At 38.8% G+C, this 103915-nt stretch overlaps 2 protein-coding genes and 1 long non-coding RNA gene across 4 annotated transcripts; 1 reads left to right on the forward strand and 2 right to left on the reverse strand.

The window, feature by feature from the left end:
- Nucleotides 1-15672: 15672 nt before the first annotated feature.
- LOC117665623 (uncharacterized) lies at nt 15673-16640 on the reverse strand. The gene is made up of 2 exons (XR_015731289.1): nt 16530-16640; nt 15673-15808 (listed from the first exon to the last, which is right to left on the reverse strand). It is a non-coding gene; the product is annotated as an uncharacterized LOC117665623 (long non-coding RNA).
- Nucleotides 16641-16717: 77 nt separating this feature from the next.
- MIDEAS (mitotic deacetylase associated SANT domain protein) lies at nt 16718-75067 on the forward strand. Its single transcript, XM_034417734.3, has 13 exons — nt 16718-17587; nt 41157-42850; nt 48220-48531; nt 49830-50172; nt 50591-50657; nt 52879-53021; nt 54851-54954; nt 58847-58922; nt 61056-61144; nt 63628-63777; nt 64538-64735; nt 67180-67397; nt 74637-75067. Exons 2-13 carry the CDS (start codon nt 41339-41341, stop codon nt 74866-74868), a joined length of 3444 nt encoding a protein of 1147 aa, XP_034273625.2. The 5' UTR covers nt 16718-17587; nt 41157-41338; the 3' UTR covers nt 74869-75067.
- Nucleotides 75068-82555: 7488 nt separating this feature from the next.
- Nucleotides 82556-103373, reverse strand: DNAL1 (dynein axonemal light chain 1). 2 transcript variants are annotated; one of them, XM_087882346.1, is made up of 9 exons: nt 103287-103373; nt 101880-101975; nt 99155-99193; nt 97146-97255; nt 95606-95661; nt 94028-94083; nt 92581-92707; nt 88894-89040; nt 82556-88131 (listed from the first exon to the last, which is right to left on the reverse strand). In XM_087882346.1, exons 2-9 carry the CDS (start codon nt 101880-101882, stop codon nt 88085-88087), a joined length of 585 nt encoding a protein of 194 aa, XP_087738472.1. In that variant the 5' UTR covers nt 101883-101975; nt 103287-103373; the 3' UTR covers nt 82556-88084. The 2 variants fall into 2 exon arrangements, with proteins under 2 accessions (XP_087738472.1, XP_087738467.1); XM_087882341.1 differs by having other exon boundaries at nt 103166-103291.
- Nucleotides 103374-103915: the final 542 nt, after the last annotated feature.

Here is a 103915-nt window from a genome sequence, read left to right on the forward strand (position 1 = left end):
CCAGACGTTCCTTAGGGATCGTCAGCTTCCACTGCCTGTCAGAGCCGCCTTCACAACGGAACGGCGGCTCGAAAAAACTCCGTTCCCATGAGGAAACGGAGATAGAGCCGGCAGGGGTGGGTAGAACTCTCTGCAGAGTCCCAAAAGTTTTTCTTTTACTTTTGGGATGGAGCGGATGAGATGCCCCATATCCCCAGCCGTTGCTCCGGGCTTTGGGAGACCTCTGCTAATGCAGAGCCAGGCGTCAAAAGCAAGCTTGCGAATTTGACAGATTACTCAAAGAAAATGTGAGCTGGACCCGTAATACTGAAGCGCAAGTATTTTACTTATCTTTTAAAAATTACTTAAGAGAATAGAGGAAGAGAAAGAGGAAAAAAGTTTCTTTTTAAAATGGCGTCTGCCGCGGCTGGAGAAGAGTTTGAGAGGGAAAGTTCTTCCGTTTTTTATTATTACAATGTAGCGGAATAAATACCACTGGCTACATTTGTAGACAAAACTCCGCTCCTGTTTTTGTTTTTCTCTTTTTTCCCTGGAGGCTTGAGTGTTGCTGGCTGGAAGTCTTTTGTCTTGTTTTTTTTTTTTTTCTTCTTCTAACAAAGCCTGCTTAGGCGGAAACATGGCACTGAGGCTTGTGAAGTCAGACAAACAAATAGGTGGGGGGGATTCCCCCACCAAGAATTTAAAGCAATATGTTTTAACTCTTCAGTCCCAGAAACCTGATTTTAATATAATAGAATTTCTCTTAGAGGAGATTGAAAGAAGGGATGAGATTGTGAATCAGCAACTTGAAAAATTTAAGCAGGAAACTAAGGAATTGGTGAAATCCAAGTTTGACTTTTTGCAGCAAAAAATTTTAAAATTGCCAGAATTCATGATTCGGTTGGATACAAATACTAATTTACTAGAGTCAAAAATGGATGAAATTCAAGATAAATTGGACAATAGAATTCAAAAAATTGAAAATGATTTGTTAAATATTCAGGATTATAGTTCAGAAGAAAAATTTAAAATGGATGCTGACCAAAAGTCTGGTAATGTAGAATATCTGGAACAGAGGATTCAAAAAGAGGTTCTAAAGATACAATATAATTTCACAGAATATGCAATAAGACTTAGAGGTTTGCAGGAAAATAACAGAGATGACTTAAGGAAAATATCTTCTGAATTTCTAGCTGGGATTTTAAAGATTCAACCTGAGGAAGTGTTTTGTAGGATTGACAGAGCTTATCGAATAAACTCTTGGACTGCCAAGCAAAGGCAATTGCCTAGAGATGTGGTAATCTATTTTTCAGATAAAGAAATTAGGAATAAAATTGTGCAAAATTCCTTCAATTCTAATTTGCAATTGTATGGAAGAAAGATTTGGATTTACAAGGAACTCCCACCTAAGATATTAATGGAAAGGAAGAAATTTGGCTTTCTGGTGTCTGAGTTAAAAAGGAGAAATATTCAATTCCGGTGGGACGTCCCAGTTGGTATTATATTGAGATATCAAGGAGAAAGATACCAGTTAAATACTGTTGAAAGGGCGGAAGAATTTTATCAAAATAGGTTGAAAATGAATTTAACGTCTTCAGATATAATACAGGATAAGCAGAAGGAGCTGGAACTAAAGACAGAGACTGTACCAGATAAATTGCCTTTGGATTTATCGGATACCCCAGCTGGATTATCTACAAATTTGAGAGAAGTGCCATCTGATTTTAATGTGATGACTTATCAAGGCAAGGACAAGCATGGAAACCAATTAGAGGATATACAAGGGATAAAAAAGAAATGCGAGACACAAAAAATTAGGATGGAGGTCAAACCCACAAAAAGAAAACAAAAAAAGAAATAGGTTGTACAAAAATAGAAATTTCTAACCCAAGCAACAGTGAAGCCAGTGATTTTAAAATATGAATGATTATGTGAAAACATAGAGGAGGCGACATATTGGTCAATATCATCCTGAGGATAGTGGCAGATCTCTGCATTGCCGTAATTTTGGGACATGGAAAGAGCCTCAAATTGATGGTTTTGAATTATCTATTTTGAAACTTCTTTTTGTGTTGATAAATATATTATAATTATCTTGAATTATAAGGCAAGAGAATCACATTGGGACATGCAGAAGATCGGGTTGTTACCCAATACGATGATGGAAATTAATAATCCTGATGAAACCCACAATTATTATTATATGGAATACAATTATAATGTCACTCGGGTGGTTGTTTTTACTTTTATATATATAAGAAGATGTTTACTACTGATGGGGGCAGATATGATTGGAGATCTTGAATAAACTGTTGCATCCGCAAGCTATGTCACCCTATTATGGATGTTGGTTTTAACAATCCAGTGGAAAGACTTCAAGAAGATATTATATGGACTATAAATTTAAAGTTATTGTCTTTTCTTTTTTTTATTTAGATATAATGGAATATATATATATATATATTTTTAAGTAGTGTGGGCAGTGAATTAAAGATATCAAGAATTGTTGTGTATGGTAAATTTGTAAGACAGTGGGTGAATAAGCTAGCTACAGACTGATTAGTTTAAGAAAAGGGATTTTTAAGTGATACATTTAGGGGAGTGGAGGAAATGGATAGAGTGGAATAAATGTTAAATTAGATTTTATGGGGAGCCCGCTTTGAAATGTTATTAAAGTAGGACTTATTGTATAGTTTTAAAGTGGAAGGTGGTTTTGAATTGTTGCAATAATGCATAGATATAAAACACTATTATGCTAAATTAGAGTTATTTTATAATAGTTATAGTATAATGTGTTTGTTTTTTTTTGTTTTGTTTTTTTTTCTCTTCTTCTTTTCTGAAATGTATGGATAAAGGGGGATTTATAATACTTTTAGTAAGTAAAGGTCAGTATTTTGAGGAGGGAGTAAGTAATCTGTTATGAATTAGGGTTTTTTTTTTGTTACGAAGAAGTCACAGGGGGGGAAGGGTGGGGAGGGGGGGTTAGGGAGGGGGGGAGGGGGGGGAAAAAGGGGGAAAAATTTGTATTTGAAAACTTTTTCAATAAAAAAAAAAAAAAAAAAATGGGAGTTGATGGTCATTTATAAAAAGGTAAACGTAAAGGAGTCCCTGCGGATTTTACTCCGCTAATCGTTGCCAATTATAAAAGTAGCTTCTAATCTCTGTTTCAAGACCATTGAACGAGCACTGTCCAAAGACATTTCCATGGTCATATGGCTGGCATGACATCACAGAGCACTGTTACCTTCCCACCAAAGTGGTACCTATTTATCTACTTGCAATTTGTATGTTTTTGAACTGGCACGTTGGCAGGAGTTGGGGAAAGGATGGGAGCTCACCCCATCATGTGGAGCTCAGGTATTGAACTTGGGCTGCCGGCTTTTCAGACGACAAGTCCAGAATCTTAATTGCTGAGCCACCAGCAATTTAAAACATCTTGCATCTTTGCATATCATGCAATCAATAATGTGGCATTATACCCAGTAATGAAGTCAGACTTTTTAGCACCACAGCATGGATTGATGGATAAGATGCTAAAAATGTGAAAAGAGCCATGGTGGTGCAGTCGTTAGAATCCAGTATCGCAAGCTAATTCTGTTGACTGCCAATTGCCAACAGTTCGGCAGTTCTATTCTAACCAGTTTAAGGTTGTCTCAGCCTTCCGTCCTTCCAAGGTTGGTAAAATGAGGATCTAGATTTTGAGAGGGGGGGTCAATATGCTGACTCTGTAAACCACTTAGAGAGGGCTGTAAAGCACTGTGAAACGGTATATAAGTCTAATCAATGCTATTGATGCTGCTAAAATGTGTATATATTGAGAAGAAAGCAGATAGTACAGTTATGTAAACCACCTCTGAAGGATGCAATGTATATATTTAAAGGTTGCTTTTTTCAAATGTAATGTGTCTCATCAGTATGTTCCAGAGTGGATAAAAATCAATGATTTTTTTAAAAAAAATAAAAAAAAATCAGATTTTTTTGATTTAAATTGGATTTTTTTGATTTAAATCAGATTTTTTTGATTTAAATCAGATTTTTTTGATTTTTATCGAATTTATTTTATTAAAAAACTTGGGGTAAAAATCTATCGTAAAATAGTTTTCTATTTAAGATACATAAATAATTTAGTTTATTCAGCATGAAATGGAGCTTAGTTATGTAGCATGAGGCTGTATATTCTGCAACACTGGGACTATCAGTGAGTCAACAGTGGGTCAAAGGAGTAGCAGAGATGACAGTTGCTCTTTAAAAATTATGATTTAAATTGAGTTGATTTAAATCAAGCCTTTTTACTAGTGATTTAAATCATGATTTAAATTGTGATTTAAATCAACTCGATTTAAATCAAATCCACCCTGGTATGTTCTGGATCATATCTGCATTGTTTGTCCTGGATCCCCATGTAATTTTTAGAACCAACATGCAATGTACCCACTATATAACTCAAGCTATGTAACAGATTGTTTAGCATTTACAATGCAACAATGTGTAAGTGAAGTTCAGGGATTGAAGCAATAGAAGAATAGCTGGATTGATCAATTGTTTTAGTTCCTGAATTTTAAATTAAGAAATTAAATGTCTTTTGTTATACCAATTTCTCAAACACGATATTTCTATCCTCATTTCTGTTGGAGATTAGATTTTCTGAGAAGGCGGGTTTGAGATTTGAGGAAATTATCTGTAATAAAGTCCATGGAATGGCTTTTCCAGTGAATTTTGGTTGCTGGTAGAAGTTGCAGGAGGCTGGTAGTTTGTTCAGAATCAGAACAAACTTTAACTTGGTGGCAGACAGCATTGATAGTTACAACATGCCAGCACATCTCAACCTTAATTTGTGGCCATCAGAAATTTCACTTGATCAGATCCAAGCTAAATTGTCCAGCCATGTGCAGCACCTCTTTTTGCAACTCCTCCAGAGGCACATTAAAGTAGCTATAATGATGCAAGCCTGCATTGTGCACCTCAAATGGAAATATCTTGGACTGAACTGGGTTGCATTGGAATTTACCTGGGCAAACTATCCTGCCATTGTAATTGGCACCAAGATGGCTACAAAGTTTTCAGATCACAATCCCTGCCCTGCTGTCTTGTGGGTGTATTAGTTGAAGAGGCTCTATGTAGAGGAGAGGCCTTACAGCATCACATTGGATAAGCAGAGGACGCTTCAGCTCCTGACTCTCCCAATTCACTGGCATATCTCCAAGCTTGCTGATTGAGTTGGAAAACATACAGACAAAATGTATGTTCTTTGACTTCTGCCACAGACAAGTTGGAATGACCAGAATTCTCTTTCTAACCATTCAAGAGGGAAATACTGTTGAAGTAGCCTCCCACCGGCCAGTCCGCTCCCACAGAGGGGCTCCTCAGGGTGCCATCGGCCAAGGTATGTTGGTTGGCGACACCCAGGGGGAGGGCCTTCTCTGTGGGAGCCCCTGCCCTGTGGAATGAACTGCCCCCAGAATTGCGCAAGATCTCCGACCTCCGTGTATTTTGCTGTGCCCTCAAGACTCTGCTGTTCCGCCAGGCCGGGCTATCAGTGTAAAGGATTTTAAATTGGGTGTTTTAAATTTTTGGGTTTTAATTTGGCCGAAATTATTTAATAATTTTAATTATTTTTAATTGATGTCTGTATATTTTTGCGTTTTTAATAGGCTGTACACCGCCCTGAGTCCTTCGGGAGAATCGCGGTATAGAAATAAAATTATGATGATGATGATGATGATGATGATGATGATGATGATGATGATGATGATGTCTAAAGAATTATCTTTGAGTGGACAAAGCAAAAGTTACAGAAGCAGGGAAAAGTCAAGAAAACTGGGATGTTGCAAGTGAGAAAGCAGTTGGGTGAATGCTGGATGGGAAATAGCCATCTACTGTGCTTTTAACAGATATAGATTAAATCCAAAATATTAGGGAAAAGTTTTAGACTTACATAAAAAAAAGATTGACAGTATGCAAAGTGCATCGTTTCAGAAAATTCAGCAGGCAAGTTGACTGAAGGAGGGGAGAATCTAAATTTAAAAAGATATAGCAATTCAGATTGAAAGGAAAAAGATACTTGCAAAGTAAGAACTTTTTCATTTTAAATTCATTGCCTAGAATTGATAGAAGTTGCTAGGCTGAGGTAACATACAATAAGAATGGAATAAGAAATGAATACTAATTTCACAATAAAACATCTGCAAGACTATTATCTGAATAACTCTCAAGAGAGAATGCCTATAACTGTCATCGGTTTATTTACAAAGCTTGGGGAAAAAAAGAAAGGAAATGCTTTATTTGCAGTGGCTAGGGTCATTGCAAACCAGCTACCCTGAAAGGAAAGGGAGAACAAGAAATACCTGTTAGATATTCCTAATATTCCTAATATTCCAAGGTAAAGACTCACCCCACCCCAATGGGGAGAAAAAGGCTAGAAAGGAAAGAGGACAATGATATGAGAATATACATGGGCCGGCAGATGGCATCTGTTTTCATTCTACTGGCATTTCTAACTTCATTTTAAAAAATAGGGTTAATTGAATTGTATGAACATCAATTTACTATTTACTTGGTCAATGAACAAATGATCACCTTGGCTAGGAGAGGTGCTTTAAATTTTTGTTGTATATGAAGCAAAGGAGAGGTGCTCAATTTATCAACTAAAATAGAGGATTGCTTATGAAAGGTGCTCTCTGGAAAAATAAGACTTTTTGAATTAGCCTAGGCAGAAGGTAAAGCAAGAACTTCAAAGAATTTCAGTCACAAACATTGTCTAGCCAAATGACACTGAAGAATAGACATAGAGACCCAGATACAGTTTGTTATTTAGGGGACTTAGCCAAAGGACTAAAGTGCCAGCCCTGTGAAAATCAGTGCAGGTGTGCATGTTGTATAAAGGCCAAAGGCACTAGGCCAATAAATGTGAAGACAAGACATAAGAACTAGCTTATAGCAACATATGTGTGCCAGTGCTCATTATAATATCATATTCAGAGATTATTACACAAGGTAAACGTTTCTATCTGCTCAAGGGAAAGAGCCATTTTGGAAAATTTTAAAGAATATGTGGCTCCAGTAACAATTTTGGGAGAAAATCTCAAATATGTATAGACAAAAGGATGAATATGTAACAAGGAACATGCAAATGTATGTAAAAGAGCAAAGAATTGTGCATGAAACAATAGAACCTACTTTCCAGAACATGTTGGTATAGAAGATAAGAAAAAAATTAATGTTGACTGAGATAATCAGGTATATCCTGCAAGATAGAGAACTTTCAGATAAATTCTAGGATTAAACAGTTTTAACCCAGTCATTTTCAGGTAGTCCTTTCTTGGTGACCCCCAAGTGGGACTGGCAACTCAGTTGTTAAGCAATGCGGACACTAAGCAGAAAATCACGTGACTTTAACTAGGCTTACAACCTTACTTCCCCTTTGGTCAGTAATCACTAAGCAAAAAATCAAATGGACATGATATATAATTTTACCTCCACCTTCTGTCATTGTCGCAAGCGAAAATGTGTGCTGGTTGCAAAGTACAGAAATTGTTAGCATGTGACTGAGGGATGCTGTTATGGTCATAATTTCATGCTGGTTGCAAAGCCTGCAAATGTTGATCACATAACTCTGGGACATTGTGGCAGTTGTAAAAGTGAGAGTTGGTCACAAAGTTACTTTTATAGCACTGTAATAACTGTAAGTAGTTGGTAGGCAAGGACTATCTGTACTTACCAAAAAGCTTCCAGTGAAACCCATAAATGGAATGTATTTCATGCCATGGCACCGAAGAAAGCCCAGCTCAGGGCACATAAAACTGTTTTGATGTAATGTATATATGTATATGGGCCAAAAGAACAAAGAACCTACTTGAACTGCAGATGTGATGGTTGGATAATTAAAATATGCATTATTGCCTATCTTGATGAATAGGAAAATCATGAGAAGTCAAGTTTTATTCACCACATCCAGGCAAACACTAAACAGAGACCACAAGCTTTGAAGGGCAACCTCATCACATGTCCAGAAGTTAACTGTATGACAAAGCCAAAAGGGGATATTGAAACACCACATCTTGAAGCTGTAAGAGGCCCAACAGAAGGGTTCTACTACAAAAGCTATCCTGCAATGCCAAGAGGAAGCAAGTGGGGGGAAAACCCACATAAAAGGGCATGAAAAGGATGTTAGTCAGTCAAAAGAGAAAATGGAGAAAGACTGTAGAAGAGAAGGTTAAAGCACTGCATAAGAATGACAAAGTGAGATGCAGATGAGTTTTCAGGACCACGTAGGATGCAGAATAGGGTGTCTAGCCTCATAAAATAAGCCTGATAGACCAAGAAGTGTGATGAAGATTGCAATACAGTTTTAGCATGAGAAATATTGTGAGATCAGTGCAACATAACGGCAAGACATATATACAAGTAGATACAAAGACTGATTTTGCATGAGTAAATAAAGGACAGCAACAGGCCACTTGAATTTGAGGAAATAGGAAAGAAAGATCTAGTTGTGCAAGTTTCAAGAGAACATCTGACTGAAACAAGCAGCTAGAGAATGAAAAATGGATACATCTGAGCCAAACACTTGTCAAGCATGCATTCATACAAGATAAGTCTGATCCTTGTTTTTATGACAGGTTTGAATATGAAGATGGATATACACTATCAGCTATCTAGATGTAGGTATCTGTTATGGGAAGAAAGATAGCCAAGAAAATAGTAGAGAAAGAATAAGGAAGCAAGCAAAACTTATAGACACCAAATACCTCAAATACCACTAAGTCTAAGCGCTTCCCCAGAGATCAACACACAAACTTCAAAAGTTGTGGATTTCTGCAAGACCCATAAGAAAGGATGTTGGCAGTGTGGATCCAATGGCACTGATTCTCAAGAACCTTGCAACCTACTGAATATAATGGAGCAATAGCTACTATAGAGAGTTAAGCATTTACTCTGTGCCCCCTGTTTGTTTATGACTCTGCCTGCTCTTTGTTTACGAGATTGCTAATCTGAGGTCACGTCCTTTTGCCTTTCTTCCCAGACACATAAATAAAGCACATGCTCTTTGACCCATTCATTCATTCATTCATTCATTCATCCATCCATCCATTCATTCCAGAAAATGTATATGACCATTCAACTCATCATGGTGACTCTGAGCGACATACACAAATAAAACCCCAAATACAAAACTAATGTGTCAAACTTGTGGTGTCACATTACTGTCATGTGACATTTCACGTTTTTCCCCTTTGCGGAGCTGACATGGGTGTGGCGTGGGACCCCTTAATAGAGGGGACATCTACTCCTCTTGGTAGGTTGTATTAAGTATGTGTTAGGCTTTGCCTGTCTTTGTACAGTATCACATGTAAAATATATCATTTCTGTTACTATTATTTAACCCATTTCACTAATCTTTATCTGATTCTTGGTTTTAGGAATACTTTCATGTGCACATGAAACATGTAATGGTTTAACCTCCAACCATTTCTACTGCTTGGCTTCTTACATTTGCAGAATGAAATTGTGTAGATGGCCTAAGGCTTTTTTGTCAAAGAATTCTACCTGTGCAACAAGTTGGACTTCTGATACTGTGGCCTCAGATTGTATGAATGTTAGTAGCCTAAATCAGGGAGGAAATGAGTTGAACAATTGCTTATAAAGAGGTGTGAGTATACAGATCTTCTACATGATGAATTGTTACCATTGTTTTGATTATCTTTGTTTTGATAAAATAACACATTTAAATATTAAAGTTCGAAGATCCTAAAAATAACTACAGAATGATGATAGTATTGATTTTTCTTTCCTAATATTTGTCATCCTCTTTTTGATACTGTATTTTATTTAGTTTATGTGCAGTACATTCTGCTTCCCTGGCTCTCAAAATGGTTTATATAAATTACTTTAAATATAAGTATATAGAGGCTGTTGTTCATAAAGGAAGAAAACTTGCAGACTGCTTTGGAATTCTGGGACATGAAGAGTTAATAGCAAAGTTGCAATATGGTGAGAGTTTTATTCATACCCAGGTAATTACTGGGGGCTTTAAAACTCAGTATTTTCCTTAAAAGATGTCCCTATATTATCTAAGAGGAAAACTACATTGGAAAAAAATGGTGTAATGTATTATGATTAATATCAGCAAAAACTGAACTAAATATTTAGGAACAAGTGGTTTCAGAAAAGTTGCATGTAGTAGAGTCCCGCTATTGTAGTTAAATAAATAAATAAAGTTAAGACTCTGCATAATAGTTGTATATTTCCTAAGCATTTTGCAAGCATATTACCTGTGTAATACATTAGGATTCAAACTACACACATACCCTCTGTTGTTTTATACAAGTGTCCTGGCAGCAGCAGTCCCAAATTGGATCCTCAACTCACAAGCAAGCAATTACAAATTACTCCCAAGATATGCTAAAATTACCCCTTGGAGGCAATTACCTCCAGTTTAAGAACTATTGGCTTTTATTAATTCTTTCTCTGCTGCCTAATCTTAATTAACAGTATTGTTGGAAAAAATATCTGATAGGAAGGTTGAAAAGGGTTTTTTGTATAGATTTTTATGAGCAGCAGCCTTTTCAGATATTCCCCCTGAAAAAAAATAGCAAAAGGACCTAAGCAATATAGAGAAATATAAGTAAGAAAGTCTGAGTGTTATTAAATGAAAAAGAAATCAGCCAAGGGATTTCAGACTGAAGAAACAGCTGCACGAAAGTGTTGCTTTCACAGGAAGACAGAGCCAGAATCCATAATATGGAATTGAAAACTTTGCATGTTAAAATAGTGTATCCACAGCTTCAGAGATTTTAGTGGAAGCCTTTGGATGTAGGATAATATAATTTTCTTAGTAAGGCAATATCTCTTGGGAATAGAACACTTTAGAGATAGTCCTCAATTTACAACTGATCATTTAGAGACCATTTGAAATTACAATGGTACTGAAAAAAGTAACTTATGACCATTTTTCAGACTCTTTTCTAGTGGTCATGTGCTCGAAATTCACACACTTGGTAACTGTCTTATTTATGATGGTTGAGGAGTCCTGGGGTCATGGCATCACCTTTTGTAACTTTCTGACAAGCAAAGTCAATGGGGAAGCCAGCTTCACTTAACAAGCATATTGCTTACAACTGCAATGATTCACTTAACAACTATGGCAAGAAAGGTTGTAAAATGGGACAGAACTCACTCAACAAATGTCCCATTTAGCACAATCTTTTTTGTGGCAGTTATTAAGGAAATGTCATGGTTGTAAAGTGAACTCATTTTTTTTGCTATGGGGCCTTTTTTTGCCAGAAAACATACTGTAAGTAAATGCCGGTTTCTGGGGGGAAAGAACATCATAGATTGTAGTCATATGACTGCACGACGCTGCAAATGGTGTAAATGCAGGTCAGCTGCTGAGCATCCAGAATGCAGTCACGTAACCATGGGGGGACCTAGACGTCAGAACTTCAAATCCAGGTCATAACTCCCTTTTTTTGGTGTGTGTTGTAACTTTGAACAATTGCTAAACGACCAGTTATAAGGATTATTTGTACCAATACAGTAGTTCTTGCAACACATTCCTAAAAGTATAAAATCTTGCTTCAGAAGGCTGGATAATATGTATGTCATTAAACTTTGAAAACATGTTTAGAAAGTGTATTTCTTGAACACCTTGTCACATTAAAATAAATAAATGTTTATTATATTATTAACTACATTTTCTTTTAAGAGCTACATTCTGGTAGTGAATAAGGCTTGAGCCAAAGAGAATAGGCCTCGATTTCTCTGTCATTTTTACTGCTTTGTTTCCTTCTACAATTCTTTACACTGCAAGGAATCCAGCCTTTTAGTTTTCACAGGCATCTTAACTGATCATTTGCAGAGAACACTTAAATTTAGGCTGAAGGACACACAAAATTAAGCCAATGACAAAAGGTTGCCTGCTTCTGTTTTAGTAGAGGACTTAAGTACTCTTCTGCAGATTTGAAAAGAACAGTTGCAAAACTTTGCAATAATGCTTCCTCTCTCTGCTCTTCCCCTTCTGGTGACCTCTACAGTAGTAGGATTGCTTTAGAGAATTATTGTTATTTTAATGGAAAGTGTTGAAAAAAAGAGGGCGGGGAAATAGAATAAAAATGAGATACATTTCTAATCTGTCCTTTCTTTAAAAATTAAGTTAACTATCTTTGACTTAAGTGAGTTTTGCCCCATTTTACAATCTTTCTTGCCAGAGTTGTTAAGTGAATCGCCGCAGATGTTTAGTTAGTAACATGGTTGTTAAGTGAATCTGGCTTCACCATTGACTTCTGTCAGGTTGCAAAAGGTGATCACATAACTTTGGAGCTGCCTTAAATACACGCCAGTTGCCAAGTGTCCAAATTTTGATCTCGTGACCATGGGAATGCTACAGTGGTTGTGTGAAAAACGGTCATATGTCACTTTTTTCAGGACCGTTATAACCTTGAACAGACACTAAACAAATGGTTGTAAGTCAGGGACTCCCATTATTTTTGGGTTCTAGCATACTCTCATTCCCCTTTGACTCACAGAGCTGTTTGGAGATACTTTCAGGTGAAGACGAAGGGAATGCTTACCTTGATTTTCTAACTAGTCTTTTAAAAATTCCAGAGAGGATTTTGTGTTTGGGATAGTAACTGCTACAATTAATTTTCAAATATTGTTCAACTATAAAACACTCTCTGATTCCTTTCCTTAAGAGAAGTACTAAAACTTCATGAGGGAGAGTGGTAAGGCATTAATTTTTACTTTTTAAAAACCTTAGTCCTTCTAACTCAGCCTCTCTTAAGGGTTTTGAGTGCACGGGCTACCTTCTCAGAACTCACTGAAGCAATGAATAATAATGAATTTCTTTAGGAATACAGTAAATGCCAAGGGTTGGTGATACCATTCAAAAGGTAGATCATACATCTTACCATATAACCACTCATTACACTACAAGTAGTAAGGGAGAGAGATGAGCCCAAAGCTTTGAGGATGACAATATTTGGGTAAATTCATCAAATAAGCTGAGATTGCTCTTTGCTGTATAGAACATGGAACATTAAGGTGTATTATATGGAACTGATAATATAACAAAACAAAATACCCGCTACATTTAGAGAAAAAAATGTGTCAACTCATGCTTAATAAAAAGCTGCTGTTTCTATTTAATGGAATGCATTTTATTTCTCTACGGCATCTTTTTTTCCCCATTAATACTTTGCACTTCGTGCCAATGATTTAGTTCTGGAGGCTTCTTTTAATTTTTGCATTGAAAAATACAACTTTTTTTTTTTAAAAAAAAACATTTTCTGCAGTTCTTGTTTCCGTAAAGTTCCAACTTGATTGCTTTGTAAGAATGAAAGGAAGGAAATATTTTTTTCCTGGTGCCAACAGCTGATATTGTAAATTATAATAGATTTGGAAATATGCAGATGCCTGTGGTTGCCTGTAAGTGAATAATTATCAAATAATTAGTATTTTCATTAAAAGTAAACTGGTTTTCTAGTTTTCACATTTTTCTATCATGTCCGTGGACTAAGTATTATTTCAGTGGGCTTGGATTGCCTCATTCATTTCACTTACTGGAATGTTGTAAGCAGTGGCTTTGATCCAACAAAAGCTTGTTTTCAAATACTAACTTGTGACTAAAAGATTTTCAAAGTTTATTTTACTGATACATTACTGTATCAGTAAAATACATTAATGTACTGTATACATAAATAATATGGAAATCTTTTAAACACTTTTTCATATTTCTTGAATTTTGGATTTTTTCTGCCTAAAAACAGCAATACTTGGTTAGGCAGGCTTCAGGATTGACTTATATCAGTTACTTTTTTTAAACGTGCAGTCTTCTGAAGTTTGAATAACTCAGAACTTCTACATAACTATGTCATAATTAATTTGGGTTACATGATCCTGATCCTACTCTATGGCTTAATAACTTCTGAAAGGATAGTCATGTAAGAACAAAAGGAAGTCTTTATAAAGATGAACTTTTTTGTTATTGAGCTTTCACGTATTTTCTGTACTCTCAATTGATTTCCAAGTGGGCCATTCCGTATCAGCTACTTCTAATTCACTCAAACTAACCTCAACTGTTTGCATGGCAATTTATCCCCCCTTTTGGCATAGAGGTAGTTCTTGATTTATGACGATTTTGGTCATTAAGTCTTGCAATCATAACTCAAGGCACATGACAGGACTTGATTTTATGACTGTTTTTATGGCTATTGTAAAGTGAGTCACCGAGGTTATTAAGTGAATCATGTAGTTGTTAAATATATTCTTCCAAATGAGAATTTTTTTACAGAAATTTGCAATCTTGACCACAGAACACAACAACTGGTTGTAAATGCAAGCCAGTTGACAAGCACCCAAAATGCAATCATGTGACTGCACAGTGGAAGAGTGTTGTAACTTTGAGAATGGATCATAAGTAGCTTTTGAAGTCTGTTGTAATTTTGAATGGTTGTTAAATGACCAGTCATAAATCAAGGACCACCTGAGATCCCACAGATCCCTAACCTCTTAGCTTTTCAGAATGCCTTGAAAACTTGGCTTTTCCAACAAGTGTTGGGAAAGAGTAAGGTTGGAACCCATTGTTTGTATATATGTGGGATATGTGTTGGTTTGGGGGATGCCAGGAATTTTTGTGAAGGTTTTCATTTTTGGTACTGTTTTTAATATTGTTTGTAAGCAACCCAAAATTATGTTGCTTAAAGTGGATGTCTACATAAGTCCCTTAAATAAATGTTTTGTGATCCGTCCAAAAGATCTCTTACTGAATCTATTCAAATTCCATTATTTGCAATAATAGCACAACTATGTAAGTATTTTCTTATTGAATCTGTGGTCACTAGGAACCAAAAAAGACTTGATGGCACATAATCAAATCAGTCCAGGTATTAGCCAATGTACTGGAAACTGATCAGTGATTCACTAGTAATAAAAATTATCTAGTGCCCTTCAGATTTGTGGAACTACACTCCTTGTTTTCCAGCAGATATGACCAGTAATTAGATAGTGGCTGGCAGGTTGTTTAGTGTTGCCCAATCTGGTGTTATTCAGGTGGGCTGGCATTGCAATTTGGCCAGTTTGGCCTAATGCTTAAGGCCCCAGGCTAGAAACTGAGAGTTCTAGTCTTACCTTGGGCATGAAAACCAGCTGGGTAATTTGGAGCCAGATATTCTCTCAGCACAACTCACCTCACAAGGTTTGTTGTGGGGGGAAATAAGAGGAAGCAATATGCATGTTCACTGTTTCAAGTTACTTCTAAAATAATAAAGGTGGGATAAAAGTCAAGCTCAACCGACCTCACAGGGTTGTTGTTGTGGGGAAAAGAGGCGGAAAGTATTTGGACATGTTCACTACCTCGAGTTATTTGTAAAAATAATAAAGATGGGATGTAAATAAATGAAAATATCCACATTTTTCCATTCAAAATACTATAAATTGCGGTCTCAAGGCATCTGGAAGGTATGGCTCAGAAAAGATCAAAATGGTAAATTCAGATTCAGAGCAGCTCTGATCTCTTCTAACTCGCAGAATTTATTGGAGTTGCATAATTTGAAGTCACCAAAGCTTAATTTATTTGAGAGATTTTTTCAGTACAGGAAGCCATGTGCTTGGCACACATATTTGTTTTTTTTTCCAAGCAGGAATGTGGGGAACGCAAATGCAAGATAGTACAGGATAGTATTTTCTCCCCAAGAGTTTTCTGGCCTGCTTTGTTTTCCTAGCCAAAACCAGCAGTTTTGTTTGCCACAGCGCCGTCTCTTCTGCTTCTTCACTTGCAGAGTGTTTGTTCTTTTCTTGCACTGGGCTGCTGCAGCAGCAATTTGGCCGCGACCTGTGCACGATGCAAACAGAAGTTTCAGGATGGGGGAAGAGAGAAAATGCAAGTTTTGAGGTACGGGTCGAAAGAAGAGGGCCAACCGTATAAACCACTTAGACGTGGCAGATATGAATAACTTTTTTTTATACCTCTCATAAAAACACTGAAGCTGTTGCACAAGAGCAATCCATGACTCACTGCCTCACGCTCGAATTTAACACTCAAAAATTTCCCTCAAAATTATGGTCCCTTTCACTCCTTGCATATTTTTTTTCCCTCCAATCCTCCCTCCCTTTGCATTTTCCTAGGTCGGGATCTCTAAAAAAAAAAAATAATTCCGAAGAATTACCAGTTTATAGAAAATGTGGCATTTCCGAGAAAGAGCTGTAAAAACCCTGTAAGCTAGGTGCAAAATCTCTATCGTTTCGTTTGAGACCGATAAACTGAGCTCTCCGTTGCATCTGCCTTTGCAACTAAGTCAAGACGGCCCTGCGCCCCCGCCTCCCTCGCTTTTTTTGGGGGGGGGAACTGGCGCTCCGCGGCATGTGTTTCCTGGGGGGAGGGGGTGGAAAATGAAACTGCGCCTCGCCAGAATGCAATCCACACGTTTTTGCACGGCTAACCCGAAAGGAGTTTGCTGGCTTCCTGTTCTCTTTTTCTGCACTCTCGCTCTCTGATCCCCCCCCCTCCACCCGAGTTTTCAACTTTCGATAGTTGCTCTGATTTGTTTCCTTGCCTACGGCGCCTTCCGAGTGCGCACGAATTCCTGGCAAAGCGTCCATGGGTGGCCCGAGAAGAAATCGGGACTAAAAGTATCTTCCAGCAGAGAGAAAGTCAGCGCTCTTCCTGGCAGGGCAGCGTTTCCAGTAACGTGATGAAGCTCTTCCCGCTGACCTTGTGGCTCGGCTGGAGATGCGAATGCGCGCCAGAGCCACTGGATCCTCCTGCCAGGCAAACGATGGGGCAGGCGCGCTCTCGCAGCTACACGCAACTCTAGTCTAGAGTTACTGGATGGCTATTAAAACGGGGGGGGGGGGGGAAACTTTCTTCCCCTAATATGGTAACAGGAAATGGGCGTGACTTCGGCCTGCTGTAGGGTGGGGAAGCCTGAACAGCAGGCAGTTGTGCTGATGAAGTAGAAGAGCTGGTTTTACTTCTGTTGCAGAGCCGAAGTGCGTTTTTCTTTTTCTCCCCCCTCCTCCTCCTCCTTCGGCAGGCGGCTGCTCCAGTTTCCTTACTTGAGAATTGTGCAACGTCTTGCTATCAAGAAGGGAAGAGAAGGGAGGGGAGAGGGAAAAAAAAAAAAAAGACCCAGCTTCCTCTGCTGCTGCAGTTGTTTGCCGCCTTCGTCGCTACAGTTCTCCACCTCGCTCGGCCCCCCCTTTCTGTTCCCCAAGCTGTGATCTCAAATCTGTGACTCAGAGACTTGCAATCCTGACACCGCAAAGTGCGGTTGGCGGAGAAGGCGACTAGAACCGGGGTTTTTTTTTCCCGCTTGGAGCAGGTACACTGCAGGACTCTTGCGCAGGAAGCAAATTGAGCGAGCGAGAGAGGCGAAGCCACTGCAAGCGATACTCGCCGACGCCAGTCTCTTCCCCCCCCCCACTTTCCCCAAAACTTTCTGGTTTCTTTTCAAGTAGCCTTTAGAGAGCTCTCTTGGCGTTTGGTTGATTGCCTGGAATTTTTTTTCTTTTCTTCCTTTTTGGCCGGGGAGGGGATTACAATCTACGAGAGGACTGAAGGAAAGAGAGATGGGGGAACTAACCTTTTAATCTGCTCCAGGAAAACGCAGAGGTAAGTGGAGCTTTCTGCCTCTCTTTCCCCCCCCCCGCCCGCCCCCAAAAGAAATCGCATCTCGCGTGGGGTCGGTGCCTTTGCAGCCCCGACCGATTTTGCAAAGGAGCAGTTGTGGTGCTGGTAATGGGAAGGCGTCGAGAGCTCGGGCGAACTTTTTGTTGGCTTTCCGGGGTCTCTTCAGTCGCCTGCACGAATGCGTGGCGTGGCTGTTGTTTGTGCAGCGAAGCGTCTCGGCCGGGCGAGCAGGCAGTCGCGGAACGGAGGGCTCTTCCCTTCCGAACCGGGAAATGAGATCCGTGCCTGCGGAATTCTACTTAAAAAGGCGCCTGGCAAAATGAGTTGCGGGGGGGAGAAAAGGCGCTTCGAATTGCCTCGGCTTCCGATCGCCGCATACTTCCTGCTGAAGGGCGTTCGCAATTCCAATCGCTGCTACTTTGCGCGCGACCCTCACATTTATTTCAATCCTGTGGGTTTTTTAAAATCCTGATTAAGGCGGATAACAGGGGAAGGAATAGTTAAGATACGTTTCGTGTCTGTAGTAAAGCGGGTATAACATTTCCTCTTTCAATTCCTCCCTCCCACCCCCCTCGGGTTTTGTCGGGTATTCCCCCCCCCCCCGTTACCGATTGACACTGTTTTGCAGAGAAAGAGGCACAGTATGCTTCTCCTCAGCCCATCCCCGTGGGACTTCTGCAGTTCGCTCTCCTACTTGTCGATCTGATTTGTGATGCGATAAATTAGAAGGTTCCTTGTGCGGGTCTGTCTCGGGATGGTAGATGCTTTCCACATGCGAGAAAGGGCTCGTGGAAGGAGGCGCCCCCCCCCACTTTTTTTTTTTTATGTCTTGAGTGCATAAACTACAGTACATGAATGCTTAGGCTAGAGATACATGTGAGCGAAGATCACATTGTTATCTGTTCACCCCCACCCCTTTCTGTTTGCATAAATTTGTGCCCAGAAATGTGAAGGGGTGAAAAAGGAATGTGTGCAAAACCCAGGAGGGATGTGTGTAAGAAGCTCAGGTGATTTCTGGAACCCTGATCTCATCTTGCTTTAGAGGCTGAGGGGTTGCAGCAGTGGCAGTAATGTTGAAAGGTATGTGTAATCAAAGTCACAGTGACTTCCCAGGGCGTGTGGTTGGAGTTGTAACTGGTGACATCATCCAAGCTGTTCTAGTTCCTGTGGAAATCAATGAGAGCTTTGCTATTAAGTAGAGGAGTGTAATTGGCCCCTGCACTTGGAGCATGACATCCTAGAAGTACACCTGCCTTTTAGCTTGGAGCTGGGCATCATCAATCTCTTTCCTGGTGACCTGAGAGTCAAGGTGAATTCATAGGCTATTATTGTACATTAACATTAACTTCCTTGCCTAAAGAAGGGATGTGTTGTGTCACAGGATGTTCCAAGTTTGTTCATGTGGGACTGTCACTCTCACAGCACCTGAACTGACTGCAGTTCTCTGTATGCATAGTTTATGAGGGTATTTTTGTTTCTGCTTGTTACTAGTTTCACTTTAACCACACTGGTAATAAGCCATGAGAGGCAGAGAGACACAAAAGCTTCTTTTAAGTTTTTTTTTTCTTTCCATTACTTTGTGGAATTGGTAAATATGGATGTAATAACTTTAATTCAGTTCAGTTTGGTTGTTGACCAAAAGCTGGAACATGATGTCACAGTTACATGGCTTTTTAAGGTTTTATGAAGCTATGCATTCCTGAATGTAATGACAGAGAGGCTAGCTAGCTGGCTCACTACCTCCTGTCTTAGAAGTTAGTTTTTAAGACATGTTTATTCTGCTAAATTGAATCAGTTGTCAACTGTCTGAGGGCCTGCTTATATTACTTTAGAACCTACCAAAATGTGTGATTATTTGATTTTATTATTTGTTTGTTTGTTTATTGCATGAACAGAGTGCTCTGTATCAGAAACAAATTCCTCCTGTGTTTAAACACATTTGGCCAAATAAAGATTTCAATTCAATCTTTAATTTGTAAAAAGTAAATGTTATGTGGAGCTGGAAGTAATCAAGAACAAAATGAGGGCCTCATGCTAGTGCATTTATTTCTCAAGCATGCATCTGAGGTCCAAAATGTTCTTGGAGAGAAAAAAAAATTGAAAAGTTGGAAGCCAGTTCTTCAGTTTTAAGTATCACCCACTGTCCCAAAAGGAAAAAACAGACCATCTTGTAACCCGAATAGAATAAAACATTCTCAATTTGTCTGTTTCCAATCCATTCTTTTCAGATCCAATAGACTTCAACTCTGAGAGGCTATAGCAAACAAGATCTATTTAAAGGATTCTAAACCAGCGCATTGAGAGGCTGTTGTAACAATTTTTAGGAAGTTTTCAAATTGATTACAAAATGAACCCTAATGACATTTTGCACAGTTCTTCTAAATGGGTGTAAATATGAAGACAAACTCATATTATTTTAAGAACTTTTGGTGAGGCCATTTCTGCAGTCTAGCACTTTACAGAAATAAGGGTAGAATGCAAGATTCACTAACCTATGTATGCAAATCTCTTCCTGGATAAGGTATTATTTTAGCATGCCAAATAACAGTACAACAGTTGAAGTGTGTGCAGGCACAGACTTGGGAGTAGCTTGCATCATTAATGAGACTTACCTGGAGAACTATGTCTGATTTATAATAAAGTAGCTTTATTCAGGGTGAGTCTTGACTTACAAAGTTATAAGAATGCTGTTGGGTTAAGGCATGGAGAGAGCAATTAATATTATTAGGTAAAAATAACATATTTTAATTTTAATGAATCAGCTTCCAACAAAGGAATTCATATCAGTTCATTCTACTCATAGAACCTTAAATACAGAAATGGATATTTCAATGTTTATGGTGTTGGAAGACTGGATTTCAGGGGAAAATTGTTTCTTGATTGATGGCTTGTTGTGTCGATCTGATAGAATGTGCAGTTCTTGCCAGATGATGGTACTTGGTTGTTGGCACCTCACTAATTGGAATGCAGAAAGACAGATTTATACTACTGTGTAGGATAAAATATTAATTTTGTGTTTAATTTCTTCAAAAGCTTGTTAGCAGTTTACAAAATCTTAATGTGAAAAGGATGAAAGATGTAACTAACTAGACAGAATTAGATGCATAACTTGTTTTTACCCTTATTGTTCATATAAGTAATGTACATCCAGAACTATATAACCTATTTCTAATGTTGCTACATTATGTAATTTTGGTTGCATCCCCCACTTTTATTAAAAAAAATTGCATTGTTTGAAATATATAGATCCTGAGATAACTACAAGTAGTTCTTGAATTACAACCAGCATTGAATTTCTGTTGTTAAGTGAGACATTTGTTAAGTGAGTTTTGCCCCATTTCACAACATTTCTTGCCAAAGTTAAGTGAATCACTTCAGTTGATAAGTTAGTAACCTGGTTGTTAAGTGAATCTGGCTTTCTCAATGACTTTGCTTGTCAAAAGGTTGCAAAAGGGGATCACATGACCCTGGGACGCTGCAATGGTCATAAGTATGAACCAGTTGATAAACATCTGAACTTTGATCACATGATCATGGGGATGCTGTAAAAGTTGTAACTGAAAAATGGTCATAAGTCACTTTTTTCAGTGCCATTGTAACTTCGGTCACTAAATGAACTGTTGTAAGTCGAGGACTATCTGTAATGATCTTTTGCTTGTATGATGCAAACTTTGGCTTTGCTGAATGAATGGTAAGGGAGAACTACCTGTAATAATTTCCCTAATAATGGCTCTCTTACTTTTTGCAGTAAATTTATATTTTGGCTTTAAAAGTAACAACTTTAATAGGCATAATTTTAAAGAACAATTGGCTTAATTTGATTTGATTTACAACAAATTGTCCTATGCTATCAATAATATATTCTAATGGATGTAACGAAACATATTAACAGGGGTGTCAATGGAAATAAAACTTCAAAAATGCAGAGTGTGGAAATTCTGGAAACTTACATGTTGAAAAAGTGTATCACTGAGTGTAAGCAAAATTGGTCCATAAATTAAGATGCCTGTTTTGTTTAGCATATCAGAGCAAAATAAAAGAAGAGTGTTGTGGTATCTTAAAGATTTAATATTTTATTTATTTCACTTCAGTGTTTATTTTCTGCAGTCAAATTGGTAATGGAAGAATTTATTAAGATATCAAAATACCTTTCTGTTTCTGCAGTAGCAAAGTAAAACAGCATATTGACTCTGGATGGTATATATGCCAATAATAATTGGGGTGGAAACCTATTGTACTATATTGCCTTTTTCTCAACCGACTAATTTTTTTAAATGCCATAAATGTAGAGTTTTACATTCCCCTAAATCAATGGTTATTAAGTGCTTGCATACAAATGAACTGATTAGCCTTAACTAAAAGACAGGAACATTCCATTATCCCAGCTGGCAATTCTGGGTATTGTAACTATTTGAAAGACACCCGATTAAGAAAGAGCAGACTATAGAAATATATAAAAAGTTTTCTACAAAGATTGAACATGTGTCTGGAAGTTTGATGATTAATAATGCAGTGGGTCATATCTACTTTGCACTCTTTAAATCTGATGCTATTCAGTCTTTCAGAATTCAAAATAGGTTAGAAAGTCACAACTCGATTTTTGAACCTCCAAAATCATTGTGCCATACCAAAATTTAAAAGTAAAATGCCAATTTTCATCAGTACGTTTGCTTAACCCCCATCATGTTGAAACCACCACAGACCTTTCCATTCCATGGTGTGACAGTTGGGCTCAAAATTTCAGCCCTGCACATTCCATTGACACTTGTTATTAGCCACTCACCTTAAGCTCTTCGGAGAGTGCAAAAACAAATTTATGGATATGTTTTAAAAAATCCTCTTAACATTTAGATGTTAGGAGAGGGATACCCTCTCTGCTGCTAGTGCTGAATCAGCTTTGCCTTCAAATTCAAGTCCAAATCTAATTTACAGTGCACAAGCTTGAATTTGCCTTGTTTGTTTCTCACCTTTGGCCGAGATAATGATTTGCATGGCAGTGGAAAGTCCAAGAGGAGCAGAGTACCTTTTAAGTGCAAATATTCCACTGCATTTTTGTACAGCCTGATTTCGTCATGCAAAACCCCAACATACTTTCAGGCCTCTCCGGCTTTCAGAGTTTGGCTTGTTATGCCAGTTCATTATTTTTTGCAAGCAGCAGCAGCAAAAGGACTGTGGGAATATGAATCTGAGGAGAACTTTTGGCTAGCTCCATGTTATTCCAACTGCAGTTCCTGCATGGCTGGCGTGTAAACACAGCTTTCTGTTGCTAGCAACTCCCTTCTTGTCAGCTTCAAAAGAGGAGCTGAAAATAGCCTAGTTAACAGCTCTGTTAATTGTTAGCAACTAACTTGCTTCCAAAAGAAAAGAATGTGTACATTTGTGTCAGAATGTGTAGGTTACTTCTTTTGGGCCTACTTGCCATATACTAGACAGTTCAAATTACAGACTTTCTCTTAATGCTCAATCAAACATTAGTATATCTCATTTGTTAGAGTGAGTTCTAAAGCAGTAGGCAGCTAGAACAAAATACATGCTATAAACCTAATTCTGCCAAAAAATGCTGCAGTGCTTCCCTTTATTTACAATGCTCCTGACTGGGTGTCTGCAATATATTACTCATATGTAACAGGAAGCCAGATTTATTACCACCAAGCAAGTGTCCTGTTTGGCGCTACTCTGTTACTCCAATTTAGCTCTGCTCTTCACAACTGCACAAATCTAGAACTCTGCAGTGGTTTGTTTGCTTTTGCATGCTAACCAGAACCCTGGTTTTGTTACTTTTCTGATAAGACAACATTAAAAGTCAGGATTTGTTTTTAGCCTCTGACTGGATGTTTATCTCCTGGTTGTTAGACTTCCTGATTTTAGTTTGATGTTGTTGAAGATAAGTTAAGCAACTGAGCTGAGTGTCTTAGAATGTCTGCTTTGTAACCTTAAGCTAGGTTAGTATTTTAAACCAAATACTTTATATAGACATCTCTTTTCAGCAGAGTTCTGATTTTCCTTATTTACATGCCTTATTAAAATTTTAAGTTATTGAGAATAATAGTACAGTATAGTGCAGGGATATCAAACTCAATTTCATTGAGGGCCGCATCAGGGTTGTGTTTGATCTAGGGGGGGCTGGGGGGGGCGTGGCCAGCTCGATGTCACTCATGTCGGGGCGCCTGTGGCGACCTGAACTTTCAGCCAGTGACAATGGGCTCCCGAGTTCCATTTTCAGTTGCGACGGCCTCCTGCAACCCTCCGTCAATGAAAATGGAGCTTGGCGGCCCTCCTGAGCTCCATTTTTGCTGGCAGAGGCACCACAGGCTGGTCCTTTGCTTTTTCCAGGGTGGCCCCACAGGCCAGATTTAAGCACCCCATGTGCCATATCTGGCCTGCGGGCCTTGAGTTTGACACCCCTGGTATTGTGTATTCAGTCTTTTTTTATTCAGGATTATCTGTCTTAACTTCCGCCAAATGTCATTTATCAGTTGTTTGTGTTAATCATGTTGAGAGTTCTGTTCACTTTTAAGACTGCTGTGGATTTTTCTTCTTGCAAGAATGCCTTTTACACATCCTGCTGTGTTTTTTTCATCTCAGTTATTGCTCTTAAGGTTATCTTCAGCCTCCCTTACTCTTTTTGAATACTCAAAGTAGAACAGTGTCCACCTCAATGGATGAATACTTCCTTCAACACAGTAGCAGGGAGCTAAAAGCCATTTAAAAATCCTAAGTGACAATTACTTTACATTATGAATAAACAGTGATTATAAGCAGAGACTAGAGGAAAAGGAGACAATAGGTTTCTCTGACCTATCATTTTACAAATACAGAGTCCTTTTGGGTGTGTAGCTTTCCCCAACTTCCTGTCTTCCAACTGCCATAATTCTCGACCAGCATGGGAATTTGAGTCCCACATTTTGAGGAGAAATGAGACTGAGAAAGGCTGGGATTTCTTCTTACTGTACTATGCTGAATTACATTTACTGTTATTTTGACTCTAGTTCTGCCCTTATATCTTTCCAGTATTGTATGCCAGTTGCCAGAACATTTTGAAGGATGGAAAAGGAAGACAGCATTGGTCAGAGTAACTGCAGGTTGAGGTGATCTCTACCTTCTTTCAAAAATAGGCTGTGGGATTGAACTGTCTTTTATAATAGTAAAATACTATTCTCCCATTTGTCCAGAAATGGATATTGTAATGGGTAGGTCATCTTCCTCCAAGATGTTTATTTTTTTTTCTCCTTTTGTAGACTAAATTACACTCGTCATTTTGTGGTGTTCTTCTAACCAAGTACTAAAGAGAATCCAACTCTGCTTAGTTTTCTATGATTGGCCAAGGTCTATTGGGTGTATCCTATGCTATGTTAAGTCTGCACTGATTCTTCATCCAGATGTTTAATAAAATCTTTAAAGTAAGGAGTAACTTGGATTGTGTTAGTCACTAAGTATTTAACTTGAGTTTCAAGTTATCTGTGTTTATATTACTGTTAAGTTTTGGCATCCCTTAACAAGAGCAGTAAATCAGCTGGCTTATCCATAGTGAAGTCTTCCTCCTGTCATGGAGAACTGATAAACCAAACTCAACAAAGGCTCCCAGGCATTGTAGATATGCATTGACCATGTCAGTCTTCCCAAAAAGTGTCTTATAGATAGATGTTTTGGACTTAAAGACTCCTAATTGCCACTATTACAAGGAATTATGAAACTTGTACAACACATCTGAAGGAGGTAGCTCCAAGAAGGATTGTCTCCATTGTGTTAGTGCAATATTTTTTTTTAAATCTAAATTTAAACTAATGGCATTTCGGTTGTTTGCAATATTTCTCAGTTGTCTTTGAATCAAGTGAATTCTAGTGCAGAGCACAACAGATATAAAAAAACCTATTCACACTATACATCCATTCTTTTTCAAAACTATAAGCTGAGAGCTCTCAAAGAGAAATACATATTATGGAAATTACTCTCTAAAGTACCAATGCCAGTAAAAATGTGTTAACCTCACAGTCTCTCCTCACAGTCACTCATGCCCTTGTCACCTCACGGTTAGATTATTGCAACACGCTCTACATGGGGCTATCCTTGAAAAGTGTTCGGAGACTACAGTTGGTCCAGAACGCAGCTGCACGAGCTATCATGGGTTCACCTAGGTACACCTACATTACACCAATTCTCTGCGAGCTGCACTGGCTCTCTATTGGTCTCCGGTCACAATTCAAGGTGTTGGTTATTACCTTTAAAACCCTACATGGCTCAGGGCCAGGTTATTTTCAAGACTGCCTTCTACCGCATAGCTCCCAGTGACCGGTAAGATCCCACAGAATTGGTCTCCTCCGGGTCCCGTCAGCTAAACAGTGCTGGCTGGTGGGCCCGCGGGGGAGGGCCTTCTCTGTGGCTGCCCCAGCTCTCTGGAACCAGTTACCTCCTGAGATCCGGACCATCCCCACCCTATTGGCCTTCTGAAAAGCGGGGAAGACCTGGCTTTTCCGGCAGGCCTGGGGCCGTTGATCTCGCTCTTGCGATCTGGCGAGATCTGGCCATGAATGGTGTGAATGGGTTTTAATTGTTTTTAATGTTTTAATTTTTAATGTTTTTATATATGGTTTTTAAATGCATTGTAAGCAGCCTTGAGTCTTTGGAGAAAGGCGGCATACAAGTTGAACAAATAAATAAAATAAATAAAACCTCTTCTATAAAAAATGCTTAATGCAGGTTTTGTTCGTTCCACTTTTGAGAGAACATTTCTGAGCCAGGGTACCTCTCAAGAAAAGACCCAGTCCTTAAGGCAATAGGCTCAAGGCTCAACTTTACTCTGCCCCGTTTATAGCAAAATTCAATTTCTACTGAAGCTACCTTGAGTGACAAAGATGGATCAAGGAATAATCACAATAAACCTCTGTTCTTTTACAAGAGACTGCATAAATTAGATAATACTCTTCTGAGCCCCCAAATCACAAGGTCTTTTTCCAAACAGGATTTAATTTTTTGGCCATCATTTGTTCTTGGGCTGAATCTGAAACCTGGCATTGCTTTAGCAAACCCTACCATGAGAAGACACAGCTCAAAATCAGCTTAATTGTGATTGAATTGATAAGACTCACACATTTTTTTCCTCTTCCTTTTTCATGGGCTGGACATGATGCTCCCTCCCCACCCCCCCGCCCACCGCCAGTTGTTTCTTTTGTGGTAAAATGAAGTAACAAAGGCTGGAGGGTGGAGATACCTCCATGTGCAGAGAGGTTTCATTTCCTTAGTCAAACCTCCAGGGTATAGGAATGCTGCCGTCACTCCACTTCAGGCAGCAGTAGGTGGTGAGTGGGAGGAGAAAGGCTGGTTGCCATCTGCAAGAATTTTAATCATGCTTAGTATTCACATAGCTTGAATTGGTTGCATCTCATTAATTGGATTGATAGGAGTTTACACATGGAATAGCAGATTCTCTGCTAGAAACTTAATAATGTTTGGGACACTAATGAAATTGATTTTTATTTTATTTTATTGATTTGTATCCCATCTTATTTCCCTGAAAGAGTATAAGGCAGAAAACAGATAAGCATGAAAAAAGAGCAATAAAAATTTTAGGCACCCAATATTTAACCATAAAAGCTACATTGCATTCAAAGTGTGCTTTTAACCTAATCTCTGGTTTATAACCCTTGAATATAGTAGCTTGAATGCATTAATAAATTCATATAACAGTGTTGCGGTATGCTTCCTTTCTTCAACATGCATAAACATTAGTTGCTGAAGTTTACAGGATATGGCTAAAACAAAGCAAAAATGCAGCCTTTCTGTTTTTAAAGTCAGTATATTTTTTTATTGATAACGAAAATGAAAATGAATTCAGGGATTAGTTTCCCTGTTGTATAATGGAGAATGGTTCATTTTTAAAAAATGTAGAAATGTGTGAAAAATTGCTTACTCTCAGTTGCAGTGGAACATAATGAGGGAATGCTATTGTCTTTGTGTCTTGTTTATGGATGTTCTTTCTAAAAGAACCTGGTTGGTTATGGTGGCAGCAAAATCCTAATTAAATGGCCCCTGTGGTATAATCCAACAGAGTCCTCAATTACAGATTCTCTGTGGCAGCAATTCTCAAATTTTCTGCAATTCTGATCATTAAATATTTGAAAAATGCAAGGATTGCCCAATAAACAAATATCCCCTTTATTTATTTTTCAATTTTAAGCCATGCACATGCATATTTTTTTTTATTAATAATACAATTGTTGTGGGAAAAGTAATGAAAATAGCTGCGTTTTCCTAGTCTGTCCAGTTTTAAAAGCTTTTTATTTCTCTGTTGTATCCCCAAATTTAATGCAAAATTAAATATTACTACTCGGATTAATTTATGTACGCCATATCATAATTGTCATCTAATAGTAACATCTGTTTGCATAAACTTGCTGAACAGGAATGTTCTTCGGTAGAACTTTCCTGAGTAATAAGTCTTTTCTATCAGAGAAAGAGATCTTCACAGAGAAAGAACACTTGATTATATGATGACATCATGGAAGAGCTGTGTAACATCAGAGGAGTGACAGGTAGTGAATTTGGGGAGGTAGGAACTTGAGTGGTGAGCCAGTTGACTGGAGGAGACCATCTGGAAGATATCTGTGGATCATTAATGTCCAAGGTCCAGTTATTTAAGAATTTCTGCTGGTTTGGGACAAATTTATATAGTAGAGTTTCTCAGTATATGATAGGAAAGGAGAAAGCGTATAAGCCTGGGTATCCCTGTACCAGTGGTGGGTTGCCCCCAGTTCGCACCGGTTCTATAGAACCGGTAGTAAAACCAGCGGAAGGCCACCAACCCAACGTCATCAGAACGCTTCTAAGCATGTGCAGAAGAGTGCGCGTGCGTGGTCCCTTTGCAAACCAGTAATAAAGGTAAGTAGAACCCACCCCTGCCCTGTACCATATGTTTTTTTAATTATATCAAAAGGGGTAATGTTTCAAGCAAAAGTCTTAATTCACGGAATTATTTGTTCTAGCAAATAGTAGAGATTGAACCTTGGATCTTTTACATGTGGACTATATGTTTTATTACTGGCCTCTTCCATATTTAATCTACTATGTGATCTTTTTATACTACTTGACCATGATAGTCCATACTTATGTTAATATTCTAACCCATGCTAACCTTGCAGATAAAAAGAAATATAAACTAAGACTAAGCGACTTCAACTAGAGTGAGTTTTAGTTCCATCAAATTATTTGGAATTTGATATTATAGTAGAACCAAGTGAAATATTATAGTCTTGCCAGTAAGTCATAAAAGTGCTTAGCTTAGGGATATTGTTTTATCAATCTGCTTTAACCGCACAATCTTTATATAAGCTTTTTGGAGCTTATTGTTTACTTGTGAATGTTTCAGTGCCTGGGGTGTGACTCTTACTTGGGCACAAGTGATCACTTAAGTAGTAATTAACATGGTTCTTGGTTATCTAACATATTAGTTTCTTTGCTAAGGTGGAGGAGGAAGTCAAATGGTACAAAAACCCTATGTGTTCATTTGTCCCAATCCTTGAAGAGAATGACTAGATTGACATATTCTGCCTTTCCCTAAATTGGTTTGATTTTTCTTATTTAAAGGTTCCCCCGCACATACGTGCTAGTCATTTCTGGCTCTAGGGGTGGTGCTCATCTCTGTTTCTACGCCGAAGAGCCAGCGCTGTCAGAAGACGTCGCCGTGGTCATGTGGCCGGCATGACTAAACGCCGAAGGTGCATGGAGCACTGTTACCTTCCCACAAAAGTGGCCCCTATTTTTCTACTTGCATTTTTTTACATGCTTTTGAATTGCTAGGTTGTCAGAAGCTGGGACAACTAAAGTGAGCTCACTGCGTTATATGGCACTAGGGATTCAAACCGCTGAACTGCTGACCTTCTGATCGGCAAACTCAGCATCTTAACCACTGAGCCACCATGTCCCTTTTCTTATTTAGCCAAAGCTAAATTATTATGACATAGAAAAACATGGATTAGTAGGATGTGTGAACTAGGACAATATTTTATTTATGTTAGACATGTTAAAACATTATCAGGTAGTTTTATTACTTATGTTTCTGTTCAGGTAGTCCTTGACTTATGACCACAACTGAGCTCAAAATTTCTGTTCCAAAGCAAGACAGTTGTTAAAGTGAATCACTGCAGTTGTTAAGTTAGTAACACTGTTGTTAAGTGAATCTGGCTTCCCCATTGACTTTGCTTGTCAGAAGATTGCAAAAGGTGATCACATGACTCTGGGACACTGAAACCATCATAAATAGGAACCCAGTTGCCAAGCAACCCAATTTTATTCACGTGAAATGCGAGGATGCTGCGAAGGTCATATGTGTGAAAAACGGTCGCAACTCACTTTTTCCAATGCTGTTGTAACTTCAAACGGTCACTAAATAAATTGTTTACCTGTATATATTCAGTACAGCTTTTGAAGGAAGAGATCCTGGTTTTTAAAGGGCTTGTACAGAAATCAACTTAAGATTCAGTTCTCTGCATACTTATTTTGGATTTCACTGAAATTTCAAGGCATGGGGTGGGTTTATCTGAGGGACTGCTTTTTCTTGATTACTTTTATTTTTCTGCTTCCCCCCAACAGCTCTGGCAGAGAAGACATGCTGCGGGTCCCATCTGCCAGGGAATTACATCTGGCAGGTCCCAGGAGGGAAGGTCCTCTCTGCCACAATGACGACCTCGTAGAATCTCCTCCCCCCAGTACAATTAATTCTATCCCTCTCCATATTCCGTAGTCCCTCAAGACATGGCTCTGATATCAGGCCTGAGGGGTCCCAGGAATGAGGAGATTTTACAGTGGCTCTCTTACTGTGGTTAATAACCATCCTTTCCTGTTTTATGTGTCTTTTTTAATAGTTCTTTTTAAAGTGTGGTTGTTTTTATGCATTTATTGTTTTTTAATTAAGTGCTGTGCGCATAGTTGGAGTTACTCCTGAGTAAACATATATAGGATTGCATTGTAAGGGTATATATAAGTCTGCTTATGACTATCAACATAACTAGGAATAACTGGAATAGCAGTTGAAACTGAGAAGGAAGATTGCGGGAGGCTCTTTGACAGATGGGCCGCAAATGAAGCATAATGTTGTTTGAGGTGGGGGTCGTGGACCTTACGATTTAAATAGAAGATCTGTAGAGATTAAATAGAATATAATATTTAAGAGCAGGATTCGTTTTTCAGAATTGTTTTTCAAAATTGAGGGAATAATTTGTAGAACTCTAGGAGAGTTGATGTGAAGGGATGCTGTTTAAATTGCGTAATTTTGGCAAATATTTTAACTCCCAACATGACCTACTTCTTGTTTTTTTATACCATGGTAGTTTACACATCAAGCTAAAGCATCTGCAATCAAAACAATGCTGAATAAAATCAATAACTATACTAGCTGCAGAAGGGAAGCATATCCAATAATATTGCAACATAGCAGGAAAAGTAAACAGAATATCTGGAGATCTTTGCTAAATAAGAGCAAACAGAGAATGAAAGTTCTTGGGGCACTATTTTGGGATACATCACTGTAACAGTTCATTTTATATGAAAGGAACATTCTGGAACAATTCTCCCTTCAGAGATCATGTTGACCCCAACCCTTTTATAATAAGGCTATGAAGACCTGGTTGGTTATGGGCCTGATGCCCTGACTATCTTAAGGGCCACATTTCTTTACTGTATTAACATCTATGGCAATAGTTTGCTTGGTAACCATATATATTTGTTCTGTACTGTTTTATATTTTTATGATGTACGCGACCTAGAATCATTTGTTGAGATGGGTGTCTGCAGAAATCAGATAAATAAAAACAATTTAAATATTCACAATGAATTCTGCAGATCCACAGAAAAGAAAAGTCTATATTTAGGCAACACTTTTTATTAAAACTAATCAAACTATAACACAAATACATTTTGAAGCATTCATGCTTAAAGATTTTTCCATAGCTAAGTGGTAGAAAATACAGGGAACAGTGGAAAAACAATTAAAAAAAGGCTAGAGGTTGTAGCAACGTTATCTAAACTTGATCTCAAGATGAAAAATGATGAGTAAACATATTAGTTACTTGTATTTGTTGGGCATATCAAGTTGCACCTTATGTTCTGAAACAACATAATGACCAAGTTCAATTTTAAAGCATAAATAGTCATAATCTTAGTTAACTCACTATTATGTACAAACTTTCTCATGATTCCCATTGAACGGAATGGAAATTTGGAATATGTAACATCTGTGCTATCTTAGAAAAACCTAGTAAGACATTTCAATATTTTTCTTGTAAGGGAGATTCAGACTCCCTTGGCTTGGCAAATTACATGGCTGACAAAAGACCAAGTGAGAATGTAAAACTTATTTTTCTGTGTTATATTTAATTATGCCTTTTCCTCTCAAAGAACTGATAATGACATACTGGTTTCCTCTTGTGGTATGCAAAACATTTCAAATTTGAACCCCGACATTTCAAGTTCAAAACAATTGTTTTTAATGGGAAGCATTTGTTTTTACATAGCTTGTTTTAATTACTCCAGAAGTCTTAAGTGTTCAGAACAAAATATTTTTATGAGTTTAAACACTTTTGAAACGCTTAGAGCCACCCATTTCAAGTGCAAAACACGTGTTTCATACCTAAGGAAAAATAATGCCTGTCCAGATCACCTAATAGGTTCATTCCTATCAAATCTGCTATTTCCATGTATTAGATTTCCATTGAGTTCACGTCTCACCAAGACAACTGTTAAAATCATGGTTTACATGAAGTCCTTGATTTACAATCAGTCAATGACTGTTGGAAGTTAAGGTGGACCTCCTCTGAACCACTTGTGACGTGTTTTTGATATGATAGCTACACACACCACATACAATCAAGTGTTCACATTTTGGGAGCTTAGCAACTGATTTCCCTATAGAGTTGCTTGCAGAGTCCCATAGTCATGTGACAACCATTTGTAGCAGTTTTGGCCAGTTTCCAGTTTCTATTTCCAGTTTCTGACAACCCCTCCCTCCCCCCCAAACAACGCCCACTGGGGAAAATTGATTCCTTTAACAATTGTAGTGCCTGCTTAACAATAGTCATGACCACTAAACAGCCATTGTAAAAACTGATTTTTTTGATTCAAAAACATAATTTTGAATCTGGTCACAGGATGCCTTACCTTATGACCACAACAACTTAACAACTGTAATTCCGCAGTCAGTCATGGTCATAAATTGAAAGCTACCTTGCCTTTGCATCTCCATGGATTGGTTAGAGCTGTGGTTCTCGACTTTTTCTTCACGCTTTAAATACCTTTTGGTGGTGGCCATGGAAATAACATTTCTTTAACTTTCGTGGATCCCCTGTAATGATATCGTGCCCCCCCCCAGGGTCCGCTGACCACAGGTTGAGAACCACTGGAGGCATGAAAACAAACCAGAAATAATCCAGGAATATTGTCCTGACTACACATCAAGTGACTAGCCTGAAGTTGAAAGAATTGAGCCAACAGCAAGCTTTGGTTTTATATTCAGCTTTATAGCTCTAAAGCAAGGCAGGGTTTATGCATTGATCCTGTTTATTCAGTTGGGCTCAGCTGAAGTAAAGCAAGTTATAGCTCAGTGATGTTTATTCATCTTTATAATAAGGAACCGTTTCTTTTTTATTGTATATTCTAAAAGTTTTTTGCAGCAGGATTTTGTTGTTATGACTTGCCTGCTAGGTTCTCTTCTTCCTTGGCACAGGTTTGCAGATACAACATAATCCCAGCCCCCAAGGAGAAAGAAATATTTTTCCTTCCAAAATATTACATTTCTCTTTCATATGCAATGATTTTATTAGCCTAAAGGAGAGTCAAATCTACCGTATTTTTTGGAGTATAAGATGCTCCAGACTATAAGATGCACCTACCTTTTTTGGAGAGGAAAACAAGAAAAAAAATCTGCCTCCCAGCAATTTGCCTCCTTATAGCAAACAGCCTGTTTTCAGTTTCATTTTCAGCACAGCCTTGATTAGCACAAGAAAAAAAATCTGCCTCTGCCTCCCAGCAATTTGCCTCCTTGCAGCAAACAGCCTGTTTCAATTTCAGCTTCAGCACAGCCTGATTAGCACAAGCAGCTGATTGTCTGTTGGATCGGCCTCTCAAAGATCAGCTGTTTCAGGCTGCAGGGATTGCCATAGCCTATTGCTGCCTCCGCGCACCCCATTTTCCGGGGACCGGTGGGTGGGCGGGGCTACATTTGGTGTACAAGACGCACCCAAATTTTCACCCTCATTTATGGGGAAAAAAGTGAGTCTTATACTCTGAAAAATACGGTAGGTTGTTTTCTTTGTGTCATAGTTACTTACCATAATTTGTATTGAAAGAAAATACTCACCTATGTATTTTTATTTTAAACATTAGGTTCATTCATTAAGTGTAATGCAGTTGTGTCTGAATTGACCAATTGTGTAAGATTTAGAGAAAAGCATCAGGAATTACATTAGCTTATAAATTAAAAGAAAGCCATATGCAATGTTTTGAGAAGAAATATTTTATATCCAAGCCTAGATTACTATAAAAATCATTTTATGATTTTTTTTTTCTTGCTTGGAAATGAATTTATAAATTGGAAAGCACCAGCTCTAGAAGTAAAATTGGAGGGGAGCAGAATCCAGTGCTTAAGGGATATTTATTACTATCTGTAACTTATTTAATCATTTATATTTCTCCATAAATACATAAGTATGTTAGTATTTGAGATTGTATGCATGCAAAAATAGTTTCTTTTGGGGACATGTGCTGTCAGCTGTTATTCTGGCTTGTGTATGATTAATTCCTGAATGTAACCACACACAGAATTGAGCTGTCAATCCTGTTTTCTCCACACATGGTGCAAACAAAATGACTCTGTATGATATTAACATTTCTTGGGGAAAGGTAAGTTTTGCAGGCCCTGATGATATTTGTACAATTAAAAAAAACCAAAACTGTCAGATTGGATGTCCCACTGGTTGTCAATTACTGGCTCAAAGTTGTACCATGAACTCTGTGCCTAAGGGTGGACTTGAACCTGGATCCCCCTTTCCTAGGCTAACATCTTCACCACCTCACCAACTAAAACTAATTATGAAGGACAGTGTGGCTGGGGTGATGACTTCAAGAGAAGTTGCAACTTCAGGGAAAATATCCCACAAAATTCAGGAGCAGAAATTTAGGAAGCATTGATTCCCAGGGGTATTTGATTAACTGTTATAGAGATGTTCTGACAAAATGAAGGCCTTCCTTGGCTCCTAAGTGCTGCATTAATCCTTCTGGAACTGCAGGACGGTTATTTGTTTTAATTGCAAACGTGCTGGTTTGGGCAAAGCCGTAGAAACCACATTTTGTAGTTGTAAAAAGAAAAGAAAATGAAAGTGTTCCATGTGGGTTAGTTAGCAGCATTGAAGAAGTTTCTGCTGCTTGGTAGAGAAATCAAACCAAAGCACAGAGAAGAGTTTTCATCTCCAAGTGACAGGGTGACCCGAGGGCAGAATTAGCATGCTATACTGGGGTGGGGATGGGGAGGAGAAATGGTTTAAGGGAAAGACTTGGTTTATGCCTTTTACGGTTACTGTTTGGGGGCATTGTTTTTCTATTATCTGACACAACATGCCTTAGTTTTTTTCCTTCTGAGAAAAAGTTGTAGCCTCACATCCAGTCAGGACTTACTGTGGGCTTGGTGAAACTTCTGAATAAGCAATAAGCAAAGAGAACTTTTTACTTTTGCCTAATTGAGGTCCTTTTACAGTCTAGAGTGCCTGCTGCGACATTTTCTCCAACTAGTAGACCAAATGCAATACAGTACCAGTTGCATTTGAAGCAGACATTTTCCACCTGGGTGTGTGTGTACGTGTGTGTGTGTGTGCACATGTGTGTCAGAGATACCTTTGAACTCCCAAGCAGAGAGCTTTTCAGCCTTGCTGAAGGAACGCCCTTCCTTGCTAATGCTGGGTTGCAGGGCTCCAATGCTTACAAGCCATTGTGGAGGAGGGAAGGTTCACCAAGGGTAAGCGGAGAAGGAAGTGAGTCAATGACACGATAAGCCTGTGGTCCACGTGCAAGGAAGTAGAGATGGCTTGGCCCTGGGAAGTAGACATTGTAGAAGGTTTCCTGCACTGGCTTTATTCTCCTTTTGCTTCAGGTGCATGCTTTGGCTGCCAAAATTTTGAGAACTGCTAAGAGCGGTTGAAGGAGAAATAAATTTTCATTCTTAGGAGTTGGTGTGAAAGTGAAATGACATATGTATGTATGTATGTATGTATGTATGTATGTATGTATGTATGTATGTATTTCTCTTTAGCCAGGTTCTTCCTATGTAAACTAAGGTTTTTATGCAGCCCTGGTTCAGTGAAATCACAATCCACTAGTTTCTAGGCTTTTTTTTCTGGCAGCCAGCAAACACTCTGCTGCCCATTGGGAGACTAAGGAGACTAAGATAGATCTATTTCGGACTTTATTATCTGAGTCAGGAAAGGCCCCAAAAACATAAATATTTTATGGATCACTTCATCCGAAAGGTTTTGATGACTATTTGGGATTGAATAAGAAATAAATATTACCTGATGACTCCGATTTGGCTTTCCCCTCTAGAGGCAATGATACACCCGACCCTTTATAACAGAAATAAACCATTAATTTACCAAGTTCTGTTGGATCCTTTAGGCAAAGTAAAACCTCAAAATACGCTGGTGGAATTAGGCTATGAGTTAGATTGGTGGACATACAATCAGATCCAATCCAGGACAGCTCAGGACAAAAACAAGGGAGGAATCTATAATTCCCTACAAGAACTTGATAAGATCTTGGGGAAGGATGAGAAGGTATTATCCAAACTGTATCAATTCCTCTTAATGGATTGGATTGGAGAGGAGAGGTTATCAAGGACTTAATGATTGCCTGGGGGAGAAATTTGGGATATTAGATTGAAAAATGGGAAGAAATTTGGGGGAAAACCCTAAAACTAACAATGTCGGTTTCCTATAAGGAAAATACATATAAAATGCTGTATAGATGGCACCTCCCTCCGGCTAGATTATTGAAGATGTTCCCGGGAACCTCCCCGGTTTGTTGGAAATGTAACGCCGCTATGGGAACTTATTTTCATATCTGGTGGACCTGTCCCCGAGTAAGAGAATATTGGACCAGAATTCAAAAATGGATTTTAGAAATCATAGGATATAGGATAAAATTGAACCCAGAAAGGCATGAAACCAGAGAACTTAAACAAATCTAATTGGTATCTCGCTCTCCACATCATCATTGCAGCCAGGATCTCGTTTGCGCAAGAATGGAAATCCAAAATATCCCATCGGAGGCTATGTTAACCGCAAAGATCATGGACTGCAGAGGCAGACAAGCTTACCGGACTTTTGCGAGATAGACAAGAATCGGGGCTATATATGAGTTGGGACCGGTGGTATGCTTGGCTGCAAAAAAGAAATCTTAAGAAGAATGTAAAATAATAATCTTAATGTGACTGGGGGTAAATATCTATAGGAATATTGCATGGCAGCTGAGAATTCTTTCTTCTGGATAATCTTTTCTTTTTTTGATGATTTGGTTTAATGGAGGTTTGTACTATTTCTAGGCGAAAATTGATGCTTTAAAACTCTATATGTATTATATCATTCTCTGCAATTCTATCCATATTGCTATATTTTTTTTCTGTAATTTTTAATAATTTTCAATAAAAAATTTTTTTAAAAAAGAAACTCTGGTTGCACTAGTGGAAGGTGCTCGTATGAGTAAAGCTTTGTGCCTGAGAGTCTTTGCGCGCAAGTGCAAGCGCCTACCACTCGTACAAATGTAGATGTGCACACCCATGTGCGTCTGCCATTCACATGTCCCCACCCCATGCTGGGCCTTGCTGCCAAGCTGGAAAGATTGGGGACCACTCATATAGATAAATCTATCAGATGCCTGTTTGAATGCGGAATCTACTATGCAAGCCCAATATTCTATATAGACAACAGCATATACTTTTATATCATGCATTGTACAAGTATTCCTCAACTTATGACCACAATTGATCCCAAAATTTATGTTGCAAAATGAGACATTATTAAGTAAATCTTGCTCCATTTTATGATTTCTCTTGCTACAGTTGTTAAGTGAATCACTGCAGTTGTTAAGTTAGTAAAACAATTTTTAAGTGAATCTGGCTTCCTCATATATTTTGCTTGTCAGTAGGTCACAAAAGGGGAATCCCATGAACCCGGGACACAGCAACTGTCATAGCTATGAGTCAGTTGCCAAACATCTGAATTTTGATCACATGACCATGGGGATGCTGCAACAGTTGTAAGTGTGAAAAATGGTCATAAGTCACTTTTTTCAGTACCGTTGTAACTTTGAACAGTCACTAAACGAATTGTTCTATGTCGAGGACTACTTGTAGTAGTATTCTTTCAGTTGTATTCTCTAATAACATTTTCTTCATCTCTAATTCTTCCAGATGTATTAGACTATTTATTTTAGAAACATTGAGTTACATGTTTACCTATGCTGGAGGTAAACTGAGTCAGCACTGCGGTCCAAGATGATCCCAAAGATTATGTTAAAGTAGGCTTTTCAAATTCCTTCTGTTTCTCTTCAAACAATTCATCCATTCTTTCTTTTGTTGTGGTTATTTGACTTTGTAAAGGGAAAACTTGTAGACAGCCTTCGTTTGTATAGAAGTTGAGAGACAGTTGCATTACAATCAGTTCCCTTGTGTGGTCTTGTGCACAGTTGAAAAGAGGCCCGATCCAAGTTGTCTTATCAAGTCATTCCTATTACGGTTGGTATTACGTTTAATTAACCTTAATATATGTGTGCAGCATTTAGCTAAGTGTTGGTGATTATCTGGGAGTGGCAACAATTTAGAAGGAGGAAAGAACCCATTGGCACTCTTTACATTATGAAGTTGGGAAAAATGAAGTGGACTTCCCCTTATGCCTTCAGCTCAATAGTTGAGTTGAAGTTCAACTTATCCAGTATTGATCTTTCCTGCTTTTTACACATGGGGCCCTCTATGAAGGTGTCTGGACTGGGAGCTTCATTGATAGCTGTATTACTCTTGCTTTTTTTGTTGTCATTGATTGTAATCTCTAAATTTGAAAAGTATTATGCCTCTGAGAAAAATGAAAACTGCTTACACTGGAAAGAGACTAGAGAATATGTATAGCTATTGAAGGGGTGTCAAACCCGATCATATTGCGGGCCGTATTGTGATGTATCGGGATGTTTTTGGTCCTTGCAGAGCCGGGGTGGGCGTGGCCTGCATGGCCTGCATCCGACCCACGGGCCGCCATTTTGACAGGCCTGCTTTATTGTATTGATCATTCTCAGAACAGAAGTTCCAGAAAGCAGGATCTCAGCTACTTTCTTTTCACACTGGTTTTCCTAGTATATAATATATGACATTGTGAATCTGTCTTAATGAATACTTGGCCTTCTTTCAGGAGCAGCTCAAAATGTATCATTTAAGTTGTCTTTTAGCATTGTGAATCATACAACATATTAAAAAGTTATGAAGAATCTTAACATTTGGGTGTGTAGAACTAATACTGTAATCAGCTAGGGCTTTGTAAGAGGAAACTTGGAATAGTGTATTAGTATACTACATTACTGTATATGTCTATCTCCCATTGAATTTTGGGCCTTGAAGACTTGAATAGGGTGGTGAAGCTTCTTCTGTGTAGTATGCATACATTTCAATTGTTGCCCAGTTTTGCCACCTTTTCTCCCTCTTTTTATTATTTTTTTATTATGCAGTGTTAATTTTCTGTATTTTACTTTGTGAACTGCTTCAGGGGCACTGGGAAACAGACAAACAAACAAATCTTTTAAGTGATTGAATTTGACTATGGGTTGTTTCCTTCCATATGCTAAGCCTGTCTATGGATTTAAGATGCCTAGTTTTGTTTCTTTTCTGCTAAAAAGGATCTAAGGAAAAATACTATCTGTTATCTGTGATTTGTCGCCGAACTCTGCAATCCTAAGGATTCTAAAGTTGTAGAAATGAATCTGGGAATTGCATGAAGCTAAAACAGCTTATGCCTTAGTGTAGTAAACAAATCCATTTTTAACCTCCTTGAAGGCAGTACAGGTGGTCCTCATTTAGCAACTGCCTTGTTACAGTGACTGTTTGCAGTTACAGAAAAAGTAACGCTTCAACTAGTCCTGGCATATATGGCATCTGCAGGTTTGTAAAGCAAAGAAAATCTGAAGTAAAACCTTAAAGACAGTCACGATTTTACTTGGGGACATCTACAGTTTAGTTTAGTTTAGTTTAGTTTAGTTTAGTTTAGTTTAGTTTAGTTTAGTTTAGTTTAGTTTAGTTTAGTTTAGTTTGTTGTCATTGCACATGGTACAACGAAATTAAATGCCATCGTCAGTGTACATTATAACTATAAAAATAAAAACACAAACATACATCCTTTACATTCCATATAATTGAAATTGAAAACCCGATATTGCACTATACTGTAGAATTCAATATGGTTATTGCCCTGGGATAGAAACTGTTTTTCAGCCTATTTGTCCTTGTTTTTATTACCCTGTACCGTCTGCCAGATGGTAATAGTTCAAAAAAAGGGTGCCCAGGATGAGATGGATCTTTAAGAATGCTTTGAAGTTTCTTAAGGCAGTGGGAGTTATAAAGCTCTTCCAAAGAGGGGAGAGGGCAACCAATGATCCTCTGGGCAATGACGTTGACCCTCTGGAGTGCTGTCCTATCTGCCATTGTGCAATTGACAAACCATACACAGATGTAGTAAGTTAAAATACTCTCTATGGTACAGCGATAGAAAGCCACCAGCAATTTTTCATTCAGTTGTTGTTTCCTGAGAAATCTCGGGTAGTATAATCTCTGCTGGGCCCTTTTGACCAGTGCTGCAATGTGAGTGCCCCAGGTCAGGGCCTCTTTTATGATAACACCCAGAAACTTAAAACTGGCCACTTGCTGCACTCGGTCCCCATTGATAAGTAAGGGCTTAATGACCAAGTTGAGTTGCTAAACCAAGACTACCTGTATTTTGGTCTGCTTTAAATAGAGGGATCCAGAAAATGTAAGGATTTTGGATATACCGGTAGTCCTTGACTTATGACTGCAATGGCGCCTAAAATTTATGTTGCTAAGTGAGACATTTGGTAAGTGAGTTTTGCCCCATTTTATGACTTTCCTTGCCACAGTTGTTAAGTGAATCATTGCAGTTGTTAAGTGAGTAACATGGTTGCTAAGTGAATCTGGCTTCCCCATTGACTTTGCTTTGTCAGAAAGTTGCAAAAGGGGATCACGTGATCCCGGGGCGTTGCAACCATCATAAACATGAGTCAGTTGCCATCAAGCATCTGAATTTTGATTTCATGATCATGAGGATGCTGCAACAGTCGTGAGTGTAAAAAACAGTCATGTCACTTTTTTCAGTGCTGTTGTAACTTTGAACAGTCACTAAACGAACTGTTGTAAGTCAAGGACTACCTGAACCTTACTCTTAAAGCAGTTGCCTAAATTAAGAAAGTTAAATACATCAGATCTCTCTTGCTATTTTGGCTATTAATAGTGCTTTTTCTGTTTCAGGGAGTGAAACCGTTGGACCTTGGCATCCTTTTAAGATACAAATTGGGACCCACCACCCCTTCCAACTCTGCATGGATTAGCAAGAGGAGAGCCCTCTGTTGGCTTCATACGTTCTACCTTCCGTTCTGCTCTTGAGTTTGCAATGGGTTGGTTGCTGATCTGACTTTAAGAGGCGCCAAATCATGAGTCTTCAGGCTCAGCCAAAGTCTTCAAATAAAAGAGCTGGAAAGCGGGTTGCATTTTTTAGTGAGCAAGATGCTCTCCTGAAAGAAGCTCACCAGCAGCAGCAACAGCAGCAGCTAAAAGAAGGACAGTATTATGGCCATGGAGGGAATGTGCCTCCCACCCAGTCCATGGAGCTGACCAAGGCTGGGGTTTTCAGCAGCGTTCCCAGCAATGCTGCATTGCTGAATTCAATGTATCAGGACAGAGGGGAGGTGAGGATGACACCCCAGCAATTGGCTGCTGTCAAGTGGCAGAATTCCCTAATGGGAAACCGGCTACCTGAGCGAAGTGAGGCAAATTGGCAGCCTCAGCCCGGAGGGTGGAACCATGGCATAGTTTATGGTGGCAACCAGAAAGGAGGACATCCTAATGCCAGCATCACAGATTATTATGGCCACCCAGATGCCCTGAAAAGAAACAGGGAGAAAGGGGGAGTGGTATCACAGCTGAACTTGTATGGAGATGCTGTCCAGCAGATGTTGTCCCAAAAGGCCCAGTTGGAACAGCAAGCATTGGCCAGGCAGCAAGCCCAGATGACCTCTTTTCAGCAAATGCAGCAGCAGCAACAGCAGCAGCAGCAGCAACAAAATCAAAGCCTCTCTTTGCAACCTTTTCAGCTGGCTTTTGGTCAGCAGGGCCAGAAGCAGGGTCTTCCTGAGTTATTGCATGTTCTTCAACAGGCTCCCACATCTTCCAGCCCAGCTTTTACTGCCCAGCAGAAACAGCAAGCTCTTCCACAGTTGCAGCTGTTTGAAAACTATTATTCCCAACAGCAGCAGCACCATCACCACCACCAACAACAGCAGACAGGAGTGCAGACTTTTGGCCTTCAGCAATCGGCTTCTGTGCCACAGTCACATCTGGGAGCATCCCCTCAGTCTGTTCAGCATCATATGGTTTCCCATCAGTTCCACCCAGTTTCTGAGAGGAATCAGGAGTTGCTGAAGGCTCTGACAGAGCAGAACCCCCAGGCGGTTCTACCACAGGCACAAATCAATCTCCCAAGGAGATCACGCAGGCTCTCCAAGGAAGGTGTCCCACCAGTACCTTCTGGAGAAGGAACACTGGTCTCCAAGACAGTTGAGGATTACCCTGGGAACATTGTGCCAACCCACCCCTGGCCATCACAGCAACATCCGGAAGTCCAGTTCCAACCTCAGTCTGAAATGTTCAGTCACAAAGAAAGTTATTCGCAACTAGGTAGGGCAGAACTAGAGCGTAGGGATATGCCATCGGGGAGTCAACCGAGCCAGCCTGACATGGAGATGATGGGCATGTATGAGAATGCCCAAGAAGCAGGAAAACAGGTGGCTGCCGCTGATGGCATTGGTCCGAGAACAAATGACTTTGGTGCAGTTAGAGGAGGAGTCATCCAGAGTACCCGGAGGAGACGGCGTATTTCTCAAGAGGCCAACCTCTTAACTCTGGCTCAGAAAGCTGTTGAGTTGGCTTCTCTTCAGAATATCAGGGTAAGTGATATCTCTTGACTTGTTCTGTGACTGTTACTCTTCTTCATTTCCTAAACAGTTGGAAGTAGCTGGCAGCCACTTTATTTGTTTTCTTCAGAGATGTGTCTTTACAAACTTTTATCTCATTTTCAGAGTTTTGTTTTTTGTTTTCCTCACATACCATATTTCTGCCAATTGAAGGAGAAGAGAAAATTCATGCATGTACTCAAATCAACAATAATAGTGTATCCCAGTGGTTTTCATACTTGGCATCATTAAGATGTGTGGACTTTTCAACTCTCAGAATTCTGGGAGTTGAAGGCCACACATCTTAAAGGTGCCAAGTTTGAAAACACCGGTCTATCCCTTTCTGCGGAATAGAAATGGACAGTCAAATCAAGAATTGCTGCCTGAGAGAAGCATTTTTCTGTTCTCTTTCTCAAATCAGCTACACCATTTATATTTATAAATGGAAGGAAAGCACATTTGGAAAGTAGAAATGAAAACTACAATCCAGCTAATGGATTTAGACTGAGCACTTATCAGTCAGATGGCAGCAAATTGACTTCAGCTTTGATAATCAGTGGTCCATAATATCCGCCATGCTAAGAATCTTTGCATATTAGTCCACAGATGAATAAGGGACTTAGAGGCCCAGAATCATTAAGAAAGGGCCACTTAAGAAGTCCAGTTGCCTGCTTGTTCCCAACAATAAGTTGACCAACAATAGAAAGCAAGACACTTCTAAAGATCATTGGTTCTACCACTGAACTTTTTAATCATAAGGACTTTTCTTAATACTCAGATAGAATCTACTTTCCTATAACTAAGGCTCTTTCACTGTCCTCCAAATTCCTTTTGAATAACTCCTGCAAAAATAGCTATCTCCAAAATCCTGCAGTTCTTTTCAAATAAGAGATTGATATGATGGTTACACAAATCATATAAGTTCTAGTGCCTAAATAACATATAAGAACAAACTAAAGTCTTTCTTCTCACCCCTCTCTAAACCTGCATTGATTCTGCTGAAGTCTAGCATCACTTTTGCCCCTGTATCTTTTGAACTTTACCTCTTTTTTTAAAATATAGTACACTACCTACCTACAATAGCACTTACAGTAGTACAATACCTATCTACACAGCCACCTACAATAGTGCCATATTTGGAAATAACTTTATTGCCAGATATGGCCTTGTTGTAGGTGGCTTTGTTACTGCATTTTCTGTTTGCCATGGGGCAAAATATTTGTGTTTTTCATCTAAAAATGGAAAAATAATTTGATTTAACCAGTGCACTCAATTAACCAGTGTACAGTGTATTTTTTTTTAAAAAAGAATAACTTGACTTTTTCTATATCTTTAATATCCAGAAAGCAAAGAAAGAGGAGAGAGAAAAAAATCTTAGGAAATGCATATAAACTCCTATATTAATTGAAGAAAGGTTTTTTGATGGATGGATGGATGGGTGGGTAGATTGATTGATTGATTGATGGGAATAGGAATAAGACTAGAATAGAGAATAGAACAGAACATAACAGAACAGAATAGAATAGAATACCCCTTTGTATAAATATTAGCATGTAAATAAGTTTTCTTAGCAGTAGAAATAATGGGAAATTAGGCATGTTCTCCAAATTTTTAACTAATCCTCCACAGTTGTGACTTCCATTAAGTAAGAAGTAACTTGCCATTATACAATCGACAATCTCCCAACCTTGTGGTCTTAAAGGTTTATGATAATAAAAACACATAACACCTATTTATATCCTTCCCTATGAGAGCCAGTTTGGCATAGTGTGGTTAAGTACCAGGCTAGAAACAGGGGACAGTAAGTTCTAATTCCACCTTAGGCACAAAGCCAATTGGATGAGCTTGGGACAGTCACTGTTTCTCCATCCTAGGAACTATGCAGTGGCAAACTATTTCTGAAAAATCTTGCCAAGAAAACTGCAGAGACTAGTGCAGGCTTAGTCAAAGCCCCCTCCCCCCAAAAAATCTCTCTTATACTTTGAAATCTTGGGCTCTCTGTTTAGTTGTAGCCAGAGTACTACCATAATGGCATTCCCTATTCCTATCTCATTTCTTTTGTGTATTTTAAACAAATTGCTTGATGAAACATTGAAACATTATACAATCTTTTGCCATATTGAGGTGGTCACAAAACTTATTTAAAAAAAAAAAAACTTTCTTTCTGACTTTTTCTTTGTTTTTTCTAGTGTCTACCTTGCTCCCATATCCCATCATTTTTAATTTGTTCAGTTGCCTAAAAAACTGCTTAAAATTAAAAGCAATTAAAAATTGGGGAACAAGCACCAGTTTGGAGAAAATGTTTAGTTGAGATTTCTCAGGAATACGAGCTAACATATTTTTCATTTTAGTTGAAATTCGAAAGGTTTTTAAATCTCCTTTTTTGCACACTCATTTTTTAAAGTTTAAATAGTTTTGCTATGGATAGTGAACTGCCAAAACAGAGTACCACATGCCAATATTACACTGATTTCAGAAGTAAGACCCCTTTTCTTTAAAAATACATTAGTAACTTGAATGGTTTCACTACTTTGGTTTAAACAGCAGGTCTATGGAATCATAATAATTGAATTTCTCTTGCCTACTGCTCAAAGATTTGTTATGCATTTTCTTTAATAGAACACAAACTTTCAGATAGTTGCCATATTTATGGTTATGTTTCATCTTGTATCTAGCATGATCTCCAAGCACATAGGATGATATATGCCTAATAAACAAAGAAAAAAGCAAAAACTCAGGCTGTGTATAATATATAAGTTATCTGTGATGCTCCTTTTGGGGTTGATTGCTTATACTGTACTAGTCATTCCCCAAAAATCTTGGCCATGCTAGTAGGAAATTATGAGAGTCTTATTTCAGAAATACTGCAATACAGCAAATTGGGAAGGATGTCATAGACAAGTGTAGAAGATTTCATTTGATGTTTGGATGTAATAAAAGGAATACCTGGGTATTCCATTGTATGTAACACTGGTGCATTACATAATAGTATATCCTACTCTTTGGTCTGCATTGCATTGCATATAAATAATTCCAATATAGTGTTCCAAATGTTTCTACACGTTCACCCACTTATGCATAAAATGATATGATTTTTGTTTCCATGGTGAAATTATTTCTTTCCTAGAAGAGTAATTTCAAAGTAATAGCTCTCCTGCACACCAGCATTGGCCAGATTCACTCAACAAATGTTGTTGGAAGTTTCTGGCCATCTCCTTTTGTTGGGCAAATAAAAGGATAAAGTGCTGCATAAGCTTGAGGCTTGCAGTTGCTTGGGTGCATACTTGTAAAATGGATTACTTTGCTTAACAAATTAAGCCCAGCTTTAAGATAATTTCAAACTAAATGCTGAAGAAGAAAGCATTTTATTTTAGGCAAGTTGGGTGGAAGGGTGCAAAATTTTGGAAGCTGCATTGAAAGTTATTTGTAATGTAGTTAGAGCCAGATCAAACCATGGGTCATCCTGATATTAGATGTCTTTCATTACACACAAAGGGGTGCTTATGCATTAATTTCATATGAAAAGTATTAGATATTACCTATTATGTCCTACTGACATTTGCCTGTGCCACTCTTCACTAAAACGATACAATCTAAAAGAATATTCCCAGAATACTCAAAGAGTCTGATAAAGATATCTGGAGAACATCTAGGAAAGGAGAGTCTAAATGCACACCCAAGCTTTTATGCCTTCCAGAGTGCCATCTACTGCCAGCAGCCCTATGAGAAATATTCCACAAGGGGAAAATAGGAATGGAGATCATTTTGGAAAGTCCACCCAGGTTTCCCCTCTTCATGAAAAAGCTGTCTTTCACCAATGAACTTTAAGATATAGTCAGTTGGTGCCATCGCTGACTATTGGGGGCGAGTCATTGGCCCCCACAGAGGGAGCTCGCAACTTGGGCGTCCTCCTGGATACACGGCTGTCTTTAGAAGAGCATATGATGGCTGTGGCCAGGGGGCTTTTTATCAGGTTCGCTGATCCGCCAGTTGCATCCCTTTCTGGATCGGGATGCCTTACGCATGGTCACTCATGCTCTCGTCACGTCCCAGAGCACCCGGAGGCTCCAACTGGTCCAGAATGCGGCCAAGTGGGTGGTTATGGGGACGAATCGGCGCTCCCATGTAACACCTCTCATGCGCAAGCTGCACTGGCTCCCAGTGGTCTTCCGGGTGCGCTTCAAGGTATTGGTTACCACCTTTAGAGCACTCCATGGCTTAGGACCCGGGTATTTACGAGATCGCCTTCTGCCTCCGATAGCCTCCCACCGACCAGTACGCTCCCACAGAGAGGGGCTTCTCAGGGTGCCGTCTGTCAAACAATGCCGACTGGTGGCCCCCAGGGGGAGAGCCTTCTCTGTGGGGGCACCTATCCTCTGGAATGAGCTGCCCCCAGAGATAACGGCGGATCCTGGATCTACGCACCTTTCGCCGTGCCCTAAAGACATATCTATTCCAACAAGCCGGGCTGGCCTAACTCTTTTAAATTGTTTTAATTTTTAAACTGCTTAATTATGGGTTTTAATACAGGGGTGCTTTTAATTGTGGGCCAAATTAATTTAATCGGATTTTAATACTGTTTTTAAATTTTGTGTTTCTTGTGTTTTATCTGTTGGCTGTTCACCATCCCGAGTCCTTCGGGAGAAGGGCGGTATATAAATATAAACAATCAATCAATCAATCAATCAATAATAAATAAATAAATAAAAATAAGAGAATGGCCGTTAATTATTTACACGATTCAAATAGCCTCCTTTCTATTACAGAAGTGCAAAACAAAACAAAATATGAATTCATTGGAAATTGATTGGTTCTTCTGAAATTTGATATTTTAGTATGGTTTGTTTGTGATTTTACTTGGTAATTTTGTAAGCTATTTTAAAAAAGTTATCAAGCCATGGGATATAAACAAGAAATAGTAAAGTGGTAAGACCCCTTGGACTGAAAGAAAAGAATTGAGGATTGAGTGTGTGTGTGTGTGTGTAACACTGGTGTATTTATGAATGGTTGTATTCAACTTTTTATCTCCGCAATGTTTCTAAACAGTAATTTCTTTTTCACTTAGTTCTGTTGTTTGAAGGCCAATGTCCCCATCTCTAACTCTTGTCTGCATTGACAAGATGTGATTTGTTTTTGGCTTAGCTTGATATGTTTATAGGACACAGTTTATTACTTAACTATAAGTGAAGAACAATTGTTCTTTCAGCAAACAAACCATGGCTTGGTACAGTGTGAGATGTTACCTATTGAAAGGAAGGCCAATTTACTATCTTCACTCACTGGAAAGAGACAATATCAGTTTTCAATGTGTCATTTTCAAAGACCAAATACCTTAATGTGCACATGCTTTTTTTTAATTTCAGGAACCTGAAATGTCAGAAGAAAAAAACAAGAGTGAGGCAACAGCTGCTGCACCAAGGAGTGTTGTAGAATTTGCCAGCTCTTCCCCAGCCCCAAAGAGAATCCGGGAGGATAATAGCCATGTGCCTCTCATTATTCCAGTGTCTGTACCAGTGAAGAAGCTGGATGCTCAAGATATCACCAGGGAAAAGGGCGAGGATGGGAAGCAGCAGCGGTTCTCGGTTAATGATCATGGGATTGCAGACAGCAAGCCTTCTGTGATTGTCACCCGGAGGAGGTCCAATCGTAATTTGAATATGGACTCATCAGCTCAGGTAGATTTGAGGGCTAGAGATGTTAATCTTCCTGTATACATTTCCCTTTATGTCAACAGTCAGCCTTCCCAAGGCAACTCTCTCTTGGTCTTAGGAAATAGGATGAGTGCTTTAACAGTGGAGCCATTGACTAAGGAGGTTGGTGGGCTGCTCTTCACTGAATGTGTACAGAGAGCAACTAAACATCTGGCTGTCATAGACAGTTTGATTTGGTTTCATGTGGGACTCGAGGTTGGGCTCACTGGCCTAAATACTTCTTTCTATTTATTTATTTTTATTTATTTATTGGATTTATATTGCTGCCATGGCGACTCAAGCTCTAGCTCTATATTTCCATGAACATGGAGCCTACTAGCTGTTGGCTGAGGCAACTTACTCAGAGGGTCTCAGGCTGTAGACAATTACTGTGACCTGGTTCAGAAACTGCAATAGATGTTTTATTGCTGTGCAGTATTTAATATTCAAAGATAGGTTGACTTAGTGACCGATTTGTTTCTCCAGTTCTTTCCTCGACTGGCGAAAAAGGGAAACAAGGAAGGACTAAGAGGTGTTCTCTTTGAGGACCAAAGCTGTATGTATTGGATAGTTTGCATTGAAATAATACGTGGATTAGGTAAAGGTTTCCCCTGTCCAGTCATGTCTGACTCTAGGGGGAATTGTTCCTCTCTGATTCTTAGCTGAGGCAGCCAGCATCATCCAGATACACTTTCGTGGTCATATGGCCAGCATGACTATAAGCCAAGGCACACAGAATGCCGTTACCTTCCCACCAAAATGGTACCTATTTGTCTACTTGCATTTGCATGCTTTTGGACTGCTTAAGTGGGCAGGAGTTGGGGCAAGAATGGAAGCTTACCCTATTGCACAGCGCTCGGGTCTCAAACCCAGGCTATCAGCTTTCCAGCTGACAAGCCCAGCGTCTTTAACCACTAAGCCATCATCCCCTCCCCAGTTCTGATAGAAACAACAAACAAAATGCCAGTATATTTTGGCTGCTTGGTTTACATCTCCCTGTCCTTGAACATACAGTCTTTCATACACAGTCCTCACAGTCCATGCCCAATAATGGCTTATTTTTATTTATTTTATTTTTATCCCACCTTTACTAAACTGGGCAGAGGAAAGAAAAAATCCTCTCCCTTTCCCTTTGCGGTCCCTAATGAATTGAACAGATTTCTGTGAACAGAAGAACACAAGGGACAGTTCATTGTTTCAGAGATGCAGGGAAGGTTTTGAGACATAAAATACTTTCCTTTACGAGCAACAAAGCATATTTCTTTTTTTATATGTTTACATAGCACGAAGGCGCCGCTCCAAAAGAAGTGGATGGTTTTGCACGGAAGCCAAAGCAACGACCAAGACCAGAACCTCTTTTCATACCCCCCAAAGCTGGCACATTCATTGCTCCACCAGTCTATTCCAATATCACACCGTACCAGAGCCACTTGCGTTCACCTGTCCGTCTAGCGGATCACCCTTCCGATAGGAACTTTGAGCTACCTCCTTATACTCCCCCACCCATTCTCAGCCCAGTACGAGAGGGCTCAGGACTATATTTCCATGCTTTCCTTTCTGCTACCGGCAATGCAGTTCCACCTCCAATGACTCCAAAAGCTGCTCACAGGACCCTACTCAGATCTAGTAAGTTTCTGGACAACGTTCTTGATGGGTTGGGATGGGAGGATTTCCAGGAATGGATAACAGCTAACAGTTGTAGATAATCCTCATGAATTTGGGGAGTTTGTTCAGGCTGAAGCATCTTGGATTTTGCTTAGCTAGGGTCTCATAATGACATTCTCCAGTTACATTACAATTTCCAGGACAATTGGCTGGGAATTCTGGACATTGCCAATGAATCTGGAGGTTGGAAAATATTTGTTTATACCATGGTAATTATGTGCAGTCTATAATCAAAACTTGATCTCAATAAATAATATCTTTAAGTTGCTATCTTGTCTTATGTATTGAGAAGACAGTTTTATATATAAGTTAGTACATCATCATCAGTCTTTTAGATTGATTGGATTATATATTTACTTAAATGATTTTTTTTTTAAAGACAGTACAGAAGCCACCCCTCCTGTCCTCTCAGTAATGGGAGAGTGCACTCCCGTCAGCATTGAACCGTAAGTATTCAATTGAAAAAATATAGAGCACGATTATTTAGTGACAGAGCTGTCTTCTTCGTCATATGAGAAGCCTTTTCCCTAACTTAATTCCTGAGAACTTTAGCTTCTGTTAGCCCAGGAAGGAAGGAAGGAAGATGTTCTTCTATTCACTTAGTTTTCCCAGCTCAGTTGAAGAGTGAAGTGTAAAGTAAGGGTGTGAACTGAGGTAAGAGATGTGGAGGCCTCAAGATGCTGCTTAATTGCAACTTTCAATAGTTTCAGGCAATGTGGCCCATGTTGAGGATGCTGAAAGTTCCAGTATATCAGCTGGAGAATCACCGACTCCCTACACATAATGTAAATTTGTGTATATGTGTGTGCATGAGAGGGCCAGGATTGTATGGCAAGAATGACTCTTCGTGGTATTGCTTCCCAGACTACTTTCCTACCCAGGGCAATCTGATCCTTAGGCCAAAAATGGTTCTTCCTTCACTATTGTATCTTGAGACAGGCTTTATTAAAGACCGTCATTTGTGGAACCATTAATATTCATCAGTATGGAGAAGCAGGCAAAGTAAAATCACTGTTTCCTGCTAGTTCATAACACCATTTCAGTGTAGAGACACTTCCTAATATAAGTCCCAAAGGTGCTTTTTTCGAAAAGCAACTGGACTTCATTTTTCCTGGAAGACATTTTGCTTCTCATCCAAGAATCTTCTTCAATTCTGAAACCAGAACTGAAGAAGCTTCTTAAATGAGAAGCAAAACATCTTCAAGGGAAAAACAAAGTCCAGTTGCTTTTCGAAAAAGCACCTTTGGGACAACCATGACCTGGATGACTGAGGATCTCCATAGACACATTTGGATAAGAATTGCTATCTTGCAGATTTTCTTTTTAAAAAGACATTTTATTTGGTGTTCTAATTAAGCATATAATCATATACCTGTTAAAAATCTCTTACCTCTTGACTGATGCAAAGGGCTTTGAGTAGTGGGAATGACTGAGCCCAGTATTTTTTCTCTCCTGATTTCCTACAGAAATGGATACGCGATTGAGCAAGAATGTAGAATGAATGAAGGCTTTATTAGGAACATAGGCATCCATGACAGGGTGAGAATAGGGAGTGACACAAGAAGTCATGATACAAACCACACAACGTACATTATTTCTACCTGAAGTTGCGATATGTGTTCATGTTGTCATTTTGACATAATTGCAGTTTTGTTGCAGGAGCCTATGATTAGGAGCCTTACTTCTGATCCGACAACAGTATCTGTAGATAGAAACTGTATTTAAACACCACAGCTGATCCTTCTTATAGTCTTGGAAAAGAAATCCAAACCCTTTCAAGGCTTAAAAGAATCACTTTTATAAGCAAAACACAACCTGAATAATTCCAGGATAATATTGTTAATATTTGTAACTAAGCCAGCTTCCAGACTAATAGATTTATCCATTTCTTCAAAATAACCTAGGAACTCAACCTACATTATGTTTAGTTGTGATATCCTTTAGCCATACTTGTTTGTAGATGGCAGATTGCAGTCCTGCTAGAAATGCATTTTGAATATACGTCTATATCATAAGCACACACACTCATACGTTCATGTTTATATCTTTTGAGGAAATTATTTAAATATGTATGTGTTGCTTATTCCTCTTGTTCTAGCAAGGGAGTTGCTCTCTGGCTTTTTACTCTGAAATAGGTTATGGTGATACCAAGTCCATTAAACAAATGGAACAGTTTAGCAATGATTTAATCTTCAGGCACTAGAGTTGAAATTGTCTGATATGAAGATTTAACAAGTAGTCCTGTCTTGGACTGGTCCCTTGATTTTTCCATAATTATCACTTAGCATTTTAATAACATATTTAGCAATTATCACATAGCAGATGAGTTGTATAGAATGATAAAAGCATATGTGAAAAAATTAGCCATATTTGGGTCTTCTTATATGTAAGTAAACAGATTACAGCTGTTTTCTTTATTGAAAGCTTCTGAATTTTTTCCCCCTATTTTTAAATAGGGGGAATGTCTCCTAATTAGCATATGTTGGCTTGCTAAGAGTATAAAAGAAGAATCTTTTATGTTGAGGCAGTTGAAATGGTTGAAGTAGATCTGGGAACAGATTATTATATCTATTTCACATCACGGTCACCCGTGAAACTGTCCTTTGTTTCAGATAAGCAGGTTCTGCTTTGGTGTATCACTTTGTTGATGTTCATTTATTGTTTAAGGCGGATCAATGTGGGGTCTCGGTTTCAAGCAGAAATCCCACTGCTTCGAGATCAATCTCTGGCAGCTTCCGATGTGGCCAAGGAGCAGTTGGTGTGGCAGCCCTGGGAGGAACTGGAAAATAATCCAGCAATCCAGGAGAATGGTAAAAAAAATAATAATAAATGTATATCTGAATGGCCATGAAAACAAGGAGGGAGGTGACAGAACTTCTAAAAGTTACTGGACAGTCAACCAAGTTGATGGCCTTTGATTGACTGCAGAGGTAGTCCTCAATTTACAACCACAATCGGGCCCAAAATTTAGGTTGTTACGTGAGAAATTTGTTAAGTGAGTTTTGCCCCATTCTACGACTTTTCTTGCCACATTTGTTAAGTGAATCATTGCAGTTGTTAAATTAATAACATGGTTGTTAAGGGAATCTGGTTTTCCCATTGACTTTGCTTGTCCAGAAGGTCGCAAAAGACTCCTGGACACTGCAACTGTCATAAATATGAGTCAATTGTCAAGCATCTTGAATGACCATGGGGATGCTACAACTGTTGTAAATGTGAAAAACGGTCATAAGTCACTTTTTTCAGTGATGTTGTAACTTTGAATGGTCATTGAATGAACTGTCGAGAAGGGACGTTCAGAGCAAGAAACACTCAGTAGAAAATCATTGTGAAAGTGGGAAACTTGAGAGTAATTGTAATAATGAAAATTATTATTCTTTGTCATTTTGTCCCACGTTTTAAAAAAACATGTAAATTCATCAGCAGCATACAAAGTCGTCAATCTGACCAAATTTTTTTTTTAAAAAAATGGGGTCTTCCACTGACAGCTTCTCTTCCTGCAGTTCACCTCCCTCCTCAAAATCTGCTCCAATGTTGAAAGTACAGAGAAGATTCTAGATGATTTTTGTGTAAAAATTGTGAACTTGTGATTATGGTTTTGATGATAAGATGGTATGGCTTTTAGAAATAAAGAGTGTTATAATGTAACTTTAGAGAGAGATTAAAATATACCTGCTGTGAAGAATATTGGAAGCCACTTTTTTTTCCTATTTTTCTTGAACTTTTTTTTGTTTTCTTGCACTTTTTGCTTTTTCTTTGCTTTCTTTTTCTCTTTTTTTCCTTACATTATCTTTATGTTCGTTTTTATCCTCTCTTTAAAAAGCTTTGGTAAAAATTAGACAGACACCAGCAGAATGTTAAATGAGAAAAAAATCATGCGGAGTCAGATGCTGTCTCAAAATGCTAGTAGGCAAGTAAACTAGCTAAATTAAGCTATGGAAAAGCTATTGCTTTTCCATAAAAGCTAAAGATGACATTTGTACTAAATTTAATGTGATGTGATTGGCTTGCTTAAAGATGGGCTTGCCTCAAAAAAGGCCATGCTTTGTATTTTTGGACCTTCTTCTCTTTGGCTGTCCCATAATTCACATCATCACATAATTTGGCTGTCCCATAATTCACATCATCGCAAATTTTAGAAGTAGTACTTATCTTCTGGATCCCAACATTCTAAAGCAAAATCAAAGCTAATTGGATATTTTGTCCTTTATTTCCACTGCTTATCCAGTAAGGGATGAAAATGACCTGCAGGCATACTTTTCTCATAAAATGGAAGTATTCTTCTGCCCCTGAATGAAATGGGATGAATATGACAATATCATAGCAAAAAACAGGACATCGAGATTAATCCCTGTTACTGGGAAACATGAAGGTGGAAATTGACCATTTTGGTCCTCTATGGAATGTTGGTATCCATCAACCCAAGCCAGCATGGCCAATGGTCAGAAGTGATGTAGAAACTAAGATGCAATCACACTGTGAAGACAATAGGTTCCCAGTTAAGGATTGGGGGAACCATTCATCACAAAATGATGGGAAGCTTGCCTGTGTTATCAGCCAGATTGTACATATATTTGCTGGTTGTTTATTCCATCTATCTATTTCATAACACTGTGGAACTTTCTTTTAAATATAACAGTGGACAACCTGATAACAGCGGCATGTTCAAGCATATTTCCTGGAGGTGGTACCAATCAAGAGCTGGCATTTCACTGCTTACATGAAGCAAAAGGAGACATCGTGGTAAGACTCCAGTAACCTCTGATTGGACTGGAAAGTTTGCTGATAAATATAAAATTCTGATGTCTAGCAAGGACTTAACAGTATTATATAGGCTGCCTAATGGCTTTGCAAACGGTTTTACTACTCTGTTGTTAATACATTCATGATAATGCGTTCTATATTTTACCTATACTTGGGTCAAATCAAGAGCTGTTGGCAGCTCTTCTTGGTATCTTCCATTTTCCTTCTGTTGCTCATGATGCATTTGCCTGTAGTCCATCATAAACTTGCTATTGATAGTCCCAACGGTGCTTTTTCAAAAGTCAACTGGACTTTGTTTCTCCTTGAAGACGTTTCACTTCTCATCCAACTTCTTCAGTTTGAAGACTTCAGCTCCATAGACATTTACTATTGGTAGGTCAGCCTTCCCAACCTGGCGCCCTCTAGTATTCCTAGCCAGCACATGTAACAGGTTGGAGAAAGTTGCTGTAAGTTAATACTGCAGGGAGTATTACCAAAGCTACACTTTGCTTGACACTTTTTTTGAATAAATGATAATTGGTTGGGTTTATTCAACATGCGAAGCCATAAAGAGCCGTGGTGGTGCAGTGGTTAGAGTGCAGTACTGCAGGCTACTTCTGCTGACTGCTGGCTGCCTGCAATTTGGCAATTTAAATCTCACCAGATTCAAGGTTGACTCCACCTTCCATCCTTCTGAGGTGGGTAAAATGAAGGCCCAGATTGTTGGGGGCAGTATGCTGACTCTATAAACTTCTTAGAGAGGGCTGTAAAGCACTGTGAAACAGTATATAAGTCTAAGTGCTATTGCTATATGCTATAAACTAACTGCAGTGACTGGATTCATAGTTACTAACTATGTTTTACTAACTGCAGTGACTGGATTCATAGAATAAGCAGAACTGGATAAATGACATTATGGCTTAGCTGTCTTACCCATCCCATGCTAGAGCAGATCCTTACATTCAGAATGTCCCCCATTCACTACTACTACCTCCATTATAGGACTGGAAAGCCTTTCATTTGAAACCCTGAGGAGCTGCAGTTGGTCAGCATAGACAAAATTCAGGTTATCTGTTAGCTTCTAAGGACTGACTGTCTAATACTAGCATGGGATTGGTGTCACCTTGGAGAAACTGAATTATAAATTCCATCTGTGTAATACAACTATTTAACTAGAAACAATTAAGGTAGCATATGTAGCTTTTGATAATATTCTCATAGAGAAAAACAGATGTCGGAAATATGTGGCTACATTGTGCTTGACTCTGTTGATTTCCTGGAAGGCCTAGAATAATTTTGGCATTTATTTATGTTCTTGCTGTGAAATACTGTTTACTTGGGCATGATTAAACATGGGCGTTAACTGATTCTGCAAAGAATGATGATTTAAGACCTCTTCAGAGTTCTTGGTTTTCTTTTTTTAATTGTTATTGTTAGGCATAAGTTAGCAGGCATCATTATCAAATGAGGTACATAGTTTAGGAATAGATATTTAATTATTTTTTATATACAGGATTAAGCTAAACCTCAAGAGGAACAAAAGGGAGTAAATGAAATCCTGTACATAAGACTTATTATAGGAATGCATTTGGATGACAATGTAAGGCACAGTTTTCTTGGGACATCATTATATTTAGCAATCATTACTTCATCCCAAAAGTTACCAAGGAGATTACAGGTGGTAATGACCATTTATTCAGCAGCTGTACAGTCTTGTAAGATGTTGAGTCTTATTCAGCAGTCTTGTAATTGTGCTGAATGAGGGGCGCAAATCCTCGTAGTTGCGGTTGTCGCAACACCCCCATGGTTGTTTGATTACAACCGAGCTGCTTGATGTCTGGTTCACAATTATAACATTGTGATTATAACATCATGTGATCCCAATTTTTGACAGCTTCTCACATGCAAAATCAAGGAAATTGGAAGCGGCGGGCACATGAAATCCTCACATGACTGTATGACTGTATGATCTTCATGGAACATGAAAAACTGGGACCACCAGAACTGCTCGTCACTAAGCAATGAATTGTTGTGATGTTGCACTTTTTGTCTACGTCACTTAGCAATGGCACTTCTGGTTCCATTGTAACCCAAAAACTACCTGTAAAATCATTCAGTTCTTGAGTACAATTGAGCCCATTATTCTAACTGACTCGAGCAGTTTTATCATGGGTAATTTTCATTCTCGCAGGATTAATAGATTAGTTTTTTAAAAAACATGATTTAAACCTGTTTCAAAAAAGCATAAATGTTAAATTTAGTACAGGAGGTCCTTGACTTATGACCACAATTGAGACCAGAATTTCTATTGCTAACAAGATGATTGTTAAGTGAGTCATACCCAATTTTGCTATCTTTTTTGCCACAGTTGTTAAGCAAATCCCTTCAGTTGTTAAGTGACTCACATACATAGTTGTTTATTTATTGGTTCGATTTCGATTTATTAGTTCGATTTATATGCCGCCCTTTTCCGGAGACTCAGGGCAGCTTACAATGCGTTAAGCAATAGCCTTCATACTTTTGTATATACCTGCTTAATAGGGCTTTCGGGGGCCCCACAAGCGGTGTTCTTTTTTATACAAAGTCAGCTTATTGCACCCACAAACCGGGTCCTCATTTTACCTACCTCGAAAGGATGGAAGGCTGAGTCAACCTTGAGCCTGGTGAGATTTGAACATGCAATAATTGCAGGCAGCTGGTGTTATCTTAAACAATGCTTTAGTCTGCTGCGCCACCAAGGCTCTTGATTGAATCTGGCTTCCCCTGGCTCTTGTTGATTGAATCTGGCTTCCCCTGTTGATTTTGCTTGTCAGAAAATGACTGGGAAGGTCGCAAATCGTGATCACATGACTTTAGGATGCTACAACCATTGTAAATATGAGCTGGTTGCCAAGCACCCACATTTTGATTGCGTAATCATCGGGTTGCTGCGATGGTCATAAGTGTGATGACTGATCAAGAGACATTTTTTTCCAGTTCTGTCATAACTTTGAATAGTTGCTGAATGAGTGGTTGTAAGTTGAGAACTATCTATAAATCTACAATGGATTGCAATAGCAGTAGAAGAGTCAGAGTATATATTCATGAACTGGAATATAGGCATGGTAACAAGGTCATCCAATGACTAGGCATAGCAACTAAGTCAGCCAATTGGGAGCTGAGACAGACTGGAGCCAGGGCGTGTCTTAGTCTGCAGCTTCTGAGTCTGTGCTGAGAAATTGAAACTGAAAGCACTCTGTGCATGCTTGTCTGCTCTGCTGAAATGAAATTAACTGTTCTCTCCTGCCTTGTGTTTTGCTTGTAAGAAGAATCTATATTGGTATTGTATATATATTCTTGTATATAAAGAAGTTAATGAATCCTGCTGAACCAGTTTGTCTGTGTGTGCTTCTGGATTTGATTTTTGGAAGAAACTCTGACAAAGAAAAGAAGGGAAACAGCTAAGCCCAGGAGGCTTAGTCTGTTCCTCTCCCAATAAACCATGATACATTGCCCAAATGTCTTGATGGTTTATATCTGGGAGGATTATGAATAAAAATTTGAATGAGAACCATTCATGGACCAAAGGCTTTCAGTGGCTTATGCAAGTTTGTAAAGCAGCATCTTCGTGAACTTTGGCCCAATACAGCCCTGATGGGTTTGTTAGCCTTTAATGTGCTATGATTCCTCGTTCCTGTTAAACAGGCTGGGGCTGTGTCACTTAACTTATTTCAAAGGCTAGTTGCAAGGATAAATTAGCCAACGGTATTCACTCTGAATCTTACTAATCAAGTGGGCCCTAAACCCTAAATATACACAGCAATTAAGCAGCAATGATCAAAGATGTTTAGCAAATAATGACCTTGTTCAGGTTTTATTATTTGAGCTGAAACTGGTTTTGTTTTCCCTTCAGGCTGCTTTGACCAAAATGCTGCTGAAGAAATCGGTGCATCCTCTGAGCCACCCGCTGGAAGATTACCACTACACTGGTATGTTGCAATAAATAATAACTGTAGTTCCTTTTCTCCTTCCCAATTTTAAGCACAAGGAACTTTTAGAATCACCACCCTGATAAATTGGAGGAACATTTTTACATGCAGGAGATAATTTCTTCATTTTAGGATACTGCTATTCTCCAATTTAAGCTATGGCTGGCTTTAACACAGTTTACTTTTAGAAATAAAGTTGGAAAAACATTTTGTGGTCCAGTGTGCATGAGTGCATGCATAGGGAATTGGGGAAAAAAGACGAATCAGGCTATTAATAAATGGCAATTTTATGTTTAAAGAACCTTAAGTATAATTGAAATAAATTTGTACATAACAGTTGTCCCCAACCTGTTGCCTCTGAAGTAGATTGGACTACAACTCCCAGAATTAGTAGTCTAATTAGGAATTCTGGAACTTGTAAGCCAACAGTTCTAGAGGATAGCAAGATTTAGAATATTAGATTTAGTGGCATTGGCTGTTTCCTTAATCTCAGGCTGTTTTACCACTCAGGGGGAAAAAACCCATTCCTACTGATGGTTTTATCCCTGCTAAAGAAAAAAATGGACACAAATTTTGTGGTTTTGAACAGTTCTCTGAAAAGCAAATAAATTTTGAGGTCACCCTGTGATATGTATACTTCTCACTTTATCTGATACAACAGAAAGGATTACCAGGTTTATCAGTAGCCAGGATCTTTCTGGAAAGAGACTAGCAGTACCGGAAATTAGTTCGACAGTCTGAAAATTTGGCAACCTGTGGGTGTCTTTGAGAACTTTTGAGGATAAGCAAATCCTTTATCAGCAATCCTTCTGATCTCTGTAAAATCTTAATTCATTTAAATAAGAGCAAAGGCTGTGTTCACTTTTTCTGTGAACAGGTGAAGTGAGAGCATGGGAAGAAAATGTATTATGTTCCTGTAGATTGCTCCTAGAACAACTAACCTGAATGTACATTATGTGTGTATCAGTTCACAGGTTGTAATATTCGACAGAAACAAATCTAAACCTCTTTTAGTTCATAGAAATAATATTTGAAAAACTTCCAGTTTTGCTTACTGCACAATATTTTATTATTTATATGAATTACATACTGGGCAGAACCCATGACATGTGACTATCTACAGTTAATTTAAACGCCAACGGATTAGAGATGATGAGTGGCACAGACTTGCATTGTGACAAATATAGGAGCATGCCATTATACAGTGTTGGAATTTACCCCAAATACTAACCTCCTTGTCTCATCTCTCATGATAGCACTGGCTAATCTGCTGTGATGTTACATAAGAAGATAGTTGGGAGATGTGCACAGTCCTTGTGAACTCTTTACTTAGCACTGATCTGAGGTCACTAAATTTTTGGCAGGGCAGGAAAATGCTCAGCGGCATGTGTGACCCTATAGAATGTAGAATGATGCTGTCCAACCACAGAGTCTTTTGAGAGTCTTTCAGAGTCTTTTGTCCGTGTAGTACAACTTCAGTGGTAAAACCAGATCGCCTAAGAACCCATTTCCCTAAGCAGATACTTCCCTTGATTCAAAGTTGAATCAAAACTTGATTCAAAGTAGGTTATGATTGTGAAGAGAAGTACTTACATCCCTCCATTTCATTCCAAATTTGTTTTTTCTTGGCTCCTTTCTTTACGTTGAAAAACAAACTAAAGTTTCCCTTGAATTATCTCGCCATTCGGACAAATCTATGTAACATGGCGGTGTTGCTAGCAGAATGCCAAAGTGGTTTGTTATGACTTCTTTCTGGGATATTATTTTTTTTACTTCCTCATTTGTAAAACTGGACCCTTCAAAACGTTTTGGACTACCTTAGGTCTATAAAATCTATTTTCTATGTGTTTCTATATGTTGTAAATTTGTGAATAAGACTTCAGCATTTTGGGTATTCAGGGATATAATTTTTTAATTTTCATTTAAAATTAATTATCAGATTCCAGCGAAAAGGCTTAATTAAAAAAAAACCCATCTGGCAAGGCTTCTGATTTAATCCAAGAATAATATCTTTAAATTAATTGAATTAGGATAGCTGAAATGTTCATGTAAGATCTGTCTTGACAAGAAAAAACTTGTGTTGGAAAATAAGGAATGGAATGGAATTTACGTTCCACTTTTTTCTTTTTCCAGGGTCAGACAGCTGGAGTGTGGCTGAGAAGAAACACTTCAATAAGGGAATTGCTATCTATAAGAAAGACTTCTTCCTTGTCCAGAAACTTGTGAGTCTTTTCTCAGGTCCCTAACTTATGGCCAAAAAGTTGACCAGGATACATAGACATGTCTCGTCTGATTAATTTTGCAGGGTTTTGACCAGTCACTAGGAAAAAGAGACACTGCTTAAAGCTTGCTTGGGAGACCTTCCAGTGCAATTTTGGGAAGTGAATGGGACCAAACGCTGGAGCCTTCTGCTGTGTGTATGGAAATCCAATGGTGTGGCCATTGCACCTAATCTTTAATATTATCTATATTCTGGAGTCCAGTGTTAAAATACTGGACTCCAGAATAAAGGTAATATTAAAGATTAAGTATTAAAATACTACTTGGGGCAGTGATGCTGAAGTGCTGATAATTTCAATGATTGGAGTCCCAACATAATCTCTTTGTCCTTTCACAAGAGGAAGGAAGAGGAACAAGCCAGCAGACTTGTTCTAAAACAGTTAAGGATTGTTTCTTCCTCAGAATGAAGCAGCAGGATAGTTAGTTGAAGAATATCTTGATTTATACGCTATTTCATGTGAAAGAAGGAGTGAAGGAACTCTTTAAGCATCGCCAAAAAAATTAGTTCCTTTTTGAGCCAAACTATGAAAAGCCATATGTAAAATCTATGTGCAACCAGAAGCATTTCACGGGTGCCCTCAAATTATCTGCCTAATATATTGCAAAACAAGGGATGAACAACTATCATTGCTTCAGTGGTTGCATCAGATTTCTTTATTTAGAATTTAAGTTTTCATAATCAAAGCCCTCTTGATCCAGCAAAGCATTCAGCTGCCGCCACAGTCTGAAAACCCCCACTGCAGTTCACACAAAATTGAATCTCTCTTATTTCATATGTAGCAACTCCATGATTCCTCAGTTTTCATCAGACAAGTGGCCTTTGAAACCCAGAGATCAATTTCCACAGTATTTAGTCTCAGATTTGTTGCACATGTGTCAACCTTCAGGACAATGGGTCTGGATAGCAGCCAGGGGCTTTGAAGCTCATGAATTTACCCAGTGTGTGTAATATAATTGCTTTTTGTGTTGAAATTTGACCTGTTTGATTGGTAAACAACTCAGTAATACTCTAATAGAGTAGATTATTATTCCAATTCCTGTAATCATGTTGGCTGGTTTTCTCCTATAGGATTCCAGCCTACTTAAGGACTTGGAGTCATAAGATTAGCATCTAATTTATACACGAGATACCCACTTGCAACAGAGAAATTCAGAAAGGAATGCATATGAAGTAATACAGTATAGAATAATAGGTTTATTATTAAGAAAATAAATTATTTGAAATTTAAGGTATAAAAGAAAGAAAGTATTTCTGGATTGGCTAATAACTTCCATTTGGTCCTGTAATGCAGTGGTCCCCAACCTTTTTATCGCCGCGGCCCGCTGAGCGCGCACAGGGGTGGGGGCACGGCCCAGGAGCTTTTGCGCACGGCCCATTGCGCACGGCCCAGGAGCTTTTGCGCTGCACCGTTCATGTCCCCCGGCCGCTGCGCGGCCCGGTGCCAGGTACTCCACGGCCCGGCACCGGTCCGCGGACCGGGGGTTGGGGACCACTGCTGTAATGGTTTTAAGTTATACTCGGGACTATCCCAGGACAGATCAACCGAAAATTTTTCAACCATCAAAATACAGTGTACAGTTTATGGGTGTTTGTGATCTCAGTCCATGCATCCCATTGCAGAATCAAATGAATGATCACCTGTTTTAACTCTGAACAATCCAAACTGGTCTTTTCTGTTTTTATTTTGATGACATTTGTGTATAATGCTGGGTTTTAGACCGTAAAACACATTTCTTGTATTTCCTCTTTAATATACTATAGGTAGTCCTTGACTTAGAACCACAATTGAGCCCAAAATTTCTGTTACTAAGTGAGACATTTGTTAAGTGAGTTTTGCCCCATTTTATGACCTTTCTTGCCACAGTTGTTAAGTGAATCACTGCACTTGTTAAAGTAATAATACAATTGTTAAGTGAATTTGGTTTCCCCATTGACTTTGCTTGTCAGAAGGTCGCAAAAAGGGATCATGTGACAATAGGACATGGCAACCGTCATAAATATGAGTCAGTTGCCAAGAATCTGGATTTTGGTCACATGTCCATGGGGATTATGTTATGGTTGTAAGTGGGAAAAATGATCATAAGCCACTTTTTTCAGTGATGTTGACCATTCTAATGGTCACTAAATGAACTGTTGTAAGTAGAGGACTAACTATTCTTAAACTGCTGCCCTATTCTGCTGAGGTCTGATTTTCCAACAGTTTCTGTTGTCAGAAATTTTGATGGAACGCTTTGGATTTCCAGTTTTCTAGTTTTTCAAGCTGTTTTTTATAGTCAAGTTTAGATTCTATTTCTGCCAATGCCCCTTTTTTCTGAGATACTTTCAGTAAAAAAAAATTATTAGCACCAAACCTTATGATTATTTGGAATTCTCTGATTCCTTTCCTTGTATCTTCCTTTGTTTCTCCATCCCACAATATTGCAGATAAAAACCAAGACTGTAGCTCAGTGTGTGGAATTCTACTATACTTACAAAAAACAAGTCAAAATAGGCCGGAATGGGACTCTCATCTTTGGGGACGTTGACGCTACCACTGAAAGAGCTGTTAAAGATGAAGCTGAAGTAGATATAAAGGTAACAGATACCAAGCAGGAGCTTCGATGCTAAAAATTATGCTAGACCTCATAGATTGCAGGCAAAGGCATGGAACTTGAAACGGGCATTTTCTGTCGCTGTGAATTACTACGCATGTATACAGTAGAAAGAAATTCCCAGAGAAAATGGGAAAATTGCAGAGTTCTACCTTAATCTCATTGGCAGGAGCTATTACAATATTGATGAATGTGCGTCAGCCTTACTGGGTAGACCACACAGGAAACATGATCAAATAAGCTAACTCTATTTTATTGTCAAGCTACATTAACAGAATTTTCAAGTCTGAAACTACAGTTCTTCAACTTTTACAGCTGAAGAACATGGACCCCTTCTGGGTCTCTTGCTCCACTTGTTATGCAGTTGTAAGCTTTACTCTCTGCTCTCTCTTAGCTGACCGTTCCTTAGGCCAGGGGTCCCCAACCCCCGGTCCGTGGACTAGCACCAGGCTGTGGCATGCCAGAAACTGGTCTGTGCAAACAAGCAAAGGGCCATTCGCGAGATGCAGGCAGCACATGAAACCACGCCCCCTCTGGTCCACGGAAAAACCTCTCTCCACGGAACCGGTCCCTGGTGCCCAAAAGATTGGGGGCTACTGCCTTAGGCTGCATTTCTTTGCCCCGCCTCCCAAGCTCATTCCCATCTACCATTGCAGAATGAGCCCTATTGGATTCATATATATTCCTAATCTGTGCTGAAGTGATTGTTTTTAACCTGCATTCCTTTTTGTACTCTTCTAAAGAGTTCCCACAGGCTTACACGTACTCTTCCTCCCAGAACATACAATGAAGACTATGAAAACACAGAAGATGAAGATCTTGAAGAAGTTGAGGACATCATGCCAATTAAAGAGGAAGCTGTAGAAGGGGATGAGTTGTATGGCAAAAGCAGCAATTTCACACCTTCCAAATCGACTCCTCTTCGAGATGTTGAGGAACAAGTAAGTGTTGAATGAACCACAGTCAACAATTTCTGCCTGGAGCATTTCTTATAAAACATCTGACCAGTTGTAGCGGAATCAGTGTAATTTTTGCCCTTAGTTAACATCACTAGTGACATAAATTATTCATGGTATGAATAATTGTTTGGCAGCTGCCTGATGTTTTCAGTCAAGAAAGATGACAGAAGTGTAGATACAGGTAGTAGTCCTCTGGTTACAACCTTTTGTTCAATGACTGTTCAAAGTTATGATGGTGCTGAATGAGGCAGACTTAGGACAGGTGCCCTTAGTCATGGGATTGAGATTTGGACTCTCGGCTTCTGGCTTGTGATTACAATATTGTAGCAAGCTGTGGTCACTTAATCACAATTTTTAATGTTCCTTGGCTGGCTTCCCACAAGCAAAATCAGTGGGGAAGCTGGCAGGATGTCAGAAATTGTGATCACATGAGGTCCTCACTTAATGACTTGCATGGTCCTTGCTAACAACAGCTACCTGAAAACTACTGAAAGTGCTGCTGCTACATAGTACAATCACATGACATTGTAGTTTATGACGGTGTCACTTAATGATAAAAGAGTTTCCAGCTTCACTTGCCATTGTAAGGAGAGGACTACCTGTGTAATATTTTTAATCAGCAAAGTAGTTGCAACACAACCATCCCACCCAATAATCTTAAAACACAGTTTGGATCTTTTTATGGATTTTTCGAAGAGTACTGAACTTGGATTTGCAGTCGTGTATTTGAAAACTTTCAAAACATTTATTTTGCCGTCTTAATAATACTCTGTGTAATATTCATTTTACTTTTGCATACCTTTTCTCAAGGGAGCTTGTAAGCAGAAAACGTTCGGCTTTGAAATGTTTCTTTTAATATAATGTGATGTGTATACAAGAGACGGTAGACTCCTTGTTTACTTCATAGGTCAATAGTGCTTTCATAATTTGTACTTAAAATAGACTGTGGGGAATCAGTATTTTTATTTATTTATTTATTTATTTATTTATAATTTAATTTATATATCGCCCCCCTCCCGAAGGACTCGGGGTGGTGTACAGCCAATTAAAAACACAAAATACAACAACAGTTTTAAAATAGTTAAAAGTATTAAACAATTTTGGCCAGAATTTAAAACCCAAAATTTAAAACACCAATTTAAAAATAATTTACATAGATAGTCCTGCCTGGCGGAACAGCAGGGTCTTAAGGGCACAGCGAAACACACAGAAGTCGGAGATCTTGCGAATTTCCGGGGGCAGTTCGTTCCACAGGGCAGGAGCTCCCACAGAGAAGGCCCTTCCCCTGGGTGTCACCAGCCGGCATAACTTGGCCGATGGCACCCTGAGGAGTCCCTCTCTATGCGAGCGAATTGGCCGGTGGGAGGCTACTGGTGTCTTGAAGATATCCAGGTCCTGAGCCATGGAGCGCTTTAAAGGTGGTAACCAACACCTTGAATCGCACCCGGAAGACCACTGGGAGCCAGTGCAGCTCGCACAGGGGAGGTGTCACATGGGTGCAACGCCACCCGCGCGGCCACATTCTGGACCAGCTGGAGCTTCCGAGTGCTCTACAGTACTCCAGCCGGGAGGTGACAAGGGCGTGAGTGACCGTCCATAAGGCGTCCCGGTCCAAAAAGGGCTGCAACTGGCGGATCAGGCGAACCTGATAGAAAGCCCCCCTGGCCACGGCCGTCATATGTTCTTCTAAAGACAGCCATGCATCCAGGAGGACACCCAGATTGCGAGCCCTCTCTGGGAGGGGGGTAAAGATTCACCCCCAATAGTCAGCGATGGCACCAGCTGACTATATCGGGATGCCGGAAGCCACAGCCACTCGGTCTTGGAAGGGTTGAGTCTGAGCCTATTTCTCCCCATCCAGACCCGCATGGCCTCCAGTATGCTGCTATAGTATGTTTCTTATAGGTTTTGCAAAAACAAAAACAACCTAAAACCATTGTTTAATGTTTTAACAGCCCTGAAGAAAAACTCCAAGAGGAACTCAAAATATTCAGAGCTTATTTAAGACATGATTAAAAAGCACTCACGTTGTAATATGTTGAACGCATGAAAGCTGAGGTTTAGCTTCTTAAAATAATATAATTATATCAATGCTTTAATCACCCCAAACTTTTCTGACCATTGTTAAGTTTTGTTAAACCAGCAGGGTGACTTTGGGCCAGTTACTCTCTCTCAACCCAACTCACCTCACAGAGTTGTTGTGGGAAAAATAGGAGGAAAAAGAAGCTCATGAGAATAGAATAGAGGTGGAAGGGACCTTGGAAAACTTTTAGTCCAGCGCCCTGCTCAAAAGTTAGGTATGTTTGGCACCTTGATTTATTTTCAAAAAAATAATAAAGGTGGGATATAAATGAAATAAATGAATAAATCTATTCCATAGGAATACTTCTAGCTACATCTTGCAATAATGGTGTCTTATTCTGTAGGCTGGTAATCTTCATATGGAAAAACATCTGGAATCTGGTGCCCCAGGAAGAACAGAGGTCAGAGGCAGAACATCAAGAAGGACGAAGGAGACACCCATTAAATATCGGAAGACTTCACCACCAGTGCAAAAGAGAAGGAGAAAACCGAAACCCAAACAAGAAACTGCCAACAAAACCCAGAATCAAGAGGAGGAATTTCCATGTAAAAAATGTGGCAGGTAAACTTGGGAAGATTTGGAGATGAAGAAAATTTCCTGATATATTTTCTTCTGTTCAACAGGAAAAATGAATATGGAATTGAAGAATATTTGCTAACCTAAGTCTAAAATAGTATTCCTCAACATTTGCAACTTTTAAGATCTGTGGACTTCAGCTCCAACATGCTGGCTGGGGATTTCTGGAATTGAAATCCACACATTTTAAAGTTGCTAAAGTTGAGAACCATTGGTCTTAAGGTAACTGCTATGCTGCAGGCATTTTGGAGTAAAAAATATATGTTTCCTTGCTGACTGGGACTGATGAGAATTAAAGTCTACAGTATTTAGAAGCCACCAAGTTGCCTAATCTGGATGTGCGTGAGGTAAAAGGGTTTTGCTTTTTTTGAATTGCTCATACAATTACATTTTTTCTGTTATAAATTGTTAGGATCTTATGTAATTTCTGTGCAATACCCCTGCAAAAATGCTATCTTCTACTTCGGATGGCTTTCACATATGAACAGAATGATGTAGAGATGCTCTAGGGATGTCTTGAGGGAATATTTCAACAGCCTCCTAGATAATTATTATTCTTTTTTTACTGTACAATAGCAGGCACCAGTTCAAGACTGAGCAAGATTAAACATCAGCTGGCCTTGAGCTTGCACATATCTGTTTCAATTGGTATGTCTCTCTCAGTTAAGTGGAACTAGACTAAAGAAGAATATGTTTGATGACTGGAAGCATCATTAGACTGGAAAGTTAACTTCTTGTCTAGACTGCATAAACCCAGTGACTTATGAACCTTATCAAGCATTTAAATGATGAAATGAATGAAACATCCAATTTCTAATTTGTGCTAGGAAAAAATATATGATCCTCATGGATTATAAACTTGCAAGCAAAAAATATGGGCTTTATAGGGTTTTTCCTGTCAGTAGAAATGTAGGTAGAAAGATCACTCACTTGTTCCAATCTGCATGTAGGTAGAGGTTACCTGGTAATCTAATACTTGGATATTCAAAAGTCTTGTATAAAATATCTCACAAAAGGCTTTTATGGAAATCATAATAATCATGCAAAATCTAAAAGACTATCAGCAAATGAAAGGAAGCACATGTGAAATGCTTGGGTACCAAATAACCAGATGCAAATGATGCAATTGGATCTATAAAGAACTTCAAAGATTTTCAAAAGTTGTGATTGCAAGAAGCTTTTTCATATAGAATGATCATTGCAATTAGTCTCTTCAAATGTACAGGACTTGTGTGTACTTCATTTGTGTCAATTTGTTAGCAGAAATTTTTTCATCAGTAGCTGCTCTTGGCATGAAAAGTACTAGGTGATGCCTCGGAATTAATACAAAACCCTAAATTTAAGGCTTATGTCTGTCCAAATCAGATGTTGGCTTCATGTTCTATGCAGAAAAATGACAATAGAGAATTTTGGTAGTCTCCTCCATAGAATCTGAGGTCCAGCCAATACTGCCTAATAGAAGTTTTAAATAATATTTTATTATTTCAGAGTGCATTCTAATCAGTCTTAGCCATTTTTTCACATTTTCCTTTATTTGGATCTCTTTGTTTTTTATTATTGTTTATATTTCCATTTTTAAATACCAGAATGGATCTTTCATATCATATAAAGTGCCAAGAGTCATTTTGAATTGGAATGGGAAATAAATAAAGAAAAACTAGCCACAGGTAGCATCTCAAAAGTACAACATGGATTGCACTTGGGTGGATTCCACTCTGCACTGCTTAAAAGAATCAACCTTAGAAATTCCAGGTCTTGACTTTGGTTGATTCTGTAAGGTCCAAGATAATCCCTTCAAACTTTCTGGATTTAGCACCTTCCAGATCTGTGGCAACTAAATGACCCAAATTCCCAGCTAGTTTGGTCAAACTAGCTGGGAATTTTGAGAGTTGCAATGCCAATATATCTAAAGAGTGCTAGGGTAAAAAAAAAAAAAGCCAATCCCTATGCATCCATTTTAGGTAGAGAAATGTAAAACATTCCTTCTTCTAATATAATCATTCCTTCACACTTTAAAAGTTAAAAGTTAGCCAGTTACGGATGATATCATACAGCGGAACCAGGTACCCAAAATTATTTGCATCTCAGTTGAGAAAACAGGAAGGTAAATACATGTTGGTTGAGATCAGGAATGACTTAGGGTGTGTTCATGTATTTTGGCCAAGCCTAGTATGATAATTTATATCCAGACAATTTGTAACCCGTTGGGAAATTTCAGAGATATTTCCTTACCAGATTCCTTAATGCCTTCAACAATGGCAGAGTTTCTAATGATACTGCCTTCACTGGGAAAGTTGAAATATGCTCAGAGATGTCTCTGCTTTGAAAGAAGCCCATGTTGAGAACTGTATATTCTCCATAGTGTGGAAATGGGAGATGCCAGGCTGGGTTATTCTAGGCCCGTGATGACGAACCTATGGCACACGTGCCACAGGTGGCACACGGAGCCATATTAGTGGGCACACCAGCTCAGCTCTGGGGCACATGCGAGCACTGGCCAGCTAATTTTCGGGCCTTCTGGGCCCACCAGAAGTAGGGAAACAGGCTGTTTCCTGCCTCTGAAGGCCCTGGGGCGGGGAAGGCCCGTTTTTCTTTCTTACCTGGCTCCAGATCCTTTCTATGCATCTGGGAAGGGCGAAAACAGCCTTTCCCACTCCCTTGGAGGCCCTACGGAGGCTGAAAGGGCCCATTTCCCGACTCCCGGTGGGACAGGAAGTGACTTTTTTCCTGTCCCCAGCCTCCAGAGACTCCTAGAGAGGCTCCTAGAGAGGCTTCTAGATACTCCTAGAGAGGTTCTGGAGGCTGGGGTCAGCAAAAAATGTCACTTCCTGTCCCACTGAGAGTTGGGAAATGGGCCCTTTCAGCCTCCGTAGTGCCTCCAAGGGAGTGGAAAAGGCTGTTTTCTCCCTTCCCAGATGGCATAGAGAGGATCTGGAACCAGGTAAGAAAGAAAAACGGACCTACCAGGCCATCATGTGCCAGGAGCGGGAGTGGGTGGGGTTGCGTGTGCATGTGCATGGGCACATGTGCGCGCGATCCTCCCCCGCCCCCCCCCTCTCCTGGCACACGATGGCAAAAAGATTAGCCATCACTGTTCTAGGCTCTAGCTCTAGGGACTGAGTTGAAACTTCTGAGGTTCCGCCTCCCTGGTGACATTCCTCAGTTTTTTTCAACTCTGCTTCAGCTATGGACTCAATTTTTTTTAGCTCCAGAGCTTTAGAGCTGAGCTTGGAACTTAATTCCCTGGATAGCTATTTTTTATTTTTTTCTTCTTTCCTTAGGTTTAAAAATATTTTTTTTCCTCTTTCCTTTTACTTGTCTTATTTATTTGTTTGTTTGTTTGTTTGTTTCTTTGTTTGTTTGTTTGTTTGTTTAAATTTCTATCCCGCCCTTCTCCAAATAGGACTCAGGGCGGTGCACAGCCTAAGTAAAAACAAAGCATACAAAATTTAAAAAACAGTATTAAAATAATTAAATATTCTGGCCGTAAATTAAAACAACCCAATTTAAAATCAATTTAAAATTTAGCTCAAGCCAGCCCAGCTAGTTGAAATAAATAGGTTTTCAGGGCCCGACGAAAAATCCGGAGGTCTGTTATTATACGTAACTCTGGGGGAAGGTTATTCCAGAGGGTGGGCGCCGTCACAGAGAAGGCTCTCCTCCTGGGGGTCGCCAGCCGACATTGTCTGGCGGACGGCACCCTGAGGAGGCCCACTCTGTGCGAGCGTACTGGCCGGTGGTAGGCTATTGGTGGCAGAAGGCGGTCTCGTAAGTACCCCGGCCCTAAGCCATGGAGCGCTTTAAAGGTGGTCACCAACACCTTGAAGCGCACCCGGAAGACCACTGGGAGCCAGTGAAGCTCGCGCAGGAGAGGTGTCACATGGGAGCGCCTCGTCGCCCCCATAATCCCCCGCGCGGCCGTGTTCTGGACCAGCTGGAGCCTCCGGGTGCACCCCAGGGGGAGCCCCATGTAGAGAGCGTTGCAGTAGTCCAGGCGGGAAGTGACTAGTGCCTGAGTGACTGTGCGTAGAGAGTCCCGATCTAGAAAGGGGCGCAACTGGCGTATCAGGCGAACCTGATAAAAAGCCCCCCTGGCCACGGCCGTCAGATGGTCTTCTAGAGACAGCCGTGCGTCCAGGAGGACGCCCAAGTTGCGAGCCGTCTCCGTGGGGGCGAGTGATTCGCCCCCAATAGCCAGCGATGGCGTCAGCTGGCTATATCGGGACGCTGGAAGCCACAGCCACTCGGTCTTGGAGGGGTTGAGTCGGAGCCTGTTTCTCCCCATCCAGGCCCGCACGGCCTCCAGGCACTGGGACATCACTTCAAGGGCATCGTTGGGGTGGCCTGGGGTGGAGATGTACAGCTGGGTGTCATCAGCGTACTGATGGAACTCCACCTCGAAGCCACGGATGATCTCACCCAGCGGCTTTACATAAATGTTGAACAGAAGGGGCGAGAGGACCGACCCTTGTGGCACCCCACAAGCAAGGTGCCTCGGGGTCGACCGCTGCCCCCCCGTCAACACAGATTGCGACCGGTCAGAGAGGTAGGAGGAGAACCACCGCAGAACGGTGCCCCCCACCCCCAACCCCGCCAACCGGTGCAACATGATACCATGGTCGATGGTATCAAAAGCCGCTGAGAGGTCTAACAGGACCAGGATAGAGGAGCAACCCCTATCCCGAGCCCTCCAGAGATCATCCACCAACGCGACCAATGCCGTTTCCGTGCTGTGCCCAGGCCGGAAGCCGGACTGGAGCGGGTCTAGATAGACAGTTTCATCCAGGTACCGGGGAAGCTGTTGCGCTACCACACTCTCAACAACCTTCGCAACGAAGCGAAGGTTGGAGACTGGACGATAGTTAGCCAAAACAGCCGGATCCAGAGAGGGCTTCTTGAGGAGGGGCCTCACAACCGCTTCTTTCAAAGCGGCCGGCAGGACCCCCTCACTCAAAGAAGCGTTAACAATCTTCTGGAGCCAGCCTCGTGTCACCTCCCGGGAAGCCAGTACCAACCAGGAGGGACACGGGTCCAATAAACATGTGGTCGCGTTCAGCCGTCCCAGGACCCTGTCCATGTCCTCGGGAGCCACAGGATCGAACTCCCCCCAGATAACACTCTCAAGACCTGCCTCAGTCATCCCGTCCGGACATACCCAGTCAGAGGCCAGCCCTTCCCGAATCTGAGCGATTTTGTCATACAGATACTGCACAAAGTCCTCAGCTCGGCTCTGCAAGGGGTCATCCCGCGCTTCCAGATGGAGGAGGGAGCGGGTCACCCTAAACAGGGCGGCCGGGCGATTATCTGATGACGCGATAAGAGCGGCAAAATAGCTAGATTTCGCCGCTTTTATTGCCACTAGGTAGGTCTTAATATGAGACCTCACCAGTGTTCGGTCGGATTCGGAGCGGCTGGTCCTCCAACTACTCTCCAGGCGTCTTTTCCGGCGCTTCATCTCCCTAAGCTCCTCGGAGAACCAAGGAGCTAGGTGAGTTCGGTGCCGGGTCAGAGGCCGCAAAGGTACGACACGGTCCAAGGCCCTGGCAGCCGCACTATCCCAGGCGGCCACCAGGTCCTCAGCCGAGTCATGAGCCAGAGTCTCAGGAAATGGCCCAAGCTCCATCTGGAACCTATCAGGGTCCATCAGGCGCCTGGGGCGGAACCACCTGGTCGGTTCCGCCTCCCTGCGGCGGGGTGCAGCGGTTTGAAAGTCCAGTCGAAGGAGCGAGTGGTCAGTCCATGACAAGGGTTCGATGACTATATCCCCTGTATCAAGGCCACTCGACCACTGACCAGAGACAAAAACTAAGTCCAGAGTGTGTCCACCCGTGTGAGTGGGGTCATGAATTAACTGAGTAAGGTCCATGGCCGTCATGGAAGCCATGAACTCCCGAGCCACCTCAGACGTTTCGCCGACAGATGGCAGGTTGAAATCCCCCATGACTAGAAGTCTGGGGGTACCAACCGCCACCTCAGCTATAACGTTGAGCAACTCGAGCAGGGCCTTTGCCACGCGGCAGGGAGCCAGGTACGTGATCAACAAGCCCATCTGTACTCCACGACCCCATCTCACAAAAAGGGACTCACATCCGGCTATCTGTGGAACAGTGGTCTCCCTCGGATCAAGACTTTCCTTTATATAATTTTGTCTTGTTTGCAGCTTGGGAGGGCTCTCCATGGATACAGATTTGAGCTGGGGGGATGGCCCTTTTCAGCACCTCCCGCCCTCCCCAACCCCCACAGGTGCTGGACTTAATTTTGGGGTGCTGCCTGGCTTGGCGTCGCCCCAGTAACTGCGGTTAGGCTCGGAAGTACCAGGAGCCTGCATCGAAGCCGCTGGAGCCGCGCCAGCCTCCACGAGCCTTGGCGCAGCTTTCCTTTGATCCCTGCTGCTCAGCTGTAGAGCAGGGACGTGTTTGAATTCTGGCTACCTTTTTTTGAATTTCTACGGCCACACCAGCCTCTTGCAGCCTGGGCGCAGGCCGGGTTACTTGCCACTCTCGCTGCTGACTGCTTTGACCCATATAGTCAAACATCGGCACAGGAAATGTTCTAGGACATTTCATGTCATGTCATAGACTGCTTTGTGATAATGCTTGTGTCGTAACATGTTTTTTAAAATTACAATTCCATTGGAAGTCATGGGTCCTGCATTTTAGGTGTACTCTGTAAGTTAGCCCATTTGAGGTATCTTGCTTGAGAAATGATTGCCCTATGATAAACTGTTTCAGCCAATTAAATGTTACTGGAATGAGAGTTTTAGTAGTAGATAGATAATGGCTGTCCAGGACTATGATATAAAGTTGGGTTGCCCATCATATTAAAACTATAGTGCTGTTCCTTTGCTTTTGGGCTACTGCGTGCAATGTGATTTCTTGGTTGATTTTTGTCTACTAACCAAGTTTCAAATCTTGATCAAAGCAACCTGTAGCATTACAAGTTTTTTTCAGCTGCAGCTTCCAGCCTCCACTAACATGACCAAGCTTCCTAGAGATGCTGGGAATTGCAGTTCAGCAACATCGAGAGGGCTTACAAGTTGCCTTCTCTTGTTCTAGCTGCTTTAAAAGCATGCAAGGCAAAAGCAGATAACAGGAATTTCCTGTTTAGCTTAACAATCTGCAAGATTGACTTTGGTTAGTAAGTCAGTGTTCAAACAAAGGAGGGTGGAAGGTGATATATAAATCCAGGATTTAACTACTGTGCTGTGGATATTGTGCCCTGCAGAATCTTCTACAAGGTGAAAAGTCGGAGCGCTCACATGAAAAGCCATGCCGAGCAGGAGAAAAAGGCTGCAGCTCAGAAATTGCGGGAGAAGGAGGCGGCAGAGGCGGCGGAGGCAGCGGCGGCAGCGGCAGCAGCACAAGCACACAGTAGGGCTCAGCAGGAAGAAAGCAGCAACAGTGGGAGCAGTCATGGGAGCAGCAGCAGCAGTTCGGATGAAGATGGCGATGTTTAGCCCAGGACCCCCAGAGACTGAGAACCCCCTGTTCTGACTGCTCCAGCCTTGCGTCTACTTCCTTTCCTTCTTGCTTGAACTGTACCGGTAGATTTTTTTAAACGAAAAAAAAAAATATAGTGACCACAAAAATCTCTATTTTTAAAAGAAACATTTTATGGATTATTTTATTTATAAATAACTTTCTGTATCAACGTAATGAATGGAAGTCTGTTTTCCTTCCTGAACTTGCCAGGAATCGTGGCAAAAGCCTTAAATATCTTACCCTCTGCTGAGAGAGAAATTTGTCAAATGCTCTGGATAGTAACTGAATTACTTTGGGTGTAAATTCAAGGAGCCACATAGTGTTCTTCATATACTTCTTTTCTTTCATCTCCAAGTTTACTTTCTGGCTTGGAGCTATTCATGGTTTCTTTTGTCTCCTTCATACAAGAGTTTTTTGTTTCTCCAGTTGGTAGATAAACCAGAACCAGAAGTGAGAACTTCTCTAGGGTGAATGAAGAGACTATTGCTTTTAAGATATAGCTCTTTAAGAGTGGAAATATTATAGTTAGTGTTTGTTTGGAACTACCCCTATTATGTTGAGTCATAGAAAGTTGATCACGTATGTCTCCAGAGTTGGCCAAAAGAATTAGTGATGAGTTCTGGGATATTGCACCTCTGTAGTTCTGTGGTAAAAACAAACGTTGCTTGCACAAGTACCCATGTATGATTTTGGGTTAATGAGATAGATAGAATCCTGCCCAAATTATTAAAGAGCCACAATTATGAGAAGATGACCTTATCCATGGCATTATTCTGCTGGGGGATAGCATTCATTCATCAGAGTCCATTTGCAATAACCATTCTTATTCCAAAACTGAGCATGTAGATCGGGGGTGTCAAACTCACGTTGTCACGTGACATATCATGACTTTTTCCCCCCCTTCGCTAAACCGGGCGTGGGCGTGATATACAGCTGGTATACACTTTGATACTGTAGCCCAATGGATTAGATAACTAGTTGTCCACCATGAAAGTGCATTATTTTTACCTGAATAGACTTGAGTGTAGTTTTGCTTAATTGTCCATTTGAATGCTTCAACTGGCTTACAAAAGAGTAGCTGCTAATTTTTAAAACAGTTATGATATTTATTCCCTTTTTTAAAAAAAAAAGCCTGGTTTGCAAAGGTAGACTGAGTATACTCAAGATAATAGAAATAAGGATCATGTTGCATTGATTCATATGTATTTGCAACCTCAGGACTACCCTTCGGTTGAGGTATTTGCCAACTAAATGACAGTTTCATTTAGATGTTCTGCACTGTACTCGGGCCCAGATATCCGGAGTCAAGAATACCAAATGTGCGGGGAAAAAGAAAAGTATTTAGAAATGGTGCACCAAGCCAAATTTATCTAAGAACTTTGTCCTTCTGCATCAAGCAGCAAGTATTTGCAATTATCTTAATACTTATGGACGGTTATCTTCACATTGCTACAGTAAAAAGCAACTTTCTCTCTGTCTGGCAGTACAAAGAAAAGGAGGGTGCAGCAGAGGACAGAAAAAGAATGCTTAGCAGATAAAGATGGGGCACCTAAACTGCTTGCTTATAACTTTCAAATTCTCGTGTCCGCAGAAAATACAGTGCTTATTCAGCTGTAAATGGAAAAGTCCTGAAAAATAAGTCTTCTACAGCCACAGGGGCCATGAAAGCAAGGAATTGCATTAATAATCTGCAGAAGAACCTTTATTGAATAAATCATGCTAGGATTGTTCTCCAGCAGGGTTTTTTTTCTTCTTCTAGAACCGATTCAAGACTCAAGTTTCTAGAAGTTTACTTAGAAATGTATCGAAAAGTTAGAAGTTTTAAATTTGATTCCCAACCACAGAAGATTGAAAGTCTCTTGGACAAAGGGCAAATCACAGAGTGATTTGACAGCAAGCCAAAATTGGATTGCCCCGACAACTAGATGGCAATTAATCCTACCAGCTGCTGGATATATTTTGCCTGCTAAGCTACATGATCAGCATAATTTTTTATGGAGCAACTTTTACTATATAAGATTACTAGTACAGCTACAAGACATTACATATTTCAAATACTTCTATTTCATAGCACACAAAACAAAACCACTATCGGAATATGCAAAGAAATTGCATTTTGAATGTTGAAAATAAGTTTCAGCCTTCTTTCTTAACATGCTATGCTAGTTGTGGATGAATGCTGAAATTGACTATCTCTTACTTGCAATCCCAGGAGCCAGTCATGTGAACCTGTTCTTTGAAGAATAGAGCAGATACTTTGCATGCAAGAGGTCTCTGTTTGAGTTCAAGATTAGCCAATAATAGAGCTAGGAAAGCAATCTGTTAGAGGGGATGTTCTCAGGCCATTGTTGCGGCTTAATACTTACTGAGCTAAGTAGACCGTGTAATGCAGGAGTGTCAAACTCTTATTTCATTGAGGGCCGCATCAGGGTTGTGTTTGACCTCGGGAGGTGGGCATGGCCAGAGTAGGTGTGGCCAGCTTGATGTCACTTGTGTCAGGGGCGTCTGTTAATTGCTCTGCCAGCAAAAACTGGGCTTCCGAGCTCTGTTTTCAGCTGCGGCAGCCCTCTGCCGAACTCTGCCAATGAAAATGAAGCCCCCGAGCTCCATTTTCACTGTCAGAGGGCAGCAGGAGGCCGTCGCAGCTAAAAACAGAGCCCGGGAGGGCTGCAGGAGGCCCTCCCAAGCTCTGTTTTTGCTGACAGAGGCACTGCGGGCCAGTCCTTTGCTGTTTCTAGGATGGCCCCGCAGGCCAGATCCAGTCCCCGGGCCTTGAGTTTAACACCCCTGGTGTAATGTACAGGATTTTTTTTTAAAGGTTCAGGGTCTCATAATGCAGAATATTTGCCTTTAAACCTTCTCCTCCCTGTAACATATGGACAATGCCAATCTGCCTCTAAAGTGAGTTCTTCCAGTGTGTTTAAAAAGCAGCCTTCAATTAAAGGTAATTACTTTCTTTTTAACCTGCTTCAGAGCTACAATTAGAGCTTCAAGAATGTCCACTATTTTTGCACTGGGTCAATGATGTTTTCCTTCCAGATCACAATTTTGCACAAATTTTAGCTTTTAATACATAATATAATGAAGTAAAAGCAATGCAACCAGGCTTTTGACCGCATTTTCAAAAACGGTTGGTCTCAATCATGTTTTCCTTTGCACTTAGACTGTGTGAATTCCAGCCCAAACAAGAAAATTATCTTGTTCAAATAATTCATTCGAGATCTTGAGAAAGGTAACATTTGCTTTCCCAACCGTTCAGAAAAGAGAAGAGCGTTGCTGCCTTGAAAGTCAGCATTAAATGTAATCAATGTCATATGTTAAGAGAGAATATATATATATTTTGGAATGAACAAAGTATCCAAATGGTATTTTTTAGCAAGAAAAAAGGGATTACAAAAGTATTTTGTTCCTGGGTGGAACATGTTCTTCCCAAATATAATCGCTACAATCCAGCACAGATGCACTTTGCAATTCATCGTGTGGCATTTTGTAGCTATTAAAAGACTTATAAATAGGATTCCTTAAAATTGTATTTATATCTAATCAGTAATAATGCATCAGTGAAGTGGGGAGTTAAGTGATAAAAGCCAGGAAATGCTGCCTTGCTCCCCTTTTCTGAAGCTGGGCAGAAGCAGGAATGGTGACTAGATAGAATATGTTCTAGAATCAGCCTACGGCTGATGAGCAGGAAGGTCATGTCCTGACCTGAGATTTATTTCAGTGGTCATGGCACTATGCTGAAGATTTGTATATATGTACGTTAAACACCTGTGATTTCGAGGTGCATGCTTACACTAAAGGTGTGTCTGAATTGAAGTCTCGTTATAGAACCAGCTTGTTTCAACAGTGGGTAGAGAGTCACCAGTGGCAAGTTAATTGCTGGGTGCAATATACTAGCTCTACAATTTTAATTGATCTCATAATAATCAGTCCAGATATTGGAGCTCTTCTTCTTCTTCCTGATTACTTTTGTAGCCCAAATGTATTTTCTACTTTCTTTCTACTTAAAGTACACTCTTAACTAATCTGGAATATCCCGTTTCTGATTATTAGCCAGTACATAAAACTCATTAGTTTTCTTATACCAAGATAACTTTAGGTGAGAGAACCATTATAAATCCACAGATTTTCATTTTGCACAATGTTACCTGTCCATTCTTCCTCAGATACTTTCATATTAATAAGCTTCCCTATTATGCAGAGATCTTTTTCTTACTAAAGACAGTAGATGGATTCGCACATTGCATTAAATTCACAGTTGCTTTGGTTAGGGAGTTGAGTGGCATATACATTTAATCAATAAAATGAATGTTTATTTTAAATACAATTGTTTAAACACGAGAAGTTAAAATTAGCCTTGTAAATGAGCAAAGTTATGGCTTATTCATCTAATTCTTGATTTATTTCTTCTTCATTTTATTGTTTTCTTGCCCTATAACTTCATGAAATGCTTAAAAGAATACACAAATAAACCAGGGGCATGTCAGGAAATCACACATAAACCATGCATGATTATTTACGCATCACAGTTCCTAGGTTGCTACTAGTAGGTAAACAATCATATCATAGTTTTAATGCGATGTGTGAGATCAGCAGCTATATGCAAACCTATGTTAGATTCTTACGATAAATGTACATGAATAAACATGGCTTGAATTTTTTTTATTTCCTGCTCATAATGTAAAATGTATGGCATTTAAGACACTGAATACTCTACTACTCAGCTGCAGCTGATAGACCTATTATGAAATAACTTTATATTGCAGGTGTAATCAACATTAATAGAAGAATACTTCATTTTGAAACACTTTGATACGGTAGATGCTGTAGTTTCCCAATACATTGCAATTACTTTACATCAGGCACAACTATATTAAAGGTTCTGACAGCTTGATTGGTAATGCTGAAAAAAGGGAGTTGGAAGCCCTTAATATGTGCATTTATTTTCTATGATTGCTACATTTGCAAATGAGCAATTGTTACTAATACACGGCTGGATAATTTCATTTAGAAGCTGTGGGCTTAAATTCAGTGCACTTCTAGTGATCTAATCCATGCAGTTTTCTTGGCAGAAATACCAAAGTGATTTTCCATTCCCATCTTCTGGAATGCTAGTTCAACATTCCAATCCAGTATTAACTATGATCCAACCTTGCTTAGATTTGGAGATCAACAAAGATTAGCTAGGGGTGAGGTTCTTTTGTTCTCATTGAGACTTCTGAGTGGACATGAGCGTAAGATAGTTGAAGATGCCAATTAAAGTTCCTTTAGTCATCAGTCATCTTTAAAACTAGTTTTAATTAGGCTGTCCCTCCCTTTGCATAATCACTAAATCTCTGATGTAGTTGGAGAACTGCAATTTAACATTTTGCTTGCTTTACTCATATATTCTGACCCGTTTTCCCATTTTTTTGTTGCTTTATGCTTGCCAGAATAATAGTGTGGAATAATGTACTACTCATGTCTGGAAAATGTTGCTGTTTCCTCCCTCGCCCAATTTATAAATGTTTGCATCCTAATATTTCCCAGTGTGCCTCTACTCTCTTCTCATATATATGGCCTTCTGCTGTGACTCACTGGCTCAAATTTTTTCAAAAGAAATGGAAGCTGCACAGATGCTTCTCCTCCTTCCCCTCCCCCGATCAATTATAATTTTAATCCCATGTATGTTACAGTGCTGAATTCTTCCAGAGCCAAGTTTGGTGTTCATTTCAGGGAACTGCAGAATTTCCTGCCCAAATTGTATAGAAATGAGTGAAGTTTGAGACAGGTTGTGGCCCTAATCTCCAGCTGCTTACATTTCTTTTTTGTCTCTCTCCTTTCCTTTTTGGAATGTGAGATTTTATATCAACAGCTGAAGCTATAAAAATCTCCCACCTGCTTGTATTCATATAAATTTGTGCGAGACTGTATATATGTATGTATGTATGTATGTAAAATAACAATGCTTTCAATATGCTTTGTTGAAAGAAAATCTAGTTGCATATTTACGTTTCATGTTATTCTCCTGATGTTCAAATTTAGTATAAGTTTTTTAGTCTGTATTTAATGCTGAAGTTTTCTTGATGTACAGTACAGAAACTGTCTTGTTTTCTTGTAATTATTGTATAAATGCTTTTAATATAGAGCTTTTATTTTAACAAATGAGCAGAAATTGCCTTTTGTGTATTTGCTGCACCTTTTAAAAAGACTGTTACATATTAAAATATTGTACATACGAAAGTATTATATACCTCTTGTGTATAAATGTGATAGATCAGACAATTTATTTTTGTGTTTTTTTTACAAACTATTAATACACTAAAAGTCTTGATGTGATTTAATGTACTTGTAACTTATTTACTTCTGGAGGTTCCATTATATCTTTTTAAACCTTTTTTTAATTAAATAAGGTTTAAAAGCAGCTTTTGTAATAAGTTCTTTTTTTAATTTAATGTTTTGAAATAAGAGGGTGTTCTTTTTCTTTCTTTGACTACCATGGTGCATTTCTGCCTGGTGTAATTAAATAAGATGTGTGTGCTGCAAAGGTTGTGTGCTGTTTTTCTGCTGGCTGATCTTTGTATATGAGTTTGTGGAGCCATTCTATCGTGAACTGGCAAAGAATGGAAATATTCCTGCATCGGATTGCCCACTGAATTAAAAAGTTGGACACAGTGAAAAGTCTAGCACCTTTGGGTTAGGGCTAGCCAATGCAGGATTTATTTATTTTTGCAGAGGCAGCTGTAAATGCCCTTGGTGACATCAGGATTCATAATATCAGGAAAATTTTGCATAGATAATTGCCACTTGTGACTGCTGCAATTTATGTAATTTGACGACACATTTGACATCATTCAAATGCCCCTCCCCCACATTCCTGCCTGTAGTTATTTGAATAAGTATGTGATTCCTGCCTCCTTGAACAGGAGTTTGAAGCACTGTCACTGAAAAAACAGGCCTACTCAGTGTAGTTCAGGGAAAATAAGGCAGTGGATTTAAATTGTGAAAAAGCACATTTCAAGTGGACATCAGGATAATTCCCAACAGTTGAAACATGCTCAGTATTTTAACAGACAGCCTAAACCAGTGTTGGCAGCTTTAAGATATGTGAACTACACTGGAATTCTCGCTGGCTAGGGAATTCTGGGAATTGGAGTTCACACATCATAAGGTTGAGAAACACTGATCTAGACGGTAGATATTCCTTCACTGGATGTATTTAAAGAGGCTGGATAGCCACCAGCTGTGGATGCTGTAGTAGAATCCTGCACAGAAATCTGCTTTATCATTCTTTAGATCTAACTCAGAATTATAGTTTCATTGTGTCACATTAAGGTGGCTTTCGTAATTGAACCCGACTAAAACCATTACCTTTAAGGAAAGCAAAGGTTTGTTCATAGATTAGCTTAGTATATACAGTAAATCTTTTTTCTTCTTGCTTAAGTCGTGTATGGCTCTAACAATGCTTTAAGGGTCCCCCTATACCAGGGGTGTCAAAGTCACGGCGTTACGTGACGTATTGGGACTTCCCCCCCTTCGCTAAACCGGGCATGGGCGTGGCCAGCCCATGACGCATCTGGCCCACAGGCAGGAAGTTTGACAGCCCTGCCTAGACGAAAACTTATATTGCCACCTTGGCTTGTAATTGGGCTGTAATTGAATAATTCACATACCACAGCAATGTCCTTTGTATAAAACATTTATTACTACTATGAGCAAGTTTCACAAAATGACTTAAAACAGATCTAAATAACTTCATAATAGTGTCAGACAATATGATGGTGCTACAAAATTATACTCTACTTTAAGAAGTTATCATGCTACAGTAATTGCTTGAAAATTGCTCTCCAACTTGGAGTTTGTTTTAGAAGCCTAAATTTCTACCAAAACTAGAGATCCATAAATGAGAGCTGCCTGCTTTAAATGTCTTTCGACATCTTTGCATAAATAATGCAGTGTCTGTCTGCAGCCAGAGAGACTGAAATGCAAGTTGACACCTCTCAATTTATTAGTATGCATTAAATTTATTAAAATGCCATTAAATAAGGTTAACATAAGCCACCCTATTTCCAGTGTGGACAGCGGGATTCAACACTGCTGTCATGTTTTTAAATGGATATTTATTTCACCCATAATCCATATATTAGGCTAAATAATTTCCAGGGAGGTGGCAAACCATAACAGCTCAGAGCAACACAAGGAAGCCCTTTTTATTTGTTGCTCTGCCAAGAAGCTTTCTCTGCATAACCCACATATCATAACACAACCATTTGCATTACTTCCCATCAGTATCCAGTGCATAATTTTAAAGTGCAATTTTTTTAAAAAAAGAAACACTCCTTATTTTAGCAATTGGATTTCTGTTTTGCACTACAAACACTAATCTATTTCAACAAGGTCAGAAATACATTATTTGAAACAATTTTACTGTAATGCCATATCAACCCAATCCTCGCCTCCTGTCCATTTCATCTTCTAACATTACTTGGTAGATAAAATTTCATTATCCCGCCAATTGCTTTTCGCAACAGAGAATGTTGCTTTGTTATTAAAAAAGAAACTCTTCTATATGTAATTTGGAAAAGACACTCCAGGTCATGCTGAGCCATCTATCTGTCATTTAGCAAAATAAAAGATAACGTGCTATAGAAGCATCTTTTACTACAAGATTTGGTGTAGCCTTCAAGAAGACTAAAATGGAAAGATGTGTGGCAAAGACTGCAGTCAGAAGTTCTCTATTACTAACCCTATTTTTACATAGGTTCCTAGGAGCTCCTTTGTGTAGTCTGCATCTTCTAGGTTGTGGAAGAAATGGCACTGAAATTGGTAGTAGATTTCATTGTAATTCATATCTTTAAAGAGAAATCATTCCATTTCAAATTCCAACTCTTAAGTCTCACTTTCCTTCTGAAAGAAGCTATATTATCATTAAATAAAACTTTTATTATAATTGTACACATTATCATGGTGAATGCCTTCCAATTATACTGTTCCTTGGAAATTTAGGTATTGTTAAAAAGGTTTTTCCACAAGTATCACTACTTTTTTATTTATGAATTACATCTTATAGTGCAGTCCAGTGCAGCACTGTATAATCTGTTGTACATTGAATATGTATAAATGGAATATACATCTATTTCATCAAGCTCTTGCCAGCCTTACAATTTTTAAAATCTAAAATGCAAAAATATTCCCTTTGCTTTTCCTTTTCCCTACTGCAGCAAACCTATGAGTTTGTTTATGGGTCTGGAGACACCAGTACAATTCAACGTTCTTAAAAAGTATAAAATTGAGCCAACTTCTATGCAAGCAAGCATTTCAATTAGTACTGGCTGAATGAAACAGGAAATTGAGCAAATCACTAAAGCTTGTCACAATCACATTTTTCTATAAGCATACCAAAAATAAACTTATAAATATATCTTAATTCTTTATTTAATATGAAAAAGCCTATTAATTGTTCTTTTAAAAAATTATGCCTGTTGATCATCCATGATCATTCTGCAAGAGACAGAACAGTTAAATTGTCAAACACCTCATTTTCCTCCATTTAAATTTCTATTTTGAATTTTCTCTAAATGTTATAGTAAATGATATTAGGATTATGTCAGCAATCCAGCTGACACAAAGGGCACAAGAAGTATAATTGGAAGCCAAGCAACAAAAATAATAATAATGCTGGTTATAGTAAAGGATTTCCATCTAACCTAAAAGAAATACCAGTGCCAATAACAGCTTATCAATAAGTTTCTTTAAGAAAGGCACTAATTCTTTACTAAGATACTATTTGCTAAAGAAAGATGTGCTGTCATATTACTATTACCTACTTCTAAACTTAAGTATCTCATCACACTTCAAAAAAGTATTATAAAATGTTTATAAAAAACTATAACAATTTTGTTTTTCATGGCTGGCTTCTGAACAATTATAGATTAACTCCTAGTTACTGGCCTTGTTCATTTTAGATATTTCCTTGCCAGGAAATGTGTTTCATCTTACTTCCCAGATACAATTACACACAACTGACAGTACACGAGGGATCCCAAATGACAAGAAGTAGGTGAAACGACAGAACTCTCTCTGAAAAACTGTTTTCAAGAGAAAAAATATTATTTAAAGTATTGAGATTTCTATTATTAAGATTATGACATTACTTGCATGGTTAATATACTAGCTATACCATCAGCATCAAAGAGAATGCTAAGCTGAATTCAAACCAAATTCCACAAAAATTGCTAGTCAAAACATTTTGATGACTTTCCCCTTCAAACGCATTGACCATTTGAGGGATGCCAAGAATGGGGTTAAAAGAACCAATTTGGCATTTAGAGCTGCCTGCCTACCAGATCCCCTGGAGGTGACTGGACATTTGACCCTTCATTAGCAAGAACCCTGACTTTATCTTAATTCCAAGCACTAAATGCTTCAAGAGCAAATCCTTGCAGAGAACCAGCCTCTTAAACCCATACTATAATAACCAATCCACAGGCAACCCCTTGGCCTGTGGTGGTCATCCTTTCAGAGAAATTTCTTTGCCAGATTTCTCAATGTCTTCAACAATGACAGAGCTTCTAATGCACTGCCTTCACTGGAAAAGCTGGGATACATTCAGAGATGTTTCTGCCTTGAAAACAGCCATGCTGAACTGTATAGCATAGTCAAACATCAGGACCAGAAATTTTTTATGATACTTTGTATTATGCCATAAGGTGCTTTAGGATAATGTTTGTGTCATAAAACTTTTTTAAAAACTTGTCAAATATCCATTCCACAAGAGTTATGTGTCCCAGATTTTGGATGAATTTCATGTTAGCCCATTTGAAGTACTTTTGAGTTTTGTTTATGGCACTGTTTTTGCCCAGTTAAAGGTTATCCAGGCTGCAAAACTCTGGATGACCAGTAGATGGCAGGAAAGAGATACACAATACTATGAATGTTTGTTGTCATCCAGCAAATGTCCCAATATTTGCAGCTCCAATTTTTGTACCCCAGAAATGACAACTCTTAATTAGTTCACCAGTTTCTCCTGCCTCACAGGTACCAAGAGAAAAATCTATTGCTAAGACTCAAAGATGATGTACATAAATGACAATCACTGCTCTGGGAACACAATGCCTTATAGAGTACCTTACTTTAAACTGTCAACAAAAAAAAAAGTTCTACATCAAGAACAATAATAATTTTATCTGTTCATAAACTTCCCCAGTTGCAAGCAGTGCAATCCTATGCATGTTTACTCAGAAGTAACTTCTACTGCAACCAAGCAGACTTATTTCGTAAAGCAGAGCTGAGCAACCTCTAAGGACATCATAGTGAAATCTGGCCTTTTTTTATAGCCCTAAAGTGTCTTAAAGCTTGTCATGATTGATGAAAACTGATAGCATCATTTCCCATTTGTTGAAATAAGAAAAGATGACACCTGTACAGTAGGATAAGCCCTAAAACATCTGTTTATTCAGTTCATAGCTGCCTTTCAAATCTAGTACTCTTCTCTGTAACCCTGAACATAATTCTGCTCACTTATGTGAAGTATTCCATTCATTTTACAACCTCTTCCCCAGCATTCAGCTGGGCTCCTGGCCAACAAAAGATTACCTACACCTGGCCTAATGTGAAGACAACAAGAAAGATACTAATGAGAACATATTAGAAAAACAATGCCAAGCACTAAACCTAACATATAAACATCTTTGTTAAAAATGATGCATTTACATGGATTGATTCACAGAAACAAATAAGATTAAATATAAATAGGATGAAAGTAAAAATCAAATTATCTGAAAGTTCTTTTTTTTAAAAAAAAAATCCAATCTGTGGATGTGCAAGAACAATTCCATTGAACCTCGAGTGAAGCTTTGTGAAATATCTTGGGGGATTGCTCTTTGAAGTAACCAAACCTAAAATAGTAAGGAACTCTCCTCTTCAAAAAAATCTGAACCGTAAAATTCTTTCAGAGTAATAACTGTCTTAATGCCTCATAAATACATTGATTTAAGACAGAGTGGAATCTCAGGGGTAATCATATTAACCAACTGCCACATTTAAATGATTAGGATAAATCCAAAGGCTAAAGAATAAATATTCCTGGGCAAAGGCTCAGCATTTGTGTAAAAAAGAAGGGAGCCCCGCTGTATTCCATAGTGTTTATTGCCATATAACTATGCAGAGTGTTGCAGTTCCATCCCCTTTTTGAATGCCTGTCATCTGTTAGCTGAGAAATGGATTGTCAGAGCCAATACTTTTAAGTAGAAAAAAATCAGAGCAGAGAAAAACTGCTGCAAGCCTTATAAAATTAAATTTTACCTTCAACAAAATAGTAACACCTTACTTTATTTCTCTCCTTTCCATCTTTAGGAATGACTAAAATGTCCAGTCATATCAGGGAAAAATTCTAGGGAGGGAGTAGGCTTTGACAAAGTGAGAAGACTTATGGTCTTCTTTATCAAAAAAATAATCTGCATTGGAACACGTGTACTATATATCCTACAGCACTATTGCTTTTCTCTTCTTTCTTTCCTGTCAGGACAACTGTTTCTTCAGTTGTCATTTATCAATTACTAAAATGGAGTCTTAGTTTTGAACACTATGCTATGTTTCAACTTCTTTTGACAGCTGCTTTCTCTTCTCAGATTACTCCGATTCCAAAATAATAAAGGACTTCAGCCTTTCTGCAACATATAATCAGCACAAAACCTTTGCTTAAGAGTTTCATGTTGCTTAAAACAAAGAATATAAAGGAAAATTCAGCCAGCATATTAAACCAAAGGAGGAGAGAAATACTTCACTTAGAACAAAGAAACTGCCTTCACTCTTTCATCTAATACTGGATATTAACTCAGGAGAAAAAACAAGAGACATTTGATAAATGTTAAAGCATACCATTATTTGAATTCTTTCTTTAAAAGAAAGCCATACTATTGTATATAGAACCCCTCTGCCATTTCTCAAATGATTAGAGAAAACTATTTAACATGTGCTTTATAGAAACCTTCTTTTTTAAAAAATCATACACTTGCAAAAAAACCCTCCAGGTATTAAATAAAAAGTAAAAATTCATAATAAAAAAGTAAGAATTCTTTGGGTGAGAAGAACATGGAGATGAATCAGTTAAAATGTTGCCTAAATTTTTCTTTAAAGACATATTTATACAAAAGCATGACATCCTATATAGTGCTGGAGATACATCAATAATTTAATGTGAAAGAAAAGGTGCTAGTTTTCTGCTTCTTCCGTTTCTTCCTGTTTTATAACCGGGATACCTAAAATAAATAAATACATAAATCACAACAATCATTATTGCATTTTCTTCCATTTTCTTTCCCTATCATTTCCAGTTCCTCAACCCTGTGCTGTGTGTGAAGACTCATAACCATATATCATTTTGTAAAGATTGTTAACAAGAATTTAAAGGAATTCTTAGCTAGATTTGGTTTTTCTTAAAATTATTACTGAAAAACTAAATTAAAAATTAGCATAAAAATAGTAAAACAAATGATTGCCCAACCCAATTAAGTGAATTTACTAATGGATCCACCAATTTTCCCATGATATTATTTATATCATCACATATGTTCAGATCAAGACTTAAGGATACAGGGGGGGAATTATTCCAAAGCCTAAGATAAAACCAGTTTTTTAACATCAGTGTCTATTGGGAGGTAGTCTTTATTTCCAACATGCTTAATTTATCTCCTCTCTCTTCTAACAGTGATGATATGTGGCTACAGCAGCTTTTTGTAATGTTTTTAATAGAAACAATCTATTAAATCACAGTATTTTTATTTTGAAAACAAATATTTGGTAGGAATAAAATCTACAGATTTTCGTTTATCTCTACTATAGGTCTTTGCTGAATAATTTGGTTGAGACCAAAAGGGCCAGTAAAAATGTTTACCATAATTTGACTTTTCAAAATACTCAAAATGAATGCTCACAATTGAACTGGTCTTTCCCAAGTTTAACTTTTCATATGAACTTTTGACTCAATTATTAATGCTATGCTATTCCTCCTCAGTTCTCACCATCGAGTTTCTTCAGTTTGGGCACTCGCTTGGTTGCCTCCTCAACCCAGGCACTCTGTGAATCAGCAGAGTATTTCTCTTCCAGTGGATTACCTACAAACACCAGATCCTCCAGTAGCGGCAACTCTGCCAACCTCACAAACTCTGCTGCATCCATAAAGAGACATAATCAGGAGAAAAAATTATTATGAAGGAGAAAAAATTCCCAACTTCAAAACCAAAAGACATGGGAGCCTGCAGGGAGAGAGAGTCAGTACATCATCATTGAAATTACAGAGTTTATTTTATCTGCATGATAATATCATGATGTGTGGCTTAACATGGCTTCTACTAAATGCCCATGTCAGAAGGACAGGGAGATGTTAAGAGATTAATTCACTTACTGTGCAATATTTAACTACCTCTGATATGAACTTTCCAGGTTTCTAGTTCTGGTTCTCAAACAGTTGTGCCATTCAACCAAATACAGAATTTTTTTTTTTTATAAAATTAAGATATGTATTGATCAATGAGGTAGATAAAGTGCTAATAAACAATGTTCTACTTCAGTAAAGATCTGTGTGTGGCTCCTCACATATCACCTGTTAACTTGTTGTGTCTTTCCTCAAGTTTACCTGGCTACTCTCTACAGCTGGAAAAATCACCTTTGGGGTTTGGTGCTGTTGACAGATACCACTTGCATGTGTACGGTCACTCTAAAACACACACCCAAAAATATTTCAGAGCAAGCATGGGAATGCTAGCAGTACTCTTGAAATTCAAAGCACTCTGCAATCCTAAAAGTTACTATCTGCTCATGAAAATGTTTGTGCACCTCATCAGAATTGCAGTCCCAAGGTAAATGATCAGAGGTTGCTAGATCAGCTGCATTTATAACACAAATATATCTCACTATCTAGAATATGGTGTTCCAGGTGGTGCAGTCCTGCTAATGTAGATAATGTGGTATAGATATTTCTTTTCTAATAATTATCAGGTGAAATGGCATACGTGGAGCTGGCTTTGAAGATTATAGAACACACAACTTTCACTTAACAACAAATGAAAATCCACAGCTGCACTTAATGTTAATAGATAGATGTGTATGGAACACATTGTGCTGCTGATACAATTTAATCTTTTTATTCTGAAGTTTATTTATTAAGTAATTTATTAATCAAATTTATATAGCAGTCCGTCTCATGAGAAATTACTCTGGGTAGTGTACAATAATCAATAGTCAAGTTAACGTTATAAGATAACTGCAACACACAATGAGCCAGTTTAGTGTAGTAGCCAAAAACACCAAGGGAGAAGCTGGGAGACTGAGTTCCTGCCTTAGAACACAAAACCAGCTTGGTGATCCTTAGGCCTGTTGCTCTGGTTCAGACCTAGGAAGAAGGGAAGGGCAAACCACTTCTAAAAATGCTTGCCAAGAAAATTGCAGGGTCTAATCCAGGCAGTTGCCAGGTGTCAAGACTGATTCAAAGGCACAAACAAAACAAACTATAAAAATAGTGGATGAATCCATTTTCTGGATAGACTGGTTTCTCTAAATATTAGTTGGGACTAATGAATAAGTTTTTAAAACTTCTGTAAAACTTGAAACCATTTGACTGACCTCAAAGAATTTCAAATTGTACTTGGACTGCCGGGGATTGATACTATTGCTGCATCTTAAGTTTTGCATTTGTTAAGAGATTTTGGAGGAATTCATTGAGGCTTCTAAACTAACAACATACTTTTGTAAAAAGTTGAAGAAATTTGATGAAAATTATATTGAAACAATATGAAATAATGAATTGCTGTTTTTGAAAATCAAAAAATTAGTCTCTATCTAAGAATAAACAAACAAACAAAAAAAGAGTCAGCCTGTACTGTGTACTGCAGAGAATGCCTAAAGCAGGTTGGTTGCAATGGCTTCCTTGTTAGAGATGCAATTCAGAAACTAGAACATTCAAAGACGTTGTTCAGCTAGGTTTGTCCTATTATTTCCACATTTCTGGATAACATCCAAGCAGTTAGCAATTTTAACCCAACCTTTATGTGACAAATTCTTCTTGGCTTTATGCCCAGTATTTTGAATTAATTAAGATATTAAAAATCATGGAATTTTCATAAGTGGGACAATGACAAAAATTATTATACAATACTGAAAAGATAAATATGAACTTGGTACACATTGTTGATCAAATCTCTCCCCCCCTCCAACCTTCCTTGGTGTACCTTTGAGTCAGTGTTAATTCCTGGCAACTGTCTGGACCAATCCCTAGAGCAGAGGTCTTCAAACTTGGCAGCTTTAAGACTAATGTGGACTTCAATTCCCAGAATACTCCAGCCAGCATAGCTGGCTAGAGAATTCTGGGAGTTGAAGTCCACAATTCTTAAAGCTGCCAAGTTTGAAGACCTCTGCCCTAGAGTTTTCTTGGCAAGGTTTTCAAACTGGTTTGCTCTTGCCTTCTTCTTAGGGCTGAGATTGTGTGACCAGCCCAAAGTCACCTCGCTAGATTCATGCCTAAGGTGGAAGTAGAACTCACAGTCTCCTAGTTCAAAGTCTGGTGCCTTAACCATTATGTCAAGCTTGCTCTCAAACTATCAAATTAGTCTTATTTTAATAAAGGAACAAGGTAAAGCATTTCCAAGCAATTTGATCATTTTTTAAAAAATATTTCAGTTTATAAATCTCATTATTTTCCTTCATTTTAATGTTATATCATATACCGTGTTTCCCCGAAAATAAGGCCGTCTTATATTTTTTTGAACCGGGAAATAAGTACTTGGCCTTATTTTCGGGGATATCTTATTATTTTGGGGCGTGTGGAACAAGATGGTGCTCCTCTTGCCGTTTTACTTGATTTCCAGCTTTGTCTCCCTAACCTTAACCAGAGGAAATGGCGGGGATGGCCGTGCATGAGTTTAAATATTTTCGGGGAGGGCTTATTTTCCGTGGGGGGGGGGAGGTATTTTAGCGCATGTGCTCAAAAGTCCTATTGGGCTTATTATCAGGGAATGTCTTATTTTAGGGGAAACAGGGTAGTTAACTCAGTTGTATGTATACAATTTTCTGTTATTTTATATAGTGACATTAAAAAAAGTAAAATCAGAACTGCTACGTTATTAATCGGAATTAGAAAACACGCAATGCCAGTTTATAAATAGGTCATCATCATCATTTTAGCCATTGTCTGTCCACTGCAGGATGAAGGCCTCTTCCGCATGTTTCCAAACTATATGATCCTGAGCTTTCTTTTGCCAATTGAGCCCACAATATTTGCTGATGTCATCAATCCATCTTGTTTTAGGTATATTTATATATTTATCTATATTTATAAATAGGTATACTATACTTTCTAAGCATGGAATACATAAGCACAAGCAAATAGCTACCTATTCATACAATAGCATACAAATTCAAATTTGTATGAATTCAACAATAGCAAAGTATATATGAAATATAAATATACATGAATACTGAGCAAATGACAGAAAATAATTTCTATATATCCTCCTCCTTTGGTTTGCACTTAATTTTATTACATATTATATGTGGATTATGACCTTTCAAAATAAAAATATGGTTGTGGTGCAGAAGGGTACTTGTGAACTTATTTTAAGATAAAAATCCTTGCATCAGAACATAAATTATTGAGTATAACCCTAGTAAAATGATGAATATGTTTCAAAGTAGACACAATGACATTGCCTTACCCCAATCTTTCACCAGATTATTGGACATGTAGAGAATTCTCAGCTTCTTCATCACATGGAGACCTTTCAACTTCTCAATCAAGTTGTATGAGATCCACAACTCCTCTAACGTATCCCCAACTGCTTCCTGAAAGACAATAATGTTCTGGGAAAAATGTTCTATTACCATCAGAAGCTTTTAAGTTAAAAAAAGCCCTCCCCCCAAAAAGTACAATCTTTGCTTCCATAGTACCAGAGCATAGATTAAGGTAAATCTAAAATACAAAAATGACAAAGTAGAGTTGAAAGAAAAATCAAATCCTCATTCTTTATATTCCCAAATTGGGATGGGGATAATAAGAGGGATCCACAGATTTCAAAGCCTTTTGGATTTCACCAATCAGGCAAGAGTCATGTCAGGCAGCTTCACTGGGATTTTAGCCTGTTCTAAACTGGCATATTTGAGAGTTATGATCTACTAAGATACTAATTTGTTTCAAGAAATAACCTAATTTTTATGAGACAGAAGGTATTCTAAACTAGAATTCAGCAGAACGATAGACTGGGCAAGAACAATAAACAATCCAGATACATAATGGTGCTTCAGAGAAGTTGTACTTCCCTAAAAATCAGTTCCTAGTATAAGTGCTCTTGATTTCATTATTTTGGTGCAGACATACATATTTATCATGCACCATTTAACAATTTAGCAGATATACTGTGACCTTGTCTTGATAGATTGCTGCTGCTGCTTTCTAGCAATACGTGGATGAATTATTACAATGCAATGAACAACATGGTTTACATAAGAAGGGCCTGGTGGCTCAGCAGACTGATAGCATTGTGATTAACACCAGCTGTCTGCAATTACTGTAAATTCGAATCTCACCAGGCTCAAGGTTGACTCAGCCTTCCATCCTTTCTAAGGTAGGTAAATTGAGGACCCAGTTTGTGGGGGCAATAAGCTGACTTTGTATAAATATACAAAAAAGTATGAAGGCTATTGCTTAACACATTGTAAGCCGCCCTGAGTCCCCAGAGAAGGGTGGCATATAAATCAAATAAAAAAAAAAACACGTATGAAATTTCCCATATGGCAGCAATGTTAAATGGAACAAGCTGATCAAATGATTATGTAAACTGTTTGTTATCTGCCTTAGCTGCCAGTTGTAACTGGACCTTAAGGTATATTTTGAAACCCTTCTCGTGAAGTTCCATTAAGTGAATCTGGCTACTTAGTGAGGTGTTATCAATGACCGTGATCAGCTGTAAAAAACCTCATATATCCTCTTGACATGAGGTAGAGATCTTATAATTCTTTGAGAATCTATGGTTCTTCAATATTTTTTTAACTTACACAGTATTGTTGATTTTATTCAATATTTGTCCCAACAAACTAATATCCACTACATGCACTGATGTTCTTACTATTATTATGAGAAACAAGTATCTCATCAAGATAACATACCAGCCCATTCAGATTTTTTATGTTGTTCCTTCCCAGTGACAATATCCGCAAGTTTTCTGTAACAGAAACACGCTTATTTTTCTACATTATTAGTTAAGAAATACTATAACCATCCAGAAGTTTTGAGAATTGGACAGTATATACATTTAAAAAATAAATAAAAGCCCAGCACATGATACCTAAGAATAACGCATATCAGTCCAGTTGGTCAAAGAATGTGTGGATTGATTACCTTTGACTACTATCTCTGCAGTTTTTTTGGCAAGATTTTCAGAAGTGGCTTGCCATTGCCTCCTTCCTAGGGCTGAGAGAAAAAAACTGGCCCAAAGTCACCCAGATGCCTTTATCTATGGTGGGACTAGAACTTGCAATCTCTCAGTTTCTAGCCTGGTGCCTTACCCACTATATCTAACTGTAAAAGGAAAAAGGATTTGAATTAAAAAACAGAATAGAAATAGATATTCAGCACTGAACAGATGCTATTTAGAAACGTCTTGTGGTTGCTTTAACCATACTATTAGGCTTTTGGTAACTGATTCAATGAAAACCAAGGTTTTCAGGCTACTTTAACAATATTTACTAAAAGGATTAAGGGGAAAGGTTACAGAAATTTCAGCAACTGTATTATAGTACTTAAATTACAGAGCCCAATTATCTTATATTTCATTAAGAGAGAGTCTTTTTCACTTTCTTGTTAATGGCTTCATTGTGAGCCAGAGAGCTGGCTGTTCCTTTTTGCAAATAACAGAGGAATTAACAGGTAGTTGAGTTTTCCGAAACACTTCCTGAATCTTTCTCATGCTTTGAACAGATTATTATTCAGAGAACCATAAATTCAACTCATGTAATGAGCCAAAATAATCAACTTCCTCATTAGCACACTGAATTGTGCATTTGTGGATTCATGACATAGCTAGAAGCTTTAAAGATGACAAGCTTCCCAAGAGGTTAAAACAATTGAGGGGAATATTTTTAAAAAACAATCAATTCATTTTAAGTGGAAAAAAAATTATATTGAATATCTTGAAAAATACTCAAACTTTTTTTCAACAATGTTTCAAGCCTACTATTTCAAATGATGCAAAAGGTTATCAATGCAAAAAGCTATACTCTAATCAGTACTCAAATAAACCCAATCAACATAATATTCTACTGCTTATATTGTTTTCAAATAAAGCTTGATTTTAAAATTAATTCTGTATTTTGCTGCACAGTACGACAGATTAATAAGAATAGTTATCACTATCAGCCTGAATCAATCCACAGGAGGAGAAAAATCTGTTCATTGAGGATTATGGGAACAGTACTTTTTAAAATTTATTTATCCAATTTATATCCCAACTTTCTATTCAGCTGAATATTTAAGAGAGCTATAAACTGCTTATATAGTGTACTAAAAAGGATACATTCCTATCTTTGCAGTATGAAATACATACAATAATAATTATTTTCTATAAATAGAAAGAGGAACAAAACTGATAAAGTGGCATAAGCAAGTGTGACATATAGAAGCTACATTTCTAGAATAGTGGTTTACATAAGTTTGAGAAAGGATGCAATCTGTTCATTATTACTTACTTAGCCCATTTAAGTTCGCAATTTTTTCAATGCAATTTGTAGATAAAGACAGTTTTCTTGAAACAAAGAAAAAAGAGGATTTTATATTAATTGTAATTCTGTAACGATTGAAGATTTGTAAACACTTTGTGACAATTATTATTGGGGGGGGGAGACAGGAACTGAAGAGGCACTGTGGCACTGATTCTGAAAGCTAATTGCTCAATGTAGACTAAAGGGCAAATAGCTCAAAACTTCTACATTTCAAAACTGAAAACACAGTTCAGTTTTTAATATGATTAATTCAAATCATGATGTGGCATATCAATTAAGCCTTGTGAACATTATAAAGTTGTTCAAGAGAGTATAATGTTAAAAAAAAAGTTTAATGTTGAAACTGAGAAATCGGATGGGGTGACAGGGTGATCCTGTGGCAAAATATACCTATGGAAACCTCTCCGGGGCGGGGGGGGGGAATCAACTATTTCTCACAGCAATCTCTCCTGTGCCAGACCAGTTCCTCTCCTCTTGAAGAATGAAGAAATTGGAGAGGAAAGGATTCCCAGAGAGTAAGAAGGGCCACAATGAGGAATTCTCTAGATGTTCTCTATCCTACATTTGCAGTTGCCAACATCAGTGCATTAAATTTATTTGCTGCCTCGAGTAACCCCATGATGAGGTAGGTGGCAAATCAATTTAAAAAATAAAATAATAACACTGCTTTCAATGTATTTCCCATTGTGTGCTTGCTTACTCTCTTGTAATCCCTTCCTCTCCAATCAATGTAAATACAAACATTAATTCCCTTTTTGTTAATTATTCCAGTTGGAGCTAACATTCCAAAGGGCAAAGGAATAGTTAAGAGGCAAGCAAAACTGAAGGTGTAACACTGTTTAGTCTTGCAGTTTCAAGCTGAACATGGAACATTGCCCAGTGAGCAGGAAAAGGAAAGCACAGTCCCAGTCAGGGGTGGGTTCTAAAATTTGTTACTACCGGTTCTGTGGGTATAGGCGTGGCTTGATGGTCATGTGACAATTCTTTAGGATTTAGCAAAAGTACTGGTCTACCAGGCTTTTAACTGCTTGCAGAGCTGTACCGGTCTACCCATTTGTTTTTGCAGGAACCGGTCTACTCATTTGTTTTTGGAGGCACCGGTCTACCACCACACTGCCTTTTAACACTGATCAGCTGTAGGGCGGCCCTTTGAAGCCCTGCAGCAAGAGTTTACACAGTTTTTTTCCTTCTAGCTGATCAGCTGGGACTCAGGAGGCAGCAATAGATTGAGGGTGGGGCCAAATAAAAGGTAAGAATAATGCGGGGAGAACGGGGGGAGCAGAACCGGTTCGGTGACATCATATCGTCACCGCTACCAGCTCGGCGGAACTGGGCGGAACTGGGAGGAACCCACTACTGGTCCCAGTCATGTAATTTCCCACATAGTGACTGATAGAGTTGCTTAATGATGGAGTTGCCAGTCTCAATTATCACTAAATAAGGACAAACTGTACTGTTGAAAGCACGAACAACCCAGGATACATTTATTTTAGTATTCAGGACCTACTCGCAGTTAACAAGAGTGGAAAGAGAAGCATCCATCTTTTCTATAGGGGGAACCTGGGCATAGAGTTTCACTTCTTTGGCCTCCGATGGCTTCTGACTAGTTTTTTCTTCCTGAAGTAAAAAAGAATGACAAACAACAACTTCCTCAAAATTTAGAGAATATTCATTCTAATCTCAGAGAAAAAGAAATGAACTCCTTTTAGATATGCTATCATGCTTCTCAATCTAAGCACTGAGTCTGATTCTTAGGGGTTTTTTCCCCCTAGGCTGGACTGAATTTTGGTATGGAATGGTAACTATGGAGTAGCTCAGGCCAGCATTAAACTGCTGTTAGTTAAAGATTTAAGGGAGAAGGATTAAGACTTGCAACTAGACTGATTTCAATACTAGCACTGCTACTTCTAAGGCTGCTACTTCTGAAGCTAGAGAGCATGTCTACCTCTGAGGCAGCCTTTACACAACCCCATCAAGTATGCTCCTTTTGAGTTTTGACATCTTTTCAAAGCAACATAAGGAGAAAGGACTCTCCTCATCCCCCTTTCATGTTTTGAAAGACACTTTTCTTTCCCTGTCACACACAAAAAATTCTATATGTGTTTGATGGAATTAATTCTTCCAATCAGAAATTACCTGCACAGAGATAGTGATGCCACTGCTATGTTGCTTCTTAGATGCAATCACAAACTTTATAAAGACTTTTTTCTTTTTTAAACCTTTAAAAACTCCCCTCTACTTACCTCGATTTCCATCCATTATATCTCCTCTATAAAAAAATGACTCTCCTAAACAACTACGGGAAAAGGACAAGAGCTTTTGGAAGGAGGATGATAATCAGGAGGAGGGCCAAATAAGGCTTCACTACTCAAAGGACAGGGAGGATGACAGCAGTAAGGAAATTGGTTATTAATGGCATGACAGCTCTTCCTGTGGAATTGTGTGCTATTACCTATTAAAAGAGTGAAGCTGAATGCAAAGCTCAAAATAGGAATAAAGCTCTTCCCTCACACAAACTGAAGTAATACTGGACTGAAATTTTATCCACTTAATCCACTTTCACCTAGGGGTTGAGGATAAAAAGGAAGAAGGTGGTTGTGAAGGTGATAGAAAGGAACAAGTGGAGTATTGGATCCCGTGAGCATACTGGGTACAAGAGCAGGCTAGCAGGGCAGTCTTCAAACCTGAGCTTGAAGAGTCATGCTATTATTGTCCACACCATTGTAAACCACAGATAAATATGGAAGAAGTCATCAATTGTCTTTTAAGCTTTGGAATGCTGTAGCACCTTACCTGACCAGGACATTGAAACATTGGAATTTTGTCCTGAACACAATATACCACAATCAAATTGTTTCAAGTTTTCATCTGCTCATATGCCACCAACATGGAATATTCCAATAGATTAGGGGCGGGGGCTGTTTTATTCTTAGCTGGATACAAAATACAAATCCTTATTCTACATATTCCCATTCTGAGCATTTCATTTTTGAGCAATTAACTAAATCACATTTACTTAGATTCCCAATATTTCTCCTTTTCCTTATTGCTCTATACAACTTCAATTTCACTAAGGTTCTCTGTGCCTTATTATGAGATATGCAGCCCAATAATCAAACCATTTTACTTACTGCTCCTCTTCCCAGTTTCTTAATAAAGCCTTCCCAAACGTGTGTTTATCCACTATATGTGTTCCCTTTGTTATGAATTAACAAATCTTGATTTCTTTGAGTTCTTGACATGATTTTTAATATTTATTTCTCATATAATGATTATGGAATGTCTATAAGAGGCATTTTTCAGCTCATAGTGTTATATAAATATTAATTAAATTTCACAGAAGTACATTTGCAGTTTAAATACTAAATAAGCTAAAAAGTTTGATCACATAGCTTTTCTGGGTTCCTTGCAAACAACTGTTTCGCATCAACTAAAAATAAAAAGCACAATGAAAATCACTTTTCTTGTTAAAGAAAATCCATATAATTAAGAACACACAATGTATTTCTTACTTACCCATTTGGCTAGAGCTTCCTTGATAGTTGTTGCTTTTGCCTAACAAAAAAGCCCAACAACATATAAATAAAATATATTGGATTTATATAACCCTCTTAGATAATTGTCTGGCTTTAACATTTGTTTCTTTGCCTGTTAAGATTTATATCCTGCTTTTCCTTCAGGAGCTCATGAAGTCATATAAAACACTCCCTACTCCATTTTTTCCCCACATAACAACCCTATGATTGAACTAAGTAGGGCTGAGGGTGACTGGCTCAAAGTCAGCCAATGAGCTCTGTGACAGAGGGTGGACCTGAATCTTGGTCTCTTCAGTCCCGGTCCAATGCCTTCACCAGTAAACCACACTGATATTAATTAAATTAACTCTTGAGCAAGGAGGGGATCAGTTTAATGAGTATTTACGATTTTATTCTGGTCCCAGATTAAAAATCCTATGAGCTTCATCTATACAAGTCTGAAATCAATGGAATTTTTTTAAAAGAAGAAGAAAAACCTGTTCATTTTATCTTATGTGAGCTATAAGGCTCAGAACTGGTAGATGATTTTCTATTTTACTCTCCAGCCTCATGCTATCTAATGAATATGGGGCCTTTTGAGCTGTTGTTGCTCTTTTCAAACAATTCAAAAGCAGCACATACAGAAAAGAGCAGGGCCTGAGGAAAAGTGTTTAGAGACTGGGAAGAACTGAACAAATAGTTGCTATGGGTTTTATTTATAGTGATATACGGTACTTACTGATTCTACTGTTATTAACAATTTCACTCAGCCTCACATCACTTATTTTTATTATTTGTATGAATGCACCTATTACAATAAAATCTGTCAAAGGCTAATGTTATTCACTTAACAAACAAACTCAGCTGTTGCTCCTTAAACAATCCCCCACCCCCTCTGTCTCTTGGCAGCAAAAACTGCCTGTGAACTTTTGCTATAATAGACAGCACCATGGGCTACAATCAAAAAGGCCACTGCTGGAGGTCCATGTGATACAAGAAAAAGCAGCTGGAGTAAACTATAAGCTAATCGGTGCCAGTAGAACATCCATGACATAAAAAAATAATCATAACATACAAAGAGCCTGTTAAGTATGATACCTCAGCTCAGGAATCTAAACGAATATACATCTACAACAGAAGCCTGCCTAATTTTTGTTTGAACATAATCAAGGAGAGGAAGCTGATTACTGCTTTGGTAATTGGGTACTTTGGTAATTGAGATATTTGAAATTTTATTATCCTTCTCACTCTTCTTTTTCAAGGTTTAAAGAACCCAGTTCCTTTAATCTCTCTTCATGGGATTTAGTTTCTCATTCTACGATAATCTCTGTTGCCCTTCTGTTAATATTCCAGGTCTCTGCAACCTTTTAACTATGGTGCCCAGTATAGGTACATTCCATAATATTGCTGCATCTGTTCAGCCATATCTGTCTTTCTGTATTATAAGCTCAAACTCCCTGAGTTTCTCACTCCCTGAGAGTTCTGTAGAAATAATGAAAGATATGAATTATATGATTCAATGTGTTTTCTGATTTTTCATTGGGTGGTATCAGAGGACCTATTAGAGCGACAGTTTAGCAATTTGGTTTCTTTCGACACTTAATGAGTCTTTATCTAAAATTCTTCCTTCAGGATTTTTCATCTCCAATCTTATTTTTGACAAGAAATATATTTTAGCATGTAACAATCCTACTGAAAAGGTAAGTCCAACTTCATGTTCAAGATAATCTATACAAAATCAAACTGTAACACTGCTGTTTCTTACATTTAAATCATCCAAAATTAATTGACACACTGTTTATTTTATAGGGCTCATCTGACAGTGCTATAATTTTATATGGAAAATTGTGATTCAATTTAATAAAAACACTATAAAGACAATCAAGTAATATAGGATAAAACTACATGGTTCACAGATATTAAAGAAAATGACACCTTTTCAGTAAAGCATGAATAAAACTACCTATGAATTATTGATATGACAGCTATAGTCAGTCTTTATTCTTGATGATTTATTCTTGATGCTTTTATTCATTGAAAGGATAACATTATGTACATGAGATGCAAGCTTTCACTCTTTACATTTAAATGTTGCTACTTTTCTATTCTCTCTAATGAAAACTTCTGTGAAAGGAAAAAAAACATTGCATAATTCTGCATAGAAGCTATGGTAGCACAATATACTTCCTTTGTCAAGAGTTTATAAGTAGCTATGCAAAAAGTAAAAGAAATTGAGGTCAGAAGATATGATTTGTAATACAAAATATTTTAGCAACTTTACATCATGTTAAGTTGCTTTTTCTCTACTCAGGCTAGACTGCCAATTCTTAACAGCTAATGAAACAACTTCATTTTATGTAGTGTCACTCATTTATAACAGATAATCTGTGCTTTAAAAGAGCTTACTGAGGTTTTTTAAAGCGCAAGATGAAAAGGCTTCTCTAGCTCAGTCTAGTAGTTTTACATGTAGCTTTAAGTATTATACTCTTGCAATAAAAACCTATGTTAATCCCTCTTAAGAAGAAAAAGAAATAGTCATGTATATGTGAAAAGAAAGAATAACTGGTCAATCTATGTATGAAATATTGAATACACACTAAATCATAAGCCAGAGAAACAATATTTAAATTTATCATGTAGATACATATTAAGAAGTATGGTTTGGAAAATTTCAGGCAAACTCTTTAATGCAAATTCTCTGTCATAATTTTAAATTATTTATTTACCATTCTATTGAAGGTGACTTCCGATATTCAGACAACTCTTTGATTATGATTAATTTGCATTAATTATGCAGATCACTCTTCAAATGAGCACCCCGCCTATGGGAATAAATTAAGATTATATCAGGTTTCAACTATCACCTCCACAGTAAAGGCAAAAGTTAAAAAAATCTTGTCGCTTTATTCAAAAATTAATTACCTACTACTTTGTGGATAAGATGAACATTTCCAATTAAAGAATTCTTGAGCCCAGAATTTTTTTCAAACAGAAATAAAATGAAAAGCCCTTCCACATAACAATTTATTCCTAATGCTCAAAATCCCTTCTTTATAGCTGCATTATTATGAGGAAATTTTGCTTATCAAATGATAGGTTGAAATCCTTGCTGCAGATGTCTGCGGGTAAACCAAACGTGCCTTCTGCCTAACACTGTCCTTTTACACTTATCGTAAACATACTAGCTGGGATTCCATAAAAGCAGTCTTATGAGTCTTCGGAGAAAGGCGGCATACAAGTTGAACAAATAAATAAATAAATTTGGATTTTTGTTCTAGAATTCCTAGAGTGTCAGCAGACCACTTGAATAGCGGAGGAAGTGGCGCAGGAGGCTGAACTGGGAGATAGAAATCAGCAAATCTTCTCCCACTTTCCATCAGCAGTGGGTTCTAAGGGGAATTAGTTGTTGCTGATGGAACAATTGCACAACTCTTGAGGTACCTGGCCTGGTTTTTTGTTTTTTTAAAAAAACTAATTTCACTTTTTTAAAAAAAGCTTCAGTTCTCCTCTGTTTGTTTACAGTTTTCAGTTCTCACAAGGTGTTTTGTTTTGTCTTTTTTTGATCTGAGGAAGTATCAGAGGAAATAATTATACCTGTAGATGTAAAGGGGGACGATATGCAAGGAGGAAGCGAGATGTTTGAGACTTCAACTCACATAACTGATGGCGGTCATTTGCTCCTCTATGGTACCCTTGTGTGGGGCTGTATCCCTGCTGGGGCTTCTTCCCTCTAAAACGTTTAAAAGCACTCACACTCTCCAGTACCTCCCACTCCACAAGCCGGTTTCTCATAGGCCTCTTTGGTCTCTCATTTCCCCCAAGGGAATCTCCTCTTTCCAGCAATGTCCGAAACCTGTTGCTTCAGCAACTGACTGACTGACACTCATTCACTCCTTCCTCCCTTCAAAGCTCCCCCCCTCTCTTGCCAGAACATTCCCGTTGCTGTTTTTCCCTTCTCTCCATCAGCCATCGACACTATCTAAAAACTGTTGCCACTACTACCGGTACTTACCGCCAGCCAGCCAACGCGGGACCCTCAACTCCCCTTCCCAAAGGAGAAACCCCTCCCTCCGCCTCATCTTCCCCCGGGCCTCTCTTCTTTCCCCCCCTCGGTAGCCCTCGAAGGAACTCACCATTGTTAGGATTCCAGTTGCTACCATCTCCAGCCCCTGGTTGCTATGGCAAGCGAAACCCGCGCGCATGCTCACCTGAAAACTGGGGGGGCGGGGGAGGTGGAGCAGACACGTGAGCAAAAAGCAAAGTCAACAACCGGATCATAGAGATCCCTCTGAAAACAGAGGGACTTTTCACTCAGGCAGTCGCCCCCTAGAGGCAGGGGGAGCGGGAGAGGGAAAGGTCCTATTGCTAAAGGCGCGTTGTTTTCCCGTTCTGTTTTTTTCAGCGGGAGAAGGAGGGGACGCTTTGCGTCCTACACAAGCGGGATTTCGAGGCGTTGAACCACTCTGACCGTAGCAGTTCGGTTTAGATTTTTTTTTTAAAAAAATGAGATTTATTGCATGAGCGTATCTGTGCGCACGCGCGGGTAGAAGTCCTAAACCAGGGGTCCTCAAACTTGGCAGCTTTAAGACTTGTGGACTTCAATTCCCAGAATTCTCCAGCCAGAATAGCTGGCTGGAGAATTCTGGGAGTTGAAGTCCACAAGTCTTAAAGCTGCCAGGTTTGAAGACCTCTGCCCTAAGCAATAGCAGAATGTGACTGTCGTTATCAAGGGAGGAAAGGACAAAAATTGTAGTTCATCGAG

The sequence above is a fragment of the Pantherophis guttatus genome, chromosome 1 (genome assembly GCF_059756535.1).
Source record: "Pantherophis guttatus breed Tessera chromosome 1, ASM5975653v1, whole genome shotgun sequence".
NCBI classification, from domain to species: Eukaryota; Metazoa; Chordata; class Lepidosauria; order Squamata; family Colubridae; genus Pantherophis; species Pantherophis guttatus.

Coding starts and splice junctions, on each gene's coding strand:
- DNAL1 (XM_087882346.1), bottom strand. Junction 95,662..97,145: donor TCCACTCTTGTTAACTGCGA/GTAGGTCCTGAA, acceptor CTTTGTTTCAAG/AAAACTGTCTTTATCTACAA. Junction 88,132..88,893: donor CAAACTGAAGAAACTCGATG/GTGAGAACTGAG, acceptor TATTTATTTTAG/GTATCCCGGTTATAAAACAG.
- MIDEAS (XM_034417734.3), top strand. CDS start 41,339: ATGAGTCTTCAGGCTCAGCCAAAGTCTTCAAATAAAAGAGCTGGAAAG. Junction 58,923..61,055: donor GGAAGATTACCACTACACTG/GTATGTTGCAAT, acceptor TTCTTTTTCCAG/GGTCAGACAGCTGGAGTGTG. Junction 64,736..67,179: donor TTCGAGATGTTGAGGAACAA/GTAAGTGTTGAA, acceptor CTTATTCTGTAG/GCTGGTAATCTTCATATGGA.